This window comes from Castanea sativa, chromosome 9, assembly GCF_040712315.1.
Source record: "Castanea sativa cultivar Marrone di Chiusa Pesio chromosome 9, ASM4071231v1".
Lineage (NCBI taxonomy): Eukaryota > Viridiplantae > Streptophyta > Magnoliopsida > Fagales > Fagaceae > Castanea > Castanea sativa.
The window spans coordinates 14,540,163-14,681,704 of record NC_134021.1 but is presented as its reverse complement, the minus strand read 5'-3'; the positions used below and the strand labels follow the sequence as shown (position 1 = coordinate 14,681,704).

Genomic DNA, 141,542 nt, shown 5'->3' with positions numbered 1-141,542 from the left:
GGTCCGAGGACCCGGCATAACTAAGGTTCTGTTTAACAAATGACAAGACATCAATTTCCACAAGGTTTGTGGTCCGAGGACTACACTTAACCAAGTTTCTGTTTGATTCTTAAGAGTAGTAACTTCAAATGTTAATTTCCCCAAAGTAGGAGGTCCGAGGACCCGGCATAACTAAGGTTCTGTTTAACAAATGACAAGACATCAATTTCTACAAGGTTTGTGGTCCGAGGACTACACTTAACCAAGTTTCTGTTTGATTCTTAAGAGTAGTAACTTCAAATGTTAATTTCCCCAAAGTAGGAGGTCCGAGGACCCGACATAACTAAGGTTCTGTTTAACAAATGACAAGACATCAATTTCCACAAGGTTTGTGGTCCGAGGACTACACTTAACCAAGTTTCTGTTTGATTCTTAAGAGTAGTAACTTCAAATGTTAATTTCCCCAAAGTAAGAGGTCCGAGGACCTGGCATAACTAAGGTTCTGTTTAACAAATGACAAGACATCAATTTCCACAAGATTTGTGGTCCGAGGACTACACTTAACCAAGTTTCTATTTGATTCTTAAGAGTAGTAACTTCAAATGTTAATTTTCCCAAAGTAGGAGGTCCGAGGACCCGGCATAACTAAGGTTCTGTTTAACAAATGACAAGACATCAATTTCCACAAGGTTTGTGGTCCGAGGACTACACTTAACCAAGTTTCTGTTTGATTCTTAAGAGTAGTAACTTCAAATGTTAATTTTCCCAAAGTAGGAGGTCCGAGGACCCGGCATAACTAAGGTTCTGTTTAACAAATGACAAGACATCAATTTCCACAAGGTTTGTGGTCCGATGACTACACTTAACCAAGTTTCCGTTTGATTCTTAAGAGTAGTAACTTCAAATGTTAATTTTCCCAAAGTAGGAGGTCCGAGGACCCGGCATAACTAAGGTTTTGTTTAACAAATGACAAGACATTAATTTTCACAAGATTTGTGGTCCGAGGACTACACTTAACCAAGTTTCTGTTTGATTCTTGAGAGTAGTAACTTCAAATGTCAGAGGTACTTATAACTTTGAAATGTTAACTGACAAAAGCACATTTTATTAATAATAATACCTTCTAAGATTATTTACATTCCATGGGCGTGGTACAATTCTTTCATCTAAGTCAGCTAGCCGATATGACCCTATGCTTGCTACTGAAACAATGCGATAGGGGCCTTCCCAGTTGGGTCCTAGCTTACCCCAAGCTGGGTTCTTAGAAGTGCCTACAACTTTTCTTAGTACAAGATCACCAGGTGCAAGTGGCCTTAGCTTCACGTGGGCATCATATCCCCATTTTAGCTTCTGTTGATAATAAGCCATTTGGACCATAGCTGCCTCGCGTCGTTCCTCAAGTAAATCAAGACCTTTCTCTAGGAGTCCATTGTTATTCCCCGGGCTAAAAGAGCTCGTCTTTAGGGTGGGAAAACCAGATTCCAGAGGTATCACCGCCTCGGCTCCATAAGTCATAGAGAATGGCGTTTCTCCCGTGGACCTGCGCGGTGTGGTCCGATACGTCCACAAAACATGAGGGAGCTCTTCTACCCATCTGCCTTTCGCATCGTCCAACCTTTTCTTAAGCCCACTGACTATGACCTTGTTAACGGCCTCGGCTTGCCCATTTCCCTGAGGATAAGCTGGGGTGGAGTATCTATTTATGATGCCCATATCACCACAATACTTCCTAAAAGCCTTACTGTCGAACTGAACGCCATTGTCTGAGACGAGTGTGTGTGGTATACCGAATTTAGTGACGATGTTTTTCCAGACAAACTTCTTGGAGTCAACGTCTCTGATATTTGCTAAGGGTTCGGCCTCAACCCATTTAGTGAAATAGTCTGTCCCCACGAGAAGCCATCTTTTATTTCCTGCAGCCCTCGGCAACGGCCCCACTATGTCCAATCCCCACTGTGCAAAGGGCCAAGGACTAGAGAGAGGGTTTAAAGCCCCTCCAGGTTGATGAATGTTAGGGGCGAACCTCTGGCATTGATCACATTTTCTGGCATAGTCCTGAGCCTCTCTCTGCATATTGGGCCACCAATAACCCTCAGTCAGGGCCCTATGGGCTAAGGACCTTCCCCCAGTGTGGCTTCCACAAATCCCTTCATGCAGTTCCTCGAGAAGTGCTTCCGTTGATTCAGGGTGCACACACAACAAGTACGGTCCTGAGAATGATGGTTTGTACAGTTTCTGGTTCTCGGACAACCAAAAACGTGGCGCCTTTCGACGCACCTTCTCTGCTTCAGACTTGTCCTCAGGAAGGATGTCGTTCTTAAGAAAAGATATGACCGGGTCCATCTAACTAGGTCCAAGCCTTATTAGATGGATGCGAGCCGCCTTGGCGGGGATAAGAGTCGGCTCTAGCAAATCCTCCACAAGGATAATCCTGGGCAAACCCTGAGCCGAGGACGTTGCTAACGTAGCCAAAGAATCAGCATGGGTGTTTCCACTTCTAGAGATGTGAGCTAAGACGAAGGAGTCAAATTCTGCCTGCTGACGCTTGACTTGGGCCAAGTATTCCTGCATTCTTAGGTCCCTAGCCTCCATGGTCCCCATGACCTGGCTGACCACTAACTGAGAGTCCAAGAACGCATGGACTTCCTTTCCACCCATCTTATGTAACATGTTCATGCCTACCAAAACTGCTTCGTACTCGGCTTCATTATTAGTAGCCGAGAATGACATCCTTAGAGATTTTTCAAAGATAATTCCCTCTGGGGATATCAGGACAAGTCCGATACCAGACCCTCTCTGATTAGCTGCCCCGTCCACATACATTTTCCAAGTCGACGGCACTGTGGCTGTGATCACACCAACTGATTTTCCATCCATGTGTGCTTCTTTTAGAGTTTCTTCTAGCAATGGTTCAGTAAACTCTGCCACCAAGTCAGCTAGGACCTGGCCCTTCACCGAGGTGCGGGGCCTGTATTTAACGTCAAAGGCTCCTAAGATGGTTCCCCACTTTGCCACCCTGCCAGAATAATCGGCGCTGCGTAACACTGCCTTGAGAGGCAATTGGGTCAGGACCACCACCGTGTGGGACTGGAAATAATGAGGGAGCTTCCACGTGGCATGAACTATGGCCAGAAGCGCTTTCTCCAAGAGTAGGTAGCGCACCTCAGCCTCATTCAAAGACTTACTAACATAGTAGACCGGTCTTTGCACCCCGCTTTCATTCCTTATGAGGACCAGGCTGACCGCGTGGATGGCCACCGCTAGATAAGCAAACAGAACCTTGTCCGCATCGGGGCGAGATAGAATGGGTGGCCAAGAAAGATACTGCTTAAGCTATTGGAAAGCTAAAACGCAATCCTCGGTCCATTGAAATCCTTTCCTCTTGTTCAACAATTGGAAGAAGGGACGACACCGGTCAGCTGACCGAGATATAAATCTGTTCAATGCGGCAATCATCCCAGTCAATTTCTGGATTTCTTTTGGGTTCCGAGGCGGTTGCAAATCCTGAATAGCCTTAACCTGCACTGGGTTCACCTCTATGCCTCCGTGAGTAATCATGTATCCCAAAAACTTTCCGGACCCTACGCCAAAAGAGCATTTTGAGGCGTTGAGGCACAGCCTATACTTTCTTAGCGCCTGGAAGGTGTCGGCTAGATCTTTGACGTGCGAAGGTATTGTTTTGCTCTTTACCACCATATCGTTTACATACACCTCAATAGTCTTCCCCAGTTGCTGTTCGAACATCCTGATCATCATTCTTTGGTAAGTAGCCCCAGCATTTTTCAACCCAAATGGCATGACCTTATAGTGGTAGTTCCCCGTTGGAGTAATGAAAGCAGTCTTCTCTTGATCCTCCAACGCCAGGGGAATCTGATGGTAACCCTGGAAGGCATCCAAAAAACTCATCCGAGGATGTCCGACAGTGGCATCCACTAGTTGATCAATACGCGACATTGGGAACGAATCCTTGGGGCAGGCCTTGTTCAAATCTGTGAAGTCCATACATACTCTCCACGTTCCATTCTTCTTTTTTACCACAACCGTATGCGCCAACCATTCGGGGTAGAAAATTTCTTTAATAGCCCCAGCCCTCTTGAGTTTGAGCACCTCTTCCTTCACAGCCTCGGAATGTTCTTTAGAAGAACGCCGAGGTGGCTGTCTTCTCGGAACAATAGCAGGGTTGACGTTTAAACGATGACAAATGAAGTTCGGATCCACGCCTAGAGCCTCATAGGGGTCCCACGCAAAAACATCAATATTGTCCTTTAGAAATTCCAACAACTCCATCTTCTCCTGGTGTGGCAAATGTATGCTAACTTGAAAGAACCTCTCTGAGTCATTTGCTATCAAAAACTTCTCCAACTTCTCACAAACAGCCTCTTCTCCTGTCACCGCCATAGGTGCATCCGGAGCTATTAATTGCTATGACTCTTGGATGGGCAAAACTGATGACCCGGCTTCTGTCTGATGAAGTACTGCGGCCGATATGCATTGCCTGGCCACCGATTGGCTGCCGAGGATTTCCTCAACATATTCCCCAGAGGGGAACTTAACCTTAACATGCAAGGTAGAGGAGACGGCCCCTAGAGCGTGCAACCATGGCCTGGCGAGGATGGCTGTATATGGGGAGTAGGCGTCGACCACAATGAAATCCACCTCAACCGTTTCTGAGCCGGATTGAACGGGCAAACGGATCTGCCCCTTCGGCACAACGGCTCTTCCTTCGAAGCTTATGAGTGGTGAATCATAAGGAGTGAGATCCCCCAGCTTCAACCTTAGCCCCTTAAACAAATCAGGGTACATGATGTCTGCACCGCTGCCCTGATCTATCATCAACCTCCTCACATCATAATTCCCTATCCTTAGAGTGACTACAAGAGCATCGTCATGGAGTTGGATAGTCCCTACCTTATCATCCTCGGAAAATCCCAAGACGGGAAAATTCAACTTCACCCTCTTCGGCCTGTAACCTGACTCCTCGGCCTGAGGATGTGAAACTGCCATCACCCTGGTGGGACCTGAGCCTGTCCTGCCAAGTGCAGCAAAAATAACATTAATTGTTCCTAACGCCGGCCGAGATGAACTATTCCTTTGATTTTTCGAGTCAGATTGGCCGCCCCATCCACCAGGTTGACACAAGTGCTGCTTTAGTTTCCCTTCACTGACTAGCTACTCCAAGTGGTTCCAAAGGGTACGACAGTTTTCAGTAGTGTGACCCACATCTTGATGGTACTGACAAAAAAGGTTCTGATTCCTCTTTGCAGGGTCTCCTGCCATCTTACCAGGCCATCTGAAGAAGGGCTCCTTACGAACTTTCTCCAGCAACTGATGTACTGGTTCTCGGAACACTGTGTTCACGGCCTGAGGCGCTACTGAGCTGGACTGCCCAACGTAATCTCGTCTCGGCTTGTTGTTGTGGTACCTGTCCGACCTGAAATCCCTTCTCTCCTGCGGGATAACCTTCTCCTTACCCTTTCCTTGCTGTTGGTCTTCCTCCACCCTCTTGTACTCGTCAATACGATCCATGAGACGACGTACGCTGCGGACGGGTTTTTTGGTCAAAGACTTTCTCAAGTCGTGATCAGTAGGAAGACCTACTTTAAAGGTATTGAGCGCCACCTCATCAAAATCACCATCTATTTCATTAAACATCTCCCAGTAACGGTCGGAGTATGCTTTCAACGTCTCCCCTTCCCTCATGGTCATGGATAACAGCGAATCCAATGGCTGAGGTACTCTGCTACACGTAATGAACCGCGAAGCGAATGCTCTAGTGAGCTCCCCAAACGAACCTATAGACCCCGATTTAAGGTCGTTGAACCACCTCATAGCAACAGGTCCCAAGCTAGAGGGAAAAACTTTACACATCAGAGCCTCGTTATGAGAGTGCACCGCCATCCTCTGGTTAAAGTGACTCACGTGCTCCACCGGATCAGTCCGGCCATTGTAGATGGTGAAGGTAGGCTGGGTGAATCTCCTAGGAAGCTTCCCTTTCTCAATCCTCCGCAAAAATGGAGATTTGGAGAGTTGGTGCAACGCCCGACTCATAGCATTGTTCCCTAAGCCCCTAGAAGGAAGCTTCTCACGTCTGCGAGCTGGCTGGTCGTCCTCCTCACAAGAGGACATTGTGCTGGGGGGTGAGTATGACCTTGAGCTGTAACCACCTCCCCGGGCTTCCTCTGAAGAAGGATCAGATGAGGACGGCGAAGGCTTACATCTGGCACGGCGTAGCTTTCTTTTCAGACGACCAATCTCCCTCTGCATGGCCTTAGCACCCTCCTCGTGGGTGGTGCTACCCCCGCCCTGAGTATGGCTAGTCCTGGGGTATTCTGTATGGACACTTCCCTCACGATCCCTTTGACGCTCAAGGCGCTCGAAATGATCCTCCGGTTGTGATCCCTGTGATTCTGCATGGTGAGAACCTAGGCCTGCCATGGTATCCCAACCTTTTCTAGACTAGATTTCCCACAGACGGCGCCAATTGTAAGTGCACAATTGCACCTGGACCCAAAGAAGATTATGGGCTCAGGCCCAATGAGCCTTAAACAATAAAATTTGTAGAGTGTGGGTTTGAAATCTAGGTTAGAGGTACTGAGAACTTGACAACAGTCTGAGAGTTACAAACACTTGTGAATAACAATTGTTAATTGCAAATAGGCCTCCTCGGACGTGAGCCGAGGACCAACTCTGTATTATTTCTCTTTCTTTCTTACAAGTTACAATCCTTAACTTCTTTTCTTTTTCTTTAGAGAGAGAGAGTGAGCGAGAGAGAGATCCCCCTTTATCTTTTGCATTCCTCCCCCCTTAAATACCCATTTTTCTGATACTTTTTGGGACACTGACTAGAAGTTTCTGCCCTACTGTTCAGGGGTCACTTCCCCATTAATGCGGCCAGGGAGGTAGATGCAGAGTCTTTAATGCGGAGGTGGCAGCCTTTGCTCTTGATATTTTCCTTAACACTAGGGCATCAAGAAGGTTCAGGGTTTCCCCCCTTTAACCATTGGTCTTTCCAGAGTTGTGCTTTGACCTTCATAATGAAGCTTTGAGCTCTTTTGGGCCTGTCCGAGGAGAATCTTATCCTCGGCTGTATCCTCAAACCCTCGGCGTATGGGCCAATTTGTAGAGTTTAATTCTAGAGCAGGTCAGTCCTCCATGCTACAGTCCAAAGGCCTATATGCCCACTTGGGCCATTTTGCTCCTCACAATAATTGTAATTCAAAAAAATTTAAAAACAAAAAAAAAAATGCACCAGAGAAATTTTTTTTCTTAAAAATTAGTACACACTAAACCCACTAATTTACTCCATTTCAAATTTTGAATTTTAGTTTCTTAAAAATCCCTTCAATAATAGATAAATTTAAATTGAAAAATTACATTAAACTCAAAATAAAAAAGAGCCTCATTGCATGTACGGAGCGCGTGTGACGAGACTAATTTTCTTTTCTTTTTTTGAAAATGAGGCTAGTTTGATTTAATTTTTTATATCACCAATTATACCTTACACTTATATAGAAAATAGGTATGAAAACAACTAATTTTTTTCCTACAATAAAGCTACAGCCCTAAAATAAATAAATAAATCTAGGACAATTTAACAACAAAATCTGATTTTAATCCATAAAAGATGGAATGCAAATTATAGTAAATTTTAGTTATTATGACTAGCTAGCGGTTGAGCTGTGAGGTGGATAAACGTCACTGGCGGGTAAAAGAAGTCACAAAAATATCGGGAAACGGTAACGTGACGACTTTCGAGGCAAACACAATGGGGGGCAGTTCGGTCATATCAGCAAGTCATCCATTCTTCATTCTTTCTCGTATTTTCTCTTTATTTGATTTTTCTATGTACCGCTATTTTTCGCATTAATAAAGAGTTGAGATGGAGGTGTTGTTTATATAACAGATGCTCACCATTACGTGTTCGCCACGCGAAAGTCAAGTAAGCCCCACCTCTTTTTTCTCTCTCTCTTTCTCAAACCTTCCTAAATTATACGTGTATTTCTCTTACATACATATAGACTGTATAGCTTTGTAGCCAATTGAACCCAAAAATATTTTTTTTTTTTAGAGAGAGTGTGTGTGTGTCTGTGTGAGAGAGAGTGAGAGAGATTATCTGGGTGTTTATAAGAGAGTAATAGAGATAGAGAGTTGGGTTATATGTGTTTTTGTTTGGGTTCAGTGGTTTGAGGTTGTAAGAGTGAATAGTGGGAGTGTGTTAAGGTTTTTTTTTTTTTTTTTTTTGAGGGAGAGAGAGTTTGTAATTTGTTGTTGGATGAGTTCAGTTAATAAGAGGACAACATGCGCAAGTCTTTCAAGGATTCCCTTAAGGCCCTGGAAGCTGATATTCAGTTTGCCAATACTCTGTAACTCTCTCTCTCTCTCTCTCAATTTAACTTTTTTTTTTTTTAAAATAAAGTTTTAGATTATGGGAGTTGTTTCATTGAAATTCTTTTTTTTTTTTTCTTGCTTTGGGGCTGTGAAAGATGTTTGTTTGACATGTATAGTCAATTATTTTTTTAATTAAATTTATTAATTTCTGATTTCTCTGTTTTTTGGGTTTCTCTGTTTTCATGCTCTTAGCTGCTGAATTAGAATAAAACAGTTTATTTTAAAATATTATCCAAAACCCAGTCTGGGTTTCTTAAGAATTTATGTTATATGTGCGATATGCTTATGACCCAATTGAAGAAAATTGAGGTTCTGGTTCATTCCTACTTACTGTTAATAGTTCTGTGTATTTCAATGGGCTCCAGGTGGTTATGTGGAAGAAGGTTGTGATTTTTGCTTTGTAATTTTATGAATTACACTGTACAGAAACTACTTGTTGATTTTTTTGGAAGATGCTTGGTTGGTATGGTGGGTGCTTGAGGGCAATGCAAAAAAATTAGGAATAACCATAAAAGACTTTTTTTTTTTTTTTTTCTTTTAAGGTTCTGTGACTGTTTCCACTTTAAGAGAGAACCAGTCAAAGCATGTGTACCTCCATTTGCAATTTTAATACTGAGATCCTGAGTCTTTAATCCTTTTTAAGAAATGGGCTGACCTTAAAACCCTCGTCCTATTCTCATTAAAGCCAATATTTTAACTTTTCTAAGCCCATTGCATAGTTTTTAATATTTTTAGGGGGCTCTTTGAAATGTTTTTCTTGCATATTGTAAATCTTTTGCTTCTGATTAGTTTATTGAGATCCAGAACCAATCTCAAGATTTTGGGACTAGAAGAGAACTAAAATTGGTGGGGGGGGGGGGGGGGTTTGTATCTGCAAGGTTCATCCATTGGGACAGAATGTACGTTCTGCAGATTATATTAGTTACCATGTTTTTAATTGGCTAAGTACATTGTGATACAGGGCTTCTGATTATCCAAGGGAATATGATGGTGCCTGCCTTCAGATGAGATTGTCCTACTGTCCGGCTGCACAGTTTTTTCTCTTTCTTGTTCAGTGGACTGATTGTAACCTTGCTGGCACCTTAGGATTGCTTAGAATTCTTATATACAAGGTGAACTAATTTTTTTGCCTTTCATAATTATTTTTTCAGTCCCTTTGACTGGTATTGTTGCTTTCAGTCTATTTCTTTGATTGCTGTAGTGTTTCTATTGAATATCTAATGCATTATAATATAGAAAAATGCTATCTTTGGCTTTTTTAAGGGTGTGAAAGTATTAGGTTTGTCACAGGTGTATGGAGATGGGAAGACTACCATGTATATTCATGAAAGGAAAGCCAGTCTAAGAGAATTCTATGGTAATTAGGTTCCAGAAGAAATTCATTTTTTTTTTACCCGTAAAGTTCTTGAGAATGCTTTTTTCCCCTTTTTTTGTTTGTATTATTTTTGAGAAGAAGTTATAAAAGTCTGTCAATCCATTTGTTTACTGTTTTGGCTCTTCAAGAACAGGTGTGATATTTCCCTCCCTATTGCAACTTCAAAGAGGAATCACTGATATAGAAGACAGGAAACAGAGAGAAATTTGTGCTGCCAAATACAAGAGGAAGGATGATATGGACAAAGGAAAGCTCTCTGAAATTGATTTAGAGAGGGAAGAAGAATGCGGTATATGCATGGAGATGAACAGCAAGGTCGTATTGCCCATTTGCAGTCATTCTATGTGCATGAAGTGCTACCGAAATTGGTATGATGATTGTTACACAATTCATAGCTTTTATTATAACAAATTTATATCTGGAATCTATCATATGCTCACTGTTATCCTATTATGATGTTAAAGATCATACATTTGTTTATGCAATGGGGATAAGCCTAAGCAGTCTCTTCATTATCTTAACTGGATAGAGAGGGGGGGGGGGGGGTGTGGAGGTGAATAAATGAAATTGAACACCCTGAGGTTCATGGCCTTTTTGTTGTCACTTGCCAACTATTGAGACATGTTATGGGGAAACTGAGCGGAGCTATGATCATTATCTTCTCTTGAGTGGACCAACAATTCTAAATAGAGAGGCTTCTCCTGCTCTCTCTTACATGGGTACAAATTCCAAATTCGTTACGGCTAGTCCTTAATACCAAATTGGTTATTTCCCTCTTCTATAATTGCGACTCCTTGGTGATCGTTTGGTATCATTGTCAGGGTCTTATGTTGAAGGGTCTACTTTATCCTCAATAGTTCCTGGGCTCATTATTTCTTTCACATTAAACTTGTTTATGATTTGCACCATGTTTTGTCCAGTTTGACGATTGAATTTGCTCATATTGCACTTTGGGATGATTTTATTCCTTTCAAAGACTTGTCTCAGAATTAGTAGATTGTATTTTTAGGAGCCCTTTGCATGCCACTTTTCCCCTGGAAGACTAACCCAGAACCGAACACATGTTTCCATAAGATTATCGGAACCTGCATAAGCAATTTAGATCAAAAGCCTGTTCATTCTGAAAATTTACAGCTAACCCAATCTGAGATTATGGTTTTCACTAGACTATAATCGAGAGCTCATTTCTTACACAAACCTCAAAGTGCTAAACAACATATATTTTTTATGTTATGTTAGAACTCTCCCTTTTGCTGGCATTGAAGAAGAGTTTTGAAATGGTTGCTTTATGGGCTAGGACCTCTAACTTTATGTCTCATCTCCAGAATGCTTGCAAAAGTATGTCACATATCATATGTGGAATGCATGCATTGCTGCTTGTGAACTTATCATGCCTATGGACTCTGCATACTTATGTTGATTGAAGATCATTTACTTCCAAATGAAGTAGTGCCGCTTGAGTGCCTGTTGCTAATATTTATAATCATCATAGCAACCCAACTACCACTAGTAAAGTATAAATTATAACTACATGGTTCCCAAATGAAAGATGCCTCTTCTTCTTGCCCATAAACATCTAGAACCTAAAAGACTTCACTCTTGGTTCATTTAGTGAGTATCCATAATTTTCTCTCTTCTTGCGTGCTAGATACGGCATTTGTCTGTCTTTTCATGTTCTAACTATACCTTCATCATTTATTGGTGTTTTATGGTTGCTCTAGGCGTATACGATCTCAGTCATGCCCCTTTTGCCGGGACAGTCTCAGCAGAGTTGACACAGATGATCTTTGGGTCTACATCAGTAGCAGGGAGGTTGTTGACTTATCTTCAATCTCCAGAGAGAACTTGAAGAGACTTTTTATGTACATTGATAAGTTGCCACTCATTGTTCCAGATCCTGCATTTGTTTCTTATGACCCTCATCACAGTTGACTGATTATTTGCATGGCTGGAAACTTGACAGCTTGTACATATCTGATATCTCCTTCTCGATTGTACATAATTCTTGTCTCCTGAATTACGCATTTGAAACTGTAAATTTTTATTTTTATTTTTATTTTTTTTTATGGATAAAGTTTTCTTTCAAACCGTTTGGAGGAAGGAATTCTGTGATTACTCATAAACTGTCTATATAAACAAGTCATACAGTTCATTAAATAGGTAATCATGTGACAAAATATATACATAGATGATTTTGGCCATTGTCACGTAATAGGTGGGAGGAATTTCTCACCAAATGAGTTTGTAAGTAAACTTTTTCCTTTCTTAACATTTAATTATTATTTTTACTTTAAAAGTATATTATGGATAAGGTTCACTCATTTTGGCTCAAACTTTGTCTGCTTCAATTAAATGGTGATGCGTGACATATACACTACAAAGTAATTGATCATTATCTGATGGGATAATGGGAGAAGGAATTTATGGCTAGTATGGTGGGTCGGGTGGGTGGACCTCATGCAATGTCAGTTTTGAGTGATTATCTATACTACTATTTAAGGGGCTGCACTTGTTTGGATTCTTATTTTTTTAGTTCAAAAATGCCCCTACAGTCTTATGTTTAAATAGAGACAAAACTAAAGGACAATTCGGTAAAAACTCATTTTTTAGTTCAAAAATGCCCTTACAGTTTTATGTTTAAGTAGAGACAAAACTAAAGGATAATTCGGTAAAAATGTAACTCCAACTCCTACTAAAATATTGCCTAAAAAATAGGATCACTTTTTTATTAATTTTTAAATTGATTTATTCACTTATAAATTAGATTTTTAAAATAAAAATCATATATATATATAATAATTAAATACAGTTTTTTCTTACAAAATAGAACCACTAAAAAAGGAAAGTCTCATCGCACGCGCGAAGCTCGTGTGATGAGACTAGTTATTACTTTAAAGTTTAGACATATCTCTGGGAAATCATATCCTTTTTAAAAAGGTTTTTTTTTTTTTTTTTTCTTTCTTTCTTTTTTATGAGAAACATCCTTTTTAAAAAGTTAAATATTAATTTTGCTTTTTCTGTGAAAAGCATTCTGCTTGTGCTGAAATCCTGAGAATGGTCTACCAAATCATGGTTTAAGTTTTGCAAATTATTAATTAGTCCTGTTTTTCTCACATCAATAATAATTTAAATCATTTTCTTTTGATAGCATCAATAAGTTTAATAGACATAAAAATAATTATAGTCAAAATTTGTCTAAACGTTATAATATAACAAAATTTGATTTACTATGAGATCATTCAGGGAACGACCGACCGAATAGAACACAACCAATAAGTGAAGGAACTCGCCCTTCGAGACCATGCTGGCAACGACTTGGTGAAGCTATGAGAGACAGTTCTCGAATTGGGTTCCGACCGAATAGAACACAACCAATAACCAATGAGTTCTTATAGATGGATATAAGTGACTTCAAAGACAAATGCCAAGATAAACTGTTATTATTTGTTGTGTTGCGAAAGTTGATGTTGATCCAACATATTCATACATGCTTGGAAGAATTTTGTTGGCTTCTATACTGATCATTGATATTCAAATATTTATTCTTAGACCGAATTGATTTAACTCTATAAGCCGACTCATGACCTATATCACCAGGAGCAGAACTTCGTATTTCTTCTATAGAATTTCTCAATTATGAATATAATTTCAAAATTGATGGATAAAGTTTTGTTGAATTCTAAGGTAGTTACCAGAAGATCCTAATGCAATGATACCAAATTATAACCACTATACTACATTATAACCACTATACTATATTTTCAATCCTTTGGTAGAATTTAGGTTTTACAGTATTTATGTATTTCCTATTAAAATAAAGATTCATCTAAAACTGTACCATTTACCATGATTTTAATCCCAATTTGTTGAAATAGTCAAAAGCTTATGATGAATAATCACTTTTATATCCCACCATTTTTTCCTCCACCAATCACAATCGACCATAACAGAAGTTATTATACAAAAATTATGTCCCCCGAATTTTTCTTAAAATAACAGTTAAACAATAAAAATCATCCTTTTTTATAAAGTTCAATAATTTGTATTCTCTTTTTCTAACCGTTTATACTTCATGAAATTAGAGTAGATAGTTATGCCTACCCATCAACTCCATTTTAGAATAAAAATTCTCCAAGAATTGAACCCACTAATGACTCGAGCACTGATCAAAAAGCGGATGAGTCCAAGACATTTAACACACTTGAAACCAAATTGTTAACCACCCCCATCTAAGGCAACATGACATGAGGTTTCTAACCACTTCTACCATGGCCGCTACTGCCATATAGTTTCTACATTATTATTGTTATCAAATCTAATGAACATGTAAGTTATCCCATATAAATAGCAGCTTGCTTCAGCTACCATTCTTGATATGGTGCCAACTTTTTTAATTAAGATTTAGATATAATTATATACACTTTAGCCACCACATACTAAGAGAACTATAACTACTATATCTAACTAAAAGAGGAAAGCTAGAGCTGCCCATACAAGTAACTAACAAGATACTGGCAGCAGCACAAAACACATGTTTTTCATTTTTCAAAAGGGCACTAAATGTGACCTAGGAGTATTAACATACAAGGGATTCACAATCCTTTCTCACTAGATCAACCATCAAGCCCATGTCAAAATGCATCCAATTTCAGTCATCATCTTCATCCTCATCCTCCTCCTCCTCCTCTTCCTCCCCATCATCATCATCCTCATGCTGTCCCTCCTGCAAATTAAGAAACATAGCAATATATAAGCACTGGCATTGGAACCACCAAAGCAACAGCCCCAGAATCAATGTGAATGATGCAAGACATGGAATGTTTCCTTCTTGACCTCACCATTAAATTGATTAGCAGATGGTGGCATCAAAACCTTGACCAAGATTACGGGGGAAACACACTTTAATTTATGTCATTTCGATAACTAACAGGCACACCAAAATTATCTCAGGAACATTATTTAATTTTATGTACTCTCCACTACCGGGAAATAAAAATAGACCCATATATGTTTTGCATATTGATAAATTACAACCACTATGGAGCTTAAACTATGACATCATTCCCATAACGTTTTCATGTAAGGCCCGCAATTTAAGTAATTCATATGTTTAATTTGGTTTCTCCACAAGTTCCCTAACTACTAAAGCTATTTTCTATAAAAGCCCCTATTTCCTTTTAGGGCCACACTTCCCTTTCTGTTTAGCATGCCAAACACAATTTCGCTTCACAATATGGTCGTGTATAGCCCTAACTAAATAAGTTTAGCAATTCGAAACTCAAGACTCAAATAGCAGGCCAATAAAGACCTAAGCACTCAAAATTGGAACTTTAACCATTTAAAATAATTGAACAGGAAGCAATCTATCTTCTCTGACATTGTTAACCCTCCTTAACCAGTTAAAGAAAATGAGGGCAATATTATCAATTAAGCATTTACTTTATGTAACAACCAAAAAACATTATACATGAAAATGTGCCCCCACAAAAAAAAAAAAAAAAAAAAAGGTAAGAAAAGGAAACTATAGAAGTAGGACTACCTCAGCATCTTCCTCATCTTCATCATTCACTTCAGATTTTGACTTGTCTGACTCCTCATCACCATCTTCGGCCATGCTCTCCTATCATCACAAACAAAGGAAACAAATAAAGGAATGTCAATCAAGTAAACAAGCCTACCAATGTACCAAAAATAAGAAATAAATGTGATAATATTCACCTGCTTCTTGTTGTAGGCCTTCATAAGCTTTTCATAGTCAGACTTCCTTTTCTTAGCCTTGGCTTCATATGGAGCTTTTTCCTTCCAAACCAGCCACGAAAGCTTAAGTCAATAATACATGCTTCATATACTAGAATAAAATTATAAAATGAGCATTGCAGAAGTGGTTCACTGAGAGAACCATCCCCCATGGCTAAAATTATCTATCTCAAAAGAACTCATTCACCAAAATCACCATGCGCCATCACTGAAAGGCTTTGCCTTCACTAAAACAATACCTGTTTCACATACATCTTCAATTCTCAACCTCACAAGAACACCCATCTCCTTGAAGGGATTGAGAAGGTAAAAACAGTCATTTATCACTAGGCTTATGTAATGTTCATAGTGATTTGCCCAAGAATTTCAGTGTCAGGTGTAAAAAAAATTGTGTCGTGCAATAACATATTTTACAACAGCTTTTCAAACAAAATTCAATAAAATTTTAAATTAAACCGTTTCAGAGGGCAGAAAACCCCTCAATATGACCTGCATGTATGATTAAAATTTAGAATACTTACAGCCTCAGACATTGATTTCCACTTCTCTCCTCCAGCTTTTCCAACCTTCAATTGAAACATACAATGAACAAAATCACTTGCTTTTTTTTTTTTTGGGGGGGGGGAATTTTGGGAAGCAAATCTAGTATATAACTTACAGCTGACACAGCTTTAACCTCAGGGTGTTCCTTCTTGTACTCCTTCCTGAACTCCTCACTATTACATTAACCCACATGGATCAGACAGATCTTCAAAATCACCATTTCCAAAAAATCAATCAATATTAACTGTAGAAAGCAACAGAGAAAGAAATACATACAGGAAAACAAAGAAAGCACTAGGAGGCCGTTTTGGTTTGTTAGGGTCTTTCTTGGCACTTTTTGGCTTCTTGGCCTGTCGTTTGCTACTCTTGTTAACCTTCGCCACTGCCTTCCGCTTCCCAACCTTTCTGAAAAATTGAAGATACATGACACATCACTACAATATTTCTGTAACCGCTGTATACACCCTCGAGTACATAACATTAGATATCAATAGATCTTATTGTTAGACTTATGGTCAAGTGATTAAATTCACCATTTCCTAAGAGCTTAAGCCTTTGGGACAGTTGGTAATTTAACATAATATCGGAGCAGGAGATCCTAAGTTCGATCTCTGGCTTTACTTTACCTCCCATTTAAAAAGTTAAATTCTCACTTGTTGGGCCCCCACTTATAAAGGGAAAGTTTAGACCCACAAGTGAGGGGAAATGTTAGACTTATGGTCACGTGATTAAATTCACAATTTCTTAAAAGTTTAAACTTTTGGGATAATCGGTAATTTAACACTTATAACCATAGCATTGGTCGTGAAAACTGACAACCCACAAAAATAGATCATGTCAAGAAACAATCTTTTCAAAGTTCGAGTTAAGCCCAACACAATCAAATATAACGTAAGAATGTTTTTAAAATCAATACATCAAAACCAACCTGTCATCCACGGGCTTCAAAGCTTCCCTTGAGTTCCTAGCAGCCCCCTTACCCTTGGCACCCTTCATCTTTACAATTTCTCTGGGCAAATAAACACTCGAATCAAAACGGAACAATTCAAGAAACAATTAACCACGTTATAAAATATATGGCACAATGGCTGAACAACATTGATTACCCTCAATTCAAAGAAACAAAAGCTTAGCTCACAAGAAAATGAGTTCTGTGCAATTCAATGCAACACACAGACACATAAATTAACCTCACAAAACATATTGAACATGTAAAACACACATTTACACAAAATAATTTTAAAACAAATAGTCAGAATGTTGAAAAGACATATACAAACAAATCTTTTTTCTTTTTAAAAAAAAAAAAAGCTCACATGGTTTTAAATATGCAAAGATCAACAACGATACAAGCATTTGGTCAAACTTACACTTTCTTAAGAAATGGGTGTTGAGACACCAATAGTTGCAATGATCAATAACAAGCTACTCAATAATAAGCTTAGACTAAAAATAAATATACACGTAGAGAGAGTTTGAATAATACTAATTGTTAATGTATTAACTTATGGCCCAAGAGGCCCAAGCTTATTACAAGCCCATTAACTTGTAGAACAAGCAAAGTAATCCTAGCCACTGCAACCTAGGCTTAGCTAGTAGCTACTATATATTCCTACATTAGCTTCAATCTTGCTTTGCTTTCTCTTTCGATCCATATTATTTAGATAATAATAATAATAACAAAAGTTGTCCAGCCAAAAATGAGAAACTTATAATTACACACAGAATTTCAAGTTTCAAACTTTCAATCATAAAAGTTCTAAAATAATAGTAATATAATAACTATTAGGCACACGCTAAGCCTTTCATTTTTTTAAAAAATTAAAAAAATTGTCAATGCTTTTTCAATTCTCAACAAAATATTTTCAAAAGTGATTTATTATTACGTGCCCTAAGCCTACACATTAGCAAAATCCTAATTATAAATAGAGCAAACCAAAATAATTCTATAGGCCCATAAAAATAAATAAATAGATTACTAAAAAAATATAATAGACTCAAGCCGTTACTTTTAAAAATAAAAAAAAAACTCTGTTAGAAAATAATACTTAACAACATAACGAGTACTAAAAAAAGATTAAAATTCTTCTATCTTCTAGTCTCAGTTAACTTTTTTCTCAATTAGCAAAAAAAAAAAAAAAAAAGAGCCAGAAAAACCAACGAAATAGATCTGGAGAAGAAATGGTGTTACCTAGAACGGAACGGAGAAGTGAGTCTTCGAAGCTAAAGAGAACAAAACGGAAAACAGAGAATCAAAGCGAGAAAGTATGAAAAAGCCAGAGAAGTAGAAGTTTGTAGTAGAAAGAAAGGAAATAAGCAACCGGAACAGCAAGTAAACCTTTGGGAGATTACCGCCAAATGGGTCAACTATATTAGACTGCTTTTACCGACTATAGCCGGTCTCCCAAAATTCTCGTACCATATTATTGCTAATTATACTATGTTATTATATTTTATTACCTTTTCTTATTAGTGGGGAATTTTTGTTTTTGTTTTTTTTTTAGTATTATTAATTTTTTATCATAATCGCAAACAACGGTGATTATGATGATTGCAGCCAAAGTTATCCAATACAGACAGTGACAATATCGATATTTGTGTCAGGTTCCAGAAACTGACACGTGGATTTTTCTGCTTGGTCACTGTGGCCATGGCTGTGACACTGAACTGAACTGTTTGGGAGCTTTAACTTTTTCTGTTGGTAAGCACTGCATGAAGTGTGACACTTCACTAGGAATCTTTGGGTTTTTGTTTTGTTTTTGTTTTGTTTTTAAATAAAGTTACTGTTTTGGCCCAAAAAGCATTTTGGTTTTCACTTTATATGGGCCGAAGGCAAGTAGCCCAGTTATCAATAACCACTAAGTTTCATGATACTTTTCAACGATTCTTGAAAATTTTAATTAAAAAATTAAATTGGTTCTCGGAAAATAATCAAAATTATTAAAAGAATTGTGAAATTTGTGCTTTGTTGAATTAGATGCTAAGAACATTACTTGCATGATTAACAATGCCGCATACAATAACAATAATCTTGATGATATTTCCTAATCAATGTATGAATGTGCTAGTTAAGTTTGGCTGTATTCAAACTTTAGATTTTGTGATATTTGATAATCCACTGCCTATATTGGTTCCTTTTTCTTGCTTTTAATAAAGTTAGTAGTGTTTGTAATAGACTTATCTGTTGATAGTTTAATATACAATCTTTTATTATCATAAAAAAAAGGTTATTCTTTAAGCATGTACTTATTTCGTAGTGGAGTATAGTTTCATACTTACATAGAAAATTATAGAATTGAGGGCTTTCCAAGGGAGGTTGCTGTAAAAATGAAGATTTTGTTAACTACTATTATGGTCCTCTCGTGGATGTAGCTTTTATTCTTCCTTTTGGTTTCTCTAATGTCAAAAAAAAAAAAAAAAATACCTCAGCAGACCTTGTAATTGCAGCATGTGGCAAAATAAGATTAAATTATTCAACATTTAGATTTTGTATTCTTAGATTTAGTCTTAGCCTCTTCTCAAAAAAAAAAAAAAAAAAAAAAAAGAGGAAGAAGAAGAAGAAGAAGAAGAAGAGATTAAATATTAGCAAGTTCTCATCATTTCAAGTGCAAATACTTATACAGTTTTATTTCATATTTTGTTGCCCCATTGTGTTTCAAAATCTTCTTAAGTGAGACAATTACGAATCCAAAAAAAAAAAAACAAAATTCATGCATTTAGTAAACAACCCAATAAATATATATGTGATATATCTCTAGTTGTTGTTGTATTTTTGCTTACAAGTGAAAAAAAAGGTCCCAAAAAACAATGAATATGGCTGATGACCAAAAAAACCGCAATAATGTTTTAAACTTCCTTTGACTATCTTCGTTTAAGTTAATGCCATGATGATGATATCCAGCAAGACTTCTTCTTGGCAATCATAGTATGTCTTTAAAATACACTGTTAGGAAAATAAGGTTGTACCTCTAATTAACTAATTATAAGTGTTTCATCCCTTGATTCTCCACAAAAAAAAAAAAGTGTCTTCATTCCTTAAGTTTTGTGCAAATACACGTCAATGACAATGAAACATTCCTAGTTCCTACTATATAGACAATGAAAGAAACAAAGATATACAATAGATATGTGCTACCCCAGGCAGAGATACACGAAATGATGAATAAAAGTGAACGCATGGTGTGTGCATGTCATAGCCTAAAAATATTCTAAGTAAGTTTTTCAAAACCTGACTTAAAGAAATCGTTGAAAAATAAAGGGCTAATGAACTAGCTCTTCATGTGGGTCAGCCAAGCAACAAACTCGTAAAGAGTTACAAATTATAGGAGGAAAATTTTATGAAAAATGTTAATGGAACAAGAAGTTGTCAATGCATAGGGAAAGGCATATTCCTAATTGCTACCATATAATACAACAAAAACCAGAAACAATAGATGCATCATGAATTATTCTACCTCAGGTTGAGCTAGTGAGCTATTTAAAATATTGCATATAATATCGAATCAGTGTACAGATGTGTTCCCTGGTCTAAATCCATTATTCTTCCATTGCTCAAGTTGGCATCTAAAGATATGAAAACTACTTTGTATTCTATAATGTGACGGAGGGTATCTTATGGGACTATTCTCTCACAACATGCAAAATCTACACATCTATGACTTATAAATGGTGCGAGAGAAAAGTCTCATGAGATCATGGCATAAAATACTTTTTCATCTTATAGGTTGCTCTTGCCCTAAAAGTAATGGAAACTAATTGTTTAATTATATTTTATGTAGTTGGATTGTTTTAATTAGTCAAATTTTATGTATAGTTTTTTTTTTTTAAATAATTATATTTGGACTCCTATTTTTAAATTGAGACAAAATATTATTATAGTTTAGACTTTGTCAGGAATGTTACAATACAACTGGTACTTTTTTGGCATTTTCAACGAAGACTAGAGTTTAAATCTCCCATTTTCCAACTATCAAAATATTTATAATAAAAAAAAAAAACTATATAAGATTTAAAAACTATTAATTCATCTTTCTTTGTCTTTCCTTAATAACTGAAGATTCACCCACCATTTACATCTATATTACTTCATTACATAAGGTAGAGGTATAACTTATTTATTTAAGTTTTTAAGTTTACAACAAATCAATTTAAAAAAAAAAATAGAAACATATTTTGATATTTTGTTATTGAGGCATATGAATTGATATAAAAATATCTATTGTTATGTCTAATATGTCATTTTGTTGATGTGACTTCATGTGAATAGTGTATTAAGCCCAATACTTATTGTTTTAAGGGATTGGATTTAGTTCACCGCAGAAAAATTAGGCTAATATAGAATACTTTGTTACTTTCTTGATTATGTAATACACTACGCTCACTAGGACATATTACAAGGTCCAAACAAGTTCAAAAATCGCAAAATTTGAATTCCTTTGAATCCAAGTGTGTTCTCTAGTGGCTGCTTGAGGATACCGGACGGTATTTCCCTCTCTTTTCTCTCTTTTTGAATTATGACAGAGTTGTTCTCAAGAATTTTACTGTAATTCACTGTTGCTGAATGAATTTCATTGTTGGCTACTTCCCCTTTAATAGTGTCATCCTAGGGTTTCTGAAGTACCACTGATTCCCTCTATTTGCTCCCCTGGGTACCAGAACCAATGTTGTGCTAACATTGGTGGCTGATCCCTTCCTCATTCCTCATTATTTTCTTCTTTTGAGGTTCCTTCTTTAAAAAGCCTCTTGCTAACTTTTCCGTTCTGAGGGGTCCTAGAAGGCTAGCTTTTTGTTCTTTCCTTCTCCAAGGTAGGAATAGCAACGGGTTGGGTTCGGGCCGAGTTTTTTGATACCCAAACCCGACCTACGGGTCCTCCCCTATAACTTGGACCCGGCCCGTTTAATAAATGAGTCTTTTTTTAGCCCCAAACCCGGCCCTTTGGGTCTTTGCGGGCCCCGTCCAACCACAAACACAAACAACAACAACAACAAAAATCAATCAATTGCTGAAATGAGATTCTTAGACAGAAAATAAATAATAAATAAACACAAAAAATAGAAGAAATAATACTTCTGTGTGGACAAAAGGTCCAGGGCATGTTCTTGGGCCTTGGGCCTGATCCAAGGGTATTTACTTGTCCAAAGAGGATTTAGTGATAATAATGATATCAAACTTAAAAGTCTACGAGCAAACTGTTGTGAAGGAGGCTGGTGGAAATAGTCCGAGGAGAGGTATCTCCTCGGCTAAGTGAAGTGAAGGTCAGATGATACGCCATGGTGATTAGAATGATATTCTAGAAGGTCCTATGGATGAAGATATATTTCACAAGGACATAGAGAGGAAGAACGGATGAGAAATATTTTAGAGAAAACTGCTACCACCGCATTGAATGCTCTGTACCTAAATCTTTGGCCGCATTAATGAGGAAGTGACATCTGAACAGTGGTGATCAACCTTACAGTTATTGTCTGAAGACTTCAGGAAAGGGCTTATGGGACAAGTATCTTGATCGGTGATGTGATCCATACGTGGAAGATGGGGAGAAGGAGGAGGATGATATAAAAGAAAAAGAAAGGCATTCAGGAAGGGGGATCGGAGAAGAAAGAGAGAAAATACTGTACACACCACCATCCATAACTGTAATTTATCTTTGGAAGAGGGAAAGATAATACAAATCATCATCGGCTTGTGTCTAAGGAGAAATTCTGTTACATAAACAGTTCATTGTATGTGACATGGTAATCTAATTCATCATTTTTGTTATCCAACATCACTAGAACCTAGATTTCAAGCCTACTCTCTACAAATTTCATTGTATTGGGCTTTTTGGGCCTATCCCCTTCTTACTGTTGGGTTTGGGTGCAAATTGTGACCTTACAACTTCATTTATGGACCAATTTTTACATTAACACAAACATCAACTCCAATTCACATTTAAACTAACACAAAATATACACATGCATTACATTCTATACAGATTGAATCCTCAAACAAATACCCAAAAACAAAAACTACTCAGAGAGGAAATGAACCCAAAAAAAAAATGAACAAAAAAAAATGAAGAACTCAGACCACTAAAGCTCCATCGGTGGTGCTCCGATCTAACAACACGACCTCATCTCTCTCCGATCTAACAATCTCATGCTTCAATCTATGGATTTCATGCTCCTCCGTGACTAACGGCAACCACCATGAGATCCATGCTCCTCCACGAGGACGAGGGTGGGTCGGTGAGTGAATGAGAGTGAAGGTGAGGATAAGATGTGAGTGAGAGTTAGAGTCAATGAGGAGAGGATGAGATGTGAGTGAGCGAGAGTGTGAGAGTGAGGGTCTGAGTCAGTGAGGGTAAGGTAAGAGAGGCGGCTGAGTTGAGAGAGAAATGAGGGAAACGAGTTTTAGGGTTAGAGTTGATATATATATATATATATATATATAGGTACTTTTTTTGTAATTTTAAATTTATCTAACCGGGTAGGGTAGGGTCCGAGTTTGTGTTTGGGTTTAAAAAAAACCGGAACCCACTTCGGATTTTTTTTAAAACCCAAACCCGACCCTATTCTTTATTGGGCCAGGTAAAATCCGACCCATTAGGGTCGGGCCGGGTACTCGTGGGTCAGGCAAAAATTGCCATCCCTACTTCAAGGCTTCTAAATTCCACTTTTTTTCTTCAGACCCACCTTTTAGCTGCTTTTCCTTTTGTCTTTTTCCCAAGTGAACTGATTCCTTTCTGCTATGCCGAAAGATCCCAAACCACTTTCCTTCTTGGTTATTTTTCTTAGGTTCCCCGAGGTACCAAACTTTTGCTCATGAGTTGTTGGTTCCCAGGCCCTCTGACCCCTTTTCTGCATCATTGGGTGGCTGATATGGGCATATCTATTCTTGTTCCTTGTGTTTCTTGGCACCCCCCTGAACTGTCTTAATCCTAGCTTTGCTTCATGTCCCGAGGATCCCAAGCTCCTGAGAATCCCTAGGTATCCTAGCCTAGTTATTTTCCCGGGCTCCCTAGCGTTTTTTCTGACCTTTGATGGTTGGGCTAGGCTTTTTCTTTCCTCTATTTCATGGGGCCAGAAATTTGCCCATCCATGGATTTGGATCCCTCCTTATGGACTCTTAATGGGTTTGGGCCTCTCACTTTTTTCTTTCTTTGAAGCCCAAACGCTTTGTTTTTTTCCTAAGTTTCAATCATTTGGTTGTTTTGGGCCCTTGGAACAACATTGTAATTTTTTGGACCTCAACAATCTTGTTAAGGATTGCAAAATGCACCCACTAAGGAGGAATAAATGAGTTTTAGAACTCTTTGCATTGGTATGTAATAAAATTAAATAAACAAATGTTTCTTTAACTAAATGATGTGTGATTTATAAAAATAATTAATCGATTACAATAAAAAAACTCAACCTTACCTAATGCATTAAGATACTTGTTAACCAGACTCATAATAAAAATTATATTATTTCAAACAAAACTTATTATTTTATCAAATTATGAAAAGAAGATTTAGAACACAACTTTTGTTTCATAATTGTTGTCACAACTTTAGAGTGATCAATTATGAGTGAATGAACCGCTCGGTCGATTCCTTCTCAGGCCTTAAAACTTGAGTTCTCAAGTGAGTGGGGGAACGAATTCAAGTAGTAGTATAGGAGTGATGGAGAAAAGTAGTGGCTCGATAGGAAAATAATTGTGGATATCATTCACAATCGACTTCAATAAATGCCCGTGTTTAGCATTGCTCCATGATATTTAAGTTAAAAAACAAATGGATTCTTCAACCTCCACTTCTTCTCTGTGCAACCTCAGCCACAAAGAACGTAAGAAAACGTCCAGTTGAGTGGACCAACAAAGGGCCCACTAAGTCCATTCCCAGATAAGGCAAAGATAAGACCGAGCCCTTCACACCCGTCAGATGGATACTCACCCTCATCCAACGGCCACAAAGCCACACCCTGGATTATCCAATCAACCTTGATAAAAATACTCCACCTTCTTCACCAAATATAATCCAACTCCTTCACCAACACACACACACACACCCACACACAGTCTCAGTCTCAACTCTCAAACCCATTAGCCCAAAATCCATGGCTGCCACTGCTGCTACATCCTCCTTCATTGGAACAAGGCTCCCAGAAGTGTACTCAAACTCGGGTCGAATCCAAGCCCGGTTTGGATTCGGGACCAAGAAAAGCCCACCAAAGAGACCCTCGAAGCCCAGTAACGATCGTCCACTGTGGTACCCAGGAGCCAAAGCTCCAGAATGGTTAGATGGGAGCTTCGTTGGTGATTATGGGTTCGACCCATTTGGGCTTGGCAAGCCAGCTGAGTACTTGCAATATGAATTGGACTCGTTGGACCAGAACTTGGCTAAGAATTTGGCAGGTGAGATTATTGGGACAAGGTCTGAGCTCGAAGACGTGAAGTCCACACCGTTTCAGCCATACAGTGAGGTGTTTGGGCTGCAAAGGTTTAGGGAGTGTGAGCTCATTCATGGAAGGTGGGCTATGTTGGCTACTCTTGGTGCTCTCACTGTTGAGGGGCTCACTGGAGTTACCTGGCAAGATGCTGGAAAGGTATGAAATAGTTGTAATTTATAGTTCTTGTTTTTGGTAATGTAGTGCTCCCAACGTATATAACATTTTTGCATGTGTTTTTTTTTTTTTTTTTTTTTTGAGGTAAAAGATAGAATTTTTTATAGCCAGACATAAGATAAAATTGTAACTCCAAGATTGCTAAGTGCTAACTGGTTGATGATAATAAGGAGTTTAAACATTAAATTTGTACCTGGGTGGGTTTGTACGTGAGAGTCGTTTTATTTATTTATTTATTTTTGGTTAAATACAATGTTACCAAACGTTGTAGTTACTAGGATTGGTTCAACTGTTAGCTAGTTTGACTGTTTTGACCCAAAATTTTCATAAATTTTCTTCTTCTTTTTTCAATATTATATGTTGTGATAGGTAAATAACAAAAGTTATTTTAATGGTGACTCATAGAAAATGTAATCCTGTTTTAGTTATAACTTAGTATGTTGGAAAATTTTTAGGTAGTCCCGGAGTATAGTGAAATGGTGTTCCCTCCTCTCACATTCATAGTGGACCCCAACATGAATTTAATGAGCGGACTCCACTATGAATGTGAGAGGATGGAGCATCATTCTCCGTGCTTTGAGAGTACCTAAGAATTACTCATGTATGTTAATCAGGTGTGACAAATGTTGTATAGTTAACTTTACTCAACTAGTTTTGATGTATTAGATGTGAAATTCAAGTGGGATATAGAGTTATTGGCCAAAATGGGTTGTTTTAGCCTTTTAGGCTATGGCAAGCTATATGCATGAGAATTTGAGTAGGAGACCCCAGTGATCACACAATGTAAGTTGAGTGATGTTAAAAATATTATAAATTTATTTTATAATTCTTATATAAGTTAACATCAATCATATTTATTGTTACGTTAATTTTAATAAACAGCATGATTAGATAGGTGAAACTATGAAAGAACCAATACAATTATAGCATGATCAAGAATAAACGTATTTGTAAAGACTACGCTCTATTGTTTTGATGGAAAACCTTGTGTAAAGATAGTTTTTCGTATTTTTCAGTGTTCAGTAACATAAAAAAAAAAAGATAAGTTAAAGGAAAACTATTTTTGGTCAACATAAAAAGTATGGTTTATTTTTAAATATTGTTTTCCACTAAATTTTTTTTAAAAACAACTTTATCTCATAGCAAGTTAAATAAGGGAAGTTAAAATATTATTTTTCAACTCATTTAAAGTTACTACCAAACATTTAAAAATGAGATAATTTTATAGAAAATGATTCTTAGAAAATGACTTATTTTTTAGAAAATATTATTGCTGAAACAAACAGAGCGTAAAAGTACATGTGACTAGTTGTAATTAGCACCACATAAAATGAATTGCTAAAAATGGGATAAAGGAAAGGATGTATTAGCAATTATCCTCTTAACTATTGCAGTAATAAAATAAAAAATAAAATAAAATAAACAATAGCAGTTATAATGCAAAACTACAAAGGCTTAATAAGTTGAAATTGTGATAAGGTCATGTAATGAATTCAAAACTATTGAGCTAAAAAAAACCTTTTAAATTGTTGCTATTTCAGGTGGAGCTGATTGAAGGTTCATCTTACCTTGGCCAACCACTTCCATTTTCCATAACCACATTGATATGGATTGAGGTTCTAGTCATTGGATACATTGAGTTCCAAAGGAATGCAGAGTTGGACCCTGAAAAGAGACTTTACCCTGGTGGAAAGTACTTTGATCCTCTTGGCTTAGCCTCTGACCCAGAAAAGAAGGCCACTCTTCAATTGGCAGAGATCAAGCATGCCCGCTTGGCCATGGTTGCATTCCTTGGTTTTGCTGTCCAAGCTGCTGTCACTGGAAAAGGTCCTCTCAACAATTGGGCTACCCATTTGAGTGATCCTCTCCACACTACCATTATTGATGCATTTACCTCCTCTTAAGTATCTAGTCTTACAAGTTACGCCCTGTTTTCTTTGGTCTGTAAACGTTTTACTTAGCTGATGAACTGTGATTTGTACTTTATGTTGTAAAAATTTTAAATAACACTTAATAGGCTAAGCAGAATGTTTATTTCCAACATGCGGTGTGATCATGTCACATAGATATGGAGCTTTGAAATTAGACCAAAAGACACCTCCCTTTAATTCCTCTCCATTTTCCTTGGTGATCAAACCAATGATGTGAGTTAGATTGTGAGCTTGTTACGTTGGTGTACCACTGAAAATCGTACGTGTACCCATATTGAAAGCCTTAAGAATACCCCACTTGGCATGCTTTGTACTATTTCTCAAGTTTTTCTGAACACACCTTGTACTATTGAACGGCAAGAATTCAACTTGTAATACAAACTTCAAATAAAGTTTAAAATATATAAGTAATTGAAAACGCCCCTTCATTTATTTTCCTGGTTAAATACCAATTTTTTATGAGCATGAAGTTAAGAGACTTGACTCCTATTTAGAAGGAGGTATATCATGCATCCAAAGCATATATCTCTCCTCTCATATGGTGTTTTTTCTTCCTATTTAGACAGCTCAATATGAAGATAACAATGGGATGAGCTGTGGTTGGATCATGCAATCTTCAAAAAGATGCCAATAATGTGATGTTGGCTATCTAAGACCAAACGTTGGCAAAAACAGTAATTCTTGAATGTTTTTGCAAATATTAACATTTTGTTTGTTTTAAACATTTTTAAATTATTTTTTTCAAGTCTTTCTGTGTTTGGTACAACTTGAAAATAAAGCCCAAAAGAAAGGAAAAAAAAAGAAAAAAGAAAGATCCAGTTAATGTAAAAATTTTGTAAGGAAAGTGTTTGTAATTCTCACAAGTAAAAAACATTCTCTAAAAAGCATTGAACGATCAAAAGAAGAAAGGAAAAAGTACACAAGACTTTGGTGTGGTAAAAAATGAACCTCTAAAATCTTGAATGTAATACGTTGCTTGTGGTATTGTTTTATGTGTAAACCATTAAACATGTAATATGTTGCTTATGGTATTGTTTTATGCGTAAACCATTAAACATATGTGAAAATATAGGGTGGCAAAAATTTATTGTCCTATTTGATTTGTGCAGATTTGTCTCACCCCAAATGTCTATATATACGTATATATGTAATATATACTTTTAAATTATTTTTATGTAACTTAATTTTTTTTTTAATTATATATATTTTTTATGCATATTCTATTTTCATCATGTACTACATTTGTTCTCTCTTATAACCAGTGTTGTTAAAAGCGTGCTTAAGCGCAGAGCCCTTGGGCCTTTTTCCATCTAAAGCGAAGCGCATTCACAAAAATACGCTTTTTTGAGCTTTTTTATTAAGCGCAAAGCGCACTTTTTTGAGCTTTTTGTAAATTTTTTAAAAATAAATCCTGGTTTGATTTTTAGCCATTAGATCTAAATATATTTGATATAAGTCATTGATTTAATATATAAAAACTAATAGTGTGGTGTGCTACCATACACCTAAGCCTATCTCTTTAGATATTTTTGAACTTTTAACCACAACCACACAAACAAACGCTAAATCAGACACTCACAAAAATAACATTACTTAACATTCTAGTACTTTTTAGCCTTTGCCTTCTTGGTTCTATACTTTTATTTTGATTCAACCATATTTGTAATCATAGCCATCAAATATCATTGTTGCATATATTTTGTAAAGCACAAAAGAATTATATAAATGTTATATAAATTATATAAAATATTTTATTGTAATTTATATGATTAATTGATCACTTGATTGTTGTATTGATCATTAATAATTTTTTTTAAATGTGCGTTTCACATCGATTAGGTGCGCGCTTGCGCTTTGCACTTTGTGCCTAGGCTCTAGGAGGCCTTTACGCTTAAATGCGCTCAGCGCTTTTAACAACACTGCTTGTAACATTTTCATGAGACTACTCCCATTTCATTTTCATCTTTACCTAATTAATGTTGAAGCCATTATGATTGAAATGATTATTGAAGCCCAATGGGTCTACACCTATCCTTGAATGTTGTTGGGTATTGCTCAAATTCCCACCATTCTTGTAAACTCATTAAGGATGACAAAATACCTCCAACGTATTTTGTCTTTTATACTGTATGGGTTTTGCACATCCCAAAGGAATAGAGCAACTGTGGTATTTTCACGTAACAACTTCACAATGAATTAAGTGTTTTGTTCATAATTAAGAGGTTTGTTTTGTTCTATTTTTTATAGATATGATATAATTTTAACCTATTACATTCACTCTGTAATGATTGTTTTTTATCATTAAATCAAGATATTGATTAATTTTTAATATAAGTTGAGTTTCAAAAATCATACATATAAAAAAAACATAAAAAAGAACAAAAACAATATAAAATTTATAAAAAGTAAACTTATAAAAATATTTTTACTGATATTGATACAATAAAAAAAATTAATAAAAAAATTTCATCTATATACACACACCCCTAATTTTATATATATACCTAAAATTTTCATACATACATACCTACACACATAAAAACATACACATACATTCACATTCATACATGCATATAAAAATAATCATAAAAAAGAACAAAAACAATGTAGATCTTATAAATAGAAACTGATCAAATCTTTTTACTGATACTGATACAATAAAAGAAACTTAATAAATATATATACACACATGTATACATACATATATAAAAGAAAATGTTTCTCACCAAACTAGTAAATTTAACTAGTGGAACCATTATCACCTCAAAGGAATGGCATGAATATTGTAAAAACAACTATAAGACATCCATACAAAAAGATAATACTTAAAAGAGGTGTCAGGCTCCCTGATAATAGGATCCAAGTCTCTCCTCTGCTTAGCAATCCATGACCCAATGACCAATTCTAGCATGAATTGCTAAGAATCCAATAAGTCCAATATTGGCTTGGTTGTCAAAAGAACAGGGCACGATCAGCTTTAAAGCACGGTTACACGTTTTAAAAGTCTTCAATTCTTAATTACTGAATTCAAGAGGGTTTTGTATATTTTTCTTTACGGATGCACTAAGAACATATTTTAACAAACCATTTTAGATAAATTTTAATATCACTTTTTTTCTTAAATATAAATTAATAAATTTTTCTTTCCCCATTTAAAATTTGAAAAAAAAAAAAAAAAGTTTATAAAAACCAATGAATGAACTTACTTCCGCTAACATTTTTCAATTAAAAAAAAAAAGTAGAGGACAAACTCGGAAAACCTCTTCGACTCCTCACCCAACGTTCTCGCTCGCGGCAACATAATATCAGCTTACTCTCTGTTGGAGCTTTCGCAGCTACCGCACTGTTTGGATCACCCAAACACCTCGTTCTTCTTCAAGTATGGCGGTCTTGCTTTTTTATTTATCTTTTTAATTTTCCCATCAGAGAATGGTTAATTTTTTGGCTTGGGTTTGCCGAGCACTAAAATTATGAACATCATTTGCATTTGCTTTCAACTTTTATCAAATGGGTATTCGTAGTTTGGCTGTTCATTGAGTGTTGCTCTTGCTTTTGAGCCATGCAAAAATTACAGGTGCATGCTGTTGTGGATAATTTACTATTGCCTACAATCTGTTTGTTAAAATGCGTTCATGGGTATTGATGTCAATAGCTATGTTTAGACTTGTAGTTTATGAGCTATCTGAATTACTTAGTTCTTGTGCTGAAAAACCTGATAGTTGTTACAGATAGTTCCATTTTGCTCCTGATATATGTATTTGTATTGAAACTTTGGAATGGGAACTCAAAGTCTTTTGTGGAATTCTGTGAAGAAGTTTTTAACCTGTGGGCTAATAGGCCTCACTATTTCTGATCGGTATGCAAGTATTGTTCCAGTGCGAGGTGCTTCTATGTCTCCCACGTTTAATCCTCGAGCCAGAAATTTTACGGGTACATTTCTTGAAAGATAAGAATCAAACAATGTGCTGTGCCATAAATAGAGTGAATTTTGTTGTTTGACTATGTATGTGTTTGGTTGCAGATGACTATGTTTTGGTGGAGAAGTTTTGCCTTAAAAAGTACGAGTTTTCGCATGGCGATGTGGTAGTTTTCTGGTAATTTATTGTTCCTCTGGTGTTGTTTAAGTAGCTCTCTTTCTCCACTGGCTCTAAGCACATGCAAAGGCTTAGCACCAACATTGTCTAATATTAAATATAAAAAATTATAAAAAATTCTAATGTGTTTGAATATGCTAGTGCTAGAAGTTTTTGTATTATACATATCAATGAAGAGAAAGTTGTGATTACCTAGATTTTGTGATAACGTTGAGAAATGCTGGCAAGGCCTCTCTCTGATTGGCTCTCCATTCAGCATTCTGGATTAACGCTTGACTATAAAATATGAGGGAAAATAGTTTGTAAAAGAATGAATGTTGACAAAACTGTACGAGTAAATTTTTAGTTGCACTGGGTAGAAATGACCATGTTCTTTGCACAGGCTTCTTGAAATATTTTAGTTTTATCTCATTTTTCTTCCCCTATGAATTCGATTTTGTTAAATCTGGGAGTTCATAGAGTGACTGAAAATGGAGCGAAATGGATAATTAATTTAGGTAGATGATAGTTAGTGAAGAATGGAATGTGGGATTTGAGGTAAGTGTTGGTTTTTAAGTTTTGAGTTAAGAAAAAGGGGGCGGGGGGGGGGGGGGGGGGGGCGGGCAAGTACAGATGGCTATACCTTCTGTGTAAGTTCTTGAACAACATAACTAGCAGTGCACTGTCATCCAGGATTAACCAAAGTAGATTTGATTGTCTAGAATTAACATATTCCTAGTCATTTGCGTTTGATTTCAAAGAAACCTAATTCCTGATTGTATCAAGCAATCCAACCCATTAAATGGTGGTGATACCAATTGACTGAAAAAAAAAAAAAATTTGTGACAAACTTATTCAAGCTCCAACCATACTTTGCAGATATGCTAATAGATCTCTGACAACTGCTACTTGAGAGACATCTCTGTTTTCCTCCGGAAAAGCTGGCTACATAAATTTGGGGTTTGTATACTTTAATTTCATCTCTTTGGTGTTCTAGAGAAAATGTACTCTCATTAAGTTTATGCTTTGGGTAGGCTTAAGGGTTGTAGTAAGCTAAGCCAAACTGAGCTTTGGGATGATAGTCTGTCAACTATAAGTTTTTCATAGGTAAAATGAATTTGAGTTTTAGATAACCATTTACCAATCCTGGTTAAGTTGCCATGACTTGGCTTGTTTAGTGGATCAAACCACATTCAAACCTGATCCACAGCTGAGCTTTATTGTTTTGATTACAATTAACTGGGGTATAACTCATAGTAATTCAGTAGATTGAGCTAATTGATTATTATAAATAATTTTTAAAGTGTTAGTGAGTCCTTGCTATTCCCATTTTTGTGACCGGTCTGAGTTGATATTAGGTTTGCTTGTGCTTGAGTTGACTAGCTAAAGAAACGAGCCTCAAGTCAAAGTTTGAGCATGGCTTGATTTGTCAATGACAAGCAGCCTATTCTCAAGTAGAGCATTGAGTTGCACTGGACTGATTTGGTCAGCTGCCTAGGTATTTCTTAATCTCATCTGAGTTGCATGCATCCCAATCTTTGACTTAAATCTTGGGCTCTGACCAATATTGGGTGTCACTATGATTTAATGTTTACACATATGGTATTTTGTTTTCCTTCTCATATGATTATATTGAGTATTGACCATATGTAACTGACTAAGTATACAAAAGGTATGATGATTCATTTGTTATTGTTTATTAAGTAATCTTTGATGCCAACATGTCAGTCTGATAATATTAGTTACAACCTTCTGCAGCTCCCCGAGTAATCACAAGGAGAAACACATAAAGAGAATAATTGCCTTACCAGGAGACTGGATTGGGACTACTCATAATTCACATGATGATGTGTTGAAGGTTCCCAAAGGACATTGCTGGGTAGAGGGTGATAATTCAGCTTCTAGCATGGATTCCAGATCTTTTGGCCCAGTAAGTTGCCCTTTCCACTGTTTTTTTTTAGTTTGTTTGAATAAGATAGTAACTGAAAGTTTAATATGGAAAAAGAACCCCTCCTTCCAAACAAAAAAAATATTAAGTGTTGTGACTATGGCCAAAATTATATTGGTTCAGTTGCCAGATGATGCAGAATTTTAAGCACTTGGCACTTGGCAGCAGATAGTGAAATTTGCTATTTATTTTCTCAGGAAATTACTCTCTACTTGTGGTGAAAACTGTCAAATATGAAAATAGGAACTTTGTGATGATTTTGGTAAACAAAGTCAGTTCACATTGTCAGCACAAAATTTAGAATTAGTATCATAACTACTCTACTAAACACCAATAAACATTTGTTTCTAAATGATACGCTTCTGGAGCAAGCTTTTGTGTGCAAGGAAATTAAGTTACGTGTCTGCTATATCTGTTCATTCATGGCATTTTGAAGTGTATATAGTCTTTCTCACTTACCTCCTAAGCAATTTGCCTAACTTGTGCATGCTTTTATTGGCAGATTCCTCTGGGTTTAGTTAAAGGAAGGGTGACCCACGTCGTGTGGCCTCCTCAGAGAATAGGTTTAGTCGAGAGAGTATTTCCTCAAGAAAGAGTTTCTTCTTTTAAGTAGTTTTTCAACTGGATTATTTTGCAAGGGATAACAATTTTGTACTTTTCTTGATTAATTTCCTCTTGGGCATTTGCCTAGGCAGTAATTTTTTTTTTATTGGATTTACCATCTTGTCAATGATTGTTGATCTATAAGTTAGGCCCTTACATTGTGAGCTACTTTGGGTTTTGCCTCCATTTTTTTGGGGGGGTTATTTTTGAAGTTATATATACATTCTTAAAAATTCACAAACGCAAAGAAAAGTACATGACTAGATTTGGCCTTTTTGGAGCTAAGATGGTCAACATTTTCGGTTGAGACTAAGGTTGTGTTTGGCTCAATGAAAAATGGTTTCAAAGGGTAAAATAATTTCAACCGAAAATGTTTTTGGAAAAGGAAAATATTTTTGTGTATTTGATTGCATTCCGAAAAATCTGTTGGAAAATATTTTCATGTGTTTGTTTTTGTTCTTGAAAATTCTCTAGAAAACACATTTTCTACCCATTTCTCACATTTTCTCAATTTTCAAACACATGTTATAATAAAAATCCCAATATATAAACCCAAAGACACAAAACAAAAACCAAACAAAACAAAAATCTCAATTCCACAAACCCAACACTAGATCGTGATAGAGAGAGAGAGATTTGAGATAAAAAGAGAGGGTTAAGGCAGCAGCGGCGAGATCTAAGAAAGAGAGAAGAATGGTGAGCTTGAGAGAGAGAGAGAGGCAACGATGATAAGATCGGCGGCAAGATTTAAAGGCCCCGTCAAGGTAGAGGTGGTCTAATCTAGTCGTAGTGGTTGTTTTTAGTGGGTGGGTGGGCATAGTGTTTCAATCAGTTTGTTTGTGAATGGGTCAAGGTGGTCCAATCAATTCATGGGTGGGTCGCGGTGGAGCAATGGCGAGCAACGATGACAATGGTTCAATGAAAGGAGACATGAACATGCAGTTGAGCCACCGGTAAGCTCTCTCTCTCTCTCTCTCTCTCTCTCTCTCTCTCTCTCTCTCTCTCTCTCTCTCTCTCTCTCTCTCTCTCTCTCTCTCTCGAGTAGACTGAAAATGGGTGTAAGTGGTTTGAAGGTAAAATAGAAGTGTAAAGTATTTTACACTTCAAGGGTTGTTACTTTACGGTCAACAAAAATCATTTTCCATTTGACTAAATTTTTCGGCCAATCCAAACACTTCCCATGGTGTAAAATATTTTATGTATTCCTTTTACAACCAAAACAAACACAACCTACCTTTTGTTTTCATTTATTTTGTATGAAACCCACCTAATTGGTGGCGAAACTGATGAGAATGTGTCTTAAAGAGCATGAATAGGTCCCTTCTATCAAATTCAGTTCACCAATTATTGCCGTTGATGTTGGTGTTTTCCCCTTCCCCAATAAGGGTATTTTAGTGGAAGGTGAGGTACTATCACTATCAGAAATCTTATAGAGCAAAACTTGCCTACTAAGGTACCACCAAAGCCTTGTCGGGTAAGAATTCTGTCCTTTTGCCTTTTTTGTTTTTATTTTTTGCCGGCCTTCATGAATGATTTTTTTTAATGAATTAAGATCATAATAACAGCAACAACAATAGTAATTAGGAATTTTGGGGAGAAATAGGTTTTCTGTCAGAAAATGTTGGTGACCATTTTTTTTTTTTCACATTTTAAGTTGGAAAGTTGTAATTGGAGAGAAACATTACTTACACGGGTTAACCATTGACATTAATTTTGATATATATATTTTCTTAATAATTTGATAGTTATAAGTGATAATAAAGGAGGGTGCAATTTAAATTTGGATGTTATGAAAATATCAAAAATTGTCAATCAATCGAACTACAAGATTTTTTAACAATTTTATTGGACTATTAACAATTTTATTATATACTAATTGCTGCGCAAATTGTGAACAGTCTATGAAAAAATTGATGGTATTTGACATTTTTTTCATCAGCTCATTTGGCCTGCTTACTGGCAATCAATAACTTGATGGCAAATCATTAGTCACAGACTCGCAGGTACTATGCCAATTATAAGCATTATTTATGCATCTCCCCAACACCCCCCCCCCCCCTCCCCCCTCCACAAAAAAAAAAAAGAGGTTAATTTACCATTCGTAATAAATATTAAGACCTCGCACAATACCATGCAATGACAAAAAATTGGGAGCTTCTGCTGTCTTCTTTTGCTGTTTTTTTGAGCCTACCGCCTGAGGTGGGTAGTATATTAGGCTATGATAAAGCAAATATTTGTTGTAACAAACTTGTTAATTCCTAAGTTTAATGCATTTTCATGGTTTACCAAAAAAAAAATTGACAAAAAATTAACTTTGAAAGAAAAAACTAAAAAAGTATTTTGACAAAGGAAAAAAAGAAAAAGAAGAAAATACCAAAAAAAAAAAATTTAAATCGAAAGTGCTACAAGTTATTTATTAGGCAGAGAGTGGGGATGGAAAATATGGGATTAGAATCACATTTTTTTATATTTTAAAAATAAAATATTAGAAAATTTCATTAATAGTAGTTATTAATCATGATATATGAGCGGCTATAGTAGGCAACTTGGCATAAAAAAATATGGAGGTAAGTCCTCCAGCCAAACAGACTATCATTTTGTTTTGTTCTGTTGAGAAATAGGATGTAAATTTCATGAAAGAAAAGTCAAATCGGTTTGAATTATGGAATTGAAATGTGAAAGAACATTTTTCGTCTACACCTAGACACGTGTGACATGTTTAGTATATTTAGCAAAATTATGAGCTTAAATTCGCAAATTATATTACAAGATTTTTTTTAACAAAATTTTAATGTTACAATTTACAACAGCTATATAAAACGTGTCACTAGTCATATCGGCCTCTTTTAAAATAAGTAATGTTAAGAACACATAAAATAACATAATTATGTATCACAATTCGCCACATAGCGAGTTTGTAGAGGTATCTCCATAGAACCTATCATCACACTTCTACCATTTACAACTTTTCATATATAACGAGTAATGATATAAAATTGTGACATTTTATGTCTCTTACATTATTAGTTCCCTAAAATTATTGATAAAAGCCGAATATCCGGTCCAAATATATATAGGGAGGGGCACACCTAAAACAACATCGGTACAATGAAACGATTCGATTGCTTTCGAACTGTGTGTGTAACTGCTGATAAGATCAACAAAAATTAAAAAAATAAAAACCCAATTTGCCTTTTTATCCTTGATAAAACTTTTTCTGCATCAAATACAAAATCTGCATTGTGGTAACCCATCTTTTTGATTTTATATTTTCTGCTGATTTCCATGAACTTTGTTCCATTCTGCTTTATGGGTTTGTTTAGTTTGGTCTCTTTTTTCACTTGTTTTGTCTGACATGGAGATCGGTTTTCGGTGGCTATAAAGGGAGAGAGAGAGAGAGAGAGAGAGAGAGAGAGAGAGAGTGATTGTTTGATTGCGGTGTGTGTAAGAGAAAGAAAGATGGGAAGGCTTTTTGTGATCACTCTTGAAGGAAGCATCTATAGCTGCAAGCACTGCAGGACACACCTTGCTCTTTCTGATGATATCGTTTCTAAGGTTATTGTTTCATTTCCTTCTTCCCCATTGTTGATTGATCTCTTTGCTCCCTTTTTCTGGATATCATTTCAGTTATAATGTAATGTTGCATGATGCATTGTTATGTTTTGTTCATGTGTGACTTTTTTGTGCTAAGATTTTTGTCTACAATGTACAAGGAAGACCCTTTACTGATAAATCTATTGCAAGATGTAATTTTTTTTTATATATAAGGAAGAATAGAGACAGGGAAGGCTCATTATGAATAACAAAAAAAGAGAGACCTTGATTTAATGTAATTTGGGGAATTTGTATTGATAATGAGTTTCTGTTTTCTTTTATTTTTTATAATATGTATTTCAAGTATTAAAAGAGGACATAACATATCAATTAAGAATGTAATAGAGAGTATGATTTTGGATAGTGAAAAAGAATACATGTGGATCCATAACCGGTTTAAAATTTTGGGACTTGAAGTTGGTTGTTGTTGTAGTGTTCCGAGTTGTGCTTCTTAGTACCATATGTGTTTTAATGTATGAGGAATTGAAAAGTGCCCAGTGATTTTATTGTGCTTTCCATGTCATACTTTGTTATGTTCAAATCTGTTGAGTGGACTGCTGAAGGTTTGCAGTGGAATGCTTTATGTTGATTTTCTCACCTTACCTCATAAATGATACACCCTGCGTAATTTTCACTTTGACATTATGTAAGAATGGTCTATCTGTATGTATAATGATCAATATATTTAGAACCTTGACAGGGAAGGCCAACGTGAATACTGTCAACCTTTGACATCTTTAATTGCCACTGAGAAATTTGGTTACCTAATTGTCCTTAGAAATGTTCCTTGTTTAACTTTGATCAATTTTAAGTCCAGAAATAGATTATAGAGACCGATCTATTAAATTAATAATGTCTGTTTTAGCTTCTTTTCATTGGATTGTTTCAGATTGTAAAGCATTTATTTATATTATTTTATTTTATTTCTTTTAAAGTACTTTGACTATGTTTATTAAAACATAGCTATCAACATGCCCATAATTTTTCTTCTTAAAGGCCAAATTCAAGTCTTCTGATTATGCCATCCATCTGAGACCTGGGGCTTCTCTGGCTAAATTTTCTACTCATGCTTATGATAAAATAATCAGTCTAATTATGATAATGAAAATGACCTTTGGGAGAGACTACTGGTAGCATCTTGTCTTTCTTCAACTTGGTGTGTTGATTCTCTCTTCTTTATTATGTTTCAGCACCCAAATTATATCTGAAATGATGCAACATGCAGATACTCTAACCCTTTGTTTTCCTGTATACAGGCTTTCCATTGCAGGCATGGAAAGGCTTATCTCTTTGATAAAGTGTAAGCTTTACTACTCATTGGAAATATTTAAGATATTTTTTTAAAATGTATTACTAGTTAGTATTAATCCCATAAGTATGGGTGGTAACATCTCTTTTTATGCACACAATTCTACTATTATCTGATAATATCTGAATATGGTACAATATTGATCAATGTTGTGCTTTGTGCATGCTTGCACGATTCATATAGTACATGTACTTTACAGTTTTAATCATTTCTCAATGTGGTATAAACTCCATAGAAAATCTGTTTATGTTGTTCTGAGAGGCTACTGAATGAGCACATGTCATTCAATTTCCAAAATGTTTCTCATCAATCGTCCAAGTATTTGGGAAAAAATTGCTGCAAAAACAGCATGCTATGAAGTAGCCAAAGGGGTTCTTCATTCTCATCAAAGAATTGAAAACCTTGCCTGTGGCCTGTGGGAAAGCTTTACCATTGTGTTTTCTCTTTATATCCGAGCACCACCCTATGCTTGACCAATTGAGAAGATGGTGGATCCCATCATCTCTTGCATTCTAGGCAGGCTCATTGATAGCAATGTCATTTGGCAATTTTACATGTGAATGCTTCAAGTAACATTTTTCTTTCCAAATGCATGACAGCGTAAATGTCACACTAGGGGAGAAAGAAGAGCGCATGATGATTACTGGATTGCACACTGTTGTTGACATTTTTTGTGTTGGATGTTGCTCAATTGTGGGTTGGAAATATGTAAGATCTGTTTTCAAAATTTATGGCTTGTAATTTTTGTTCTTATTCATCACTTGTGAGCATGGTTTTTCAATGGTTTCTCTTTAAGTTTTGCTACTCATTTTTCAGGAGGCTGCACATGAGAAAACCCAGAAGTACAAGGAAGGAAAATTTATCCTAGAGAGGTAACTGATTACTGATGTTTGTGGTTGCACATTTAACATTTGAAGTGACGTGAATTTTATTGTTGAGTAGGTTTAAGGTGTTGGGTCCTGATGGGAGCAACTACTCGTCACCTCAGGAAGCTATATTTGGTAGTAGTGATGCTGATGATGCCTGACTAGCCATTCAATATGGAATTGATAGACTGTTTTAATTGTACATTCTATGCACTCTATGTTCTTGGTTGAGTCTGAAAACCGAGTTCATAATGTTAGTCTCTTCACTGTTATGGACCATTTTTGCAGATAGTATTATAACAATGCACTTTCTCTGATTTAAATTTTTGTTGGTATAGAATCCTTTTTATAGCTTTGCATATAATGCGGATAATAGCTGGGTTCTATGTCCAATTTACTGTTCACAAATGTTTTTCTGGTCGAACACAACCAAGCTTGGAACTCATTATATTTGCTTTGCTGGTCAAACACAACCAAGCTTACACGGGCTGCACATTGAGCCAGGCAATGGCCGGGGAAACTCAAACGTAGTTCAGAAAAACTTTCTTCCAGCTGGAGCCAGTATCCCGTTGAACTCATTTTGCTTGAATTTGCTAATTTATTTGATTGGTAAAGTTTGTGGTCCAATTATAAAGTTAATGTATGATGCTTGTATACCCAAAAAAAAAAAAAAAAAAGGTAAATTGTAGAAAACTACCCTGAGGTTTGAGGAAATACCAAACACATCCACAACTTGATAAAATTAACCAATTTAATCCTTCAACGCAAACGGTGTTAACATCTACCGTTAATAACAAAGTCTTACTCTCTCGCCTCTTTTCTTTTTCTGTCTCACCGTACTCTCTTTTTCTCAATTTTTGTTTTTTCTAAATCTGACTCTCTTTCTCTCTTCCTTTTCACAATCTCATCTAACACTCTTTCTCTCTCAATTTTCTTTGCCCTTGGTTGTCTAAATCTTGTTGACGATGGATGATGGATCTGCTTCCTTTCTTATCTCTTTATTTCGGTGTGAAGATCTTGCGATGGTGGGACTAGATTTGAGTTTGGCTGACATGGGTATCAACAGTTTTGATGTTTGCTTGGTGGTTGATGGCAATTTTGTGGTGGATTTAGGAGCTTAGATGGTGTGATTGGGTTTTCTTGGGTTTCTTTATGGAGGAGAAAATGGCTTGTTTTTTAAGAAGCTTTTTCTTTTTGTTTTCTCAGCTTCCAAAGACTACATGGAGGAGATGAGGCTTTTTCTATGGATTTTCCTTTTGATTTTCTAAGCTTTTCTCTTTGATTTTAACGGCTACCAAACAGAAAGCAGCAAAGTAATCACCTTTTTCGTTAAATGTTTTTTTTTTTTGGAAGAAAAAAGAACCAAAAAAAGAATTGCTGTGTTGTTTATTTTAAGAAGAAAAAGGGAGAAAATTTTAGAGAATGATTTGGATAAAGAAAAAAAAAAGTTAAGGGAGACTAGATTAGGAAATAGAAACGAAGAGAGAGAGTTAGATCTGAGTTTTAATTTAATTTTAAAAAAGATTGTTATTAACGGTAGATGTTAACATTATTTGTGTTGAATGATTAAATTGACCATTTTTTACAAGTTGTGGACGTGTTTGGTATTTCCTCAAATCTCAGGGTATTTTTTTTTTGTAAGTTACCCAAAAAAAAATCATGTATTTCTTATTCATTTGTTGGTTATGTATCCTGGCTCAAAATAGAGTTATTTTGGTCATTACGCTCCGTTTGTTTCAATGGAAAACCTAGTGTAAAGATAGTTTTCCTTATTTTTTAGTGTTTGGTAGCATAAAAAAAAGATGAGTCAAAGGAAAATTATCTTTGGTCAACATAAAAAGTATGGCTTATTTTTAGAGATTGTTTTCCATTAAATTTTTTTGGAAAACAACTCTATCTCACAGCAAGCTAAATAAGGGACGTTAAGAAATTTTTTTCAACTCATTTAAAGTTGTTACCAAACATAAGAAAATAAGATAGTTTTATAGAAAATATTTTTTAAAAAATAACTCATTTTCTAGAAAACATCATTGTTGAAATAAACAGAGCGAGATAGATTGTGGTTGGATTTGGACTTAGCCAATCATGTCCAGATGTAACCTCCTTTTTGTCAACCTATTAAATCTCCATAATTTGTCTTCTTGTAGAGATTTCTATGGGTAATCAATTGCATTTGTGAATGACAATCAAGATAGCAAAGGCCTTGTTTGGATTTTTTTTTTCCTCACTCATCACTCCTCACTCAATTTTCATCACTCATCATTAATCACTCATCACTCATCACTTAAAATACCTCAACTCCCTACACGAAGTCTGTTTGGCACCATCATTCAATTTGTCATCACTCAAATTTTTCAACTGTTTGTGGGTCCCATACCTATAACTCGGTGCAACTTTTACTTCTTCTTCTTTTCTTTCAAACCCCAGTACCCAAACTCACCGAACCCAATATGAAAAAAAAAAAAAAAAAAACTCAAACTCACCAAACCCAGTGAAAGAAGAAGAAGAAGAAAAAAACCCAGAAACCTGAACCCAGTGAAAGAAGAAAAAATATATATAATGAAGAAGACCAAGACCCAGTGTAAAAGGGAAAAGAAAAAAAGAAGAAGAAAAAGAAGCCACCAGGTGTGAAAGGAAAAAGAAAAAGAAAAAAAAATGAAGAAACCAAACTCACTGAACTTAGTGAAGAAAAAAAAAAGTCAAATGTTGCGGCTGACTCTGAGCATGGGACCTAGTATGTAGTTTTAATTACAAAAATGTCATTGAAAACAGAGTTATGGAAACTGAAAACACATTTTCAATTTCCATAACTCATCACTCAAAAATTAGAGAATTAAGTGATGGAAACAAAAATTAGAAACAAAATCCAAACGGACTTCTCAGCCATGAGTTCCACCATTTTTGAGTTATGATTTATGGGAATAGCAAATCCAAACAGCCCCAAAATGTCTCATTTCCAATCCTGACTAGTCCTTCTCATATAGTTTTTCAAAACACTTCTCTTATAGTCTTAGTACTCAAACTGTTGCATCTATCTTTTCTCCCATGCTTTCATCAAATGCCACTCCACCCATTCAAGATGGCAAAAATATCTCCCCCTTCTTCTTTTTTCTTGGAAAGTACCTGATGTTTAGATGCATGTAACATCACACTCACAACATAAACTCCATTTATTGTAACTCATAAATGTGTAATTACATTTTGGCTATATATAACATTGCACTCACGATCTGTGCTGCCCGCATATTGTAAGTGTGACACTACAAGTATCCGAAACACTACTACGCTACTCATTCAATATGTCAAAATGTCTTCTTTTTTTTCCTTGGGAAAAGTATCTAATGTTTCGGATATACATAACATCACACTCACAATATTTCGAAGGCATATAATATCACACTCATGATATGTGGAATCTACATATTGTAAGTGTGACTCTACAAGCATCCGAAACACTCGATACCATCTCCTTTCTGTAGCCAGACCTACCTCACACTCTTTATTCTTTTCGTTATCTTGCCACAAAGAAAGGATAATGCAAGGAAGATGCCCCCATGGCTTTGGGCCTATCCACCCCATTGCCCTGCCGACAGAGTTTTGTTTAATAAATGATTTTGATTGCTCTGACAGATAAATTCCAGACTCTTATACATACAGAAAATGATGGGCAGCAGGCCCATGTGAAAACTCATGCGCACTTGGCCCGACTCAAGAATGCGAAAGGTTGAGACTTGAGACGGGGCCCAAAAGATATGGGGAGGTGTGGGTCTCAAACGTTGAGCGTGGCACATCACCTATGCCTCGAGTTCTCAATGAAAGGTATAATACATGTCACAAGCATAGTGTGACGAATAAAATCATCACCAAGGTGATGCATTGCATTGTTTTTTTTTTTTTCTGAATGATGTATTGCATTGTATAGTATATATTATTAGTAGTATTATAACTCTGCGACTAAATAGGATTTAAATTTATGTTTTCCACTTCATAATATATTTCTTATACTAACATACGATAACAAAACACTTTTTATGCATTAGAAGCCATGCTTTGCTATAAGCTAACATTAACATAATTTTATCTTACCATAAAATGATTCTCTCCATTCTAAATGAATTGATTTTTTGATTCATATTAAATATTAAAAATTTTAAAAATGTCTACATATCTTGGGAAATAATATGTCATTATAGATTTATTAATTTACAATAGTCTTGTTACACGCGCTCTGTATGTGTGATGAGACTCTTTTTTATTTTGAGATTAATTTAATTTTTCAATTTGAATTTATTTATTGATAGTGAGATTACACAGGAAGAAAATTTTAAGAAACTAAAATTTAGAATTTGAAAATGAGTAAATTGGGTTTAGTGTGGGCTAGTTTTTAAGAAAAAAAAATGTATCAAAAGTACGTGAGATATGTTTAGATAAAAAATGTATTAATTTTTAAGAAAAAAGTTTCACAGGTAGTTTTTTCTTTGTTTTTGAAATTTTGTTAAATTACAATTTTAACCCTATTTTTATTTTATTTTTTAAGAATAAAAATTATCAAATTAGATTGAGAATATTTTTGATATTTTTTTTTGAAGTTATAATTAACTTTTTAAATCTACTTCATGTATATAATATATAGAGAATAGATAAAATCAATCTCATCTCCTACTCTTATTATATTGCCCGCCAACCAAATAGAGTCTTTGTGACCCAATTGATCAGACATTTTATTTAAAAATTCTGTTAACAGGTGTCTCAATGCATTGGTTGAGGTTGAATCTTTTATTACAGTCAATTAGCTTTATTTAGAGTCTTACAATATTTATTCAAAGATATTTATTTATTTATTTATTTTTGTTTTGTTCTAATGTAGGTTGGGTTATTCTCAGTGCATTTTAGCACCAATTAACAAAAGTTTTTTTTTTTAATTAAAAAAACTTTTAATTCATATTAAACACTTCTCTCCTAGTGGGTCCGCACACAGAGGTAGACACCAAAATTTAAACCACACGATTTTCAAGGTCCATGTCATGCAATTTAAATTCGAGGCATATGAGTTTCTTCTTGGACCAAGCGTAGCCGTTTGATGTGGTAGTATATCCCAAGAAATACTACAACAGCCCACGTTTAAACCTTAGTGTCTTTTCGAAGCCAAAGTTTGAATTTCCTCTGGGAATTAACATCCATATGTTTTTTACCTAATAAAGGGTAAAGGTTTCTGCATGTGCAGCAGTGCAGGAATGGGAATGTTCTTTCCAATTCTAATACTACTTTTAGAATAGGTTTGAGTTTAGAGCTTTAATATGGTTTGGTAACAGGGACGGAGCCAGAACTTAGAGTTAGGGGGGGCGGCTCTGCTGTTGGTTGTGTACAATAACTTTGGCCTTCGACTTTGTTGCTACTTAGTCGTTTAGTTACTAGTTGTTTAAAATTTTTTAAAGGGTTAGATTTTTTGTTTTAAGTAAAATTGGTTGATCAAGCTTAATTTTTTATTTTTTTTAGTTTTACTATTGATAATTTTTGTTGTTGTACTAATTTTTTTGGGCTTGTATATTTCTTTTTTAGATTTTTGACATAAATATTTTTTAATGGTCTTTAAAATGTGGAAAATGTTTGAACTGCAAACCTTTTTACAAATTGCTAATAATGTAAATGGTAAGCCCAAATGCGAACCAATAAGAATTTGTTACCTTAACCGTCTGTAAAAATGTTATAGAAAAATTTGTGACTATAACAATACTCTTAAAAGAATCAATGATATTTTTAAGGGAGCAAAAGTGTAATTTTCTAAAATAAAATTGCTAAAATTAGTACCTAATATATATAATAATAATAATTTTTTTTTAAAAAAGGGAGGGGGGCCATTGCCCCCCCAAGTCCAAACATGGCTCCGTCCATGTTTGGTAACGTTATTTTAGTAATGTTATTTGTATTTTTTAAAAATATATATGGATGAAAAAATATGTAAATATTGTTTAAAAACTAAAAAGTGTTACTTAAAAAACCATACTAAACGGCTCCTTAAATTTCAAAATTGTCCTTACAAAATAACACATTTTTCTAATGAAAAATATATATATGTATATATAATTGATCCTACCAAAAAACAAAAAAGAAAGTATGATTGATAAGCCAATATACCATATGTATTGGCCCATAACATTGCAATATGTGTTGTGTTGTTTCTGTTGGGATCAAGGGTTTAATTATGAACAAAGTTTCTCTTCAAATTAGTTTGGAAAGAATTTTTTAAAACTTTTTATATATCCCTTTTTTGGGCGTGAATTTTGTAATTTTAACCGTTAAATTTCATACTTCTTATATTCTTAATATGCATATCAAATTTCATTCAAATTGATTGTTATTTTCTTTTCGATCAATAAACTGATTTTTATACACAATTTTAGATCACAAAACCTTAAAATTTTAATATTTATTTGATGACATAGCAATTGATTTTTTATCTTCTTGAAATTTTGCAAGTATGAAAGATATAATAAGAACATGCAATCCAAGAGTTAAATTTTTAAAATTCACACTTAATATAAAGATATATAAAGAGTTTGAAGAGTTTCAACTTTATTTTTTTATTCACTGTTTTAGTTCTTGCTAGATTAATTGAAATTGGAAAATGTCAACGGATACCCTTAGGACATTAGTTAACAATCCATTTAAATAAAATTTTTATGAGAAAAAAAATGCAATTAATATTTCGACAATTTTTTTTATTTCCCATAAAAATTGTGTCAAAATTTTTATAAAATAAATTGTAACTATTATCCTAATTGCACTCATTAGCATCACCCAATAAATTATTCAAGGAAAAAAAAGAAAGATGCTTGTAACTATAATAAACTGTACAGATGATGTTTAATTAGTCACAATTAATATATAGTATGAATAGTGCCATACTGCAAATCTTCTTTTACTGGTTTTTTGTTTGACCACCATGCATTCACCAGTACTACAGAATTGAAAAAAAAAAAAAAAAAAAAGGTATGGAATACACTAGTCAGTTTTAAATGAGCACCAAGATGAATAAATTCTCACCTGCCAAACAGAAAAAGAGTAAATTTTCCTGCTATGACAAGTGCCATCAAGCAATGTCCAACGTTGTAACTCTAAGCAATAAAATTTGTATTTCCCCCCAAACCCCCGCCCCCCGCCCAAAACCACCCACTTGTTTATTTATTTTAAATTTCAATAGTTACAATGAGGAGGGTGGATTTAAACCTTAAGTTGCATCTATTAAAAATATTAAAATGTGTTAATTGAATTACAAAACTTTTAGTATAATTTTGGGATTAAAATCCTATAAAATATGCAATCAATATCGTGAATTGTAAAAGCATTTTCATCAAGTGTGTCAAATGCCAAATATTTGGCATTTGACACACCAAACACCAAAAACAGACCCTCATGAGATGTATCAAATGCTAAAAAATTATGAAACATGCTACAGTACTCTTCTATCTTTGGCACAGTACAGAACAAAATACCATATGGTTTTATTATTTTTTATTCTCTTTTCTCTCTCCTCTCTCATCACTTTATTCATTTTTTTTTCTCTCCTCTCTCATTCTTCCTCAGACATTCGGACTGGACCTATCAACCGATCTCTTCTTTCACTCTTTTTTCTTTTCATTGTTGTTGCTTTTCTCTCTTCTGTTCAGCCTCGCCGCGCCACCTGATGCCGATTAGTGTTGCTATGTGTGTGTGTGTGTGTGTGTTTTTTTTTTTTTTTTTGCAGTGAGTTGATGGGTGGGTTCGGCAGTGGGTGTGTTCAGATGGTGATGAGCAGGATCAGTTGGGTTCTGGGTGAATTTGGTGGTGGGCAGGCCAGCCTGTGGACGGGTCAACGGTGGGTGGGTCGACAGTAGACATAGCAAAACAAGTCATAATTTTTTGACCCAACCCGAAAACATACCCGATCCGAACCCGATTTTTTTTTACCTGAAGCAAAAACAGGTTGACTTGTGTTTTTTGCGGGTCAACTCGACCCAAACCCGAACCATTTTTTTAAAACTTTTTTTTTTGGTAAAAAAATAGTAAAATTAAAACAATATTGGTTTAATTGTTTGTTGTGAGTTCTAAGGAAACAATTGATACATTTATATAACTTCATACAAATTAATTGAGAGATAAATGGTTGAGCATTCTATAATGAGTAAAGATTTTTAGATATCAAATAGTAAAGTACGTGCCAAGATAATCTGGTTACAGTAGAGTTAAAAATATAAATCTAAAATTGTAAACGCGTGAGAAACATTCCCAAGTGTGAAAATAGCGAAGTCAAAGTATCAAATTAGCATAAATTATGAATGTTTAGACCTATTTTTTAACAATTTATGTCCAAAATAAACGAATTTTCAAAATAAATTATGATATTTTCTAGAGTGTGTGTTGTTTAACAATGATATGATATTCATAAAAGAGACCATGTATAAATAAGTAAGCAATCAAACTTTAATGTATATCTCAAATTGAAATAGAGTGTCAATCCCAATTGATAATAGATTATAAAATTAATTTTCAAGATTGTAAATTTCTTATATTTTTTTATTTTTTATCAAATAAGTTATCCAATAAGTCATTTGTAATATTTTTTATATATTTTGGAATGTTGATATTGTGTAGAAATAAAATTTGTGTATTTGTTTTAGTTATCTTTGTTTTATTTTGTTTTAGATAGCAATGTTATGATTTGTATAATTTTAAAATTATTGAATAAATATTAATAAGTTTAACTAAATTCATTATTGATATAAGTGGTGAATTCAAAATAATACATTTTACATCAAGTAATTTGTTACGTAACTTTATAAATGACAAATACCTGTTGTTTTATTTATAAAAAGAAAATAAAAAATGTGAAAAATACGTGTCAACCCGACCCGACTTGACCCGCAACTTGATTGATCCAAACCCCTTTTTAACCCTCTTAAAATGACCCGTGACCCGTGACCCGCAACTCAATTGACCCGACCCAACCCGTCCGTTTTGCCATGTCTAGTCAACGGTGGGTGAGTGCGAATTTGGTTGTGTTTTTTGTTTTTGTTTTTGTTTTTTTGTGATGGTGGTTTTTGTGTTCTACTGTGGTGGTTTTGGTGTGAGACGGTGGTAGGATGGGATGTGGGGTGTTGATGGGTGGGTGGGTTGGCGGCGGGTGGGTTAGCGGCGGTAGTGGGTGAGTTGGCCTCGTCGTGGAGTTTAACTCTTTTCTCTCATTTTCCTCTGTATATTGGTGGCTAATAGATTTTTGTTGGTGGTAACAAGTTGTACCTATGGGTGGTGGTGGTGGGCTGTGCTTGGGTATGGTGGTGGTGACGAGTTATACTGGGTACAGTGGTGGTGGCGGGCTATGCTGGGTATAGTGGTGGGTTTGTCATTGGTTGTGTTTGTGTATGTAGGGAGTTTTTATTTTGTATTTTTTATATTTATGGTTTTCTAAATGTTATTTTAATATTAGTATATATTATTTTAATGTATAGAATTGAAGAATAGAAAATGTGATAAATAATGAATTGTAAAATTGTGTGTTAAAATAATAAAATGGGCTTTTGATGTGTCAAAATGACATTTTTTATAAAAGAGTTGATGAGAATGCTCTAAGAAATGATTTGGTAACATTTTTCCATGGAGTTGTAGCTTGCATGGCCATATTATCCCTATGTTGTGTGTTTGACTAGTCTCACATCTCCTCTTAAAATAGAAGTTAAAAAAATAAATAAATAAAGGCACGGGTTGGGTCCAAAGCTCCTATGCAGTGGACTTGTTGAGATATAAGTACATGATAATTATTTGACACATATCCAAATTTCAAATAGTCCAATGTATAGGAACACTAAACCCAACCTTTTTTCAAAAAGACACTAGACTCGAGTTGGTTCCAAAAAAATGTTACCATTTTTTACTACTTAGCCCTTCATAAAATACGTACAAGGTTCAAGGATTTCTCTAAAACAATACATATATTACATTATTGGATAGATCCTCTGCTAATTTTTTTAAGGCAATCCAATATTTGATATTATGCAAAATTAAAAATCCTATTTATTTATTATACAGTAAAAAAAGACTGAATTTTATCATATTATCGATATTTAAACAAATATTAATTTTCAATATCGTGATATTTATTTATTGAAAAAAAAAGTGGTAATCACTATTTTGGCATTTAATTAATTAATTTGTTGATAATGAAAGTTACCGAACAAAGAAAGAAACGTTGTGACTTTTGTCACACACTTGAATATACGCTAGAAGAAATGGCAATATCGTAAAAATCTATGAAAAACGTAGTCGTTTTCCATTCGTGTCGGTGTGCGCAATTCAAATCCTCAGAGCTTTCACCTTCTCCTCAGAGCTTTTAAAAACACCAACACTCACAGAGTGCCACTCTCAACTCCTCCATCTCTCTCTCTCTCTCTCTCTTACTATTTTAGACATCACTTTCACCATATATTACTCCGATTGCCACTCCTCTCTTAAACTAGAAACAAAAAATGCTACTCATTTTTCTTGTACTTATTTATTACTCTCTGTATATATATAAAGCTTTTGCTTGCTTCAGATCCGTGTAGTGTTTTTTTTTTTAAATTGAAAAAAGCTCACCGAGTCCGAGTCCGAGTCAGACCGAGTTGGTTTTTGAAATAAAGCAAAGCTGATCATGGTGACGAAGGAGAAAGACGAAGAGCTCGCGATCTTCTTCGAGATGAGGAGGCGCGAGATTGACAATGAGAGGAACATTTCCGCCCAGCCAAACACTGCCTTAGGTCAATACATTTTCCTTTTCATATTCTTCTGTATTTCAGATTTTTTTATTTTTTTATTAGTATTAATTTTGGTTGGTGCATTTTTATTTATTTTTTGGTTGCAGAGTCGAATCCAATGACAACAACACGGAAGACTCGGACAGATGAGTTCTTGAATTCAGAAAATGACAAATCTGATTATGATTGGTAAGTTTAAACTACGTCGTTTCTTTTTTATTCAAAATTTTTTTTTTTTTACTGTTTATTTCTAAATTTTTAATCTTTGCAGAGTTTAAAATGTCAAATAACTTGTAAGACTAAATCAAAGAAATTGTGAGCACCCAGTTGGCTTGCACGTGTTTGGTAAACCAAATTATATAAACTACATCAGTTCTAATAGCTATGTTAGAAAAAAGAAAAAAATCTGAAATAACATTGGTTCAAAATTGAACAAACTGGGTTCTTTTTTTTTATATCCAATTTTTTTTTTTTTTCTGGTGCTCTTTTTTTTTTTATGAATTATTTCTATTGGTTTATTTGGCATAAAAAGTACAACAATGTTACCCAACAAATTTCCACCCTTTTTTTTTTCCACAATTTGCTGAGATGACAAATTGTGAATAGTGTAACGTCAATTTTACTAAGATAACGACTGACATTATTTTTCCTATAGCAGCTAAGAATTTTCCTATTTTTATTACACACCAATAGTAATTTCCTTAGAGGTAGTGTAAATAATAAATGGCTTAAAAGTACAGTTGTGTCTAGAAAAAGTGAAAGCGAAGCTTTGAAAAGCTTTACGTGAGCTAAATAAAGCTGAATAAACAAGAAATAATTTTACCCACTTGCAAAAATTAAAATTAATTGTAACATTCCTAATTTTTAGGAGTTATCAATTATCATTACAAGTTTGAAAGAACACCCAGAGTTTGTGATTTGCAGTATGATGTTTTTGTCTTTGACTGACAGACCCGACCCCACTGAAATTATCAATGACATGTCTGTGCATCTTATTATCAAAAATTTCAATTGAACTTTTGCAGTTTCTTTATTGCACTTTGAAGGTCCTTGGTCAAAAATTCCCTTTCCCAATAGTCACTTTGTCTCCAAGTATTTTCTTTCCTTTTTTTAAAAAAATCATTCACTCACTTTCTGACAATCATGATGATTAAAGCTCAATTAAAGTTAATGTTCTCGTAAAGAAAAAAAAAAAAATAAAACCAATCACTTTTTTTTGAATCTTTGTTCATGCACGTCTCTGACTGCATGTTAGTTTGAGGCCATTTTCTCATATTTAGTCATGTTCAGAAATTAACATCTTATATATGAAAAGAAAGTGAAAAAAAAAAATTATAGTATCTGGTTTTCTTTGCTTATCATCTGGTTTCAACTTTTCCCATGTGGAAATGAACAACTTTTCTTCATATTTTTCGCTCGTTCTTTAGACCTCTAATTCTGAGCATGTGTTATAGCTGTTGCAGATGCTCTATGACAAAAAATGAAAACAAATGCATGTGTATGTATACACACATAATATGTAGAGAGAGAGAGAGAGAGAGAGAGAGAGAGAGAGAGGGACATATTCCTCATTGCTATGTACTAACTTTATAATGTTCTTTGAGAAAATTATGTCTTTTTGGCTTGGTATTCATGGGAAATCTCTTTATTCAGGCTTATTACACCACCGGATACCCCAGTTTTTCATTCCATGGAGAAAGATTCGCAGAAAACTGTTTTGGGTCAGATTGAGATTCCTAATGCTCGCCCCATTGTTCCGAAATCAAGGGTAAGAGCTCTGTTTAATTTGAATTCTTGATGCTTATGGGCCCTTTCAACTGGTATGCTAAGCCTTTGAATATGCAGCTTTCTAACATTTGGTCTTGTGTAGAAGATAACTTTGTGCTCTTCATTTACTATTATGCATTAGAGTTCTATAACATATGGTTTTTGAGCATATATCATCCGTAGATTAATGTTTTGGAATTTTCTAGTTTTGCTTCCTCTATCACCATTTGAGAATTTTTGTTGCATTGTTTTCTATATAATTGGGTAGCAGCTAGCTAAAATCCAGGCAGAACCTCCTTCAAGGAGCAGCATAGCCCCTAAGCAGCCAACTTCGCCATCTGGACAGAATTCTTCCAGCAATGGTAAAAAAAGGCCCTCATTATCTGGGGGACTGACATCAGCGACTTCTAGACCTGCAACACCAACTGGACGACCCACATTACCCTCCACAACAAAACCCTTAAGATCCTCCACGCCTAATTCACGAGGCACCTTGCCTTCCACAAAGGTTGTGGCTCCTACAGTGAGATCTTCTACTCCTACTAGATCCGCTGCTCGGTCTTCAACACCAACTGCCAGACATTCCTTTCCAGCTGTCAAGTGTACTTCAAGATCATCCACTCCAAACCGTCGATCATCAACCCCATCAAAAGCTCCTAATCAATCTGCTCCCCCAGGTCGATCTTCTTCAGCACCAAGGTCAGGTCCCGCAATTTCGAAAAATCCAGTGCCATCACGTGGAAGTTCTCCAACAGTCAAATCTAAGCCTTGGAAACCATCTGATATACCTGGCTTCTCACTAGATGCTCCTCCAAATTTAAGGACATCATTGCCCGATAGGCCAGTTTCAGCCTCTAGGAGCAGGGTAGGAGCACTAAGTGCTAGGTCATCTTCTAGCAACTCTGTTTCAGATGAAAAACCAAGACAACAATCACGCTCTTCTTCTAGAGGACGAGCTTCTCATGGCAGTGCCTATAGTAATGGGAATGCCTTTCAAGCTCAGATCAGATCAGTGGTAAATGATAGTAACACAGTGAGCCCAGTGGTTATGGGAACAAAGATGGTTGAAAGAGTAGTAAACATGAGGAAACTTGCACCACCGAAGCAAGACGACAGTCACTCTACGCATAATAATCAAGGTGGCAAGTCTTTGTCCAATGACAGTTCAGGCTTTGGCAGAACACTTTCAAAGATATCTCTAGATATGGCTTTGAGGCATATGGTATGCATCGCTATCTTTATTGCAATTGTCTACCATATATTAAATGAATTGGTGCTTGTCTTAATTATTATATTACTTAATAGAATAATATACATAATTTCTTAGTATTCAAATCCTTTCATCCCTTTTGAAATCATATCCACCTCACACTTAATAGGCGTATGCAACTTATTATATTGAATGATGTTAATTGGAGGTTTATTCATTTGAACATATAGCATGCATGTATACATTGTTAATGTGGAGATGATAATTGAGCGCAATTCTTCTTTACGGTGTAGCAATTGCTGATCTGGCATTGGGTTTTTCTTACACAGGATATAAGGCGTAGCGTCCAAGGCAACCTACACCCACTTGTGACGAACATTCCTGCTTCTTCTATGTACAGTGTGAGATCAGGAGCTGCAAAAAGCAGGACAGTAAGTGCTACTGACTCTCCTCTTGCCACAAGCAGCAACGCTAGCTCAGAGCCCAATCTCAAAAATAGCTCTCCTTGTCTAGATGGGAGTGAAATTGAAAACAATGATTTTGGATTTGAGAGAGGAAACTCCTCACCTGCCAGCCAGCATGGTATGTGACCGTAAAGATCAACAACCCAAATATGCATATGGTTTGGGCATACTCATGCTCATCATTGCTCCAAGATGATTTATTTGTACATCATTCAACTAGCAAGATATCTAAGCAACAATCCATTCTAAAAAAAGGAGATAATGGTAGAAAATGTGCTGATGCTACTGTGAACAATCGCTTAGATGTTTGATGAGTCTAGTCTAGTTATCGTTGAACCTTGCAAAAGTACTACTTGTACCGAAAATTTGATAACTGGAAATTTAAGAAGAATGAAATTGAAACAAGAATTAATGTCTGCACTTAGAGGTTGTTGCCACATTTTGAGCACACTCATTACTTGTATTTCTAAGACCAAGTAGTTAAGGCAGACTTAGAATGTAAAAAATTATCTTCTTTTTCTACCAATGAATGCATGGGATTGAAAATTGAATTTTTTATGTTCTACCAAACGATATTTGTTATTGAGACGTGTCCTACGCAAGATCTTTGAACTAGTATTCACCACAAAAAAAAAAGATTAGTCTGCATTGCGTGATGATTGTCATTGCCCTGACTCACAAGTCACAACCCCTCCAATGAAAATGCTATTTGGACTTTCTAATGATGCAAGGCATGAGAGAACCACAGATTTCTTATTAGGTTTAATAAGACTTTTTTTTTTGTACGACCTTAGGTCATGCTTGAATGGGTCATTATCAAATTTTCAAGAACTCGAAATGGAACGAACGTGGACATGGTTTGATCATTGCCTTTCTAAGATTATTATTTAAACTTTCTTATATAATAGCTGCATTAATAGATGTTAGAATATGATGCCAGACTTGGTCTTCATAACTTTTTTTATTGAGTGCCATAGGCTAGGGATATCAATTAAACAAACCAACAAATAACCTTGGGTAAACAATAAGACAAACCCCAAGCATAAGCCTTCAATTAGCTTACAACAAAATGGTAGGGTATGATCAAATATAAATAACAAAAAGTGCATACAAATTATATCCCTTTTTTTAAGCATCTAGGACAATGACCTGCAATCAGAGACAATTCCAAAAAAAAAAAAAAGTTTTTTAGATGTCTAGAATCTAGATCAATTGCAAGGATTCATTTGGCCCCGTGGACCATATCTCTCACGCTATGCTAAGCTTCAATATTGCAGGAAGGATATTCATTTCTCTAGCATAATTAATGACAATGAGCCCTTATTGCAGCCCGTGCTACTGAATCCGTTGTTTTATTTTTGGTACCAAAAATTATGAATTGTTTTTCCCTACTACTTACTTCTTTAAAAACTAAATCATAGGCTTCTGATGAAAATTGCAATTCTAATAAGATTTATAATAGAAGAGAAATGTTAACGGATATACTTAGGGTAATAGTTAATAATCTATTTAAAGAAAGTTTTTATGGAAAAAAAAATTAATATTTTGACTACTTTTTCAATTTCTCATAAAAGTTGTATAAAAAATTTCTTAAAATAAATTGTTAATCATTATTCTAAAGATACTCTTTAGCATGACCCATAATATAAACACATTTACACTTTGAAGAGATAAAAGATGCCCTTCTAGAATTCCAATTTTAGGTTAAGGTCAGAATATGGGATCAAATTATCGTGTGAAGACATCTCAATGTGAATTTAATTAACGTGTCATTTGATTCCTCATTCAAAATTTTCAAAGGCAACAATTCCATGTTAGTTCTTGGAATTGAGGGGAGACAGGATCCAATCGATCACGCGGTAGGTGTTCTTACTTTACTGACCTTGGACACTGAAGACTAGTATGTCAGAACTTGTACCCATAGTTAATTTTTATTAAGAAGTGGTTCAGCACAATATGAAAAAGGCATCTTTATATTTTTTTAGTAGTATTCTTTTAGAAACCATTCTATTCTAAGCTGCAAGATTTCTTCGAAGGACTAGTGTGTATACTGTAAACTTATACAAAATTTGCTCATGGTCATGCATATGAACAAAAGAAATGTCAATATGTTCTAAAAAAAAATAATTGTCAATATAATATTTCTAGAAATTTGAACCATGACCATGAATGCTTGTGAATTGTACGTAGAAGAAAGAACTAATTTGATTTTACTCTTGACTTGAATTGTTGTTGTACTTTCTATGACTTCTCAATACTTATCTGGGGAACATCCAAAATAAACAAATGTGATCGCTATAATCTATATATATATATAATCAAAACTTCTGAAACTCTCATAATTTTTCACGTCAGCATAATATTTAAAAAATAAATTATTATCATTTTTTTAAAAATAAAATTATTTTTATTTAGTTCAAATTTAACAAAGAGTGAAACTCTATCTTTCTAACAAGTCCAACTTAAACTCAAACTTATCATTATCACACACACACACACACACACACACACATATATAAACCAGACGGAGAAAACAAACCCTAAGTACCCTTCAACAACCCGACCATATAAACCAGATGGAGAAAACAAACTCTTAGTCCAAACTCCAAATTCTGAACAATGCCACTATAGCCCCTCAGCCTGCTACCAAGCCAAGTCTACCACTGTGGGCATATGTTTCTAATTTGTGGCTTCACTTTTTTGGGTCTTTTATTTAGGGGTTTAGGGAGTCTAGTATGCAGTGTTAACCAAGTGCTGCTCACACTATAGCAAAGAGGTCCAGTAGGAAAGAAGATTCTAGAACATGTTTCTCTAACGGCTAAACTCATGCTCTTGGAATTTCTTGCTTTTAATTTTTCGTCATTAATGCATTGGTCACCAAGTGTTGACCATCCCATATCAACAACATCATGACAAATTAACGGCTCCCATGAGTAAACCTACAACTTCCAAGCATGTATGTATGTGATGTTTAGGTACCATCTTCATAAAATTTCATTAAACTACATGACAGTAACATTCCAAATCTTCAAACTATCTTCCAACCAGAAAATAGGGTCCTTCCATCAAGATGAATGGTGATTGTTTCTTTAATTAATGAATTTTATTTTGAATTTGTTTATATTGTTATTATTAATGAATTTCAATTCGACATATGTGGGTATTTGTTTATATTGTTATTGTATGGGGCAAGGCCCTAGGCCCAATGGGCCTTGGGCCTTGGCCTTATAATACGGTCCATAACCCCAACCCCGTTGGACCCGTGGTCTTAATCCGAACACTCTTTCAAGCCCAACATGAGCCCAAATATCCAAAATGGGTCCCTCTCTTCCTGAACATCAGCAAAGGCTTAGGCCGATCAATTGTGCATTGATTAAGAAACGCACTTGCCAAGAATATCCTATGTCCTTGGCTGCCCAGTATTGCCTTAGGGAATATCGCTGCCAATTAGTCTTTTGGAGGCTGGAATCAGTTCCAATGTCACTACCACTGTTCACAGCAGAGCATCTTCTTACCAAAAACGATGATACCAAACCCCACCCACATGAGTAAAGTCTGGAAGCAATCATGACCCCTCCACCCATTTGAGGCTATAAATAAGAGAACAAAAGGAGAGATAGGGGTTGGCAAATGGAGAGAGAAAATTGAAAGGAAAAGGAGCAATAGCATTAGTGGGGAAGAGAGCAACCAGAAGAGAAAGGAGAGTTCACTAAAACTAAGGGGTACTATTGGGTCGTCTGGCAAACAACCACCCATAGTAGGAAATTCTCAAGCCTACCATATAAATAAGTTGTGAGCCCAAATTCTGGCCCATCTTGGTTAAAGCCCATTTGGGTACGCACAATTGGTGCCGTCTGTGGCTCCTACATAGCTATGGTTCTGCCAAGACTCGCGTAGGGAAAATGTCCGAAGGTCAGTCAAGGAGTTATGCTAGAAGCGGTTCTAGGGGATCCTCTCAGGGGTCTACTTGGTGGGAAAGAAGGCAAAAGAGATGCGAAGACAGGTAGCATGGGCAGGAGGAAGAGCGATCTGACCTTAAAGAAAGGTCGTTTTAAACACATCAGACACTGTCAGCCGCTTCGAGGTGTCATCGTTTTGACAAAGGGGGCGAGGAGCTTGAACATCTGTGTAGGTTGGAGAGAGATTTGGAGTTGAAAGCAAGAGATAGGCGTCGGAGAAGAGACCACGAGAAGCATGAGGAAGCATCGACTAGCGTGGGAGGTCGCTATGGAGCAGGCTCCCACCAATCTGGTTCCCATCGACATCGGGATCGTTCAGGGGAGTATGCAGACCAGGACTTAATTTCCCCAGAAAAGCAACGACCCCAGAATGCTGCTATGGATGCTATGAGCCGAGCATTGCGCAAAGCTGCTCGTTCGCCGTTTGTTTGTACGCAGGTTTGTTTGTACTTATGGTGCTATCGTTGTTAATTTATTAACCCCGGTCAGCAAACGTGAAGAGAACTAAGCCTGTTTACTCTAAGGATAGAAGTCCGTTCCCGATTCGATCTTGATCACCGAGTAGGTGGAAACCATACATCAAACCATTCTAAGGACAGAAGTCTGTTCCTGGTTCAATCCTAATCATCAAGCAGATGAAAACCTTACATCAAACCATTCTAAGGACGAAAGCTTGTTCCCGGTTAGATCTTAATCACCGAGGAGGTGGAAACCTTACATCAAATCATCCTAAGGACGGAAGCCTGTTCCCAGTTAGATCCTAATCACCGAGCAGATGGAAACCTTACATCAAATCATTCTAAAGACGGAAGCCTGTTCCCAGTTCAATCCTAATCACCGAGCAGGCGGAAACCTTACATTAAACCATTCTAAGGACGGAAGCCTGTTCCCGGTTCGATCCTAATCACCGAACAGGTGGAAACCTTACATTAAATCATTCTGAGGACGAAAGCCTGTTCCTGGTTCGATCCTAATCATCGAGCAGACGGAAACCTTACATCAAAATCATTTCGAGGAAGGAAGCTTGTTCCCAGTTCGATCATAATCACCGAGCAGGCGAAAACCTTAAATCAAAACATTCCAAGGACAGAAGCATGTTCCCGGTTCGACGTTATCCACTGAATAGGGAACTATCTATTTTCAACAAAAATAAAATCAAGTGCTCGATTTAATTCCAATTGCTGGGGAGTGGCGAACCTAACATTTCTTCCAAAGTGTAGAAACCCACCTTTGGTCTGCTTCCAGTCACCAACGTAGTCTGTCATTTTCAAGTGAAAGAGTAACCTTTAATTACCGACCTGAGGTAAACTTCGATTTGGATACACAGTCATTATAAATGAGAAAGTAAGGTATGATGAGTAAATTTGACAACCACAATCATTTATAAATTCAGCAATTATTTATAAACATGGATCAAAAATGCGTCCAGACACCGTCTTGAGATGACTAATCAAACAAAATTAAAAATTAAACTATTGTTTTGTCACCACAACCCGATGACCATAGGCAAACCGAGAAAATAAAAATTAAAGAACGAATAAGAAAAAAAATAAAAGGTCTAAGGCAAGTAAAACATCAAGTATCATACTGCAGGGTCAGTAGGCGGAAGTTGGGTTGTGTCCTTAGTTGGCTGTTCTGGCGCATCCTCGGCTGATTGGACTGCTGGAGGTGGCTGGGTTTGGACATCCTCGGCAAATTGGGTGGCAGCATGAAGGTTGCTGGTAACTTCCAGATCAACTAACTCCCCATGGGAGTCAATCGCCTGCACCAACTCCCTCATGCTGGGAGTCTCTTCTTCATCGGCTGCCCCGAAGGGATTCTGGACTATAGGATGGGGGTCTGGGAAGGGAACCTGGTCAATATTCCTTAAAGGAGAGTCATCAGGAACCCCCATAGCTTGTAAGGCGGCCATCCACCCCTCCCCGAACCCATGCTGTCCGGCTTGATAGACAATAGACTCCACGGAGTTTTCAGCGTTCGCGAAGCCCTTATTGTACAACTTTTCCTCGCAAGCTTTAAGGGTCGTCTTAAGGTTTGCAATCGCATCAACTTCGGCCAAGTTTAAACTCTCTACCTCTGCTAATTTGAGCTCTATGCCCCTAGCTTAACCTCCGTTTCCGTCAGTTTTTTCTTCGCCACTAGCTGGGCCTTCTCAGCAGCCTGCGCCTTCTTCTTGGCGACTTCAGCAGCTTTTCTCTTGTCCTTAGCAGTGGCGACAACCACATCCTTTAACTCTTTCTCCCGCTCGACATCCTCCACGGCCTCCCTTAGACGTTCGTCAATAATATAGGATAGTTGCGCGGCTTGGTGACACAATAACAATAGGTGTGAAAAGAAAAAATGGCGCAAAAACCTTTATGCAACAAAGAGAAGATAGAATGGCGTTACCGCTATGGTATGCCACTGCAACCAGTTGGCTAACAAATCGTCGGCCCCACCTGAAAAGAAATGCATATCCTCAGGAAGGAGAAGACCTTGTGCCAAGCTCCTGGCGATTCTCCCACCTTCACCCTGTGCCCAGGTCCTAACACTCGCTGTCACGGGGAGGGGCTCGCTGCCGAGCCTAAAGGTGGTCTGCCAACCCACCTTTGGCCGAGAGGAAGATGCTACATTTGTCCAGACTTGGGCAGGTGGCCGAGAATCACCAGTGGGCTCTCGGATCGTAATCTCGCCAAATGCTCGGGGAGGGGTCCTCGAGGGAGCATCACTTAAGACCCTGGGTAGCTGCTTTGCAATATGGTCCCTCTTTTAGGAATGGCCAGCGGGGGGGAGGAGGATTCTGATCCTGGCCTTGACACTGTTGGGGCTGAGCCGCAGGACGAGTGCCATGTGGAAACCGATCGATGGTCATTGTTCAATTGGTCACCATTTCTTCACCTTGGTTGGCCTCTGTCTCTGAGGAATTAACTGACTCAGCTACTACTGGCTTGGCTACTGCTGGCTCGGCTACTGCTAGCTCGGTTGCCTGAATTGAAGCTTCGGGCTCTTCAACGGGAATGTGGACTTTACGACTGTGAGACACGAGATTTGTAGAGGCGTCCTTTACCAGAATAAAAGACTCCGCGCTAGTAAATCGGGGGCCGAGATCCCGGGCTTCACCTATGGTTAACTAGGGAGGAAGAAAGTTGGCATGTCACACGTCTATGTACGATAACAAAGGGCTATCTACTAGCAAGGCTTGCCAAAAAGGCTACCACGACGTATAGACCGGGTTGCAGTCGAGTATAAGGTGAGATGCACGGAGCTGCCCGTCAGTGTTCACAAAAATTTCTGATCGAAGCACAAAGTTTAGATCTCTCACGTGCACGACTTTGATGTCCGACTTGAACCTCTTATCTTCTACATCAAAATAAGATTAAGTAGGTTAATACTTGCTCCAATAAGAATAGATGATAGTAAAAAAAAAAAAAATGAGGGGGGGGTGGATATTAAAAAGACGGTTGTATATGTGGGGGTGCCGACCAACATCCTGTGGTGAAGTGGGGCAAGTAAGCTGGCCGGCAAGCCAGTTGCCGCTCACCTAAGCGTACTCCCCCATCGAGTTTCTGTTGGAGTCAGGAAGACACGATATAAGCCGTACCCGTACGTCCTTAACTTTTAGGTAATAATTTTTCCTGATATTACCACATAAGCTATACATGAAGTTGATGTCATGGTGGTCTAATCGCAATCCGTATATTTGGTTTAAACAACTAACGCAACTCACTACTCGGTAAAAGTTAGGAGGGAGTTAGTTGGGGCACAAACCATAAAACCTAAGTGTACTAAGAATAAAGGGATCTACGGAGAACCTAACCCCACCTTCCAAAATGGCCATTAAAGGGAAAAAAGCTACATGAGGGCGTCGCTGGAAAGCGATGTCATCCTCATGGCAGTAAGCTATATCTACATGTGTGGGAATATTATATGCTACTTTAAAACTGGGCAAAGTGGCCTCAGTGTCAAGAAGATGCGAGAAACCCATCCTAAACACTAGAGTGTGGAAAAGAAATTGAAGGAAAGGAAGAGGAAAAAAGGAGAACTTACTAGGGCTCTAGAAGAAGGTGCTCTTGTTTGGAGGATCTGTGTGTAGGAGAAGTATGCTCGGCAAAGAGAAATTTTGAGGAATAGGGAAGCAAAAAGTAATCTGAAGAAGGAACATGAGCTATTTATAGGGTGGGGGCATTTAATAGAGTGAAGAGGCAGGAAAATCTTTCCGAATTATTTTTATAACCCCCACATGCGCCACCTTGGTTCGCGAACCATCAGGTTATGATGGCGGTTAGACCTGATAGCCTGGCGTAACGCCCCTTTTGAGAGCGCATTAATGACCGTCCTATCTGCTTAGTTATTGATGACTGAGCTTCCTGAGAGATCTTTGGCACTTGTCATCCTTGATTCGTTCCCGGGAGCCAGACACGAATCAAGGGGGGGCTATTATACGGGCAGGGCCCTAGGCCCAATGGGCCTTGGGCCCTGACCTTATAATATGGTCCATAACCCCGACCTTGTTGGACCCGTGATCTTAATCCAAACACTCTTTTAGGCCTAACATGAGCCTAAATATCCAAAATGGTCCCTCTCTTCCTGAACATCAGCAAAGGCTTGCGCTGATTAGTTGTGCGTTGATTGGGAAACGCACGTACCAAGAACATCCTATGTCCTTGACTGCCAAGTATTGCCTTAGGAAATATCACCGCTGATTAGTCTTTTGGAGGTTGGAACCAGTTCCAATGCCACTACCACTATTCACAACAGAGCATCTTCTTACCAAAAACGATGATACCAAACCCCACCCGCATGAGTGAAGTCTGGAAGCAATCATGACCTCTCCACCCATCTAAGGCTATAAATAGGAGAACAGAAGGAGAGATAGGGGTTGGCAAGTGGAGAGAGAAAATTGAAAGGAAAATGAGCGATAGCATCAGTGGGGAAGAGAGCAACCAAAAGAGAGAGGAGAGTTCACCAAAACTAAGGGGTATTATTGGGTCGCCCAGCAAAGAACCACCCGTAGTAGGAAAATCTTTAGCCCACCATATAAATAAGTTGTGAGCCCAAATATTGGCCCATCTTGGTTAAAGCCCATTTGGGTATGCACAGTTATTAATAAATTTTATCTTTTATGTCGAATTTTTTATTTGCTTTCGTATGTGCCTGAGTTTTTCTTTCTATTTTATTCTTTTGTTATGTTTAGAATTAATTTTCTTTTGAGTATTTGGGTTAATCTCCATATTTATATTGACATTGTTTTCGTGGGTTTGGTTTTTGGGTTGAAATTTATACTAATTATTTTATATTGTATATGGCATATGAAACATCTCAATTTTTTTGGAGAAAAATCAAAGCTACAACCTATGTCTTCTAGCCTAGGGATAAATTTTTATTTGGTATGTTATATATAAATTTGTTGAATTTGAAGGGTTTTATTTGGTTTTAAAGTAGAATTTGGGGATCTATAAATTTGGAAGTTTTAAGTCTTGGGGTTTTTAGTATTTGCATCTCAGTAAGTTGATCTTAATTCTTTACCTTAAATGCTTTTTATTTGGGTTCATGTGATTTTTTGTTTTCTTAATTAAAGCTATGATTTTTGGTTGGTTGATTATTTTTTTGGATTCATCATAAAAGATAATGGAATTAGGTGTTATAATTTTAATATTGTTTCATATTTGAATTGTCTATATTGTTATTACTACAACTAAGTAGGATTGAGAAAAGCATAAAAGTTAATTATTTCTTCATTTAAAAAAAAAAACTAACTAGCAAAATGTCTATGATATGCATATTATTAACCCAATTTTCTATTTCTAAATTTCCTAGATTTTATTATAAATAATTTTTCATCCATAAACAACATTCTACCACTGTCACGACAAAGTTGGGGCAAAAAGTTTTAAAATAATATGGTCCTAAAACTACTCTTATAACTATGATGAGATAAATTGAAATTCTTTACTCATTGTTAATTTTTTTTTTCATAATTAATAACGTTCTCATGCATCGCACGAGTTAGAGACTAATTATAAACTATAATTGAATCTCTAGAAGTATTGGATGAGCTGATTTTTATTCTTACAAAATGATATATTTTTAAAAGATGTAGCTATATTTATACACATAAAACAAAATAAACTATACCCTCGAAATAAAATAAACAAAATAATCTAATAATAAAAACAAATCCATCCAAATGTGCACTAAGAATAATCTTTTTCTTTCTTCCTATCCATATATTTTTTTGACAAGTACCGATAATATTAATCAAAGCAAAATAGGTGGCCCAAAGGCCAAAACTATCCCTACTCTCTAGAATTTGAGAGAGAAACCCAATTAAGAAGGGAAGCAATTACAGATAGCAAGTACGAAGATTAGAAATCGGGCAGCGGTTGCTGAGCTTCAATTACACTTAAGAAGTCTCCTTAATGATAAGTCTCACATGGTATAGATGGTTTAAATATTCAGTGCATTAAGTTAAATTAAATGTAAAAAATAAAACCAATAATTTTAAGTACTACAATCTCTAGAGGTGAGAGACAAGCATCTTAATTTATTCGAATTTTTAGCTGACAACTTCGAACATACACTGCCATCATTGTTCTTTGGTCGGAAAGCCTTAAAAAATTTAAATAGTCTTCTATAAAAAAAATCATTAACATTTCTCAATTTCGTTGACTTAAACAGTATTATTTTGTTTATATTCAAAGTCAAAAATTATATTTGATTTTTGTTAAAAAAATAATCTTTTAAGTGCTAGTATTAAATAGAGAATATTTTCTTTTTGTATTTAGTATATTTGTATATGAATAAATAGTACCATTACATCTCGATTCCTTTCTAACAAGGATAACGTTAAGGACACATAAAATAATATAACTTATATTACAATTCGCTCACGAGTTGTAATCGGTGGATTCTGTGCTAACCAATAAGTAATGTTATAGAAAAAAAAAAAAAAAATTCCACATGCTTATATGTCGTGATTAATGAACTTTGAAGTGAAGTAATTTCTAGCATTGACATCATTTTATTTAGACAATGTCAAATGTTGTGAGCCATACTTAGTATGCGACGTTTTGGCGTTTGCATTAGATTTGTTTTTGGCTTTTTTTTATTTTTTATCAGTGCTTCTTGTATTGTTCATGGGATATCAAAAGCACATTAAGGCAAGCAAACAGTAATTTCAGCAATAAACAGTAACTTAAAAATTATTTTTTATTATTTTTAATAATAAATTTTTAATTTTTAATAAAATAAGTGGTATTCAAATCCATTCTTAATAAATAATTTGCCTACCAATTGCACAACTATTAAGGAAGACACTAAAAAATTTTGTGGCCTACACTATTAGCCTACAAATCGGACCACTTTTGGAGGAGTGGAGGCAACCCCAACTATCTTATTTTCTGACAGAAACGACCGGTTGTAATTCAATAGCCGATTCTATGTACTAACAACAAGACACAAAGTCAACCTCAAAAAAAAAAAAAAACAAAAAACAGAAAACAAAAAGTCACAAAGTCATATACCAACCCACTGGTGAGATCATACTGATCCTATTTATGTGTGTACCAGGTGTGGCTATCTTAGCTATCTTTCTTTTTCACATGAGAAAAGCCAGGTTTAGAAGGAAGAAGTTTTAAAAAAATTTGTCTCTGTCAAGTGTCAACAATGGCTTTCACTTCCTTTTCTTTAGCTGGCCCCTTGACCCTTTTCCAATAGTAAACCAAAGGATTCACATTGAGAAAAATATTCATAACCTCAATTTTCATTCATGGTAGAAAATATTTTGATATTCAGTTCCATTATTCCATCCCTTCCCACTTACTTCTATAGCAAATAGCACCCATCTGGGGTTTTTCCTCACTAAACACTTTGGTTTTCCTGCTTGAAAAACTGCTTGACCTGCAGGTTATTTATTAGACCCATAAGGCAATTGAACACCTTGTAATTCAGGCTTTTTGGAAATTGGGATTGGAACTCACTCCCAAGTTCAGGTTTTTATTTTTTCTGGAATTGGAGTTTGCTTTGTTGCCCTTTGTTTTTATTAGCTTTCCCATTTTTCTTTTTCCTTTTTTTGGTGATGGTTTAGGATTACAAGAAGAGATATGGTTAAGAATTTTGGTGTTTGAAAGCTTCCAAAGTTTGTAGCAATGAGTGGTGGTTTCTTTGGTGCCTTCAGATGCTGTAAAGGGGGCATTGATACCATTCAGACAGGAGGTGAAGGTAAGAAAATGTCTTCTTTTTTTCTTTTTTTTTCTTAACAGTAAGAGAATGGATATTACTAATTCATTTCAATGATTACAACTTTTTTATTTCAACTTGTAAAGTTTGTAAATTTTGGATTACAACCCTGTTGTTGAATTCCCCTCATAAGTTCATCGATTTGGTAACATAGACCTTATTTCCTTAGTTCTTTTAAATTTGTAATCCTATTTCAAATTTGGACCCTGCTACTTATCTAGTTGATGCATAAGGTTTTGGTAGATGTCTAGTTTGTATCTTTTTGGTTAGGTGGGCAATGCCACTGCCAAAGTTTGTGATGGAGCATCTCATTGCAGCACATGCTAGAATAAACTTATGTGATGGTTAAATTGTCAATTTAGGATTGATTCAAGGGCTGAATTGATGACCCCCGCTTACAAATTCCAGATTTCCTAAACACTTTTAGGAATCTATTTCTTTTTTTCTATTGGTAGTTGGAGTTCGTGAATTGTGACAGTCAAGTAAACTGATTCAGGCTGTTGCAATAGAGGGAACAAACATAGATAGTGATAAAATATCCTGGCAAAGATGGGAACTTGAAAATGTAGGGATGGGGGGGTGGGGGTGGGGGGACCTAACAGAGGTTTCTACTTGTTAGTTATATTAGCTGGATTCACTCCCTTGTGAGCTTGATAATTAAAGCTCTATTGGCTTAGAATTAAAGGTCAAAGGTATCTGGCCTTCAATTTCTCTGTTCTCTTTCTCTTAGTGAACACTTGTTGATATTTTAGAGCTCTCAATTCATGAACCTATAGATGGATTACTAGTCCTTTAGGATCACAAACCCTCTGACCCTGAATCACTTTGCTCTGTGCTAATTTTGTAGGATGAACTATGGCCAGGGCTGGTGAGCCTGATGAACCCTCTGACCCTGCCTGCAATTCAACTCTTTGACCATATTTCTAATGTGTCTGCAATTTGACTCTTTGAGCATACTTTCAACTATTCATTCAATATACAATGTAAGCCATGCCAAGCTAGGTTTGGAGTTTAAGCCTAGATATGCAGCTTTTCTTTGGACATTCTTTGCTCTTTTCTTTTAAATGTTTGAATTTGGATTTGTTTACTGATTTTCTTTGCTTTTCATTTAATATTGGAATACCATAGAAATCCACCCACAAGGTCAAACATGTTTTCATTGCTATTTTAAATTTATGAATGTAATATTGAGAGGATGTGTTACAATCATCCTGTGTATTGATCCTTCTTTCTTTTACTAAATATTAAAACAAGGTTTGATGTGTATCTGCTTTCTATTTTGTGCTTGGTTAGGGATTCCTACGAACAATGTAAGGCTCTTTTCTTACAATTTATTAAGATCAGCAACAGGCAATTTCCATCCAACAAGCAGAATAGGCGGAGGTGGTTATGGAGTTGTCTATAAGGTGAGATTAACTAACTTAACTTTGTTGCAGTTGTCTTTATCTGCAAGTGTGGCACCCCATCTATTTCCACGCGCCCGCCCTAAGGGGATAATGGATTCTTACACAACTTTTCCATTAAAAATTGTAGGGAGTTCTCAAAGATGGTACTCAAGTTGCAATCAAATGTCTTTCTGCGGAGTCTAAACAAGGAACCAATGAATTTCTGACAGAGATTAATATGATATCAAACATAAGACATCCAAATCTTGTTGAATTCATTGGCTGCTGTGTTGAGGGAGATCATCGGATATTGGTGTACGAATATCTGGAAAACAATAGTCTTGCAAGTGCTTTGCTTGGTAATAATCAGATTATTGGAGTTTTATATGGAATCGATTAATTTTTCAGTTGGATGAATTTTTTTTTTTTTTTTGAATTCTGTGTATTATGCTATTGTTAAATTGTGAGGTAACTAGTCAGCCTGAACAGTTGAGTCCTTCTCAGCTAATACCATTTTCTGATAGTTTGGCTGTCTTATGTGCTAGTGTAAAGCATTACTTAGGTTAGGTGGATTGCGGTGGATATTGCTATGGAAGGACAGAGTAAATCAATTAAACCAAATCATTGGATTTGAAAATCTTTTTTTTTTTTTTAATTTATTTTTTAAATCTTGTTGTAATGTTTGATCTCTTTATTTTTGTAACAGACCTTGATTAACTTACTGAATTTTTCCAATTGATCCTTTAAGATTTATTTCTGATGGTAAGGTTTAGTCTCTCATCATGGTGTGCTAATGTCCACGAATATTACTTCAGGTTCAAAAAGTAAGCATGTTGCTCTGGATTGGCCAACAAGAGCTGCTATATGCCTGGGTACAGCATCTGGTCTTGTGTTTCTTCATGAGGAAGCCGAACCACACGTTGTCCACAGGGATATTAAGGCTAGCAACATACTTCTTGGCAGAAACTTTGAACCTAAAATAGGAGATTTTGGGCTGGCAAAGCTTTTTCCAGACAATGTCACTCATCTTAGTACTCGAGTGGCGGGAACTGTGTAAGCACAATTCTGTGTTGCATTGCATTTTAATTATGAGCTACGTGGGCTATTTATTTATTTAGAAACCTGTTAGAGATTTTTGCTTTTGGGAAATTTCCAATGAATTAATCATATTCAAACTTCAGATTCAATTTTTTTGTTAAGCTTCAGCTGGGTTTAAGTTGCCTTTGAGGCAAATGACATATCCTTCCCTCATAAACAAATGGTGGAGGATGAGGTTGGGTTCAATCCTGTTTAGATAATTGATTTATATCTAGCCAAAAATAAGTAAATAAATAAACTAAAATTTAGCAGAAATCATTTATAAGTTTTTGTGTTATATATGGAGGAAATATTTGTAGTCATTGGCTACATTTCGAATATATCAAATTTTTTCGATGAGATTACAAAGTGGGCTATTACATTTGTAGTATAATCTAGTGCTACATAAGTGATGCATCATTTTGATGTAGGTACTACCATGGAAAGGGCACTAGTATTTCATTTTGTATTGGAGTCAACATGGAAAATTCATAGTGCAATTTATAATAATTATTATTTAAAAGAAAAACTAAATTTTGTCGCAAGGTAAAATCAAACCGGTAAGAATGTAATCATGTAGTGAGAGGAAGCAATGGAGAGTGAGATCAGGATATATATTTGGGGAATGGATCCAAATCTTCTCATCTTCTGATAGTCATAGATTGAGAGGATCCCATCGGACATGAGATTGTTTAGAGAGAGTAAAGAGAGCAGGAGTGTTTGAAGTAATATGCTAAATTACAGTCTCTTGTTATTTTTTCTGCTTCCTCACTGACAACCCTATGTATCTGCAGTGGATATCTGGCCCCAGAGTATGCGCTTTTAGGCCAACTTACGAAGAAGGCTGATGTATATAGTTTTGGAGTGCTTATGCTTGAAATAATTAGTGGCAGAAGCAGTAGTAAGTCAGCATTTGGGGAAGAGCTAATGGTTCTGGTTGAATGGGTATATCTTTCTAAACTTTTATTATTAGTTATCTTGAATCATGCCACTATATTATTTCATAAATTGCACCAACCTCCTTTGAGGTTTATTGAAATGACGTGTCCCCCATAATATTTCTTTAAATGTGTAAGTTTATGCCTGACTTTTCTAATGGTATATTTCATTTATATATATAAAAAAAAAAAAATTACCCAAATTATGGTTGAAATTTCACTCCCCTCCCTTGAGGTTTGTACAAATGAGTGTGAGTTGTGTTGCATTTATAAAAACATCAAGGAAGGGAGAATTTCATTTCAATAAACCTCAAGGGGTGTAATTTACCCTTTTTTCCTGGGGAATGCAAGATGTAGGAGAAGAAATAAAAATGACTTTTGTTGCAGGCTAGGTTGAGTTATTTTTCTAAGATTTCAAGTACTCTACTGTCTTTCTACAACATCTCAAAAGTCCATTTGAGCATTCCTCTTCTAATTATCCTTGGTTATTTTTTTGTAATATGTGCTTATATGAACCCTGTTGCAGACATGGAAACTAAGAGAAGAAAAAAGACTTCTGGAGATTGTTGATCCTGAATTGACAGCATATCCAGAGGGCGAGGTGCTGCGCTTCATCAAGGTTGCTTTGTTTTGTACCCAAGGCAGTGCTCACCAAAGGCCAACCATGAGGCAAGTAGTGGAGATGCTTTCCAAAGAGGTTCACCTAAATGAAAGTGCACTAACAGAGCCAAGAATATACAGGGGACATTCCTCTAAACAATTGGATGGTGCTAGTACAGAGGAATCATCATCTTCTCAGGCAGAGAAGAGAAAGCAACCAGTAAATCCTTTTGTAAATTCTAGCCATTCATATAACTCTCAAAGCTCTGATAGTGTGACCCAGATGCTTCCCAGATGATGCAGTTACCAATGTTGTGTATTATTCTTTGTGTTTGTTCTTTAATGTTTTTTTTTTCTTTTTAATTAGTAAGTTACACACAACAGATTTAAAACCACCCAATGTCAATATGTCATAGGAGGGGAAGTCTCAATTCTTGACTCTGTCTTCTATTTTAAGTCGATGTTAATGTTTTCTATAAAATGAGTCATTATTTAAAAGTATTTTTTATAAAACTATCTTATTTTCATATGTTTGGTAGTAACTTTAAATGAGTTAGAAAACGATCTCCGAACTTCTTTTATTTAATTTACCATGAAATAGAGTTGTTTTTTAAAAAAAATTTAATGAAAAGCAATTTCTAAAAAATATATCATGCTTTTTATATTGACCAGAAATAGTTTTTCTTTAACTAATTTTTTCTGATCCTATCAAACACTGAAAATTGTAGAAAATTATCTTTACATAAGATTATCTTTTGTTATCTATTGAAACGGAACAACCCTCCCTCTCTCTCTCTCTCATGTTGTCGTATTTTGTGCTTTATTCTTTTTTGCTTTTAATTATTGTGCGCATTCTTAGGCTGCGTTTGTTTGGACTGAAAACAGTTTCAGGAAATCATTTGCCGCGTTTTCGTATGTTTGGCAGCCACGGAAAATTCGGTCAACGGAAAACCATTTACAGTTTGACCGGAAAATCAGCCCTCTCCAACGGAAAATCATTTCCACTTTGATTTTACCTTCAAACCATTTCCGGAAATCACACTGAAGAGAGAGCTCCTCACACAGTCCAAAACTCATCTCCAAGCTCACCTCAGCCAAACTCCGGCCAGCCAGCCAAGCTCCGGCCAGCCCAAACGTCGCACAATCTCGCCGTCCGAGCCGTGCCTTGCACCGCGCGATCCAGCAAAGACCGAAGCCTCCACCGCGCGATCTCGCCTTCGCCGTCCATCGCGCGATCGAACCTCCGCCACGTGTCTCGCCTTCGCCGCCGATCGCGCGATCGAACCTCCGCCATGTGTCTCGCCTTCGCCGTCGATCGCGCGATCGAAGCCTCCGCCGCCGTCGATCGCGCGATCGAAGCCTCCGCCGCCTTCGATCGCACGATCTCTCCTCTCTCTCTCTCTCTTCTTCTCTCCCAAAGTTGATGATTTTTTTTTTTTGGTTTTGTTTGTTCTGTGTTTATCTCAAAAAAGATTTTTATATATTGATTGGAAGCTAAGAAAATGTGAGAAAATGTGAGAAAATGTGAGCAACAAATACAAAATGCATTTTCTATAATATTTTCAAGATGACAACCAAACACCTGAAAAAAAATTTCAAAGTATTTTTTCAAATGTTACCAAACACCTAAAAATATTTTCTTTTCCCGAAAATGTTTTCAGCTGAAATCATTTTACACCCAGAAATTATTTACTGCCAAAACAAACGCAGCCTTAAACACTGAGTGAAAGAAAATGTTGTCACATTTTGTGTTTTTTTCTATTCTGTTTTTAATTATTGTGTGCATTCTTAAACACTGAGTGAAAGAAAACCAAGACGGCAAAACTAGGTCGGTGACTTGCAATGAGTCTAGAGTTAACATTTTTTTCATAAATGTGTTCACTACTGTTGACTTGATGAGTTCACATTGTTAATAGTATACAATAAAATGATGTCATATGAGCATCAACAATAATTTTTCAACTCAATAATTGTGAAACAATAATTTTTCAACTCAATAATTGTGAAAATATTGTGCAGTGTATAACTCATGCAACAGCTGAATAAGATACCTTCTTGGATGGAACATGCAACTACTGAGAGGTTGAGGGGGGCCTGGTTGAAAGGTCCAAGCTCCTGCTGACAAGACCTGTTAACTGCCCAATATTGTACAGGAGCTTAGGCAAAACCTCAGCCAGGTAAAGACAACAATGGAGCAAGAAATCCATGCCTGCCCCCCGACACAAAAGATAACAATAAATTCAAAGGGCAATACCACACCAAACCATTTAAGAAACAACCAAAATCGATACATGAAAGTATGAAATAAAAACCCTTCTACATATACATATATATATGCTACACACCTAAACTACCATGCACATAATGATTCACTTCCACATCATAACTGTTAAGTATCATACAAATTCAGCATCTCTGACTCAGAGCTACTTGCTTTTCAGATACATAAACAGACCAAGCAAACAGTAGGTTCAATCTCAAGCGGCAGCTACAACCTTGGGGGTTGCTGCAGTTGCAGCCTTGGGAGGAGCAATGCTAGAACTGCCAGCAGCAGGAGGAGTGGTTTTAGCATCATTTTTAGGTTCTGATGATGGTGGTGGTTTGGGCTTCATATGGGGAGGAGGATTGTGCTTGAGCTTCAGAAGTATATGGCGCATTCTTGAGAGATCAGTTGGCTTCCCAGGTTTGGGCCCCTGGATCACAACTATAGAAGGATTCTTCTCTTTGTCCTTCTTCCCCTTTTTCTCTATCGCCACCACCTCATGGGGGATAAGCTCTCCAATTGCCTTCCAGTAATTCTTATCTGCTTCGGCATGGAACTTCTCCCGATTTGCCAAAAATAGCTGACATATCACATCCAAAGTGAATAAAATTATTTGTAAGTTGGCTTACAGTACAAGGTAATTGAATATTCTTAACACATTTTTTCTATCATTAGTGAGTTACACAAGTACCTTGTGGGCGTATAATATGTTGAACTTATAAGAGAGGAGGAAGTGTCATTTGAGGCAGAGTTCATTGGCAGTTGAATATTCTTAATACACTATATTTGACAGGATAGCAATATGGTTCCATATATTCATGGAAATATAATTAGTTTGCCTGCCTTTCTTTTCTTTTTATTTTCTCTTGTATTCTATAATTGTCAGATATGAGTCCTTATGATAGCACATCCTATACAACCTGCATTACTCAAAAAAATTCATCTAAATATTTAAATGAAGGTTACTAATGAGTCTGACTAAATGATTAGGAACTACGCAAGCTTCCTAAAAGATCACCATTCATTCTTTTATAAAATCTCTCTCTCTCTCTCTCTCTCTCCTGGTGCTGCTATTCTACTTATTACTAAACATAGCATGTTTCTAATCCTTACTAATGTATGCTAATCATCCCTTCATCAGTTAATACTTATACCTGCATGAACAATAAATCCATGGTGACCCACAAGTAAGACAAGTTAATAGGACCTTACTTGAAACTTTCAGCATGTAATTGTGCAGAATCCACTCATGCAATCCACTTATGAAGGATTTTTTATTTATATGGTCTCAACAAACTCAACTGCTGTTTACTTATTAAGACCTACACCCTCTCCATTTATTATGACATACCAACTACCAAGAAAATTTAATTTTAAGGATGACATGATGACATCCCACTAAAAGTCAAATTTAACAGTGTAGATCAAGACCATAAACTGCATTTTCTAATTAGCTCAACGCATATGCCTTTGACATTCATGTCAATAATTTAGCGACTCTAACATCAACATCATCATCATATAAGACAAAGGTAACCCTCCAAGGCATATGATTCCTTAAAATATCTTTTAATCTGTGCTTTTCCACAACAGCCAAAAAAGAAAAAAAGGGTGAATTTCACGGAATAGAGCCCCAAAATGCTATACAAAAAGATAAAAAATTGAATTCATGAACTCCCCAATAGCATGATCTCACTCTTGTTCTTATAATGGAGGGAGATGCCAATTGAGCCAGAGCTCATTAGCTGCTTTAGTTGAATTATTAAACAAATCCCTTTAATTGAACTAAGATATGAGCAGAACCAAAACTATGTCAAACCTTTATTTTTTCAAGAAAACTTTATGAAATCTTTATATATATATATATATATATATCTTTACTTTTAATCTTCCTTTCTCATTCAAACACAAATTTCTACATCTCAAAGTCCTAAAACAACATGCATATTTAGCCTTGTCCAGATTTTTCAAAATTTGCCTACTATACAACATGACACTCCTGGTTTTATGGGAAGTCCTACCATACCTACACTTGTTGTGGGTAAGACTCCTTTACTAGTAAAAAAAGTTAAATTTGTCACATCCATTGGTACCTCACGTCACATTGAGCAGTAAATCCACAAATCTCTAATAATTTTTACTGTTTTTTCTGCGTGTATGTCAAATCTAATGGTAGGTTTTGCCATATCACATGATAGCTCGTTTATTCTTGAAATATAATATATATATTTTAGAGAAACAATAACATGACAGTCAATTTGTCACATTTTTTTAGTAACTCAAGTCACATTAAAAACATGAAGGTACCATAGAAGGACCCTCGATCTGTATACCATAGCTCCTATATATATATATATATAGACACCCCGGAACCCCCATGGACTGATAGTGAGGTGGATTGAACTTGAGAACTCCAAGTTTACATTACCTCCCAGACCAATGAGCCCACCACCAAGTGCCCTCGTGGGGGTTAATACTGTCCCTAAGAGATCCATAATTGGCATTTAAAATTCAAGTTTTAAGGTTTTAAATATCAATCTCAAAGCTTATTATATACCAAAAATTGGTCCATAATCTTATATGACTATAATATCAATTTTTTTTACATTTGAGCCACTCACCTTCTCCTTCTCCCTATTAGCAGCTTTGTTGTTGTCAACAGCAACCATGCGCTTCCTATAGAACTCGATTTTGTAATCCTCAGCTTCCTCAATTATCTGATTCAACATCTCTTTCTCCTTCTTCTCCTTCTCTTCCAATCGAATCGCATTCTCTCTGCACATTCATCCACAAAATTTCACTCCTTACAACCCCAACCATCAGATCATTCACCGCAATATCTCTATGATGGTGATGGTGATAATTGAGCTCATAATTTTAAATTTTTAAAAAAAATGACGAAAATTATATTCTGATATGAATTTCGGCGAAGTTAGAACTTAGAAGATAGCTCATATTACTAAGAAATTAATAATAGTGATAATTTGAGCTCAAAATTTTAAATTTATAGGAAAAAATTATTAAAATTAGAGAAAAATCAAAATCTAATCTGAATTACAGAGACAAAGTTAGAAGTTCATAGCTCTTTCATTTTACTAAGCAAATAGTATAATAATGATAATTGAGCTTATATTAAAATTAGAGAAAAATTTAAATTCTAATCTGAATTACAGAGACGAAGTTAGAAGAATCGGAAAACTGAGATGGCAGACTCACCGGCGCCACTCTCTCAGAGCAAAACCCTCCTCCGACTGCATCTCCGACGGCGGAGGCAAGATCGGGCCGTCCGATCCTCCGAAACCTCCATCAAAGTCCTTTCCGTTCTGCTCCGGCGAGAAATCAGAGAATCCTCCGCTATAGATTGGCGGCGGAGACGGAGTCTCCGGCAACGTTTGGGTAGAGAACACGTCTTCTACGTCGCCGGCGGCGAAAGACTGGCTGGCGAAGATCGGGGGCGAGGGCGAGTCTCCGGCCGAGTCCTTGACCGAGTCGGCGTCGAAGTTCGAGAACGATTCGAATCGCTGCGACGCGAGGCGTGGGTCGTAGCCTGTGTATCCATCGTCGTCAAACGGCCGGGTCGACCCGGTAAATGCTGACATGGCTTTTGATACTCTCTCTCTCTCTCTGACTCACGCAACTCGTTAGCTTAGGCCGAAGGTTTCGTTGAATTTAACAGATCATCAAAGTTTGCGTATCATTTTCTTTTAAACAAGATCGTACGGCTGTGAGCGAATCGGCACCGTGTTAATAGCAATTACACGTATGTATTAACAGAGGTGCTACGTCCACAACATTTTTACAATAATTTTACAACAAATCATAGGTGGTTAGTTGTTATAGGTTCAAATTTGAATTTAACACTAAGATTACTTTTTTGTCCCAACAATAACAACCAGTAACAACTTGCCACTTAGGATTTGTTGTAAAAATATGGTAAAAATGTTATGGACATATCATTTCTCATATATTAATAGAAAAATGTGTATAATTTAGCAATTTTGTCAACAAATTACTCATACAGACTGTGTATAATAATTGTCTAAATTTTTTTTATTTGAGTTTCTTCTTATTGTGTTTATTCTTGGTAATAACTTTTTATTATCAAATTAAAATATTAATTAATTTTTAATATTAGCAAGAATTAAATCTCATTTCTTTTATTTAACCGTTCATCTATATATAATTATGTAAATTAGTTTCCTACAATAATCCTATAAACTTACATTAATATTATTTATTTATATTTAGTTGTTTATTTTTTTTCTTTTCATATTTCAAAAATGATGAAATACAGTGAAGAATGATTGTTATAAGTGAAAAAAGAAAATTAATTTAAAATTTTTAAAAAATTTTGATATTTTAATAATATGCAGTGTAAAATTGATTAATTTTTTTTTAAAAGGCGTAAAATATATAATTGATATATGATGATTTAGAAAGTGAGCATATAAAATAAAAATAAATAAATAACATTTTTTGCACATGCATATGCTCTAGAAGCTAAGAAAATACACTCTATTACGGGTGTATGTTTTTCTCTTCTCATAACTGATGTGATTTATACATCCGTAACCGGGTATATTTTCTTTTAGAAATTAACATGAATAAAAATCTATAGGCTGGAGCTGATGTACATCCAATGATATATTGACACGTGTGATGTAACTGTGAGGTTGAGTGTGGGTGAGCTTGACTGTGGTGGACAGTGCAACTTTTGGTTTCGCTGTGACCCACCAAAATGTTAATCAATTGCGTGACGGCGGGTGGTGCTATTGTTCTTGAAAGTGACACGCTGCAAGTGGAGTAATATTCGTGTGTGATATCAGGAGTTGTCTAATAGTATTACGTGTATTGATTTGATTTTGAAATGGCGGTCGACAGGTCCCATCTGAATTTGACTGGTGGGTCCGCCCTTATGTGATGCTTGACGTGATTATAGGACTGTTTTTTTTTTTTTTGCAAAGATTATAGGACTGTTAAATATTCTAATCTAGAGTCATATCGGTAGGTAAAAAAAGTTAAACTAATGTGAAGATTGTTGTCAAAATTATTCTATTATGTTTTCATTATTTTGTTAAGGGTTTTGTAAATTAATAGCCAAAAACGATAGATTTAGGAAGAAATTGTTTGAATTATGAAATTAATACATGTTGTAATTGTTTAAAAAATAACTATTAAAATACATCCATTTCAAATGAATGAGATCATTTTCTAGATAAGCTTGTCAATTACCAACACGTATATAGTCATATACATTTCTGTTTCCTTGTTTATAAGTTTGTTCATTCCTTACACCCTATGGAATGTCTTAAAATATGACATGCGTCTCATTTTGTGGAGTTTATTAGGAGATTAATCTTCTCGAAGTTGAAATTTTTTTAGAAAATACACATTTCTTCTATATCGTCATTGTAAAATGGTTTTTTCAAACTAAAATAAGTATTAGATTTGGGTTCCAATTAGCTCAATTAGTAAAAAATTTTATGATTAAATAAGAGGTTCAAACCCCACCTACACAAAAAATCGATTGGTATCTTGATCTGATGATAAAGAGTAATTATCAGAAGTAAACGTCATAGATTGAAACTCTCTAAAAAAATAATAATTAATTGACGAGCATTGACCCATGAAAAACCTCTCTCTCTCTCTCTCTCTCTCTCTCTCTCTCTCTCTCTCTCTCTCTCTCTCTCTCTCTCTCTCTCTCTCTCTCTCTCTCTCTCTCTCTCTCTCTCTCTCTCTCTCTCTCTCTCTCTCTGAGAGTTAGGTTTTAGACTAAACTTATAACTTCACGTAATTTTCTATTTTGCTGGGAACTTTATTTCTTTATTGTTATTATTTTAGAAACAAACACACAGGAACTCAAGTGTTTGTTTGCAACTAAAATGTTGTCAAAATTTTCATTAAAAAATGGTAAATTACAAATTACAAATTACACCCCTAAAATTTGGGGGTGATTGGATTTTACACCCTAATGTTTCAAAACTTGAATTTTACCCCCTAAAGTTTAGGATTGTTTGGATTTTACACCCTTAAATTCTAAAACTTTAGAGTGTAAAATCCAAACACTCCAAAACTTTAGAGAGTAAAATTCAAACACTCTTAAAATATAGGGGGTAAAATCAAATTCTGAAACGTCAAGGTTTAAAATCCAAACATCACCAAACTTCAGAGAGTAAAATCTAAATTCTAAAACTTTAGGGTGTAAAATCCAATCACTCCAAAACTTTAAGGGTATTGTAAGGACACAATTCAAATTCCCAAGCTAGGACTGGAAGGAAATGGGCTTGAAAGACCTTTTTTACAATAAAATTTTTAGAGGATGGGTTTACAATCTAGATTTCAAGGATGATTTAGATGACAAGGAAAAGAATGGGCTTTGGGCCCAATGGCACAAAATAAATAATTGTTTACAAGAGTAAGATTGAAAGTTCATCTTCGGACACAATCCGAAGATAATTTATGCCAATTATAAGGACACAATTCAAATTTTCAAGTTAGGACTGGAAGGAAATGGGCTTGAAAGGCCTTTTTTACAATAAAATTTTTAGAAGATGGGTTTACAATCTAGATTTCAAGGATGATTTAGACGACAAGGAAAATAATAGGCTTTGGGCCCAATGGCACAAAATAAAGAACTGTTTACAAGAGTAAGATTGAAAGTTCCTCTTCGGACACAATCCGAGGATAATTTATAATAGGGTTTCCTAAAGTTTGGATACAATCATATACTATTGGCCCTTTTTCTTTCTCCAAAAGTCTCCCCTTTCCTCGTATGTCTTCCCTTCTATTTATACTCCTTTCCTTCTCTTCATCATATTCCACTTCATGGTTGCAATCCTGATTCCGGATACTTGTCCCATCCATTCTTCCTTAAAACCCGCTGGGGTTAGGGACCAAGTTCCAAGCTCCATGCTCAGGTCCCATCCTTCCATCTATGCAGTCAGCGTATCAATTACAGAGCTTTTAATGTATGGGCAGTGGTAGCAGCTTTACTTTAGATATTCCACCGCTCTTTCTATTGTCCTCCACGTGTACTGTGTATTCCCGTAGTCGTAGGATTCTTTATAACATAACCCGGGGACACTAAACTTCTCTTCCTATGTCCTCGACTTTATAATCCGAGGACAAATCTACTTCTCGGATGTAATTGGACATTTAGATACTCCAAGATCATTTTGATGTCTTCGGATTTGGGTTTCTAGCCCAAAAGACTTCGTTGGACCATCCTTGATAAATTACTGGGCCCAATACCCCTACAAGTATAATTTGCAATTTACCCAAAAAATATGGTCAAACTAGTAAAATATTTTTTGTTGACGGTAAAATCTTTTATAAAAATTTGTAAAACATTTTACTTTTAAAAACTTAGTAAACATTTTACAAAAACACCCCGTGAGCCTCCCCACCTCATTTGTTGGCTAGGTCATCTTCCATTGCGCTAAGTAGTCGATGTTGACAATTGGGTTGTCGCAGACGCGGCCTTAAAGACAAGTCGCTGGAGTTGACTGATGCCACTAATCTGACAACTTCAACATCGAGTTGGTCACCGAAGGCACCAATGGCTGAGCTGCCAAACATCACCGATGCTTGAAAATTTTCAAATGTCACACTAGAAATCTAAAATATTTTACTTCTAAATAAATAAAGCGTTAAGCAAAATACTTCTTACATCTATAATAACAGCAATCTTAATATATATTTGTTGTTAAAATATATAGGCGGTGTTTAGTTTGGTGTAAAATATTTTATACCAGTAAAAGTTTTTCAAAAAAAAAAAAGAATTCCAAATGTTTGATTGTATTCCTAAAAATACTCTCCAATGTATTAGTAATAATGATTCTATTTCACTTAAATAAAAAAGTAACAAATGGTGCGTTTGGATATTGCTTATTTTGTTGAAAATTAAAAACAATAAAATTTTTTTTTTTTGGATTATTGTTCACTGGAAGAGGCACTGTTCATTTCCCTTAATGCATTGTTCATGTTCCATGAACAAGGCGCTGGTAAAAAAAAAAGTGCAAAACGCAAAACATGGCCGTGGACGTGAGATCCAAACGCTCACCAAGTTTCTATAGATTTTAAGGGTCCGTTTGGTATGTATGTTTAAATAACAATCTTTATTTTTTTGAAAATACATATAGGTGAAAAAATGTGTGAAAATGCGTGTGATGTTTAAAAACTGAAAACATATGTTTAAGAATGTATCCCAAACAGTCCATAAGATTCAGCCACCAATAGATCGACGGTTATAGACTGGTCCTCAAAATCAACTACCTCAATTGAATGACACGTAGACAAAGTCCCACTATCCGGCGACAGCATGCCCATTCTACCCTTCACAGATTATATGCTAGGAGTGATTTTCATTTTTGTCCTGCGCCTGAATAGTTAATCCACTCCCCGCTGTACTTAAAACGCCTTTTTTTTTTTTCCCTCAAAATCCTTGCTGGCAAACAACTATTAGTTCCGACCAGGAGGCATTTTCGTAATTTCACACAAAGACCAATGTCAGAAACTTATCCAGCCATTTCCGCCTATAAATACAGAAATCCTTCCTTTGTTTGAAACGGTAAGCTCATAGAGGGAGCGAGTGAGAGAGAGAGAGAGAAAAAAGAGAGAAGAAAGAGAAGGAGAGTGAAGGGACTCTCAGAAAATAGAGAGGCTAACGATTTTTTTATTTTATTTTTTATAATCTTCTTTCTTTCAAATTTTACAAAACTACACCTCATTTTCACAGACATTTGCGTTTCGTTACGGAATCAGAATTTAAATGAGTCGTTTAGGGTTTAAATCCGTGGTTTATCACGGTGACCTGTGTTTGGGTGAGCTAGACACTATCCCTATCCCGGACCAGAATTTCCAGTTCCCAAACAACGAGATTCGAATCCACCACATATCTCCACAGAGCGAACGGTGTACTCCACTCGCTATTCTCCAAACGATTTCTTCATTCTCAGTTCGTTGCAAGCTCGAGTCTTCGCCGTCGCCGTCGCCGCCGTTTTCGTCGTCCTTGCCGCTCGAACAGCAGTCTCATTTGATCAAACTCCACGCCTTGTGTTTCCGCGAATTCAAGGTCTCACTCTCAATCGCTCTTCGTTTTCTCGATTTCTCAAAATTTCCTTTTCTTTCAGAGAATGTAGCAAATTTTTCGTGAATTAGATTAGTAATTATACACTTCAATTGTATAGAAGTGGAAACTATGACAGCTGAAAATTAATTTATAGATTTTTTAAATTTTCTATCAGATTTTTTGAGCGTCGCTTTGTTAATTAAAGAAGAAACTATGAAAATTGGAATTGAAATTAATATTTGTGGTTTTTTTTTTCAATAATAATTTTTGATTTGGAAATTAAATTGAGGATGCGAATTTGGTTGATTTGGCTATGTAGACTGCGGTGGTGGTGATCGGAGAAGAAGAGATTCATTTAGTGGCAATGCCGACTAAGCAACAGAAGTTTCCGTGCTTTTGGTGCTATTCGGTTCCTATTGGTCTGTACAATTCGAGCCTAGGGATGTTGAATCCGCGGTGTCTAGCGATCGTGTTTGATCTCGACGAGACTCTTATTGTGGCGAATACGATGAAGTCGTTCGAGGACAGAATCGAGGCTCTTAGAACTTGGGTTGCGCGGGAGACCGATTCTGTGCGCATCTCGGGAATGGCTGCGGAGATGAAGCGGTATTTTGACGACCGAATGCTGTTGAAGCAGTACGCGGAGAATGATTGCGTGGTGGAGGCCAATGGGAAGGTTTTGAAGGCTCAAATGGAGGAGGTTCCGCGGCTCTCTGATAGCGGCGAGAGAATTTTTCGGCCTGTGATTAGATTGCAAGATAAGAATATTGTCCTTACTCGAATCAATCCCGAGGTTAGAGGATCTAGTTGTTGCTATGCACTCTTTGATTTTTATATAGATGGAGTAGGTAGATAATAATGATTGATAATGCATACAAAAGGAGCTTTCTTGATTGTTGTACTAAATTCATATGCATTATAAACTGTGCTAGCTGATTAGTATGAGTTAAATGGCTCAATGAACCATAGCTCAAGCAGAACTTTCTTCTCCCATAATAATGGGATGGAGGCTGAGGCTGTGGATTCAAGACCGATAAAAAAAAAAAAAAATGCTTAAACACATGCTGATGTTGTCCACGTGCACCAATTGATAGCTATTCGTTTGAACATTTGTTTGTAGTAAAGTGAGTAGCTTTTGCTGCATTGGACAACACGCTGATGCATTAGAATCTAGGAAACTTTAGCATCTTGTTGGATGGAACACTTTTAGGGTTTTTAACTGCATTTATGCTGATTCCATCCTACCATGTGTGTAGGGGTTCTAGCTTTTGCGGAATTCGTTGCTATTAGACAACTTGGGAACCGGTATAGCTGCTATAGCAGCAACTGGGACTAATACTAATTGCTAAACATATTATATAAAATTTTGGATAGGCGGTTATTCTCCAACATGTGTAGAGCACATTAGTTTAGTTATTGGGGCTTTCTGTAAAGTATAAGGTCTTATTTTCCTATGTATTGATTGTTTTCTTTGTGTAGAATCGTGATACCAGTGTACTTGTGAGATTACGACTTGCATGGGAGGATTTGAGAAGTTATTTAACTGCAAAAGGAAGGAAGCGGTTTGAAGTTTATGTGTGCACTATGGCAGAAAGAGATTATGCATTAGAAATGTGGAGGCTTCTTGACCCAGAGTCACACCTTATAGGTTCAAAGCAACTCATGGACCGTGTTGTTTGTGTCAAATCAGGCAAGAATTCTACAATTTCGAGAATACTTTGACCTTAATTCAGGCTTATATAATACATGTTGGGATTTGCAATTAGTGAACAATTGCTATTCTGTTTATTTTGGAGTTCATATTGTGCTAAAATTAATTAAGTTGGATTTCTTTAGTTTTTAAGGTTTTTATTGCAATATTTGAAGACACTAATATTTTGCCAGTGAGCTCTAGATCAAATGACACTTCCTTCTCCCATGAATGGGTGTGAGGGTGAGGTCATGGCTTTAAAATCCACTAGGTTATAACTTACCAATCAAATTTTCAACCTGCAGTGTAGGGATGTGTTATTCTGTGTTCATTATAGCAGCTCGCGTTTTTTTTTTTTTTGGTCCTCTCTTTTTAAATCTAAATTAATTTCTGAAATACTTTCTTTGTTTCTTACCTGGCAGGCTCCAGGAAATCATTGCTAAATGTCTTCCATGATGGCATGTGCCATCCAAAGATGGCAATGGTAATTGATGACCGTTCAAAGGTTTGGGAAGAAAAGGACCAACCGAGAGTTCATGTGGTTCCTGCATTCTCTCCTTATTATGCTCCGCAGGCAGAGGTACTAATCATGTCTTTTAAATATTCTAATGTTTTAAGCTAAGTTCTTTTAATTTCTTTTATTTATGATTTCTAAATGTTTTTTTTTTTTTTGGTTTAATAGACAGCCCATGCTGTGCCAGTCCTCTGTGTAGCAAGAAATGTTGCATGCAATGTCAGAGGTTATTTTTTCAAGTAAGAGCAGTTTTGCTATATGATCAAAGTTCATATAACCATCATTGTTGATAATTGGCTTATAGTTGTAATTTATATTTGTAATGCCATGCATTCAGAGAGTTTGATGAGAATTTTTTACGAAGAATCTCTGAAGTCTTTTATGAAGATGAGGTGGTAAATTTACCCCCTGCTCCTGATGTGAGCAACTACATGATGTCAGAGGTATTTGCATTGCTCTGAATCTCATGAAACTTTGCCTCTTTGTTTTTATTGCTCTATTAGTCATTACCCAGTTTCCTCCTCTCTCTCTAAAATTCTTATGACCAAATGTTTCTGAATGATAGGATGCTGGATTTGTACCAAATGGTAATACCATTGCTCCCATTAGTGAAGGAATGAATGGTGTTGAAGTTGAACATAGATTAAACATGATGGTAGGTTTAATATTAGCAGATATCATTTTATCAGTGAATTCTCTGTGATGCTAGCGATATGAGTACAAATTAATTATTTGATAGAGTTTCTGATTAACAGATGTTATTTTTATGATGGAAGTTTCTCTATTGAACGCGAGTACATAATTATTTGGTAGAGTTTCTAATTGGAATATGTTATTTCTATGATGAAAATGTCTCCATCTCTGCTCTTTCTGTGCATAATGGGAATTTGATAGTTTATTTTACATTTTCCATACTTTTTTTCCCCTCAGGATGAGAAGTCTGTTAATGACTCAGGCGCTCATTCATTGACAAACAATCCTGACTTAAGATATGAAACCTCTCAGTCACCTGTTGCAATCATACCGAATGTCATTGGTCATGCACCTTCAAGAACACTGATGCCTTCTCAAAGTATTTTCTTCATATATCTCAGTATATCTATGTTTTGTTAAGTTTGATACACAGTATCGAAGATGTGTAGTTACTGTCTTCACATATTTTGTTTCCAATTATGTTGTAGAACCTGGTTTGCTTGGAGCACCAGTTAATCGTGATTATGACATGAAGAGAGGAATCCTTACAATGAAGCATGGTCTAGATCTAAGGAATCAAAGCTCAGGTGAACCTCCTCTTTTGTCAAGATTACCTATTCAAGCACCATCATTGATGCAGCCGCAAGGAGGCTGGTTGGTCGAAGATGATATTAGTAGAGGACCATTAAATAATCGACCCTTGGGATTTGTTCAAGAAGCTGATTCATCAAAACCTGATAAGCAGCGTGCCAATCTAAATCCATTTTCTCCTATTACACCAGGATCTACTCCAACTGGTTTACTCTCACAAACATCCCAAAAGATTGAAGAGGTTTGTTCTGAATATTATTTAAAATTTATTAGAAGTTACTTTTTAGTTTTGACAATCCTTTATACAGGTTACTGAGAGCTCTTAAAAAGTATTGCTTCTTCTTTCTATGCAGACATGTGCTGGTAATGATTTGCAAAAACAAATTCTTCCACCTGCAAGTCAGCTATTAGGTAGGGGAACTTGCAGAATCACGAGTCCATTTATCTTCACAACTAAACTTTAAATTCAAATATTTTTCCAACTATTAAACTAGTCTAATAAACAAGGCACCCATTTGGCTATCTATGTATGATTCTTTCCAAGATACTTCCTCATAATGTGTTAGTTTTAATTTTTCCTACTATGCACCCCAAATCTTTCTTTTGACTATTGGAAAATAAAAAATCTCCAAAGTACCAATATTAATTGCCCTCATAAGCTGCCCTTGTTACAAATTGGGAGAATTGCCTACATCGCCATCTTCTGTTTTGTTCTTTGGGACATGCATAGTTTGTTGACAACAGCTTATTTGATGGACAATATCTCAGTTTTCCCTCTTCATTAATTGTTTATTATTTCCTCTGTTTTAATGCTATATAACCTCACTCTTGTCTCTTGCTTCTGTGTTGCATTATTATAGCCTTTGATTTTTCACTGCATTGAAATCAGAGGGATGGAAAGTTAAATTGATCTTTAGAATTCTCTTGTTAGTGGCAAGATTGTATTAAAAGATTGCCGCTGTGAATTTTATGAATGATATGCTGTTTATGATGACCAATGCCTCTTATGTATATCCATTAGCTGATTGAAGTTTCTTGCAGAGGTTGGTGCGTCTAAAAATCAGGTATCTAATAGCAGAGAATATCAAAGTGATGCTGGAAAATTGAACCTGCTACCTTCCCCTTTATCTACTGGAGTGCTGCATGAAATTGCACGGAGATGTGACACCAAGGTACAAATGTGTTTTGACTTGACTCGGGATGCCTTGCCCCCCCACGCCCCTCTCCTTGTGCTGTTCATCACATTCTGTCTTACTGTGCAGGTTGATTTCAGATCTGTTGTGAGTACCAGTAAGGATTTGCAATTTTCTGTTGAGGTCAGCAAAACCATGTTTCCTTATTGAAAGTAATTTTGTATCTTTAGCCCTGTCTGAATCCTTCAATGATATCATCTTATGTTTTTTTTTTTTTTTGCTAAAAGATATCATCTTATGTTCATTACTGCTTTACCTGTCATTTTTGACCTTACCTTTATACTTATTATAGATCTTTATTGCTTGTTTTCATAACGTTGAAAGCTGATGAAGCTGATATTGCTTCTTATTATCATTCTCGTGTATATTATTTACATTGAAGTAAGCTGCTACTGATGTTTTTTATTTGTGCTTCTCCCAGTCCTTCTCTCTCTGTTTTTATAATTTATATTAAACTTGTGAAAGCTGGACACTCATTCTGTTGGCCTGTTGGTTTAGGTTTTGTTCACGGGTGAGAAGATTGGGGTCGGAATGGGTAAGACAAGGAAGGATGCTCATCAACAAGCTGCTGAGAATGCCCTTCACAACTTAGCAGGTACAACCATTTGTTTAATCATTCTCCACAGAAGATTTCTTTTTTTAACAGATTTGATTTTGTACTACATATACTTTTCAACAATTATTTCTTTTAACATGTAACTGATGCGACCTTAAGTATTCTGGAGCTTAGACTAAAGTGAAGTGTGAATTTATTGGTGAGATAGAGCAGCTTGATTGGTAAGGGGATCTATGTTGAATCTTTTTATTGGGTGGTGGGTGGTGAGGGTAGCTTGTTCTTTTAGATGTGAGGCTATTTGGGGAGGGGAGGTCCCCTTATTGTTGGTGTATCTGGGATTAGAGAAGCAGAAGAAACCTGTGATCTTATTGTACTCAGTCTATGAGGAAGTTATTTATGAGCATAACAATTATGCCACCAACTGGTGGTAATTATAATTATATTCTATTTTCACTCAGTAGCACTCATGCTAATTCTGGTTATTGAATAATGACATCATAAATGCTATTCTTCTGAATGGAATTTTTGTGCGTGAAATTGCAGAAAAATATGTATCATATATTGCACCTCATTCTGGGGTCGTGGACAGAGATTTTGATAAGCTTTCTCTTGGAAATGAAAATGGATTTATATGGGATATTGCTGGACCTGGATCAAATGAACTGCAAAAAGATGGAGCGCCTAAAGAAAGCACGTCTGAGGTGGGAATTTCTGATGATGCCTTTCGTATTTGATTTGATTTCTTTGTTCAAAGACATAGGTGATGCTTGGATAAAGGGTATGTGGGCAAGACATTTCCAGATGAGGGGTAGTGGTTAACTAGAGAAAAACCACTCCCTTTTGGATTTTGCATTGCACCAAGATGTGAGAGCTAAATCATTGAATGGGGAGTGAGCTGGCTTCATGTCTGCTACTGCTGCCTTACCCAGGCTCCATTATTTCCTAATTTGAGAGGTAAGGGCTTGGTGGTCAGTCCCTAGTTTCTACCCGTTATCCAAGTACTCCCTTGTAGTTGATTCAGCAATTTTGTATCTTAAGAGTTAATTGAATATTCGTAGTGTCTGGTGACAATGAACAAATATGATTTGGTGAATTTTTAATTTCTATCATTATATTTATCTATGTTTGGCGTTCATTTTTATGCTTAAAAAACCATAAATCTAGTATAATTATGAACATAAATAAAGAATATATGTGTATGTATGTATGTGTATATATATATAGAACTTTGTTTACAAAATCAATGCACCCGCTTAAATTTGCAAGTTATTCTGTTAAGCAAGTTTTATTTCTTATCTTCTTTTGAGATTGAAACTTGTTCTGCACCCATGTGGGACTCATCATTTTATTCAGTGTCCCAAAAATCAAATATTCAATAACACTATTGTCCTATGATTAATTGATTCTGCTTGGTTTTAGATAGTGTCTTATTTTTTTGGCTTTTGGTGAGGCCAACTTGTCCTATTTGGGTGCAGAGCCTGAAACATAAAATTAATCTCATTGTCAGAAGAAGAAACCATTATTGTATAGTGTGGTTTGTGTTCTTGATGTATTATTTTTTGTCATGGATGATCTGGTTTAATAATCTGTACCTGATGACAATGATTTTCAGGCTACTAAAGATGAACCTCCGAGCACTTCTAATGTAACAAATCAAGCACAAAAGCGTCCCAATTCTCCAAGGTAACATATGAAAAAGGGTTGAGTGTTATTTCTATTTTACTTTCGCAGACTTTTTGTTTGACAAAGGAGAGGGAGAGGGTGGGAGGGGGGACATGCACATTTCTTACAGAGAATTCCAGGGGTGGAGTATCCCGGAGGGGGTTGTTTCCTTCTGATTCATGATATTACCTTCTGTTCTTTCTCTTAGTGAATTTGAATCCATTCCTTGAGAGATTTTCTTTAAGCAATGCTGATTGAGTTGCTTGGTTGAGTTTTATTTTAACTCAGTATTTAAGGAATGTATAACATAGAATATGGTAATCTGAACTAATAAATTATGATGTGCTTTCTGGAGGGGAAGGATTTGCCCATTTTTAGGGGCTTTCCAGAGAGGATAGAGTAGAATGGTGTTTGAAGATATGGAGACTCTATTTTCACGGGTTTAATGCGATGGTCTATTAATTTTTCATTCTTCAATAATGTTTCCGTGGCCCGTCTTGGACTTTCATATAGCATGGTTCCCCTGCATTTATTTTGGGTCTCTATATCTTCTTCTTCTTCTCTTTTTTTGTGTGTGTGTGTGTGTGTGTGTGTGTGTGTGGGCATGTTTTCTGGATGCCATTTTAAGGCACAGAAATTGAGGGGGTGCATCATATATCTACCTAACATTTCAAGAGTGCCAGGAACAGAATGGAGGATGTTTGAGAGCTGGTATTGTTCTTGGGGTGTTGGACAGTCATGCTGCCTTCCCCCTCACTTCCTTATTGGTGCTGCTGCTTCTTTGAGGCTAGATCACATGTATTTTGTTCTTTGTATTATTTGCCATTTTATAATTTTTTTGTTTCTGTACATTTGATCTTGTTTCATTGTGTGTTTGCATTTGTGTGTACGTTTGTTTCAAGAGCAAAAGTTTGAGGCTAACTTGCATTTGCAAGTAATCAGGCATTGTCTTTAACCCTGGGAATGCCTACAATTATAGTGCCTGCTTTGGAAAATACTTCTACTCACTTCTTAATGGCCCTTTTTTTGGAAGGATCATGCAAGTTCTGTGGATTCATGCTTTAGCTATATTTATAAATAAATAGAGCTTACTTTTGTTTATTTATGCTTTAGCTGCTTTAAGTTTCTTATTTGGTTATTCTCTCCAGTTTATCAAATTCTATTCCTAGTAAACGATTGAAGGAAGAGCAATTTCGTGGTTCACAAAGCCTACCCTCATTTCGGCAACAGAAGAATGGGCGTCCTGTTTCATGAGAAACCATAAGGTCTACAGTTAGGCATTTTATTAGTTCAGCACCTGTTTTTCCCTGACAAAACTGGAATTACCTTTGGCTGGGGTGAAAAGATGGGCTTCTTTTTTTTTCCTCTCTCTCTCGCCCTACTTTTTCCCTCTTTTTACTTAGTGGATATCAATGGTGAAACTAGCCCACAGATTTTGTATTGTCATCATATAGGCTTCCATGTAATATTGCAATTGAAATTGTTTAGCTAGTTACAATGTTTTGTTCTTGATCTGACTGGATTGCCATTTCTTACCTGGTTGTAATAAAGCAGTCCATGAAATAACTGTTACAGCTATTCATCGAAGTCAAAGCGATAGGGATAGTAAAATACCTCTAACCTGCCTCGTCCCTCAACTTAGCCCTTTCCTGTCCCACACAAGTTTTTCTTGCGTTGAAGAGGGGACAGGATACCCCTGATCCTACTAAACTCCGCCCTGTTGCCGTCCCTAGCCATATCATATGGTGGGAGCTTTGTTTGCGATGGGAGCATGTGAGGTACTAGACAAGTTTAGAGTGGTGCTAGCCTGTTAGGGATGCTTCAAATTTTACTACATAGGCTTCAAATTACAATTTTTTTTTTAATCTATGGTTAGAAATTTACCTAATCTACCCCACCCTGGCTACTACTCAAAAACGGGAGCACCATACACCATAGTACCATTACCAGGCGGGTGTGTTACAAAAATAATTCAAACATTTATTTCTTATGTTATTGAAATCTATTAATTATATTTATTGTCATATTGGTAAAGTTTGAAATAGTTTTAACATTTTTTTCACACGTTTATTAGATAACATTGAGGTGTATATTTGTTAATGGATGCTCTGATGACAATGGTTTAGAAAATACTTTTAAAAACTTTTTATGGAAGAAAAAAAAGGTAATTTTTATTTTTATTTTTTATATAGAGGGTTATTTATTTAATATTTATTATAAAAATAACATCAATTTTTTTTAAAAATAATCTATTGACAAATGCTCGGACACCCGTTAACCGACTGTAGTATATACACATGTTGCAACATGCTAGATCCAGGTTTAAAGCTGACTGGTGCAATAAATTTGAAGGTGGAGGTGGTGATTTTACTTCCCAATAATGTCTTCAGCCTTGAGGATTAAACTTCTCTAGTCTTAGGCACGCCCAAATTAAATGGTAGAGCTGCCTCGAGATGAGAAAGTGGGCACCCAATTGCGTACGCTGTGCGTTTCACATTTATTACACTGTTAAGTGTTATCGAATATTAGATTTTTAATCCGAGGATATATACTTGGTAATTGAGAATGGTCCTTCTCTGTGGGTTACTATGTGTGTTCCACTCTCATTTACCTAATCATAAATGCCTATGATGATGTCTTAACCAAAATTTAACAAAATACTCGCACCATAAAATAGATTTAAGGTTTGTGTTCTCCAAGTTACATGTTTCCAAGGCCCTCTCTGGGGTCACGTGCACCGACCACTTTGTTCTATGATATCTTAGATACTCAGCAAGCAAATGTCTTGAAAGTCACAGAAAATGGATACCTTATCCTTAGTGGAGTTCCAGTATTTCGGTGATAAAGAGCAATTATAGAGTTTCATTTCATAACTTTTGAATTCTAGCATTTAAAAAAAAAATTATTTTATAGAAAGAACCATAGAAAAGGTTTGAAATTGTAAGCTAAGAGTATCTAGCATCGGAGTATCTAAATTTTTATTATTATTTAACACTAAAAAACTACTTTATTTAATTTAACAGTAATTAGAGTGCACGTACAACAACAACCGCTACAAATTCTCCACACAACCTATTTTTAACAGTAAGTAGAGTGCACATTGTATATCATAACATTTTAACAGTAATTTCAAAGACAGTTAGGACTTGTAACTCCGCCATGCCAACATTTTCTTTTTGATCTAATTCTATCATTTAGAGGAGCCTTTAGGTATATAGTTCACAAACTAATTAAGTAAAGGCTTTGAGAGGGAAATGTACACCATAAATTTAATTGTAAGAGAAAAACTACATTCAGGGTTTTGGCTGGAGCTATTTCCAACTTACCATTGGTTCCAAGGCATGTGATGTAGTCAGGAAACAATCAACTTGGTTTTCTATAATAAGGACAACAACAATATAGAACAAAATATGTTGAGAGCATTACTGTCAAACATAAATCACCACTATTAGTATATTTATACGATTAGCATCTCTAGAATTTCACAGAACCTTCATGGTTAAACTATAGCCAGAATCAATTTTGGTTCCCACAAATAATTGTAGCCAATTCCATTTGGCACATTGAAAAGATCATCAAAACTGTAGAAGAAATACAAAACTTGAGCACTCTCATACTATAGTATACAACAATATCAGGCTGAGGTAACAAATTTCATTTCCACATACAACAACAACCACCTCTACCAATGCTCCACACAACCATCCTGAATGCTGGGTCACTGTGAAGAAGCAGCGTCATAAGCTTGAGTGGCTTTCATAAAATTTCTCCCAAGATCAAATAAGTTGAAGCTAGAGCAATCCTAAATTAGTTAGTAGCTTCTGCAGCGTTTTGCGACCCCATTGGATGTCATTTTGCAAGACATCCTTGTCGATTGGCTTTGAGTCGTGCTGCTCTACTATTTTTGATGGATGATGATTTTGTTTAAAATTGCTATCAAGCTGTTCTTCCTCGCCATTGTAAATCTTGGTAGAAGCTAGTTGAGGTGGGTCACCATGCTGTTCTTGCTTCTCATCTAACTGAATTTGATTAAGTTTTAGTACATGGAAAGGAACACAGAAAAGATGACAATAATAATATCCACAATAGAACAGCTTTTTGGATTCAGTCTTGGGAGGATTACTCTTCACTTTAAAAGCAAAATGCAAGATATTGGAAAAAAGGTCTCACATATAATCACTAACATAACATTGGACGACATGCACCAACTGTTGAGGTTACTCTCATTTTTCATGTAAGTAGAGTGCACATTGTATATCAGAACATTTTAATTCGATGGAATGCACGGTGAAGGACATTTAGTGAAACAATTTGAAGCAATACTAAGTGGTTGATTTCGATTCTGATTATGGAACCATTTTCATCCCCAACTGTGAAACTTGGTCCTACAAGTAATTTAAAAGCTCCTGTTGTATACAAATTAAACAATTAGGTTTGATGCTCAATCCTTCTGTTTAGATTGTGATTAACGAGATGCAGTTGTTCAATATTGACAACATAAAAAGGCTGCCTCACCATTATCATATTGAAAAATTCCTCTTTATAGAAAACAAGATTTCAAGAACATACAAGTTCAGCGATATGGATCTCCTAGCCCTGGATAAGTTATAGTTTATGGAAATGGAATGGGTTGTTATTCTGTCTTAGGCAAAGTAGAAGGAAAGAAAAAAGGGAAGAAAATAGAACATTTCTTTTCTCAAGCAGTTACCTCAGAGACATTATGACCCTGGGCTTCATAGGTTCCAATTAAGGCATCAACTGCATTGCTTTTCTCAGTTTCATCTTGGCTTGCTTCTTGCAGGCTATGATCCTTAGCTTCAGAGGTTCCAGTGGAGGCATCAATTGCATTTCTTTTCTTGGTTTCATCTTGGCTTGCTTCTTGCACGCTATGATCCTTAGCTTCAGAGGTTCCTATAGACACATCCACTGCAATTCTTTTCTCACCTTCATCTTGGTTTGCTTCTTCAGTTGGCTCTATTGACAATGGAGTTAAACCAGGAACCAAAACAGGGCCTCCATAATTATTAAGGTTGTCTTCAATGAGTGTTGGAGCTCTGCCATTACTTTCAAGAATGTCCTTTGCATTCACTTTGGGGTCCTCCTTTGAGTTACTTATATTGTCTGCAACAATAGCTTTAGTTTTCTCTTGTGAAGGAGCAATGTTATCGGCAATAATTTGTTCCTTGTGTGGTTCTGTAATTGAATTTTCTGCTGTAGAAGCATTGCTGTCTGCATTGGCTGATCCCTCGTTAACATAAGACACCAACTCATCTTTTGGAAAAGTCAAATTCTCAGCAACAATCAACATATCTGAGTTAACAGTCGGTTGTTCATTTTGATTAGCCAATTGTTCTCCCTCTATTACTTTCTGAAATTCAGGATTTTCCCAATCTTCACAAACGATGATTGTATTCTTAGTTTCCCATGTCTTAAAAAATCGATCAGGACCAGGTTGCCACAAGATTTTCCCAGCATTTCCTTTTAGTATGAACTTGAACTGGATTGATTTTCCAATGGGCACATCCTAATAACAAACAATGACATAGTACTACATCAATTTGTCTTCAACACACACACACACACACACACACACATTCTTGACTGACTTTGCTTTTAATACTTACCACCTCAGCAGTCCATACATGGCCTTCTGACCAGTCCAATGGTATCGCACTTGAAGGGTCCCATAAGCCCAACTTAGGATCATCCCCTACTATCAGAAATTGCTCACCGAACATGCACTCTTTCTGTAACTGGAATTTGACTTGAACACTCTTCGATTCATCTGCCCAACAAAGAAGCAGTATTTGATAAATTATCAATTCCTCTAAAAGTTTAAATTGGTAGAAAATGACGAAGTTAATCATTTAGCCATTATTCTAACATTCCTTCTCACAAATGAGCTTGGACTCTCAATTGGTGGAGCAGCTCCAATACGGTGAATTTAATCAGTTGACCTTTATTCTAACAATATTGACACTAAAAATTTGAAGGTAGAGACCAATTAAAAGTCACATGATTCTTCAACTTGAGAAAATCCCAAAGATCAATAAGTAACTTACAAGCTTCCAAGTCTGATTCTTCATCAATCTGAGTATCACCAGCTTCCAAGTCTGCCTGCACAGACAATGTCATGTAAAGTCATACATACAGCCAAGAAATCATGGGAAACAAAAACAAATTGAATATATATGAAATGAAAGCTAGAGACTTTAGCAACAGTGTCTCCACTCCCAAAAAAGAAGAAGGAAACAACTTTCATAAAAACAAAAGCAAATATCCAAAAAAAAAAACAACTGAACCCCACAACAAAAAAAAACAACAGAAAATACCTGGGTTTTCGATGACAAAGTAGTAACCGGGTGGACAGCCTTGTGTTGCAAAGATATCAACTTCAAGAACCCAAAATTAACAGCTTTCTGTGACTTTAAGGAACAAATTTCGGGTCTAGTAAGAAGAAACTCTTTCTGGGAAACAAAAAAGCCTCTGTCTCTATACTTGTCCACGATGAGTTTTGAAGAAGAACTCCTTAGGGTTGTCATCACTAACTCAATCAATCACTCACTGTAACTCTCAACCTCAGCTGGCTTCTTCGAGAACTACTATGTGTTTTTTTTTTTGTCTCTTTGTTATTCAATAATGTTGTTATCTGGTTCTAGTGGATATTTTTATCGTAATGAGAGATGATAAAGTAACGGATCCGATTACACGTGGCGTGTTGACACATATTACCACTAATCTGATTTTTATTTTTTTTTTACTTGTGGTGGTGAGATATGAGAATTTCAACCAAGTCACCAGCTGTGAAAATAAAATAGAATTAAATGTGGAACAAGTAAGAGTCACAGTCGGTGGTCACTGCGATCAATCTGAACCGTTCGTTTTATAGTTGGACGGTGTCACGTGTACTACATGAGTATACTCTTTATTGTCTTCGTCGGCCATGTCATAATCGGGCTGGGTATTCAACAGGGCTTGCATACATAAGTGTGGGCCCATGATCTAGTATCATGACTGCATTTATTGGGCTTGTGCTTGTTTTGGTATAACAGTTTTTGTTTGGGCCCAATTGGGCTGGGCTAGTTTGAACTGGCCCCACTCTCCGCCCTCCCACATTTGAAATTTGGATCGACCAACGTGTAAGCATTGTTGTTTGTTTGTTTTTTTTTTTTGATAACCACGTATAAGCATAGTTTAGTACCATAGGAATGTAGGGTTTTTTCAAGTGGAACTCAAGTTTATAAAACTCGTGTTTCAAGTATTATGGCAAAAAAATGTTATATAACTAAAACAGTTTTAAAAAAAGTCAAAGTTGAGTTTGATAAACTTGAGTTAGTGTATTTGAGTTCCAAAAAGGTGATATATTTGGACAGAGACTTTTAGATTAAAATTGTTTTTAGAGAGGAATATTTGCAAAAATGCTCCAAAATGGAATATATATGTATGAAATACGTATATATTTAATCAGTTCAAGATTTAAAAGTACATTGTAAAAAATATGCATAAAAACCAAAGTCAAATTTGAGACTAAACGTACGATTATATAATTTTATTTATTGCTTTTATTATATTATAATTTAATAGTATACTTATGTTTTCGTAATATAATTTTATAAGATATTATAAATTCACCTAGTTAATTGTTTTTTCAGGCAAAATATATAACAAGTTAACGAAGGAGATAGTGTTTCATCATGTATTCCTTCATTCACTTCTCATATCATTATAATTTAAAATAATTATAAAATTTTTATTTAAAAACTATCAAGAGAGAAAAAAATAACATAGGAATAGCCGAATAAGTCCCATGAAACTGTCCACAAAAATTTCTAAGTTAGGACTTAGCTTGGAAGAGGAAGGCCAAAGCCAAATAGCCAAGCAATGACGTAAAGGAGGGATAGTACAAATGGTGTATGAAACACATATACAAATCAAAGTAGGGATCGTACAATCCATAATAACAAAGATTTAGGAATATGGTTTAACAAAGTGTCATTTGGCAAATGACAGTGATTCATTGATCTATATTACATTTGATATGGAAAACAATGGCATAAAGGTCGAGAAGGCATTCTTTTTTATTTCATATAAGATAAAAATTTTACTCTAGCCTAATTTAAGTGTATATGTTTGTAAAGCTCTCTCTTGAAGACTTGAATCCCGTCTCTTACTCTTCACGCCCCACAAGTACTTATACTTATAGAGTGACATAAAGATCGAAGAGGCATACGATCAAACTGAAAAGATCGCTCAATTTAATGTCACAAGCCTATAAATTATGACCATCACAACTCACAAGCCTCGGAAACATTACTCAATCAAGGGTCATTACTTCCATCCTATCTTGTCATGCTATAAAACTGACAATCACATAAATTAATTAATAACGCAAAATGAGTGTATAACTGATATAATTAGGGATGAATGAAACAATTGCAAATTATTTTCTTGCAACAACATAAACAAACAACAACTGCATTCCATTCCATTTGTTGAACAGCAATAACATGCAGACTTGACAATCATAATAGTTTAGATTGATATTCTTTCATCATCTTCTCTTTTCACATTTATATATTTTTTCCTTCAATTTAAATTTATGTTTTTATTATTTTACGAAGAAGTGACCAATCTATATGTTCAAATAAAATGAGTTAACGTACCTGTCTCTTTCTTCGTTTGTTTCCCATCTTAAATTTAAGAAATGTGTCTCTAATTGCATTCATTTTGTTGATGACAACATTCATAGGCACCTGCTCATCCCTTGATGTTGTAGAACACAACAATCCAATTCGAAACACAGATATGAAACAATCTTTTATTCTCTTACTAGCATTGACATGGTGATCTTTGATTGTTGCTCTTTCGTCTATGTCATCCTTATGTTTGTCATCATTAACATCTTCATTGTCCTCTCCAAAGAACATTAGCGGGTCTAATATATCAATGGCATATTCAAGCAAAGCCATTGCAATGAACTTGTGAATGCTCATGCCATCTTTGAACATTTCATCAATAGGTCTTTTTCTAGTGAACAACTCCAACGAGAGTATCCCATAACTGTAAATGTCTCCTAATGTTTAACCACTAATGTATTATGTCGTTTGCTTTTATAACCTTTCATACAATTTTGCAAATATGTTTTTTAGTTTCTTGTTTCTTTTTTTAGGGGGGGGGGGAGGGGTGGGAGGGCTCTTGTTAGGCAAAGAAAAAGACACTTTCAACCCGAGCACGAGTTGCTTTTATAAAGAGTCCCTACTTTAGTTTAATACCAAAACAAAATGTTACAACAGAAATTAGGTGTGCTTCATTTGGATGAAGAATTACCTAGAGGAGTATACCCAATGGAACCCTTTAACTCAATTGACAAGATTTGAGCTTTGGAGGGATTGTTTGATTCTTTGAAAAGGTACTTCATGCATCCAAAATCACCAACATGGGCTACCATATCTTCCTCAAGGAGTATATTGCTTGGCTTTAGATCACAATGAACAACTGGTGTTACGTAATGGTGATGAAGATATTATAATGCATAAGCAACTTCAACGGCTATGTTTAGTCTCTGAATAAAGCTTAACCTCTTGCTTTGATAATGCTTATCATCTTTAGGACGCAACCATCGTTCTAGACTTCCATTGCACATAAACTCAAAAATTAGACTTTTAAAGTCATTCCTTTCATAATTAGTGGTTGAGCAAGCAAAGATAATCTTGAGGAGATTGCGATGACGTACACTTCTCAAAGCATTGCATTCGTTAATGAAACTCTTGGAAGCTCCTTGTTTTTGAAGGTTTAATACTTTAACTGCAGTAGTTGCTCCGTTTCCAAAAAGAACTCCTTCGTATACTAAGCCAAAGCTACTCGAACCAATCAAATTGTTCTCAGAAAACCCATTTGTTGATTTTAGGAGTTCAGCATAACTGACAAGTAATTTCCTATCTTCAAAGGAAGATGTAGTTAATGCTCTCTCTCTTGATTTTTTCACAATAAAACATGTACGGAAAAAAATACAACAGAACAAGTACAAATATGACCATACTAGTGATAAGAATAACTATTTTAAGTGCAATTAGCCTTCCAGATGAACAAAGATTTCTCCTAGCGCATGTAGGCAAATGTAATTCTTAGATTCCACCACATAGCTTATTATTTCCAATGATTGAAATCTTGCTTGCATTTTCAAAAATCCTTTGACTTGTCACTTCGCCCCCGAACTCATTAAAAGAAATATTGAGATGCCTAAGTGACACAAGCTTACAAAGAAATTTAGGAATATTCTCAGAGAAGTTATTTCACGAAAGATCTATTTGTTCTAAACCTTTTAATGTCTCCAAAGATTGAGGTATTTCTCCTTCGAATGAATTACCCTCTAAATATAAGCGCTCCAAACTTTGACAAGTCTCAAGGGTGGAGGGAATTTTGCCTGATAATCTATTATTTGAGAGATCTAACTTGGTGAGATGTATTAAGTTGCCCACTTCAAATGGCAATGTACCTATCAAGAAATTGTGAGACATGTCCAAAGAAATTGAAAGGGAAGAAAGACCAATGACATGTTTTGGAATGGTGCCAATGAGATTGTTATTGGAAATGTCTAGTAAAAACAAATTTTGCAAGTTTCCGAGGCTTAAGGAAATCCTTCCTTCAAATCTGTTCCCCTCGATATAGAGCTTTGTTAGTGTAGTTAAGTTACCCAAAGAGGAAGGGATAGGCCCAGAAAATTTGTTATTATTCAAATATAATCCATACAACTTTTGAAGCTTCCCAAGAACATGAGGGAGAGTACCTCCCAAATAGTTAAAACATAGCCCTAGTAATTCTAAGTTAACAAGATTCCCAATTCCAATAGGGATGTCACCACGGATCATATTCACATGCATAGTAAGAGTATGTAGCTGGGTGGAAAGGTTGGCTATGGAGTTGGGCAATACTCCAAAATAATTATAACTGAGATCCAAGAGCTTCAAACTAGTACAATTAGCCAAGAAACTGAGAAAATTCAAGTCACCATCTTTTCCATATCCAAGTCCATTGCCACCAAAATAAAGTCTAACCAAGCTTTGCAATCTTGCTAGAATTTGAGGGATTGTCCCAATTAGACCATTTTCGCTAATGGCTTGAGAAGCATTTGACAATGACGCAGGAATAGATCCCGTGAAATTGTTAATAGCACAATAAAATAATTGGAGGTTAGGAAGAGTAAGACCAACATCTGGTGGAAGGCTTCCATGTAGCCAGTATTGAGTAACAGAGAAAATGTATATGGAAGAGATATTATAGATTGGATGAGGGATAGTACCGGACAGATTATTTACACCAAGCCGAAAAATTACCAAGCCTGTTAGACCGCCAAGTTCACTAGGTATGCTTCCTTGAAAATTGTTCCTACAAAGACCAAGAGCATACAAAGAAGAAAAGTTTCCAATCCAAGCTAGGATATTTCCTGTAAGGTTGTTCATACCAAGTTCTAGGTACACCAACTTTGACAATGAGCTAAGGTGGTCTGGAATCTACCCAATAAGATTGTTGTAAACAACATTATGCACTCTAAGTTGTGTTCAATAACTTAGATTAGTTGGAAGTTTACCACCAAAGGAATTTCCACTCAAATTGACATGCTGCAAGTGCTGTAGATGTCCCACTTCTTGAGGAATTTCACCATAGAAGCTGTTGTGTTGTAGGTCGATGCTTGTGAGGTAAGTAAGATTTCCTATAGAAGGTGGTATGGAGCAAGACAATTTCTTAGCTGTCAAGTTCAAAGCGATGTCCCGTTTCCTGGAGGGGCCACATGTAACACCTAACCAATTGCAGAAATGAATGGAGTCATTCCATGAGCTCATGATTTGAAGTGGGTCTTGAGTTATTCGATTCTTGAAGTCAAGTAAAGCTAGGTGATCTGTCTCATTTGCAAACACTGGAACTGTTGTAGATTTCAAATATGAGCTCATACACATTAGAAGAATGCCATGAAAGAATATTAATAAAACCCACTTGTAACTCAAACTAGAGTGCGTCATTCTGTTAGGGTTGCAAGTTTGAAGTGAAGGATAGAATCTGGTAATAGCATTTGCTTTCTGTGGAATACAAAAAATTTAATTAAAGTTAATAAAAATATATATTAGTAGGACACAACTATAACTTTTTTTTTTTTGTTGATAAGAGACACATTTATAGCTTGTTAAGAGAAAAACAAGTAAGTGCCCGTTTGGTTCAACGTTTTGAGTCCAAAAAGTCACTTTTTCAAAAAGCCAGCCCTTTATGTGTGTTTGGTTTAGCACAAAACTCAACTTTTTGGAAAAAGTTGCGTTTTGAGCCAAGTCATAAAACGCGCAATCCCTTATGGAGCTCTGGAGATCCATTTTGCCAAAAGCCAATGCGCGTTTTAATGTATCCGTTGAACAATCTTGGGCAATTACCAAATTACCCTTCAATAAATCTGTCAATTCTTCTTTCTTCGTCTTTTTCAACGCCTCTCATCAAGCTCACTCAAGCCTCTATCTCTTCCTTTGTATTTAAAAAAAAAAAAAAAATTATTTGTCTAATTTGATCAACACAAAACAACTTAAAATCAACTCAAATCCCATTGGAAAACCCATCCCAAACCCAACTCAAAATCAACCAAAAACAAAATCAACTCAAAATCAAACCCAAAATCCAAAGAAAAAAAAAATCAACTCAAAATCAAACCCAAAATCAACTCAAAATCCAAAATCAAACCCAAAATCAAACCCAAAATCCCAAAATCCTTATGTTTCAATCTTCATCTTCTTTGGAGTGTGAAAAAAAAAAAGAATAAAGAAGGAAAGACGAAATAAGGAAATAAAGAAAAAAGATGAAAAAAGAGATGCAGTAGCTCTGTGGATGGATGAGTTCTTGCAGAAGAAAAAAAAAAAAAAAAGAAAGAGGAAGAAGGAGAGCTCTATGGAATGTTATGGAGAATGGAAGAAGTGGCTGGAGTGGCTGGAAAAAGTGGGGAAAGAAGGAAAAAAAGGAAAAGAGTTATACGTGGGTGGAGGAGAAAAAAAGAGTGGAAAAAAAAAAGAAAAAAAAAGGGGAAAAAAAGAAGGAAATGCAGTAACGTGCGTGGAGGAGAAAAAAAGAGGGAAAGAAAAAGGATAGAAAAAGAAGGGAATGCTATCACAATATTTTCACAATAAATTTTAAGTAGTAAATTATTATTATCTAATATTGGTGAGAAAAAAAAATAATTTTTATAAAAAAAGAAAAAAATAATTTTAATAGTATGGTCAAATTAAAATCAGTATAATTTTTTATCACAATATTTTCACAATAAATATTAAGTGGTAAGTTATTATTAGCTAATATTGGTGAAAAAAAATAATTTTTATAGAAAGAGAAAAAAATAATTTTAATAGTACGGTCAAATTAAAATCAGTATCAATTTTTATCACAATATTTTCACAATAAATCTTAAGTGGTAAGTTATTATTAGTTAATATTGGTGAGAAAAAAATAATTTTTATAGAAAGAGAAAAAAAAAATAATTTTAATAGTGCGTTCAAATTTTAATCAGTATTAATTTTTATCATAATAAATCTTAAGTGGTAAGTTATTATTAGCTAATATTGGTGAGAAAAAAATAATTTTTATAGAAAGAGAAAAAAATAATTTTTATAGTACGTTCAAATTAAAATCAGTATTAATTTTTATCACAATATTTTCACAATAAATTTTAAGTGGCAGGTTATTATTAGCTAATATTGATGAGAAAAAAATAATTTTTTTAGAAAGAGAAAAATTGATTTAAGCATATGAAGTAGTTGATTTAAGTATGAAATAAGCTCGCTTATATATACATTGTCCTTTTTGGTAATTTATCTCTCAAACTGCAACTTTTATAAGTGATAACCAAACACTCAGTTTTTTCAAAAAACACTTTTTAACAGCTTTTACCAAACACTCAGCTTTTTGAAAAAGCATTTTTTCATTATGCACTTTTTAAAAACTCCACTTTTTTATTATGCATTTTTTTAAAAAGTCCAACCAAACTCACCCTAAATACTCTCCAACAGTGCTGTTTAATCAAGCAAATGAGAAGGAAGGCTTGAAATGGTGTCATTTCAATAATGAGTCATTAAGCAAAACACGCGAGAGATATGTACATCAATACGAAGCAGTTTTAATCAAAGATTTGGACTCACTGTTCTAGCAAGTAGTGACCAACCAAGTTAGTTTTTTTTTAACCTCAAAAAACGAGTTAATTAGTGATTAGTGCCAGTTGTAGTTAGTTGTAACAAATTTGTAATTCTATTATTATCATGCAATGGTTAGATCAGTGACATTAGTTTGTTAGTTATAGTTTCTTTACCTCTCTATACTTGCTCTGTTTTGAATATAAGAACTGTTACGTCCTTAATATTTTCACAATAAATTATAAGTAATTATTTGTCATTGATTCTAATTTAAACTTACCAATGTTCACTAAAATTACTTTTTAACATCTAAAATTACTTTTGAGCTTAGGTTGGGTCGGGTCAATTTCACTGCCACCCAAAACCCATTCCGATAGTAATCAGGTTCAACAAGGAAAAACCTGACCCAACTTGAAATATGCGGGTGTATGGTTGGGTTGGGCCTCCTTTTATATATATATATTCCTTTTTTCAAATTGTGTGAACCATGAAAGGTCTTATAGAAACATTGAAACAATTGGACTTTAATGAGCTATTAATAGGGAAAAAATTACTTATTGTATTATTCAAACTTTCATTTAAAAGTTGTCAAGTTTTCGTTGTTGCTATTTGAAAATTATTAAAGCAATATCAACCGTTTGTAAAAATGTTGTAAATTAGTTTGTATCTGTAGCATTATTCCAAAAAGTTTCTCAAAAAAAAAAAAATTAAGCCATTTAAAAGTTTCTCAAAAAAAAAAAAAACCATTAAAAATTATGAGCAAAAACATTATCTAGCAAGTAATAAAAAGTTCAGAAATTCATTTTCCTATCTTGATATTTATTAGTAAATAAACTAGCAATGTTTTTTTTTTTTTTGTTGTGAGGAGAAAAAACTAGCAACCTAGTCCTAGTGGAAATCGTGGAACTCAATATGGGACGATATTTTAGTTAGTCCAACAAATTCATGCATCCAAAATTTAAAATTTAAAATTTCAATTTTCAATGACAGCTGCAGAACCAAATCCTAGGGTCTTGTAATCCCTTTAAAAAAAAAAAAGTCCTAGGGTCTTGCAATCAAAATTATTTGAAGTATTCCTTATTAAGTCTACCATTCTTCAAGCAATTAAAATAGTTGAAAGCAATTAATGTATTTAAGGGTATAAGATATTTGTTTCAACGTATAAAGCATTGTAATTAGTCAAAGAATAGTAAAAATGGCAGGAGCATTGTAATTGTAATTCCCTACAGTCATGGGATATGGGGTCATTCGTTCCTAATTTTCTTATCTCTTTCCCCCTCTTTTAATGCAATTCCCAAGTTTTGGGCTCTAGCATTAATTTTTAAATGCTAGTAATTGGATTTAATTTTTCTTATTAATATCAAACAATAAATTAGTAAAGAATAATACTATAGACACAAACTTTTTTTAATTTACAATATTTTTACAAATTGCTAATGTAGCTTTAATAATTTTCAAATAATCATTAATAAATATAAATATGATGTTAGTGATGGACCCATACTAGAACTAATAAAAATTTGTTACATCAATAGTTTGTAAAAATGTTATAAAATAGTTTATGGCTGTAATATTACTCAACTTTTTAATGGTTTAACTTAGTGTTGTATGAATGGACAAAGAGTTTTTATAGTGCCTGCCATTAGCAGTGGTGTGCATGTTGCTCTTTTCTCAAATTTCCATTTAGGAATATATGCGGCTATGGCTAGGACCTATGAATCAATTAAATAGTTTTTCAAATTTTCACTTATTTCTATATAAAATTGGTCTATTTTTAATTGCCTTTTTAGGAATTTAAAGAGTTTTATGGTCATAATTAAATTTATTGTCAAACATTTACATATCATGAATCTATCTCTTTATCTATCACTCCTTCTTGGGATACATTTGATTCACTCAATCAGAGTTACATGAGAAAGCAAAGCAAAACATAAGAATTGGAAAAGAAAGAAAGAAGACGAAGAATTTCTTTTGATCTACCTTATGTTTTTTTTCCTTAACTCTCTCTCTCTCTCTTAGGTTTGTTTCATGTTTTGTCTAAAGAAAAAAAAGCAAAGATTTAGTTTCTGTGCATTGATTTTTTTTTCTTTTAATACATCGGCTGGGTTTTGGACCTGAGACCAACCCGAACCCAAAAAGAGATTTGACTTTTTGGCTCGGACCCAATCTGAACACCCATTCAACCCACCCAATACCCTTCGGGTTGGGTCGGATCGGGCGAGTGGTTCAGGTTGGCCGGGTTTATGCTCAGCCCTCCTTATGATTTGTTTTGAAAGTATTGTGGACACAATATTTCTCTTTGTCCTAATTCTTTTCTCTTCTTTGAATAAAAATCTCAATTTCTATTTAAAAATTTCAACTTGTAACCCTCTATCTGAAGGACTTGGGTTAGGTTTAGTGTATTCAGTACACTGAACTAGTCGAGATGATGACATGTGGTCAAAAGTGAACTATTTCAACGAGTCCAGTGTAACCAGACATTGGATCCATGCTTTACCCCTATTTTAATGTTATCTTTAATTCCAAACTACTACATTAATTCCTAACTACTGCATTTTAGTTCTATATCTTATGAAGTATACAAAAGTATGACAATGACATTTCTTACTGAATATATTGCTTATCTTGATAAGTTTGTAAATATCTACCAAATCAAAATATACATATATAAAAATGTTTTGCAAACAAGACACAAAATATCATATCATGATTTTTCGCTCAACAATGAATAACTGCACCAGTTAAGAAAACAACTTTCTTTTAATAACCTATTAAGATTACTTTCTCCATAGAAATTGAAAAGTTTTCCACTCAAATATCAGGTAAATTATATAATAAAAAAAAAGTAAATTTCCATTAAAAGTTTATTGAGATTTAATTATGAATTATGAATTTGATATTGCTTTTGATTAAAACTAATCAATGTGCCACACGATACCCGTGTACGCTATTAGTATATTTTGAAATTTCAGAATCATTGACAATGGAGATAACTTAGATTCAGAACTTTGCATTTAGTTTCTTAGCAGGTAGAGTCATTTTTATTTTTATTTTTCGTTTTTCATTGTTATTTATAAATATCCCTATGGGTATCTATATTTGAACTATTAAGTTAGAATAGTAGGAGATAGTGTCGATCCTCCAAAATGAAGTTTGATAATCAAGACCAAGAGGATTGGTAACTCTATGGGAGTCTAGAGGCTGTGAAACATCGAGCAATTAAATCGGAAGGTAGCTAGTATCGAATGAAATGGATCAGTAATATTTTAGAGTGTAGCTCTATTAAGTGTGAAGCTTTTAATACTGCTGACAAACATTTTCAAATAGATATGTATTATAAAGCAAAAGGAGAGGATCATACGTGACAGACAAACAGTATTGGCTTAGACTAGTGGAAGAAGTTACAACTTCCACTCATAATTCTTTCTGTTGGAGATGCAAGTTTGAAATCTGATGCCAGAGTTTGCTTTTTGTGGAATACAAAAAATTCAATTAGAGTTAATAGAAATATATGTTAGTAGGACACAGGCTTATGTGGAAATGCAAAACTTTAGCCCCACCATAGAGGCCGAAATGGGCAAATGCCTTTTTCGCGCAAAAAAAAAAGAAAAAAAGAAAGCATGATGCCCCATTTTTCAAACTAATTAAGAAAATGTCCTTTTTTTGAAACTCGATTTTCTCAAAATTGAGTTAAGCCCTATATCGATGTTTTAAAGAGCCTATAGTGACGTTTTTAAGGACCTATAGTGGCGTTTTGTAAGAGTTATATGTAAAAAAATAAGAAAAACTTGCATGGAACCCGAGTCTATGGAACTCGAGATACAAAACGCTGCTATAGGTTTTTAAAACGTCACTATAGGCTCCTTAAAACGTCGCTATAGGACTTCAAAATTTTTTTTTTGAAACTCAATTTTGAGAAAATTAAGTTTCAAAAGAGGGATATTTCTCTAATTAGTTTAGGAAAGGGGCATTTGCCCTTTTTTTTTGCGCAAAATGGGCATTTGCCCATTTTCGGCCACCTATGGATAATGAAAATGTAGCGTGGATTTTCTTTTGCACACAAGAATGAACATTTCATCACTGAGCAGTTAACAATTATGTTTGATTTATCGTGTATAAAACTAGTATTGGTTCAAATCAAATATTTTGGATCAGATAATTTTCTACCGTGTTTGACACTCTCTAATAATTCTTATTATTTTGCTAGATGTGATTAGGCTCAAAAGAATATGGTTTATTATTTTTTTGGATCAAAAATTTTTTTTTTTTGAGAAGAAAGACAGACCTTATCATTTAAGGGAGGCAGTTAAGATTAGCCTGAAGTATTTTTGGATCATTTAAATACACCACATTAAGTCTTATTTTTTTTTTTTTTTTTAAGTCTTGGCTGAATTAATAATTATAAGCCTAATTATTGTTTCTCAAATGAACTATATATTATATAAGTTTATAAAAAAAACCGTTATTCAACGAAAATTATGCATTTAAATGAAATGTTTTTTTAGTAGGTATTCATGTTGTTCCCTTTTTCTTTTTAAAAAAAATTATTTGATTTTTATTTTTTGAATATTAGCAGTTTTATTTCTACCTATTCATGTGCATAGAATTGTGTATTGTTTGTAACATTAATTAATATATTTTTGCTAATTGTATTAGTATAATTTTGGGTAAATTGCAAATTGCACCCTTAGAGTTTGGAGGTGTTTGAATTTTACACCCTAAGTTTCAAAATTTGGATTTTACCCTTTGAAATTTGGGGGAGTTTGAATTTTATACCTTGATGTTTCAGAATTTGGATTTTACTTTCTGAAATTTGGAAGTGTTTGAATTTTACATTCTCAAATTCTAAAATTTCATGATGTAAAATCTAAATACTCCCAAACTTTAGAGAGTAAATCCAAATAGCCCTAAATTTTATGCGGTAAAATTCAAGTTCTAAAATATCAAGGTATAAAATTCAAACACTCTAAAACTTCTAGAGGTAAAATTCAAATTCTAAAATTTTAAGGTGCAAAATCTAAATACCTCATAACTTTAGAGCTGTAATTTACAATATACCCTATAATTTTTTATTCATATCGAATTTTTCATAAAGTCACATATTTCACTGGAAATGATACTAGTACAATCATATTTTAAAGATTAGCTATGGCCTATGGGAAAGCAAATCAAGAAAGACGACAATGGAAAGAAAATGATCCGAGAATTAGGCACCAATAGGTCTAGGCGTCCAGCTCCAGCCCACATCCAATTAGATAAGTTTGGAAGGTTGTGGTATTTGTAAACCACGTGAACTTGAGAAAGACTCCTAAATCAACATGTCATTGATCAAAAAGCTGTCCTAGCTAGTTCATTAGTAATTGCGAGGACCAAGAAATAGGCATCAATATCTAAGGATTTCTCGCTAAATGCTGGAGTCTCACATGCAAATGCCTCTTTCATCAAAGATTTTGGATCAGATACTTTTCCACCGTGTTTGACACTTTCCGATAATTTTTATTTTTCCTCTTTGTAGTCAAGATTTCGGGTGATGTTACAGGTTTACAGGGTTTTTTTTTTTTTTTTTTTTTTTTTTTTTTTTTTTTTTTGTGGAGAAGAAGGTACCTCAACGTGTCACCAATGTATAGCTTGTTTTTAACTGTTGCTTTTTTTGCTATGATTGAATAATGAAGGTTCTGATCTCAAAAATAAACCTATTAGTATTAGCCTATGACTGGGGACAAATTCACTATATATGATCAGACCCAAATTGTTGTTGAGATTTCATCCGGATTTAACCGCACTTGATCGTTTAGTTCAATTGGATGTTACAATGGTAAGTTTCACTAATTTATGACCAAACCCATTAAGCTCTGGCAACGCAGAAAATGGAAGAGATGGTGTTACATACATACATACATACATATATATATATATATATATATATATATATATATATATATATATATAATATCTGTTGGTCAATATATGGATAGAATAAAAGAATACTAACGCCAGACTTATTTATTAATGGTGGCGAGAAAACTCTCTGTGAGTGCTAACTCGGTTGATGGATCTTTGGAAGTAAGGAAAAGAACATGAAGGGAAGCTTCATTTGGCTAAGAGCAGAGAAAATGAAGTGTTGAGAAAAGAGAATTACATGCCTGTATATTGAATGAATTGAGGATATTCTTGTATTGTACTGTATATTTTTGTACAGTACATTGTTTTTAAACATTGGAGTCATGATTTAAATCTAGGTAAATATGACCTAAACCCAATTGGGTTGAACTCAAGATCAGCTCAACTTGAACCATTGCCATCTGAGATTAACAAATATTCATATATAATTGAACATATGCACTTTTTTGATTTAGGTTAAAGATTTGATATCTTTTCAAATGATCCAAAAGATTATAAATAAATAAAAAAATGTTATGAATTAGTGAATACAAAAGAGATCTATTAAAATCCATTTATAATACCAAATGGACCAAATTAGACTGAGGTGGACCAAGTAGACGGAAGTGGATTGAATGGATTGAATAGGACTAAAGTGAACCAAATTGGGTAGAGTGGACTGAATGAGATCGAATTGGACCGAGTAGGACCTAATTGGACCACAGTAGACTGAATTAACCGAATTAGACTGAATGGAACCGAAGTGGACCGAATGGATCGAACTAGGAAGAATGGACCGAATTGGACCAAATTTGTCCAAAGTGGACCGAAATGGGAAGAAAGGACGATTGAGACTGAATTGAACATAATATAACCAAATGGACCGAATTAGACTGAATGGGACCGAAGTGGACCGAGTTGACAGAGGTGAAATGAATGGGCAGAAGGGACCGAATGAGACCGAATTGCACCTAATTGGACCGAAGTGGAATGGATTGAATGAAACCAAATTAGAGCAAGGTGGACCAAATGGACCGAATTAGATCGAATTGAACTGAATGGGACCAAAGTGGACAGAATTGGACCAAGGTGGATAGAAATGGATAGAATAGACCGAATTGCACGGTAGAATGGACCGAAGTGAAATGAATTGGACTGAATGGGACCAAAGTGGATAGAATTGGAACAAAGGAGACCAAAATGGACAGAATAGAACGAATTAGACTAAAATGAGCAAAATGGACCGAAGTGGAACGAATTGTACTAAATGGGACTAAAGTGAACAAAATTGGACTAAGGTGGACTGAAATGGATAGAATAGACTGAATTGGACCGAAATTGGCAGAATGGACCGAAGTGGAATGAATTGGACTGAATGAGACAAAAGTAAATAGAATTGGAGCAAGGTGAACCGAAATGAATAGAATAGACCGAATTGGACCAAAATGGGTAGAAGGGACTGAACTAGACTGAGGTGGACCAAAATGGACTGAATGGTACTGTAATATATCAAATGAGACCGAAGTGAATTGAAGTGTTACACTAAGATTGAGGTGCCTCAACAAGAATGTAGCACTAATAAATGCTAAACTTTACCATGGATGATAAAGTAATGGATCCGATTACAATTGGCTTGTTGACACATATTACCATGAATCAGATTTTTTTTTTTTTTTTACTTGTGGTGAGATGTGAGAATCTCAACCAAGTGACTGACTGTGAAAATAAAATAGAATTAAATGTGGAACAAGTAAGAATCACAGTTGGTGGTCACTGCGATCAATCTGCACCGTTCGTTTTATAGTTGGTCAGTGTCACGTGTACTACATAAGTGTACTCTTTATTATGTCTTCGGCGGCCATGTCGTAATCGGAATGGGTATTTAAGACAGAGCCTGCGTACATAAGTGTGGGCCCATGTTTAGTATCATGACTGGAATTATTGGGCTTGTGCTTGTTTTGGTATAACAGTTTATGTACTCTTTATTATGTCTTCGTCGGCCATGTCGTAATCGGAATGGGTATTCAAGACAGAGCCTGCGTACATAAGTGTAGGCCCATGTTTAGTATCATGACTGGAATTATTGGGCTTGTGCTTGTTTTCGTATAACAGTTTTTGTTTGGACCCAATTGGGCTGGGCTAGTTTGAACTGGCCCCACGCTCTGCCCTCCCACATTTGAAATTTGGATCGACCCACGTGTAACAGTATAATCATAGTTAGTATTATACAAAATGTAGGCTTTTTTGGCTAATATTATATTTTTGCAAAAGATTTTACTATGAAACCTCTGCCTAGACATCTAAACTTTTATATAGCACTATTTTTTAAACTCGAGTTCACTAATCTCGAGTTCTAAGTGAAACTCGAGTTTAGTAAACTCAAGATACAAGCATTATGATAAAAAAATGTTACATAACTAAATAATTTCAAGATAAGTCAAACTTGAGTTGGGTAAACTCGAGTTTTACTTAGAACTTGAGTTTAACAAACTTGTATTCCAAAAATGTGGTACCTAACTAAATAAGTTTGGGCAGAGGCTTTTCAGTTAGTTTTTTTATTTTTATTTTTTTGGTAAAAACAGAATATTTGACAAAAAAGCCTTGAAATGATATATATATATATATATATATATATATATATATATATATATATATATATATTAATCAGTTGAAGATTTTATAGTAGATTTAAAAGTACACTATAAATATTTGCATAAAAACCAAAATCAAATTTGAGAATAAAAGTACGATTATACATTTTTATTTACTGCTTTTATCATATTATAATTTAACAGAATACTTATGTTTTTGTAATATAATTTTATAAGTTATTATAAAATCACCTAATTAAGCATTTAATAATTTCGGTATTTTTTTTCTTCTTATTTTTAATTGTTTTTCAGGAAAAATATATAACAAGTTAATGAAGGAGATAGTGTTTCATCATGTATTCCTTCATTCACTTCTCATATCATTATAATTTAAAATAATAAAAAAATTATTTAAAAACTGTCAAGAAAAAAAAAAAAACACAGGAATAGCCGAATAAGTCCCATGAAACTGCCCACAAATATTTCTAAGTTAGGATTTAGCTGGGAAGAGTAAGGCCAAAGACAAATAGCCAAGCAATGACATAAAGGAGGGATATAGTACAAATGGTGTATGAAACACATATACAAATCAAAGTAGGGATCGTACATTCCATAGTAATAAAGATTTAGGAATATGGTTTAACAAACTGTCATTTGGCAAATAACAGTTAGTAACTGATCTAAATTACCTTTGATATGGAAAACAATGTCATAAAGGTTGAGGAGGCATACGATTAAACTGTAAAGATCGCTCAATTGAATGTCACAAGCCTATAACTTACGACCATCACAGCCTCGGAAACATTACTCAATCAAGGGTCATTACTTCCATCCTATCCTGTCGTGCAATAAAACGTACAGACAATCACATGAATTAATTAATAATGCAATAAGGGTATGACTAATATAATTAGGGAAGAATTAAACAACTGCAAATTATTTTCTTGCAACAACATAAACAAACAACAATTGCATTCCATTCCATTTATTGAACAACAATAACATGCAGACTTGACAATCATAATAGTTTAGATTGATATTCTTTCCTTATCTTCTCTTTTCACATTAACATTGTTTTTCCTCTTCAATTTAAATTTATGTTTTTATTATTTTATAAAGAAGTATGTTCAAATAAAATGAGTTAACGTACCTAGCTCTTTCTTCTTCTGTTTCCTCATCTTATATTTAAGAAACGTGTCTCTAATTGCATTCATTTCGTTGACGACAACATTCATAGGCACCCTCTCATCCTGTGATATTGTAGAACATGACAATCCAATTCGAAAAACAGATATCAAGCAATCTTTTATTTTTCTACTAACATTGACATGTTGATCTTCGATTATTGCTCTTTCTTCTATGTCATCCTTATGTTTGTCATCATTAACATCTTCATCTTCCTCTCCAAAGAACATTAGCGGGTCCAATATATCCATGACATGTTCAGGCAAAGCCATTGCAGTGAAATTGTAAATGTTCATGCCATCTTTGAACATTTCATCAATGGGTCTTTTTCCAATGAACAACTCCAACAAGAGTATTCCATAGCTATAAACGTCTCCTAGTGTTGAAACTTGGCCACCCATCCCATACTCTGCAATTGATTGATACATTATTACTAACTAGTCATAGACCAGCGTGATGCGCGGAAAAATTTGATATAAATATGTTTTATTGGATAATTATTGAATAAATATATTAGATTGTATATTTTAAAAAGTCAATATGTGTTATTTGAAATTATGTTTTATATTAGAAGTTTTTTTTTGTGGTGTAACAACTAACAAATTAAATATATTTTGTAGTTGGGTCTTATATATAGTGAAATATGTATGAAAATACAATTTAATAAATTATATATATATATATATATATATATATATATATATATATATTTTACCGTATGAGTGTGAGAACTATTAAACTAAGTTTTAACTATGTATACTTTGTTTACTGCTATATAGATGTATGCGATTCAACACTTATATGTATATTTTTCTCCAAAACATAGATCCACATCTCTTTCTTCCACACAATTGAAACTAAGTTAAAAAGTATATACAAATAGCTATGCAATAGATTATTATCAATAAATCATATATCATAAAGTGGAAATATAAAATAAAATAAAAATGCAAAAAGCAAACTTTATTTCATCATATGAACATAATGAACAAATCCCGCAATATATAACTTTTCAAATTCATAAACCACATGATTATTTAGATTTTATAGTAAAATAAGATCAATCCATCCATCATGACATTGCATTATAGTCTTAGATATAATTACATAAAAATCATGTTTTGTTGATCATGTTTCATAAACCAAAAGTACCATCTATACATCTAATAAAATCTTTAAAGAGTAACACATGAAAATTCTTAATTTGAATAGATGTGTGTGTATATATATATATATATATATATATATATATATATATATAGAGAGAGAGAGAGAGAGAGAGAGAGAGAGAGAGAGAGAGAGACATATTTAGATGGTGGTGGAGGGGATAGTGGATTTTAAACCACAAATAGGGGACACCATAAAGAATGTTGCTAGGCTATCACTTGAACCCCCAAAAATTAATCTAAGAGGCTAGACGTAAGGATAATAGGAATTCCAAGGAAGAATTAATCGAATTCCTTAAGTTTCTATACATAAAAACATTAATAGCATAATGATGCTCTAGAGTAAATTAAATTTTTTCTTATTTTTTTTTTGGCTTTTTCTTTAAAGATGATCAACTAAACAAAGTAAAAGCTTACCAAAAAAGCACAAAAAATGTTCATTATCAATATGTTTCATATCACCACCGTATTCTCTTGGTGCGATGGTCACTCCACAAGTATAAATGCTTGTGGAGTGTGGAGGGCAAGGGCCGAGGTTCAAGTCTCCAGGAAGGAGCTTCACACACATATATACTTCGATTAGGCTAGAGTAGAATTCTATCTTGTATAAATAAAAAAAAAAGTTTCATAGCAACATTAGGAATTTCCACAACAATGATAGGCCAAATAAAATTGCATTAACAATTCTAAGTCTCAATTAAAAATAACAAGAGTCAATATTATTGAAAAATTTGGAAAGCAAAACAACAAAATCACTTCAAAAAATGCAAGAACACAAAAAAGAAAGTGAAAAAATAAAAGAAATCATTTTTGAACTTGCATTTTGTTTCCCTCAATGGTCTTCTTATTGTTGCCTTAACTTTGAAAGCTAAAACTTGATTGAAAAATATGGAGAACAATTAGTATTGTACTAATTTTTTTTGTTGTAGATGAGGGGTGATTGTATGTAGAATGTGCATTGGTATATATAACATTGTAAAACTTAAATAAATAATCAATATATGAGAGAGATATATAAGGTTTAAAAAAAAGGTTGTGAAAAACCAAAATTTTGGAAGAGAAAGTACTATAACAGTAAATAAACGAAGAGACACTTAATGCTTGATGTCTTCTCAAAATAGTGAAAATTAAAACTTGATTGAAAAATATGGAAAACAATTAGTATTATGATAAATTTTTTGTTGTAGATGATGGGTGATTGTATCTAAAATGTGCATTGGTATATATAACATTGTAAAATTTAAACAAATAATTAATGTATGAGCGAGAGAGAGATAAGGTTGTGAAAAACTGAAAGTTTGGAAGATGAAACACTATAACGGTAGATAAATGAAGAGACATACTTGAAATGTTAATTTATCCACTAAAAAGATAATGAATTATTTAATTTTAACAATTACTTGAAATTAAAAAGAAGAAAACGAAAAGTTGAAATCAATTAGGGCAGTTGAATAGTCAAATATTTGTATCTAATGAATAATAGTGTTTGTTCATGATCTGTATTTAATTATTTTATATAAAAAATTAGAAAATTCATAAAGAGAAAAATGATTTAAAAAGAAAAAGAGTATAATGTGGCTGATGAGGTGGTTCAATATGAGCATAACAACATTAAATGCTACGTTTCAGCTTTTAGATTATATATATATAAATTATAATTTTATGAGCTTAGAATTTAACCACTAATGTATTATGTATTGTTTCTTTTTATAACCTTTCATACAATTTTGCAAATATGTTTTTTGTTTTTTTTTGGTCTTAGACAAAAGAAAAAGACACTTTAAACCAGAGCATTAGTTGCTGCTTTTTGAAGGAGTCTCTACTTTTAGTTTAATATGAAATCAAAAAATGTTACAAAAGAAATTAGGTGTGCTTCATTTAGTTGAAGAATTACCTGGAGGAATATACCCAATGGAACCTTTTAACCCAACTGACAAGATTTGAGTTTTAGAGAGATTGTTTGATTCTTCGAAAAGGAACTTCACTAATCCAAAATCACCAACATGGGCTACCATATCTTCATCAAGGAGTATATTGCTTGGCTTTAGATCACAGTGAACAATTGGTGTTTCACAATTGTGATGAAGATATTCCAATGCATAAGCAACATCAACGGCTATGTTCAGTCTCTGAATAAAGCTCAATCTCCTGTTTTGATATTGCTCATCATCTTTAGGATGCAACCATTGGTCTAGACTTCCATTGCACATGAACTCAAAAATTAGACTTTTAAATTCATTCCCTTCATAATTAGAGGATGAGCAAGCAGAGATAATCTTAAGGAGATTACGATGACGTATACTTCTCAAAGCATTGCATTCGTTAATGAAACTCTCGGAAGCTCCTTGTTTTTGAAGGTTCAATACTTTAATCGCAACAATTGCTCCATTTCTAGAAAGAACTCCTTTGTATACTGAGCCAAAACTACCCGAACCAATCAAATTGTTCTCAGAAAACCCATTTGTTGATTTTAGGAGTTCTGCATAAGAGACAAGTAATGTCCTATCTTCAAAGGAAGATGCAGTTAATGCTCTCTCTCTTGATTTTTTCACAATAAAACATGCACGGAAAAAATACAGTAAAATAAGTACAAATATGACCATGCTAGTGAAAGGAATTACTATTTTGAGTGCAAGAAGCTTCGTAGATGAATGAGGATTTTTCCTGGTGCATGTAGGTAAATGTAATTCTTGGACACCGCCACACAACTTACTATTTCCGAAGATTGAAATCTGGCTTGCATTTGCAAAAATCCCTTCACTTGGCACTTCACCCTCCAAATCATTATATGAAATATTGAGATACTTAAGTGATGCAAGCTCATCGAGAAATTTAGGAATATTCCCAGAGAAGTTATTCCGTGAAAGATCTATTTGTTCTAAACCTCTTAACATCTTCAAAGATTGAGGTATTGCACCTTGAAATGAATTACCCTCTAAATACAAGTGCTCCAAACTAAGACAAGTCTCAAGGGTGGTGGGAATTTTGCCTGATAATCTATTATTTGAGAGATCTAACCAGGCAAGATGTATTAAATTGCCTACTTCAAACGGCAGTGCACCTATCAAGAAATTGTGAGACATGTCCAAAGAAATTGAAAGGGAAGAAAGACCGATAACTTGTTTTGGAATGGTGTCAGTGAGATTGTTGCTAGAAATGTTTAGGAAGAGCAAATTTTGGCAGTTTCCTAGGCTTGGGGGTATTTTTCCTTCTAATTTGTTCTTCTCCATAGAGAGCATTATCAGCATACTTAAGTTACCCAAGGAGGAAGGGATTGGCCCAGAAAACGTATTATTATCCAAAAATAAGTGCTTTAATTTTTGAAGCTTCCCAAGACCATCGGGGAGAGTACCTCCCAAAAAGTTTAAACTTAGTACTAGTAATTCTAAGTTAACAAGGTTCTCGATTCCAATAGGGATGTCACCACGGATCATATTCCCATCAAAATAAAGAGATTGTAGCTGGGTGGAAAGGTTGGCTATGGATCTGGGTAATACTCCTCCAAAATAATTATAACCAAGATCCAAGACCTTCAAACTAGTACAATTAGCCAAGAAATTGACAAAATGCAGGTCATCATCTTTCCCATATCCAAGTCTATTGTAAGCAAAATAAACTCCAACCAAGCCTTGCAAGCTTGCTAGATTTTGAGGGACTGGCCCAATTAGACCATTATTGCCAAGGTCAAGACCCTGAAGTTGAGAAGCATTTGACAATGACGCGGGAATAGGTCCCGTGAAATTGTTAATACCGCAATAAAATATTTGAAGGTTAGGAAGAGTGAGACCAATATCTGGTGGAAGGCTTCCATGTAGCCGGTTTTCAGTAACAGAGAAAAAGTATATGGAAGATATATTATAGATCAGAGGAGGGATGGTACCAGATAGATTATTCACAGAAAGCTGCAAATATTTCAAGCCTGGTAGATAACCAAGTTCATTAGGTATGCTTCCTTGAAAATTGTTTTCGGACAGACTAAGAGCATACAACGAAGAAAAGTTTCCTATCCAAGCTGGGATATTTCCTGTAAGGTTGTTCCCATCAAGTCTTAGATACACCAACTTTGACAATGAGCTGAGGTGGTCCGGAATCTGCCCGACAAGCTCGTTGTGGCCAACAGTAAGCTCTCTAAGTTGTGAACAGTAGCTCATATTAGTTGGAAGTTTACCACCAAAGGAATTATAAGTCAAACTGAGATGCCAAAGGCGGTGCAGACGTCCCACTTCTTGAGGAATTTCACCGTAGAAGCTGTTGTTTTCTAGGTTGATTCCTGTGAGGTGAGTAAGATTTCCTATAGAGGGTGGCATGGAGCCAGACAATTTCTTAGTTGACAAATTCAAAACCATGACTCGTTTACTGGAGGGGCCACATGTAACACCTAACCAGTTGCAGAAATGTACGGAGTCATTCCATGAGCTCATAATTTGAAGTGGGTCTTGAGTTATCCGATTCTTGAAGTCAAGTAATGCTAGGCGATCAGCCTCATTTGCAAAAGCCGAAACTGTTGCAGAGATCAAAGATGAGCTCATACACAGTAGAAGAATCCCATGAAAAAATATTAATAAAGCCCACTCGTATTTCAAACAAGAGTGCGTCATTCTGTTGGAGTTGCAAGTTTGAAGGGAGGATAAAATCTCATACCGGATTTTGCTTTCTGTGGAATACAAAAATTCAATTATTAATAGAAATATATGTTAGTGGACATAGATTTCTGTGTAAATGCAAAACGTTAGCATGACCTATAGATAATGACACATAACATAATTTGCATTAAAAAAAAAAAAGACATAATATAATAGCACGGATTTTCTTTTAAACAAGAGTGATTATCACGTGAATGTAAATAAAAATGACCCAGAAGAGAAGACTTTTGGCCTATAAGAAACTACCATTTTAACAATGATAAATGACCTGACTGTGAATTATGTTAAAACGTGCCCTGTGCATTGTGACTCGGATAAGTTCATTGGATATTTCTGGGGAAAGAAAGACAGTGTTAATTACACACATTTTAACAATATTCGTTGAAGACAATTTCAAATCGTGTCTGTGTGAGTTTGTTATTGACAACAATGAGATATTCACTAGCAACGATCTTTCTATTGACAAACCTCGCTATTAAGATCTCTAGTACCTTTTTATTTTTATTTTTTATATATATATATTATATATATATATATATATATATATATATATATTTTAAGATATCTTACAATTTTATTTTTTTGATAGATAAGAAAGTAATATTATTAATAGAAAAGAATAAAAGATACACAGTAGTGAACAAAGAACATAGCAACAAAAAGAAATCAAAATCCTATTACAATTTTATTGAATATTCTTAGCTACTAAGTTGGAAAAGAACTAATTTTTATTTTCTGGCTGCATTGTCCAGCCTCTTAAATCATTTTTCATTTTAAAACTAGCTTACATGATTAGGATGGACCCAATATTTTAAGTTAGGGGGGCCAAAATATAAAAAAAAAAAAAAATTGACATATTTATTATATTAATTATTTGTCTTTTTATCTTTGTTACTCACCCATGCCCCAAACACACCCTTACTTAGAGCATCCGTAGCAGACGTGCCAAATGTGCCAAATGCCAAATATTTGACACATTTGGTACACCAAACATAAAAACGGAGCTTTATCAGATGTTCCAAATCTCAAACATTATACCACATTGCTACAGTACCATTGCAAAAATACCACAGTACGGACAACAATGGTATATTTTAATATTATTATTTTATTTCTTTTTCTCTCTCCTCTTTCACTGATATCTCTCTCTCCGTGACTGTATCTCATTTCTTCTCTCTGTCACTCTCTATCTCTTCTCTCTCCTCCCTGTTCAAGAAGGTTGCCACATGTGGTGTCAGCGAACTTGTCGCCGACGAGGACAACTGCACCAGCGGATCTGATAAACGAGAACGAGAGGCTAAGGAAGGAGAACGTTCAGCTTAGCAACAATCTTCGCCTTGATGTCGAACTTCGCGAACAACAATAAGAAGTCGGAACTCGTCGGAAAACCGCTGCTCGACTTGTCGCCGGCGAAGCGGTACACCGATGATGAAGAAACGGAAACGCCGATGACGTCGACGACTTGTGGGTGTGAGATTTGGGATGGGTTTCGATGTGAGTTTCGGGACAGCGTTTTGGATCGGCATTGTGTGGGTTGTGGTTTGTTGGATTGGCGTTTTGGTTCGTTGGTTGCATCGCTGTTTTGGATCGGCTGATCAATGTGGGTTTTTTTTTTCCCTCTTTTTTTGAGGTTTTTGGATTTGGAATTTGCTGGTGTTGTTGGTGTTGATGCTGTTGGTGTTGTTGGTGTTGGTTTGTTGTTGTTGCTGTTGTTGATCGGCGTTGATGTTGTTGCTGACTTACTGTTGCTATTGTTGATGATAATAGAGTGGAGATATTATATTATTTTAATGTGTTGTAATATTATTTTAATGTATAGAATTGAATGATAAAACATTTGATAAATAAGATGTTGTAAAATGATGTGGTAAAATAATAAAGTAGACTTTTAGTACTGTAAAATGACATTTTTTTTTTGCAACATCTACTACAGATACTCTTACGAACATGAATATTTTTGAGCATTCTAAACTCAACACTACCATACCTGATAATATCAAAAACACATTAAAAAACAAAATTAACCAGCAATACCCATACTTCTTAAATCCTAAATGGACCTAATCCAAAAGCCAAGCAAACGACATTACAAAATCCATAAAACGACAAACATAGACGCGAAAAAACATCATTATGAATTTTTAATGCGCTACTAACACACTTTTCCCAAGTATTGGGTTTTTTTTTTTTCCTGAATCACTACCCTCTGTTGGTCTGTTTGTGCATGTTCCTATTGTTGCAGTCAAACAAATGAACATTATTTTATATTATTTTTTACAGCCCCTACTCTCTGTATATAATATAACTTTACTCACAGCAAATATAATTTTCAGTCTCTGAGAGACAGATTCACAAACACAATCACACATTCACAGATCAATTATTCATATATTCAATTCATAATCATCCTCAGCAAAAAAAAAAAAAAAAAAAAAAAAAAAAAAAACCCCAATCATATATTCGCACAAACTATAAACGGTGTGGAGAAAGAGCATCAGAGAAACATCATAGCAGTATCAGGTTTTAAAAGTGATAATAAATACTTGAAATTGGGTAGATCGGAATGGAGAGGCCGACGGCTTGATCGGTGGGTCAGTGGTCGGTGGTTGTGGTTGATGCCTCCCTCTCTCTCTATCTCTCTATCTCTCAGTCTCTGTCGTCTGTCTCTCTTTTCTTTTCTATTTTTCTTAAAAAAAAAAAAAATTTGGAATTAGGTTAAACGGCGCATCTTTCCTTGTTAAGCTGGGGCCTGGGCGGATATGTTCTTGGAGGGGCCCAAAGGCCCCAGACATGATTCAATCATGTAACATGATTGAATGATGTTTCGAGTTTTTTTTTTTTTTTAATAATAATAAATTTAAAAGAATTTTTAGCAGTTTTGGAAATAAGGATTCACAGGGACTAAAGCGAATCTTTTATTATCTTTTGAGAATCAAATGTCAAATGAAACTTAAACCGTGTAACTTGTGTGTTTTAACTAAATATTTTATATATTTTTCTTCTTTATCCTCTAGCCGGGTTTTTGATAGTAAGGGGGCCTGCAACTATTTTTAGCTAGTCTACTATTAATTGTGTGGAAGGGATTGATTAATTGATTATTAAATTCTCAAAGAGATTTTTCGATTGCCTTGACATTTTCAGCATATTAATGGGATTCATGCTTAATATTTGAAATCTCAGTCATTTCAAAATAATCAGTCCTTGGTTGAGAAAAAAGAACAATGAAAAAAGATTGTAACAGCAACAAAAGAAGAATTCTAATTCATAGAAAACAAATGCAAAATTCACACACCAAAAGAACAACAATGAAGAAAATAATTACCTTGAATGCTGTCTTGGTGTTGCAGTAGGGCTTTCTCTCTCAAATAGGGCTTTCTGCTTAGTTTGTAGTGAATGACCATATCTGATACCAGAGTTTGCTTTTATATGTGGAATTCAAAAAATTGCTTTACATGTTCACATAAATTTATATTCTAGACACAAAAAGTGACAAATGTTATATACTTTGACAAATGTTATATACTTTTGCTAAATGTATACAATGTTTATCAATTTTTGCAAATGTGTCACTTTTTATGTGTTGTGTACCGTGTAAAAGAAGAATTTTTCTAAGAAATATATATATATATTTTTGATAGGCTAAGAAACTTATTTTAATATGACAGTAAAATTGGAATTGCAAGACTTTGATATGTCATTGGAAATTTCAGGAGAATTCGAATTCAAATGCTGCTGTCCAGCTAGTTATGAGTTTGATAAAAATTTAAAGTTTTTTTTTTTCTCCTTTTGACTGAAGCAGTAACACATACCGAGTGTCCAACCCACATTATTTAATTTTAATTGTGATAAGTATGAAAGTTTGTGTTGTGGTATCCTAGTATAACAAGAGTTATGAGTTAAAGTTTGTGTTGCGTATCCAAGAATTAGACCATTTTCACAATCCTTCATAATGAATTTCTTGGTTCATTAGCTCATTACATTGAAGTAGCAAGAGATGAATTCTTACTGATGAAATGTTGCTCTCTTGAAAGAAAAGATTTGGAAAAACATTTTGACAGAATGTCAAGTAGGTACTACGCCTTTAATGGAATGGATGATGTCAATTTCAAGCACACTTTCCTTAATTCATTCCCAGAACCATTAGGTGATGAAACTCTCCGCATGATGAATATTCAAAAAATCACCCTGCAGCAAGCCTCTTTAGGAGAAATTTATCAGCATGTGCTCATTGCTTTGGAAAAACTCTGCAATCAAAGAAAGTTTTTTTCAAAAATCGACAAGATCCACAGCAAGCTTAAAGACAATTGTAAAAGGAAAGATTTGCAGATCAAGTGTTATGACAAAAATTATGCTTGTCCAACCAAGAGAAGAGATCATTACAAAAAGTACTCTTGGAAGAAGAAACATTCTCATTCAAAGAAGAAGTTTTTTAGAAAAAAAGAAATGGAAGTTCCTCAGAAGAAAGCAGTTCAAAGGCAAAACTTCAAAAATTTGTTTTGTATGTAGAAAACCCGGTCATTTTGCAAAAAATTGTCCAAAAAGAGAAAAAGTAACAAAGCTTTTGGAGCAAGCCCAAATTCATGCAGATGACACCCCATTTTCAGATGTTGAATCGCTCTTTTCCCTGGATGATGATTACCCTCCTCAAGCCTTGGCAGTCATGGCTTATTCAACCTCAGAAGATGAGTCAGATTCAAACAATACTGATGAATCAGACCCAGAAATCCAAACCATATACACATCTCAGCCTCTCATAGCTCCAATAATTGGCCCCACACCAATAGCTCAAGTTCACATTCTCCTTGATACTTATTCTAGACCCATCTCGGCAATAGCTTTGTTTGATACAGGAGTAGCAACAACAATCCTTCATCCTAAAATATTACCCGAAGACTTTTGGTTACCCCATCATCAGATGTTCAGAGCAGCCAATGGAAAAACATTTTTGATTACCCAGAAAAGTAAGCCCATTCACATTTGAATTTTTCCAACCCTTATCGTTAGACACCAAGTCCTTGGATCCCCCCTCACAGGTAGAGACCTTCTCATAGGATTTAACCTCCTTCACCAGATACCTAGTCTCAGATGGTCCTTAAAAGGACTTTTGCATAAACAACACCTTCTCACCAGGACCCAGGTACCTCATTTGTTCTCAATAAATCCTTTTGACTCCTTGAGATTCCAGATTATCAATGAATGTTGTTCAACCGCTCACTTTGAATTCCTCCTTAAAAATCCAAATCCTTTGTGGAAAAATCCAGCTTTTTTCATCACCCTTCCCTTCAAAAAGAATGAAGACGTTAACCCCACAAAAGCTAGTCATAGACGAATGAATCCAGAACACTTATCCTTAGCTAAGCGGGAGTTATCCACTCTTCTTTCAGAAAACCTCATTGAACCCACAACTTCTTCATGGGCGTGTGAAGCTTTCTATGTTAACAAGCATGCAGAACAAGTTCAAGGAAAGCTTAGATTGGTAATTAGTTACCAAGATCTTAACCATTTCCTTGTTGATGACAAGTTCCCTTGGCCAAACAAAAGTGCCCTTTTCCAACATCTTTCCCATGCCAAAGTGTTTTCAAAGTTTGATCTCAAAGCAGGATTCTGGCAATTAGGAATCCATCCAAAAGAAAGATACAAGACAGCATTTTGCATCCCAGACCACCATTATCAATGGACTGTAATGCCTTTTGGCCTAAAAAATGCTCCATCTTAATTCCAAAAAGCAATGGTAACGCTGTTCCAACCGCTTTTGTCAAATGCATTGATCTATGTAGATGATATCCTCCTATTTTCAAAAGATGTAGAATCCCATGAACAATTGCTTATAGAATTCTACAATTTAGTAAAAGCTCAAGAGATAATGCTTTCAGAAAAGAAAATGGTCATAGGAGTATCTTCTATTGACTTTTTGGGCGTAAATATTTCAGATGGAAAGTACACTTTGCAGCCTCACATAGCAGTCTCTCTTAGTGAATTTTCAGATACGCTCACCAGCACCAAACAGATTCAGCAGTTTCTTGGAATTGTTAATTACATGTCAGATTTCATCCCAAAAATCTCCAGACGCAGAGATTGTTTGTCTAAATTGTTGAAAAAATCTCCCACAAAATGGAATCCGGTTCATATAGAAGTAGTCCAACAATTCAAAAAATTAGCAGAAAAACTTCCCCCTTTGCAGATTCTGGGAACAGGCAAAAGAATTCTACAGACAAATGCAAGTAATGAGTATTGGGCAGTAGCTCTCTTTGAAGAAATTGATAGTAAAAGAAATATTTGTGGATATAAAAGTGGTGCATTCAAGCCTTCAGAGCTTCATTATCATTCTACTTTCAAAGAAATTCTGGAAGTCAAACATGGAATTGAAAAGTTCCAATTTCACCTCTTTGGTCATAATTTTTTTTGTAGAAATGGACATGTCTTCTTTTCCAAAAATGCTCCAATTCAAAAGGAAAATGCTCCCCCATCCTCAGTTACTTAGATGGTCGAATTGGTTTTCACAATGGTCCTTCCAAGTCAAACACATCAAAGGTACAGATAACCTTATCACTGGTTACTTTTCTAGAAAGCCTCTAGTCCTTCATACCACAATAATTCCTCCACCCTTATGTGTATACCCAATAACAAATCCATCCACATCCTTAGGCCCTTTCTTCTTCTTCAGCCCCTAATGATATCATGAACATGATAGAAACACTTCCCCTAGAAATAAAAGACCAAATAAAGACTCTGACCCTTCAAGCCAGATTCCAAAGAATCATTCGAGTCCTCCATGATTACCTCAAACAACACCAACACCATTTCCTTGCCCTTTTCCCAGAAATTGAGCAACCATGGAAAACTCCATTTGCATTTTGGCTAACAAACTGGAATGTTGTACACTACCTTTACATGTGGTACTTACCCAATGAGTACTACTTGTACCTCAATTTCGAACTAGAATTCTACTCATACATTTTTCCTTGAGAGAATAAGTATTTTCACAAATTCTGGCGTGAAATTTTGAAAAATGATGCTCATGATGGCCAATGGTTCAAGTATCCCAGAATAGATTACCTCCGTTTTGGTCGCAAAATTACTTCTGCATGTATAGTAGCTAAGCTAAACTCCAAAAATAATGTTCACGCAGAAGGAATCTTTTACCCTCTAGATATACATTGGGTAACTAATGCTGATAGTACTTTTCACACACACGTGGACGTATCTTGGATATCTTGTCACTATTCCCTCACAATGGCAGAATCCCTTAATCAAGGAATATTCCCAGCCTTAGTACCAGCTGATTGCCTCATCCCAAGGAATATTCCATTTTGCAGGAAGGAAGAAAACATTAAGGCTGGTGTCAGACATGCTTGAATCCAATAGGAAGTAGAAGAGTAGATATTTTTTGTACAAGGGACAAATTGGGTATGTTGTCCAGAAGAGTGGGTTACCATGCCTCATGGTTTTGACAACACTTGGGGCATTGTTAAGGAGTTAGGTTTAGCGTCGTCTGCTTTTACTTTATTTTCTATCTTTTAGATTTAATGTCATCTACTCTTTTAATTTGATGATGCCATCTGCTTCTTTTTTCAGCGAGCATCCATCCACGCATAATTGACAAGCAAGAGGAATTCATTCGTCGGGTCCTTGAAGTTCCATTTGAAGAACAGAGGTGCAGGGACTTGATTACTCTTGATACACTACATGCTTATTGCGGTGGTCTGGAGCCAATGCTAGCAACATGTAGATTAAACAAGTACTCTCGTCGACGTAAGTATTGTGATCTCTTTTTGGCTCGTCACCATTCGTATGTTGTCTATGCATCTAACTTCGTCAGTCGTCCTTTGCAGAAATGGAGGTAGCTAGAATGAGAGCCTCAGTAAGGGCAGCCGCTATCTGCAAGATAGAAGTGAAGGGTAAGGAGGTGGCGACCTCATCAGCTCCCAAGGTCGTTAGGAAGGGGGCGCCCAAACGCAAGGCTGACGGGAAGGAGGATCGGCCCCCAAAGAAGGGCAAGGTTACCCCTTCAATTGACAAACACCTGAAGAAGTCGTCGCCTCCCAAGTAAATTTATGGGGTAGGCAAAGGCCAGATGACGTCGATAGGCCCCATCAGCTAGGAAACCCGTCATCTTCTTACTCACAAGGATTACACGGTCGAGATGGTCGAGTCGATCATTAAGGAGACGAACCTAGATCCTTGTGGTAATTAGGATACTGAGGACTTAGGGTCGTTGGGTCTTTTTGACCTTTCTAGGGTACGTCTCTTCCCTTTGACACATATACGCCTCGTGACTCTTCGTTTCTTAGCTGACGGTTATCTTGCTTAGCAGACGATGGTGCGTATGAAGGCCCTTTAAGATAGGTGTGTTGTCGAGGAAGGGGTGATTCATTGCCTTAGGAAACGTAATGATACCTTAACCGACGAGCAAGCATAGTACAAGGAAGCCCTTCGCATTCTGAACAAGGAGGTGGAGGACTTGAAGAAGAAGGTGACAGAAGAGGCCAATCTTAGAGAAAAGGCTAACGAGGCAAAGGCAAATTTAGAGAAGGATCTTTCGGCTCTCTATTAGCAGATGGAGACGGCCAGAGTCGATGTCGTGACGGAGTTCAAGGCTTTGTAAGAGTTTATTGACTCTTGCGCTGTCTATTATGGTGAAGGGTTTGAGGACTACCTAAAACAGGCCCAGTTCGTCTACCTACACTTGGATTTTTCCAAGGTCAGCATGGACGATTCGGTGCCGTCTACTTCGGCTGGTGACACTATCCTTGAGGAGAACGATGACTCTACCCAGTCAGAGCGAGATCCAAAGGATGATAGCGTTGTTCTCACTCAACCTGCCGTGGAGAAGCCTGACGCTTCTTTAATCTCGTCCCATGAAGCTCAAGATGTTGAAGACCCCTTTGTTCAAGTTGTCCAGGACCTTCTCACTAAGGGTGACAAGAATCCTTCAGCCCAGAACACCTAAGACCCTTAGCTTTTTGTTTTTCATAATTTACTATGTACTCCGTCCATTTTCTAGACAATGTTAATGCCCTTTTGTTTTTAGGCTTCTTATTGTAAACACTTTTTATGCTGTGGCGTTTCTTTACATCCATTGCTTTATTTGAACTCTACGTATTGCTTTAGTTGATCTCTACATCTCTTGATTGTATATCTATTTTTGGATACTAGGACAATTCCGATTGTTTGTGGACTTAGACTTGTCCACTTGTGGACTTAATAAGCATGTCCACTTGTGGACTAAGCTCGTCCACTTCTGGCCTTTACCAGCTCGTCCTCTTGTGGACTTGATAATCTCGTCCATTAGTGGACTTGATAAACTTGTCCACTTTGTGGTCTTATAATAAACTCATCCACTTTGTGGACTTAGTAATAGGCTCGTCCACTTTGTGGTCTTTGAAATAGGCTCGTCCACTTTGTGGTCTTTGAAATAGACTTGTCCACTTCATGGACATAGTAATAGGCTCGTCCACTTTGTGGACTTAGTAATAGGCTCGTCCACTTTGTGGGCTTAGTAATATGCTTGTCCACTTTGCGAACTTAGTAATATGCTTGTCCACTTTGTGGACTTAGTAATAAAATCGTCCACTTTGTGGATTTGGTAATAAAATTGTCCACTTTGTGGACTTGTAATAAACCTATCCACTTTGTGGACTTAGTAATAAGCTCGTCCACTTTGTGGACTTATAATAAACTCGTTCACTTTTGGACTTGGTAATAAGCTTGTCCATTTTGTGGACTTATAATAAACTCATCCACTTTGTGGACTTAGTAATAAACTCATCCACTTTATGGACTCAGTAATAAACTCGTGGACTTATAATAAACTCATCCACTTTGTGGACTTAGTAATAAGCTCATCCACTTTGTGGACTTATAATAAACTCGTCCACTTTGTGGACTTATAATAAACTCATCCACTTTTGGACTTAGTAATAAGCTTGTCCACTTTGTGGACTTATAATAAACTCATCCACTTTATGGACTCAGTAATAAACTCATCCATTTTGTGGATTCAGCAATAACCTCGTCCACTTTGTGGACTTATAATGAACTCGTCCACTTAGTGGACTTAGTAATAAACTTGTAGCTTTATAGGAGCAAACATGCACATAGCTTATAATTGAATAATTCCTCATATTGTGATGAATGCATATATAAGTAGAAAATTGTTCCAAAAAGAAAAAAACTCAGCCCTTTAGGCTTAAAAAGTACTATAGATAAGAGTTGACTAAAAGAAATGGCAAAAAGAAAATAAACTAGAAATGAGGAGTAGTGTCCTTCATGTTGTCTTCTACTGGTAGTACTTCCTGAGATGCCTAGCATTCCATGGATGGCACAATTTCTGCCTTTCAAGTGTCTCTAAGTAGTAAGTGCCTTTTCTCTACCATGACGTGACTCTGTAAGGTCCTTTCCAATTGGGTCCAAGCGTTCCTTGGGATGGATCTCTCGTGGCGCACGGGACCTTTCTTAGGATGAGATCTCCAACTTGGAAGTCCCTGTGCTTGACTTTGGCATTGTAGTGCTTGGCCATAAGGTCTTGATATCTCGCTAGCCTCTGCTTAGTTGTCGCCCTTACTTCATCAACTGGGTCAAGCTGTAAACATAAGGCCTCATCATTCCTCCTCTTGTCATAATTGTCCATTCTGTAGCTTGTGAGCCTGACCTCAGCTGGGATGATTGCTTCGCTTCCGTATGCCAGTCGAAACGGCGTTTCTCCAGTGGGAGTTCTGGTTGTCATCTTGTAGGCCCATAGTACGCTTGGCAACTCTTTGGGCCATACACCCTTGGCCCCCTTGAGCTGAGTCTTAATGATTCAAAGCAAGGATCGGTTTGTGACCTCAACTTGTCCGTTAGCCTGAGGATGGGCAGGGGAGGAGTAGTGGTTCTTGATCCCCAACTGTGAGCAAAAGTCTCTGAAGGAGTCGTTGTTGAACTGCTTCCCATTATCTGATATCAATACCCTAGGGATCCTGTATATGCAAATGATGTTTTTCAAGATGAAGCTTCGTACATTTTTCTCTGTGATGGTGGCCAGGGCTTCAGCTTCTACTTATTTGGTGAAGTAGTCTATGCCGACTATTAGGAACTTCAGTTGTCTCATTGCTATCGGGAATGAGCCCATGATGTCTAGTCTCCATTGAGAAAAAGGCTATGGGGTTGCCACTGGGGTAAGTTCTTCTGCCGGCTGCCTAATGACATTGCTAAACCTTTGGCACTTGTCATAGGCTTTAACATATGCCTGTGCATCTTTCTGTGTGGTAGGCCAATAGTACCCGACCCGAATCATTTTTTGCACCAAGAATCATAATCCTGAGTGGTTCCCGCAGATGCCTTCATGGACTTCTCTCATGACATAGTTTGCTTCTTCAGGACTCAAGCATCTTAGGTATGGGTAGGAGAAACCCCTCTTGTAAAGGATGTCCTTTATCTGGACGAATCGCGCTGCTTGGACCTACAGTTTTTTGGCAACCTCCTTTCCATCGAGTAGCATGGCGTTTTTCAAACAAGAGACTATTAGCGTAGTCCAGTTGCTTCCTGAGTTTATCTCTTGTACACCGATGTCATCAATCAAAGGAGAAAGCTGAACAAAAGAAAGTACCTTATCAGGGATAAGCATAGGTTCTGCTAATGCGGCTTTAGCTAGGCGATTAGCTTGTTCATTCTCCTCCCTTGGGATTTGGATGAACTTGGCGCGCAACTCGCTTGCTCATTTCTGTACTTGCTCTAGGTACCTCTTCATTCTTTCCCCTTTGCACTCGTAGTTGCCATTTATTTGACTGATGATTGCCTGAGAGTCGCAGCGTATGATCACACTTGTTGCTCTCGCGGCTTTAGCAAGGTTTAGTCATGCCGCCAATGCTTCGTACTCGGCTTCATTGTTTGTTATTGGGAAGTTGAGATGAACTATGCACTCAACCTCATCTCCTTTAGGGGAATGGAGCAATACACTGGCTCCTCCAACATGCCTGTTAGATGACCCATCCGTGTGAACACTCCATTGATGATGTTCTTCTGCCCCTTGGCCTTCCATATTAGTGAACTCCGCAATGAAGTCGACGATTACTTGCTCGTTTATTGTGGTGCGCGGGCGGTACTGTATGTTGAACTCACTCAGTTCTATCACCCATAGCGCCATTCGTTCAGCGGCTTTAGGACTACTCATTGCTCGCCACAGAGGCTTGTCAATTAGGATGACGATAGTGTGAGCCTGAAAATATGGCTTCAGCTTACGGGCTGCGGTGACTAAAGCGAATACGAGTTTCTCCATTGGTGGGTATCTCTCCTCCGCGCCTTGGAGTGCTTAACTGGTGTAGTACACGAGCATTTGTGCCTTATTTTCCTCCCTGACCATGGCCGCGTTGACGGTAGCCGGGGATACTGCCAAATAGAGGAACAACTCTTCCCTAGGCTTGAAGGGACTTAGCAATGGTGGGGAAGAGAGGTAGGTTTTTAAATCCTCGAACGCCTACTGACACTCGGCAGTCCACTCAAAAGACTTCTTTAATGTACGGAAGAAAGGTAGGAATTTGTCCATTGCCCGTGATACAAACCTATTCAGCGCTGCTACTTTGCCGTTGAGGCTTTGGACTTCCTTCATGTTCCTTGGTGGCGTCATTTCCATAATGGCCCAGACCTTGTCGGGTTTGACTTCGATACCTCTTTAAGATACCATGAACCCCAAGAATTTTTCGGCCATCACCCCGAGCGCATACTTGCTCGGATTGAGCTTCATGTTGTAAGAGCGGAGGGTGTTGAAGGTTTCCCTGAGGTCGTTCAAATAATAGCCCTCCCTTTAACTTTTTACCAACATGTCGTTAACATAGATTTCGACATTCCTTCCGATCTGATGTGTACACATCTTGTTCATTAGCCTTTGATACGTCGCGCCTGCGCTTTTAAGTCTGAATGGCATCACTTTATAGCAAAATAGCACTTGGCTTGTGACAAACGAAGTCTTCTCTTGATCAGCTTCATTTAGCTTGATTTGATTGTAGCCAGAAAAGGAGTCCATGAAGCTTAGCAACTGGTGGCGAGCTGTAGAGTCTACAAGAACGTCAATCTGCGGTAGCGGGTAGCTGTTCTTGAGGCATGCTTTGTTCAGGTCCGTAAAGTCTACGCACATTCTCCATTTCCCATTGGCTTTCTTAACCATCATCACGTTGGCTAGCCAATCGGGGTAATATACTTCCCTAATAAAGTTCGCATCTTGAAATTTGCAGACCTCTTCCATTATAGCCTGGTCCCACTCTTGGGCGAATACTCTCTTCTTTTGTCGAACAGGTGGAAAAGTAGGCGACACATTCTGTTAGGATGTGTGCGCTTAAATCCTATTGTATGACTTTTCAAAAAAAAAAAAAAAAAATCCTATTGTATGATGTTATGTATGTTATTATTTATAACATTATGTATGACTTAATGTTATGTTTAATAAAGTTGTTTTATTATTATCTAAAATAATGATAACATGAATATTGAGACATTATCATATAGTCCATGAGATGCATTGTATGTAATTTATGTGATATAGTCACAGAAGATGTAAATCATAAGTTCTTTGTAAACTCAAAATGTAGCTCGTAGTCGGTGATGAAATTTGGCATTTCATTTGTGAAGACTATAACATATCGACTAAGATGATTTGTCTTGATCATGGAGATGAAGATTTCTAGTTGGTATGTTGATATGTTTAAGAGTTAAAACATATTGAACTGGATCGCTGTGAGATTTATTATTCTTCCAACGACTGTCAAATGAATAATAAACTCACGACTTCTATTTACATGAACTCTTAATCTTGAGAGAATAGTGGACTTGATCATGAAATGTAGGTTGCTTTGATATATCAGGAGTGAGATCTAATATTACGGTCAAAATCTCAGAATGTTGGACAGCCACATTTAGTGTTGATGAAACATATATTCTCAAGATGGAATTCATAGTCTCTTAATGGAGATATAAAATATTCCCTTGAGATAAGTTTAATGGGTTTGTTATTCAGAGAGTTAGGCCTAACCACTTTAGTAAGAAGTTACTAAAGTATATGTTTATGGAATTGGATTTCATAAATATATGATGAATAACTTAAAGGATTAAACCGAGTACTCAAGGATAAGATGTAGTAATTTACAAAGTGGCAATCTACATTCATGACTTTGTATTACTACGAATATTTTATGAAGGGATTACATGTATAATAAAGTCTTGGGATATAATTTATAAATAAGGCCTAGAGTGCAATTATATTTATATATGAAGGAAAAATTCTGGTTTTGTATCTCATACAAAACACATAGCGGAAGCGACGAATAAGGATCTATTTCATTCATGATTGATAACGTGCACTACATAAATTTCAGAATTTAAGAACAAGATAGCGTACCTTGGTGTGGAGAAATTCAAAACAAAGATTAGAAGCACTTAGGAACATTTTTAATCTTCACTCCAATTCCACTTTACGCCCAAGATGTGTGGTCTCTCAATCAGTTTTTCAAAGGGAGAATGAAAGTGTGTCTCACACTCTCTCACACACCGTGTCTTTTCTTTTCTAATCTCATCTAATAAAAATTATGTATGTTTCTCCCTTTATAACTAACTGATTATCTAATTGGGCTGGCCTATTGGGCCTTTCCAATTGGGCTTTAGTGTGTGGCTTGGAGTGGGACCAAAAGGGACCAATAAGACACTAGCTCCAATGGGCCTTGGGCTTTTCCGTCAACTCTTGACAAGTCCAATGTTACCATTAATTATATTTAATACCACTATATAAATATAATTGCACTCTAGGCCTTATTAATAAATTATATCCCAAAACTTTATTAAACACGTAACCCATTCATAAAATATTCGTAGTAACACAAAGTCATAAACGTAGACTGCCACTTTGTAAATTACTACATCTTATCCTTGAGTACCCGGTTTAATTCTTTAAAGTTATTCATCATATATTTATGAAATCCAATTTCATAAATATATACTTTAGTAATTTCTCACTAAAGTGGTTAGGCTTAACTCTCTAAATAACTGAAACCATTAAACTTATCTCAAGGGAATATTTTATATCTCCATCAAGAGATTATGAATTCCATCTTGAGAATATATGTTCCATCAACACTAAATGTGGCTGCCCAACATACTGAGGTTTTGACCGTCACTTCAGATCTCACTCCTGATATATCAAAGCAACCTATACTTCATGATCAGGTCCATTATTCTCTCAGGATTAAGAGTTCATGCAAATAGAAGTCGTGAGATTTATTATTCATTTGACAGTCGTTAGAAGAATAATAAATCTCACAGCGGTCCTGTTCAATATGTTTTAACTCTTAAAACATATCAACATATCAACTAGAAGCTTCCACTTCTATGATCAAGACAAATCATCTTAGTTGACACGTTATAGTCTTCGCAGATGAAATGCCCAATTTCATCACCGACTACGAACTATAAATTCTGAGTTTACAAAGAACTTGTGATTTACATCTTCTGTGACTTTTCACATAAATCACATACAATGCATCTCATGGACTATATGATAATGTCCCATATTCACGTTACCATTATTTTAGATAATAATAAAATAAATTTATCAATTACAATATAAAGTCATACATCATGTCATACATAATGTCATACATAACATCATACAATAGGATTTAAGGGCACTAATTCTAACAATATAGTGGTATTAAATATAATTAATGGCAATTTTGGACTTGTCAAGAGTTGATAGAAAAAGCCCGAGACCCATTGGAGCTAGTGTCTTATTGTTCTCTTTTGGTCCTACTCCAAGCCACACACTTAAGCCTAATTGGAAAGACCCAAAAGACCAGCCCAATCAGATAATTAGTTAGATACAAAGAGAGAAACATACAAAATTTTCTGTAGAGAATTGTAAGAATACTATTGTAAAAAAAGGCGTGTAGAAAGTGCTAGACACTTTGACATTCTCCCTTTGGAACTGATTGAGAGACCACACATCTTGGGCGTTAGTGGAATTGGAGTGAAGATTGAAAGTGTTCCCAAGTGATTTTGATCTTCGGTTTTGAAATTCACCGCTCCAAGGTACACTCTCTTGTTCTATATTTTGAACTTTACATAGTACATGTTAACAATTACGAATGAAGTAGATCCCTTTTTTTTTTTTTTTTTTTTTTTTTTTTTTTTTTTCCGTTGCGTACATGCACTTTTCCATCACATTCAACCTATGTTCTATGACTGAGGGGTTGATCCCTAGCATGCCTTCATGACTCCAAGCGAAGACATCTTGATTTTCCCAAAGAAAAGTTGTGAGCGCTTAGCGGATAGTCGGATTGGAAAGGGTGCCAATCCTAGTCATCCAGTTAGGTCTGGAATCAACAAGATGTATTTCTTCAAGTCTCTCAGCGGGCTTTGACACCACCCAATGCTCTTCTATATTCTTGGCCTAAAGATGGTTGTCCATCTCCAACATAGCTATGTAACATTTGCGAGTGGCCACCTGATCTTCACGTAATTCTTCTACTCCATAGTCGATAGGGAATTTGATCATCAAATGGTAGGTTGAAGTTACCGCTTTCCACAAGTTGAGGGTAGGCCGTCCTAAGATGGCATTGTAAGTAGACGAGCAGTCGACCACTAGGAATGTCACGTCCTTAATGATCTGCTAGGGGTAATCACCAACTGTAATAGGCAACGTGACTGTGCCGAGGGGGAGTACACTGGTTCCTCCAAAACCAACAAGCGGAGTGTTAGTCCATACCAGTCGTTCTCTATCAATCCTCATCTGCTGAAATGCTAGGTAATAAAGGATATCTGCGGAGCTACCATTATCAATTAGGACCGGGTGTGTGTTTTTATCCCCCACTTGTACGCTAATATCTAGTGCATCATCATGTGGGTGGTGGAGATGGCGAGCGTCTTCCTCTGAAAATCCAATGACGAGGCTGTCGACCTGTGCCATCTTGGGGACGATGCTTGTGAGCTAAACATTCTGAATCATCCTTAGGTAAGTCTTGTGAGCCTTTTTAGTGGAGCAGGAGGCTGTAGTTCCACCCACGATCATCCTTATGTCTCCTATAGGCGGCTTGGGACGTTTGTTCTCTCGTCGTGTAGGTGCTCTTGTGGTGTGTCCGTCCTCTCTTTGCTGACGAACCTCTGCAACCTTCCTTGCTGAATAAGGGCTTCAATTTGTTGCTTCAAATCGTAGCAGTTGGATGTGTCGTGCCCGTGATCTCGGTGGAATCGGCAGTACTTATCTTAAGACCTTTTGTTGGGATCTCCTTTTAGCTTCCCTATGAACGTCAGGGCTTCTTTGTCCCTGATTTGCATCAAGACTTGATCAATCGGGGCATTTAAAGGCGTGAAGTTTGTAAACCTCCCAATGGGGGGTTTGGATTACCCATCTTTTCATCGGTCCGCAGTCCTTGTTCTCTTTCATCCTCTGTCCTGTCGTGCTTCCTCTTGTCTTTCCCTCTTCTTAGGTCTATCTTCTTGGGCTAGCAATGCGTCTTCAACATCCATGTACTTGGTTGCCCTATAGAGTACCTCTAACACAGTTTTGGGGTCATTTTTGTATAAGGAAAATAGAAACTTACCCTTCCGTAGTCCGTTGGTGAACGCTGCCACGAGTATCTTATCGTCGACTTCGTCAATCAAGAGTGCCTCCTTGTTGAAACGTGCTATGTTGGATCTCAGCGTCTCCTTCTCCCGTTGTTTGATATTCATCAGGCACGCTGTGGTCTTCTTGTGTCTATGCCCTCCAATGAAGTGCGAAGCGAACTGGATGCTTAACTCCTTAAAAGTGCCGATGAAATTCGGTGTCAACTTACTGAACCATACCCTTGCAGGACCTTCTGGCATTGTTGGGAAGGCTTGGCACATGATTTCATCTGCCACCCTTTGTAGGTGCATCAATGTTTTGAAGGTCTTCAGGTGATCAAGGGGGTCCCTACTGCCGTTGTAAGTTTCCACTTGGGGCATGCAAAACTTTGGCAGAAGGGGGAATGAGGTAACAGACATAGTGAAGGGCGAGTTCGTCCGGTGGACCAACTCATCAAGAAAATTTGATACCCGCCTTCTAGTGTTCATTATGAACTCCATCCGTTCCTTCATCATCTGCATCTCGATGACTATGTTCGACGATAGAGCCGTATCTACGGCGGATGGACGGCTTGTATCCTGCCGCTTTTGTATGGTTAGGGCGTTGCTGCCTTCCGGCCCCTCTTGGTTTCTCCTCTCGACGTTGGTCCTCCTTCTGGGTGTTAGGCATCGCGTTCTTTTGGCGTAGTTGCTCCTCTAGGTCATGGTTTTGCTTGGTATGGCGTTCAACAGCTGCAACAAGTGTTTGAACTTGTCTCTTGAGGGTAGTGGTGCGCGGTTTGTCCCCTTGATTGTTGGTGGTCTCCATTGAGTAAGTAAGTACCCTACAACTCTTTGTCCGGGAAGCGATAGTACGGCTTACTTCCTATCGTTCCCACAGACGGCGCCAGCTGATGATACCGAAAATCGTCAGTGAGCCACATGGTCCTCACATACTCCAAACTAGACCTACATAACACAAAGGAAAGAAAAAGAACCTACGAAGAGTACCAGTGTGCTGCCGGCCAAAGACCCTTTGAAGGTTAAGTTAGAGAATTTTTTTCATCATTCTAGAGTGTCAGAGCTGGGATCAATTATACGTATCTTGGTTTGTTAGGGGTTTTTATAGTAGCATAGGGTTGACATTTGTTTCTTGGCTTAGAAGATCTTTCCTTATGGGAGAGATCTTTAATTTGCGCATCTTGGGGAATACTTTCCTTGTACGAGTCTTTTTTATTAGGGTTTATCGTGGAGCCCAAGATATTTCCTTATATATGCATACGTGGAGCCCAAGTAAAATACGTATTGGACTTGTTAAGAGTTTCTCTTACCCCCATCAGCTTCAAGTCGTCAGCTTCTCATTCCGTCTATGTCTCCAGGTTGTCTCATAAACGCACCAAGGATTTTGAGATGCTCCCGTCAGCTTTGGGATGGACCCGTCAGCTTTATGGTGTCATTTACAGGTACACGAGCAAGAATGTCAGCTTTACTTAGACTTCAAGAATTACCCTTATCTATATATATGAGTTGTGAGGTGTGAGTAGGTTGGGTTCAAGAAATAGGCAGCAATAGATAAGGATTTTTGTCTAAATGCTGTCAAATACCTCTTTCTTTCGAATCAAATATTATGGACAAGATATTTGGGTTCATGAAATAGGATTTAATTAGCTAAAATGTAATATATATTTTTCTATTATATAAACACTTAGCGAGTGGTCTTAAAAGTGACTCTTTTCTAGTGTCTTTTTTGTTTTGGTAAAGTAGAGTAGACTAGTAGCTTTATTTTGTTGTTAATTAAAAGTTAAAACCATCAGGCCCATCACTAGATTTTATTTATTTATTTTTTTTCTGAGAAGAATCACTAGACAAGTAGACACTGGACTATTAGGCTTTATTTTATTGAGCTCGTGGTTTCCAACTAATTAGCAACTCAGCAGAATAGATTGTGCAGTACTATAGCATGCATGAGTCAGTGAATGATTTTGTACTTAAATTTACTTATTTACTATAATTTGATAATAGTATTTCTTTTAATTGTTTATTTTAATTGATAGTAATGCATACTTAGGGTGCGTTTGAATATCGTTTATTTTATAGGAAATTGAAAATAATAAAATTTTTTTTTGATTACTATGCACACTAAAAAACACTATTCATATGCTTTGATGCACTGTTTATGTTGCATGAACAGTGTACCAAGCGCAAAAAGGATTCTAATTACTTGATGAGAAAAAATACTTTCCTTCCATATAAAGAAGATCCAAAAATAAAAAAAATCCAAAAAAGGTGATTTTGTTAAATTAGAGATATGAGATAATTTCTAACATTGCCCCTCCATGTCCGCATTAAACATAATGATAAAGAAGTTGGTTTCCTTTGCCAACATTGGAGCAATGTGTGCATGGATTCAGTCATTATCCATCTAACACAAAACATCATGGTTTCAGTCATTATAGCAACTTGACGTTGTTGTTGAATCTACAAATGATCCGTTTTCTCACCAATCCTCTTACACATACAACAACATTGATTATCACTTGCTCGATAAGAATATGTACGGTGAGAAACTAGGAAGCACGGGTGTGCCGATTGGGCCAGCGCACCCGAGTTGGATATGCATGGATGCGCTGTGCGGCCATGGTCACGGCTGCACTTGTGTCCATGGCCTATCCTGCCACATCATCTGTCTATTGTTAAGTGGGTACACCTTGCATCGATTAAGCCAGCATCTCTCCAGGTACCTTCAGAAACTCCCTGAGATGATTGATATCTTTGGCGGGTTGTTGAGGCTGCTGCTAGAGAAGGTGCCAAACTTGTAGAATAATGGTTTGTTGGTTCTGGTGCTAGTCATGTGGTTTGTGAAGGGACTTCTGTGCAAAGATATCTTGGCCACTTGAGCAACATCGTCACAGTGAGTACCCGTCACATTGCATTTTATATTTTTGTGAATGAATATTCTATATCTCTAGTTTTACGGAGAATGGATATTATTTGTCATTAAATTTCCTGATTCTCTTACTGTTGGCATGTCTCACTGTATTAAATTTTGGCTGTCTTCATATTCATGTATTGTAACCTTTGTACCATTGGTGACATTGTCTGCAATGTGAAAAATATTGATATACCTGATAGAGGTCAGAGTGCGCTCAATGTAATTAATTTTATCACAAAGAAATTCATCTGATATATGATGTGTCTCAGCCACTGTGGGGTCTGAAAACAGTAAAGGAGAAATATGTACAATGGCTTGTTCACATACCCGCTGACTTGGCCAGGCAGGTTGGTATGATGCTTGAAGATTCTCAAAATGGCATTGCAGGGAAGGTAAATATTGATTCTTTATTTTCAATATTATGAAATGCCATTTCTATTCTTTTGCACTTACTGGTATGAATGAAACGTTAAATACAGAAATATCATGTTTGATTTAGTCTCTTTTTTCTGCCCCCAAACCTCAGGGTGATCAATGGGTGGAGTGAAGTTGGACTGTTTAATGTTCAAATCTTGCTAGCAGGAAAAGAAAGAAGGGGGTGGGGGAGGGGGGGGGGCGGGGCTGGAAGGTGGTGAATGCTTTAGAGTAAAAACAATGAAATCTCGCTTTGGGTTTTTTTTTTTTCCTTATAATATCAATATGGGTGGGGCAAGGGGTCTTCAAATTATAGTATGGGATTAAAAGTATAATGGATTGAAACATTAAAACTAGTTGTAAATGCAGATTACTCTAGAATTTATCATTTCAGGAATATGCTGGAATGAATGAGAATTTGGAGTGGTTAGAGGAAGTCAATGATGGATAACATGATACTGATATGAATGAAACGTTAAATACAGAAATATTATGTTTGATTTAGTGTCTCTTTTTTCTTCCTCAAACCTCAGGGTGATCAATGGGTGGGGTGAGGTTGGACTATGTTTAATGTTCAAATCTTGCTAGCAGGAAAAGAAAGAAAGGGCTGGGGGGGGGGGGGGGGGGGGGTGCCTGGGAAGTGGCGAATGCTTTAGAGTAAAAACAATGAAATCTTGCTTTGGGTTTTTTTTCTTCTTATAATATCAATATGGGTGGGGCAAGGGATCTTCAAATTATAGTATGGGATTAAAAGTATAATGGATTGAAACATTAAAACTACTTGTAAATGCAGATTACTCAAGAATTTATCATTTCAGGAATATGCTGGAATGAATGAGAATTTGGAGTGGTTAGAGGAAGTCAATGATGGATAACATGATACTGACACATTTGAACTAACATAATTGTCTTTTGAATTCTCAACTCTTGTTCACATTGTATTCCTATTCCATGGCAAAAAGCCTTCGGCATTCTTTAAAGTGTGAAATTGATAATCTTTCATTATTTTATTCAAAAATTCATTTAATTTGTATTGTCTCAGCATTAAATTTTAAGTGGACAGACGACAGGCCCTAAATTGTGAGATACTGAAGCTATCTGGCTATCACTATCCTGCCATTTATTTTTTTTTCTCTTTGTTCACTTCCAAAATGGTGAAAGAGCATTTTATGAAATTTAATAATGATTGGTAAAACTTGATTAGATTATCTTAGCTATCTGATGTATTGACTTATGAGTAATTAGAAGAAACATGAAGGGTGATTTATGATAGTTGAATATGTTTGACCGTTTGACATTTTTTACATTAGTAATTTTTTACCAGAAAAATCCTAAGTCTTTTTTAGTAAGTGCAAGATCCCAATGGAAGGTCTTTGCATGATTTCTTTACTTCACTCAAGTGCAGAAATGCTGGAAATCTTTGTAGTGAATCTTGAATGTATTCTTTCTGTGTGTCTGTTTAAGCAATTGGTGGTTGGGAAAGGGCGGGGGGGGGGGGGTGGTTTGATCTGTCTTAATATGGAACACTCTATCAATGGATTTACGAGTATTGATGTGAAGTCATCTAATTATTTTCTGTTGTTATTATAGACCTGTCAAACCCCAATACATCTAATAACCCCAACCAGCCTTTTGGATTCAATCTGCTGGTCAATATCCGAGCCAACTTTGACTGTTTCTATTTACAGACTCTTTCAGTGTTGATGGTACAGGTGAACATCCCTCATCTGTATTCCTAGATGCAAAAGGGGATGGCAAGGATTCAGAAGCTTCATTTACGAACTTAACCCAGCCACTTACAGAAAGGTGTTTGTTCTCTCTCTCTCACTGCTAATATGTAGATTTCATCTTTTTCTGATAGGCATGAGTTTGATGGATGGATTTTACGCTCTACTGTGTTACTTCATCTTTGTTTATACGTGTGTGTATCTTGCTGTAAATTATAAAGTGGTTCAAATTTTTATGTTGTAATGATCTGATGAGATGGAATATGTGAACTCTGACCTGTTCATATGGCATCATTATCCAAATTTTGTGAACCACACTTGTGCTTGTAATGCCGTGTTTCTGGTTATAGCAGTGTTCTCTATCCATGAGGAGCGTATTATCTCATTGCATTTAATTTTTCTTTGGCCTGTTTGCAGTGAGGAATCCGAATTGATATTTAAATACCATTTTCTTACCATACTGCTTCCCATTGACCGATTTGCTGAGATGGGGCCTTCTTCAAGAATGTTTTTCAGCGATAATGGCTTTACATGTTTGCAAATGTTAGATCATATTTATGTATATTATCAGGTAAGACTTTCCTTCGCGTGTCTATATATATTTTCTTATGCATAAGCAATGATTTAATAATTTTCTTTTCAAGTTATATCTTTCATAGTTGGTTTGGTTATCAAATTTCAATATGGTATTGCGTTTGGCATCCCGTAGTTTTTAATAATGTATTTGCTAAAGGTGAAACA

General features: G+C 35.8%; 13 protein-coding genes and 2 pseudogenes across 23 annotated transcripts; 8 read left to right on the top strand and 7 right to left on the bottom strand.

Annotated features, from left to right (window-relative positions):
• Positions 1-7,878: 7,878 nt before the first annotated feature.
• Positions 7,879-11,906, top strand: LOC142610707 (E3 ubiquitin-protein ligase AIRP2). Of its 2 annotated transcripts, none has more exons than XM_075782620.1 (5): positions 7,879-8,342; positions 9,329-9,479; positions 9,658-9,724; positions 9,876-10,110; positions 11,464-11,906. In XM_075782620.1, exons 1-5 carry the CDS (start codon positions 8,278-8,280, stop codon positions 11,672-11,674), a joined length of 729 nt encoding a protein of 242 aa, XP_075638735.1. In that variant the 5' UTR covers positions 7,879-8,277; the 3' UTR covers positions 11,675-11,906. The 2 variants fall into 2 exon arrangements, with proteins under 2 accessions (XP_075638735.1, XP_075638734.1); XM_075782619.1 differs by having other exon boundaries at positions 8,140-8,342; positions 9,631-9,724.
• Positions 11,907-14,073: 2,167 nt separating this feature from the next.
• On the bottom strand, positions 14,074-18,384 carry LOC142610808 (high mobility group B protein 3-like). Its single transcript, XM_075782751.1, has 8 exons — positions 18,234-18,384; positions 16,971-17,051; positions 16,319-16,447; positions 16,158-16,215; positions 16,021-16,065; positions 15,461-15,541; positions 15,282-15,362; positions 14,074-14,465 (listed from the first exon to the last, which is right to left on the bottom strand). The coding sequence occupies exons 2-8, from the start codon at positions 17,036-17,038 to the stop codon at positions 14,391-14,393; spliced, it is 537 nt and encodes a 178-aa protein (XP_075638866.1). The 5' UTR covers positions 17,039-17,051; positions 18,234-18,384; the 3' UTR covers positions 14,074-14,390.
• Positions 18,385-24,784: 6,400 nt separating this feature from the next.
• Positions 24,785-27,668, top strand: LOC142611339 (chlorophyll a-b binding protein CP29.2, chloroplastic-like). Its single transcript, XM_075783450.1, has 2 exons — positions 24,785-25,609; positions 27,169-27,668. The coding sequence occupies exons 1-2, from the start codon at positions 25,121-25,123 to the stop codon at positions 27,529-27,531; spliced, it is 852 nt and encodes a 283-aa protein (XP_075639565.1). The 5' UTR covers positions 24,785-25,120; the 3' UTR covers positions 27,532-27,668.
• A 2,828-nt stretch (positions 27,669-30,496) lies between these two features.
• Positions 30,497-34,445, top strand: LOC142609749 (uncharacterized). 3 transcript variants are annotated; one of them, XM_075781459.1, is made up of 5 exons: positions 30,497-30,937; positions 31,435-31,488; positions 31,580-31,652; positions 33,390-33,561; positions 34,082-34,445. In XM_075781459.1, coding segments are annotated over exons 1-5 (411 nt in total). In that variant the 5' UTR covers positions 30,497-30,936; the 3' UTR covers positions 34,193-34,445. The 3 variants fall into 3 exon arrangements, with proteins under 3 accessions (XP_075637574.1, XP_075637573.1, XP_075637572.1); XM_075781458.1 differs by having other exon boundaries at positions 30,504-30,937; positions 31,278-31,488; XM_075781457.1 differs by having other exon boundaries at positions 30,512-30,937; positions 31,287-31,488.
• A 2,836-nt stretch (positions 34,446-37,281) lies between these two features.
• Positions 37,282-40,274, top strand: LOC142609666 (protein yippee-like). Its single transcript, XM_075781321.1, has 5 exons — positions 37,282-37,737; positions 39,033-39,076; positions 39,685-39,793; positions 39,902-39,957; positions 40,028-40,274. Exons 1-5 carry the CDS (start codon positions 37,642-37,644, stop codon positions 40,110-40,112), a joined length of 390 nt encoding a protein of 129 aa, XP_075637436.1. The 5' UTR covers positions 37,282-37,641; the 3' UTR covers positions 40,113-40,274.
• Positions 40,275-50,310: 10,036 nt separating this feature from the next.
• Positions 50,311-54,578, top strand: LOC142609920 (uncharacterized). 2 transcript variants are annotated; one of them, XM_075781646.1, is made up of 5 exons: positions 50,311-50,720; positions 50,825-50,906; positions 52,371-52,485; positions 52,756-53,706; positions 54,024-54,578. In XM_075781646.1, the coding sequence occupies exons 1-5, from the start codon at positions 50,615-50,617 to the stop codon at positions 54,282-54,284; spliced, it is 1,515 nt and encodes a 504-aa protein (XP_075637761.1). In that variant the 5' UTR covers positions 50,311-50,614; the 3' UTR covers positions 54,285-54,578. The 2 variants fall into 2 exon arrangements, with proteins under 2 accessions (XP_075637761.1, XP_075637760.1); XM_075781645.1 differs by having other exon boundaries at positions 52,753-53,706.
• Positions 54,579-65,661: 11,083 nt separating this feature from the next.
• Positions 65,662-73,102, top strand: LOC142609732 (cold-responsive protein kinase 1). 4 transcript variants are annotated; one of them, XR_012839662.1, is made up of 10 exons: positions 65,662-66,087; positions 66,183-66,316; positions 67,628-67,740; positions 67,868-68,078; positions 68,535-68,772; positions 69,591-69,741; positions 70,261-70,554; positions 72,131-72,162; positions 72,354-72,511; positions 72,776-72,914. XR_012839662.1 is itself a non-coding variant. In XM_075781436.1 (9 exons), the coding sequence occupies exons 2-8, from the start codon at positions 66,244-66,246 to the stop codon at positions 72,131-72,133; spliced, it is 1,083 nt and encodes a 360-aa protein (XP_075637551.1). In that variant the 5' UTR covers positions 65,662-66,087; positions 66,183-66,243; the 3' UTR covers positions 72,134-72,162; positions 72,776-72,914. The 4 variants fall into 4 exon arrangements, 2 of the variants coding, with proteins under 2 accessions (XP_075637551.1, XP_075637550.1); XR_012839661.1 differs by lacking the exon at positions 72,131-72,162; XM_075781436.1 differs by lacking the exon at positions 72,354-72,511.
• Positions 73,103-73,508: 406 nt separating this feature from the next.
• Positions 73,509-76,196, bottom strand: LOC142608803 (clathrin light chain 2-like). Its single transcript, XM_075780475.1, has 3 exons — positions 75,814-76,196; positions 75,219-75,372; positions 73,509-73,517 (listed from the first exon to the last, which is right to left on the bottom strand). The coding sequence occupies exons 1-3, from the start codon at positions 76,194-76,196 to the stop codon at positions 73,509-73,511; spliced, it is 546 nt and encodes a 181-aa protein (XP_075636590.1).
• Positions 76,197-81,165: 4,969 nt separating this feature from the next.
• Positions 81,166-90,144, top strand: LOC142610485 (RNA polymerase II C-terminal domain phosphatase-like 2). Of its 2 annotated transcripts, none has more exons than XR_012839827.1 (16): positions 81,166-81,670; positions 81,987-82,460; positions 83,147-83,357; positions 83,780-83,937; positions 84,040-84,110; positions 84,209-84,314; positions 84,437-84,526; positions 84,802-84,943; positions 85,053-85,396; positions 85,509-85,566; positions 86,197-86,327; positions 86,418-86,471; positions 86,847-86,943; positions 87,448-87,858; positions 88,517-88,587; positions 89,715-90,144. XR_012839827.1 is itself a non-coding variant. In XM_075782295.1 (16 exons), the coding sequence occupies exons 1-16, from the start codon at positions 81,368-81,370 to the stop codon at positions 89,818-89,820; spliced, it is 2,574 nt and encodes an 857-aa protein (XP_075638410.1). In that variant the 5' UTR covers positions 81,166-81,367; the 3' UTR covers positions 89,821-90,144. The 2 variants fall into 2 exon arrangements, 1 of the variants encoding a protein (XP_075638410.1); XM_075782295.1 differs by having other exon boundaries at positions 87,448-87,605.
• Positions 90,145-91,988: 1,844 nt separating this feature from the next.
• Positions 91,989-95,211, bottom strand: LOC142611307 (uncharacterized). Of its 2 annotated transcripts, none has more exons than XM_075783415.1 (5): positions 94,899-95,211; positions 94,629-94,683; positions 94,191-94,351; positions 93,275-94,090; positions 91,989-92,585 (listed from the first exon to the last, which is right to left on the bottom strand). In XM_075783415.1, the coding sequence occupies exons 1-5, from the start codon at positions 95,106-95,108 to the stop codon at positions 92,358-92,360; spliced, it is 1,470 nt and encodes a 489-aa protein (XP_075639530.1). In that variant the 5' UTR covers positions 95,109-95,211; the 3' UTR covers positions 91,989-92,357. The 2 variants fall into 2 exon arrangements, with proteins under 2 accessions (XP_075639530.1, XP_075639531.1); XM_075783416.1 differs by having other exon boundaries at positions 92,087-92,581.
• Positions 95,212-97,220: 2,009 nt separating this feature from the next.
• LOC142608802 (LRR receptor-like serine/threonine-protein kinase EFR) lies at positions 97,221-100,583 on the bottom strand (annotated as a pseudogene).
• An 11,126-nt stretch (positions 100,584-111,709) lies between these two features.
• LOC142609552 (LRR receptor-like serine/threonine-protein kinase EFR) lies at positions 111,710-120,881 on the bottom strand. 2 transcript variants are annotated; one of them, XM_075781162.1, is made up of 5 exons: positions 120,728-120,881; positions 115,436-118,195; positions 112,513-112,784; positions 112,341-112,440; positions 111,710-112,028 (listed from the first exon to the last, which is right to left on the bottom strand). In XM_075781162.1, exons 2-5 carry the CDS (start codon positions 118,137-118,139, stop codon positions 112,024-112,026), a joined length of 3,081 nt encoding a protein of 1,026 aa, XP_075637277.1. In that variant the 5' UTR covers positions 118,140-118,195; positions 120,728-120,881; the 3' UTR covers positions 111,710-112,023. The 2 variants fall into 2 exon arrangements, with proteins under 2 accessions (XP_075637277.1, XP_075637276.1); XM_075781161.1 differs by having other exon boundaries at positions 112,341-112,784.
• Positions 120,882-128,553: 7,672 nt separating this feature from the next.
• Positions 128,554-128,910, bottom strand: LOC142608801 (uncharacterized). The gene has a single exon (XM_075780474.1). The coding sequence runs from the start codon at positions 128,908-128,910 to the stop codon at positions 128,554-128,556; it is 357 nt and encodes a 118-aa protein (XP_075636589.1).
• A 5,685-nt stretch (positions 128,911-134,595) lies between these two features.
• On the bottom strand, positions 134,596-135,111 carry LOC142608800 (uncharacterized). The gene is made up of 2 exons (XM_075780473.1): positions 134,911-135,111; positions 134,596-134,811 (listed from the first exon to the last, which is right to left on the bottom strand). Exons 1-2 carry the CDS (start codon positions 135,109-135,111, stop codon positions 134,596-134,598), a joined length of 417 nt encoding a protein of 138 aa, XP_075636588.1.
• Positions 135,112-138,792: 3,681 nt separating this feature from the next.
• LOC142608798 (uncharacterized) overlaps positions 138,793-141,542 on the top strand; it is a 3,449-nt pseudogene continuing 699 nt past the window's right edge.

Excerpts from the sequence above, each read along its gene's own strand:
- LOC142610707 (XM_075782619.1), top strand. The coding sequence starts at position 8,278 with ATGCGCAAGTCTTTCAAGGATTCCCTTAAGGCCCTGGAAGCTGATATT. Across the intron at positions 9,725-9,875 it reads CAGTCTAAGAGAATTCTATG|GTGTGATATTTCCCTCCCTA; the intron begins GTAATTAGGTTC and ends CTTCAAGAACAG. Across the intron at positions 10,111-11,463 it reads ATGAAGTGCTACCGAAATTG|GCGTATACGATCTCAGTCAT; the intron begins GTATGATGATTG and ends TGGTTGCTCTAG.
- LOC142610808 (XM_075782751.1), bottom strand. The coding sequence starts at position 17,038 with ATGAAGGGTGCCAAGGGTAAGGGGGCTGCTAGGAACTCAAGGGAAGCT. Across the intron at positions 16,216-16,318 it reads AGTGCTTTCTTTGTTTTCCT|TGAGGAGTTCAGGAAGGAGT; the intron begins GTATGTATTTCT and ends TTAATGTAATAG. Across the intron at positions 15,542-16,020 it reads GGAAATCAATGTCTGAGGCT|GAAAAAGCTCCATATGAAGC; the intron begins GTAAGTATTCTA and ends CTGGTTTGGAAG.
- LOC142611339 (XM_075783450.1), top strand. The coding sequence starts at position 25,121 with ATGGCTGCCACTGCTGCTACATCCTCCTTCATTGGAACAAGGCTCCCA. Across the intron at positions 25,610-27,168 it reads CCTGGCAAGATGCTGGAAAG|GTGGAGCTGATTGAAGGTTC; the intron begins GTATGAAATAGT and ends TTGCTATTTCAG.
- LOC142609749 (XM_075781458.1), top strand. The coding sequence starts at position 31,335 with ATGGGAACTCAAAGTCTTTTGTGGAATTCTGTGAAGAAGTTTTTAACC. Across the intron at positions 31,653-33,389 it reads GGCGATGTGGTAGTTTTCTG|CTCCCCGAGTAATCACAAGG; the intron begins GTAATTTATTGT and ends AACCTTCTGCAG. Across the intron at positions 33,562-34,081 it reads ATTCCAGATCTTTTGGCCCA|ATTCCTCTGGGTTTAGTTAA; the intron begins GTAAGTTGCCCT and ends TTTTATTGGCAG.
- LOC142609666 (XM_075781321.1), top strand. The coding sequence starts at position 37,642 with ATGGGAAGGCTTTTTGTGATCACTCTTGAAGGAAGCATCTATAGCTGC. Across the intron at positions 37,738-39,032 it reads CTGATGATATCGTTTCTAAG|GCTTTCCATTGCAGGCATGG; the intron begins GTTATTGTTTCA and ends TCCTGTATACAG. Across the intron at positions 39,077-39,684 it reads GCTTATCTCTTTGATAAAGT|CGTAAATGTCACACTAGGGG; the intron begins GTAAGCTTTACT and ends AATGCATGACAG.
- LOC142609920 (XM_075781645.1), top strand. The coding sequence starts at position 50,615 with ATGGTGACGAAGGAGAAAGACGAAGAGCTCGCGATCTTCTTCGAGATG. Across the intron at positions 50,907-52,370 it reads GACAAATCTGATTATGATTG|GCTTATTACACCACCGGATA; the intron begins GTAAGTTTAAAC and ends CTCTTTATTCAG. Across the intron at positions 53,707-54,023 it reads ATATGGCTTTGAGGCATATG|GATATAAGGCGTAGCGTCCA; the intron begins GTATGCATCGCT and ends TTTCTTACACAG.
- LOC142609732 (XM_075781435.1), top strand. The coding sequence starts at position 66,244 with ATGAGTGGTGGTTTCTTTGGTGCCTTCAGATGCTGTAAAGGGGGCATT. Across the intron at positions 67,741-67,867 it reads GTTATGGAGTTGTCTATAAG|GGAGTTCTCAAAGATGGTAC; the intron begins GTGAGATTAACT and ends TAAAAATTGTAG. Across the intron at positions 68,773-69,590 it reads ACTCGAGTGGCGGGAACTGT|TGGATATCTGGCCCCAGAGT; the intron begins GTAAGCACAATT and ends ATGTATCTGCAG.
- LOC142608803 (XM_075780475.1), bottom strand. The coding sequence starts at position 76,196 with ATGTCAGCATTTACCGGGTCGACCCGGCCGTTTGACGACGATGGATAC. Across the intron at positions 75,373-75,813 it reads GCTCTGAGAGAGTGGCGCCG|AGAGAATGCGATTCGATTGG; the intron begins GTGAGTCTGCCA and ends ATGAATGTGCAG.
- LOC142610485 (XM_075782295.1), top strand. The coding sequence starts at position 81,368 with ATGAGTCGTTTAGGGTTTAAATCCGTGGTTTATCACGGTGACCTGTGT. Across the intron at positions 84,527-84,801 it reads AACATAGATTAAACATGATG|GATGAGAAGTCTGTTAATGA; the intron begins GTAGGTTTAATA and ends TTTTCCCCTCAG. Across the intron at positions 84,944-85,052 it reads AACACTGATGCCTTCTCAAA|AACCTGGTTTGCTTGGAGCA; the intron begins GTATTTTCTTCA and ends ATTATGTTGTAG.
- LOC142611307 (XM_075783415.1), bottom strand. The coding sequence starts at position 95,108 with ATGACAACCCTAAGGAGTTCTTCTTCAAAACTCATCGTGGACAAGTAT. Across the intron at positions 94,352-94,628 it reads AGAATCAGACTTGGAAGCTT|ATGAATCGAAGAGTGTTCAA; the intron begins GTAAGTTACTTA and ends TTTGTTGGGCAG. Across the intron at positions 94,091-94,190 it reads ATGTATGGACTGCTGAGGTG|GATGTGCCCATTGGAAAATC; the intron begins GTAAGTATTAAA and ends GTTTGTTATTAG.
- LOC142609552 (XM_075781161.1), bottom strand. The coding sequence starts at position 118,139 with ATGACGCACTCTTGTTTGAAATACGAGTGGGCTTTATTAATATTTTTT. Across the intron at positions 112,785-115,435 it reads CATTGGGTATATTCCTCCAG|AGTATGGGATGGGTGGCCAA; the intron begins GTAATTCTTCAA and ends AATCAATTGCAG.
- LOC142608801 (XM_075780474.1), bottom strand. The coding sequence starts at position 128,910 with ATGACAACCAGAACTCCCACTGGAGAAACGCCGTTTCGACTGGCATAC.
- LOC142608800 (XM_075780473.1), bottom strand. The coding sequence starts at position 135,111 with ATGGCACAGGTCGACAGCCTCGTCATTGGATTTTCAGAGGAAGACGCT. Across the intron at positions 134,812-134,910 it reads GGATTGATAGAGAACGACTG|ATCATTAAGGACGTGACATT; the intron begins GTATGGACTAAC and ends TACCCCTAGCAG.